Source organism: Callospermophilus lateralis, chromosome 2 (assembly GCF_048772815.1).
Source record: "Callospermophilus lateralis isolate mCalLat2 chromosome 2, mCalLat2.hap1, whole genome shotgun sequence".
Taxonomy (NCBI): Eukaryota; Metazoa; Chordata; class Mammalia; order Rodentia; family Sciuridae; genus Callospermophilus; species Callospermophilus lateralis.
In genome coordinates this window covers 13516379-13660557 of record NC_135306.1, presented here as the reverse complement: position 1 = coordinate 13660557, position 144179 = coordinate 13516379, and the positions used below count along the sequence as shown (strand labels likewise).

At 43.4% G+C, this 144179-nt stretch overlaps 2 protein-coding genes across 3 annotated transcripts; both read right to left on the bottom strand.

The window, feature by feature from the left end:
- Positions 1-15585: 15585 nt before the first annotated feature.
- On the bottom strand, positions 15586-35321 carry Traf1 (TNF receptor associated factor 1). 2 transcript variants are annotated; one of them, XM_077108634.1, is made up of 9 exons: positions 35242-35321; positions 32577-32713; positions 31981-32349; positions 30251-30335; positions 22973-23038; positions 22122-22532; positions 20570-20747; positions 18859-19007; positions 15586-16788 (listed from the first exon to the last, which is right to left on the bottom strand). In XM_077108634.1, the coding sequence occupies exons 3-9, from the start codon at positions 32118-32120 to the stop codon at positions 16570-16572; spliced, it is 1248 nt and encodes a 415-aa protein (XP_076964749.1). In that variant the 5' UTR covers positions 32121-32349; positions 32577-32713; positions 35242-35321; the 3' UTR covers positions 15586-16569. The 2 variants fall into 2 exon arrangements, with proteins under 2 accessions (XP_076964749.1, XP_076964750.1); XM_077108635.1 differs by having other exon boundaries at positions 32577-34172; positions 35242-35286.
- A 22255-nt stretch (positions 35322-57576) lies between these two features.
- Positions 57577-141366, bottom strand: LOC143390733 (complement C5). Its single transcript, XM_076843154.2, has 41 exons — positions 141293-141366; positions 137273-137465; positions 135108-135270; positions 131982-132052; positions 130027-130118; positions 127650-127732; positions 125079-125169; positions 123439-123553; positions 121692-121818; positions 118678-118793; positions 117308-117493; positions 115763-115966; positions 114205-114414; positions 113940-114089; positions 112853-112982; positions 110841-110903; positions 109396-109593; positions 107564-107654; positions 105535-105608; positions 104456-104595; positions 101806-102033; positions 100533-100593; positions 96195-96284; positions 94649-94861; positions 94137-94212; positions 88859-89018; positions 85915-86010; positions 84411-84582; positions 81074-81279; positions 78546-78698; positions 75878-75940; positions 74590-74671; positions 73315-73372; positions 67072-67174; positions 66629-66703; positions 66416-66521; positions 65198-65281; positions 64207-64296; positions 61275-61358; positions 58234-58372; positions 57577-57715 (listed from the first exon to the last, which is right to left on the bottom strand). Exons 1-41 carry the CDS (start codon positions 141355-141357, stop codon positions 57577-57579), a joined length of 5040 nt encoding a protein of 1679 aa, XP_076699269.1. The 5' UTR covers positions 141358-141366.
- Positions 141367-144179: the final 2813 nt, after the last annotated feature.

Here is a 144179-nt window from a genome sequence, read left to right as displayed (position 1 = left end):
GACTGTCAGATCTCCTCTGAGTTTTTCTGTTGCCAAACTTATTTAAAAACCTTTGTGCTGAGTGTTCTTTGACACGTCACATTCTCATGAGTTTCAGAGGAGATCCCTCCTGGGTGAGGGAGCACCAAGTCCCCTTCAGGATCTCTTTCTTCTTGGAGAGGCTGTGATGCTGTCACCAGAATTCCACTGCTCTTCAAAGATGAACTTCCCTCTCAGAAGAAACTCTGAGGTCTCCTCTCTATCCTTGCCTGTTCCACTCCCAGGCTTTGGGTCCAGGTTGGGGCAATAGCTCCGCGAGGTTTAGCTGCGACCCATACACCTGCCTGAGAGTCGCTTCTTGGAAGGTCATAATTCAGGTTCTGTGTGCCTCCCTCTGCAGAGGGAAGAAACATCTGGGCTGGAGCTGCATGCAGGGAGACCAGCTTGCGTGAAGACACCCTGGGGTAGAAGCTTCATTCCAGATGGGGTTTAGACCACTGGGGTCTGGATCCCACCTGTGAGGCTTCAAAGGGCCCAGGGTGCATGTGTGGTGGCTAGAAGATAAGGGCGGGGGATCTGGAGCAGTCAGCGAGCCAGGGAGGCTCTAAGGGGGTGTGTAGGGGAAGCAACATTTGAATAGACATCAAACCAAAATAGCTACCAAAGTCATGGGCAAAAAAAAAAATGGGGGGAGGGGACTGCAAGAGACGGGCATTGCTGCAAGAGGCTTTATCTGCGCAGGTCACAGGGAAAGCAAGGAGAAGCACAGATTCAAACCAGGAGTCAGGTACTCCATCCCCCCTCCATGGCCAGCCCCAGGGTTTCGCAATGCACTCTTGGCATGACTATGGAGACAGGTCCTCCTTATGACCCCATGTCAGCTGGTCCATTATGGCTGCAGCCACATTTTCTGATCATCACAGGAACCATCATCTGGACCAATTCCTCAGTGTGGGTCAATATTTTGCATTGACTTGGCTGAGCTATGGTTTCAAATACCTGGAATCAAATAGCAGTCTGGGTGTCCCTGTGAAGGAATCTTGTGATGTAGCTCAGATTGACCGCCAATGGACTTTAAGGAAATTACCTGCCATGGTATAGGTGGGCCACAACCAATCGGTTGAAGGCCTCAAGAGCAGAAACTGGGTCTTCCTGGAGAAAAATCCTGCTTCAAGACTGTTAATTCCTGCCTGAGTTTCCAGCCTTTTGACTGTCCCACAAATTCCAGACTTGCCAGCCCCCATGATCTCACATGAGCCAATTCCTTAAAATAAATATGTCTTATGAATCCAGTTGGATCTATTTCTCTGGAGACTGACTAAAATATCCTCTCTCAGAGTCTCGAGGACAGATGCTCAAGTCCCTCCTGCGCATCTCCTGCCACCCATGCAGGTGTCTCTAATCAGAGCCTTCCCACCCCCAGCAGGTCCCAATCAAGGCCTTTACATCAAATTCCCTTTTACACACAGGTCCCTATAGGCCAGAAGGGCCCAGATGGGAATGGAGTGCCAAGGAGAGCAAACCTGAGGGCAGCGGGAAGGACCGCGAGGTGTGGAGCCCAGGACCGAGACGGGAGGAGGAGAGTCGGCCTGGCTTCCAGGACACCGCAGTCTGCACGCCTGGCCTGTCTGCTCCAGTGCTCAGGCCTTGGCAAGACAGACGGGGCCAACATGTCACAGCATCCCCAAGAGCCCCCAGCACCTGGGAGGTGGCTATTTCCTGCCAGCTCTGTAAACAGGATGGAGAACGATGACCTTCTGTCTGTCAAGATTCTTGGCCATCAGCAACTCCATCCATCTTGATCGAAGAGGTGAATTTACTGCAGGATCATGAGGAGCCATTCGAGAACCCACTAGAGGCTGGAGAAGAGTCTTGGACAAAGGGCAGAGCCCCAGGTTGCTTCGGGAACTCCATCCAAAGGAAGGCTGCAGGCATAATCTGATCCAGGGTCTTCTCCAAGAGTCCCTTCACTATTCACTCAAGAATCAGGCCTAAGAATGCGTGTCTGGTAGGCTGAGGTCATGTTTCACACATGCCTGTCCAATCTCCAGGCAGGAAGACATACTGGGGAATCATCTGGCTCCACTAGGCTCTTATAGTGAAGGTGGGTGCTAGTTCTTCCTTCTTCAAAATGGGGGCTCTCTGCAAAAGGGAAACCAGAGATTTAAGGTGGACCTAGATGCTGGGCAGATTATAAGTGATAGTTAAACCTCTTGGAGCTGTGACCCAACTTAAAAACCAATAACAGATGGTGTTCAGGAGGAATAAGAGGCCAGGCATGGTGGCGCATGCCTGTAATCCCAGCAACTGAGGAGGCTGAAGCCTGAGGATCACAAGTTCAAAGCCAGCCTCAGCAATTTAGTGAGGCCCTAAGCAACTCAGCAAGACCTTGTCTCAAAATAAAAATAAACAGGGCTGGGATATGGCTCAAAGGCAAAGCACCCCTGGATTCAATCCCCAGTACCAAGAAAAGAAAAGAAGAAAAAACCTCAGATATGGACTTGGATGACCCAAGGTCAGGTTCTACCACTTTAATATCGGGCCTCTGGGCAAGATATCTATTCTCTAAAGGCCTCAATTTCCTCTTCTGAAAAATGAGGTAATAACTGCACCTACAGCTGGAAATATTGGCCTATGAAAACACTGGGAATGATCAAGTATTTTCAGCCTGGAGGGCCGAGAGGAGGGCCAATCGTGTCTGAGATCAAGACCTGGCAGCCAGTCAGTGTCCAGCCAGGAAGCGTTTTCTGAGTGAATCAATAAACAAGTGATTATTATCATGGGTTTAACTTGACCATCAGCTTTTGAAAAAACTAAACAGAACAAAGAGGAAAGAAAGAAAGAGAGAGAGAGAGAGGGAGAGAGAGAGAAAGAAAGAACGAACCCAACCAGATGGGCAGATGCCCTGGACCCTGATCCTGGCTTGGTGAGCTGAGGCCTCACAGTGAGCCTTTTTTTTTTTTTCCTTCTTAGCAACTTTGACATTTTCATTTTAATATGTGAAACCTGGCTACTTGTCTCAGGGAGCGTTTATGGAAAAAGAGCTTCCAGCTGGCTTCGGAGAGGCCGTAAAAATGTACTGAAAACTTTGACCAGTCAGAAATTAGGAACGGTTGGAGGAGGGGACAGTGACGCCAGAGACCCCCGTGAGGCCCTGCTGCATTTCAGTAATTAGCTCTGGGCAAGAGGGTGCAGCCTTCATTCCTTCCTGGTTCCTAGTCAAAGGATGGGGCCCAGAATCTGTTAAAGAGAAACCACAGTTTTCAAATAACAGACAAACCCATCTCTAGCGCAGGCCGCCTGTGATTCAAACTGTTTCAAAGGGCGTGGGGGGGGGAGGGTTTCCGCAGCTTTAACTGAAGCGGCTGATCAGAACCCCCACTTTCCTTGATTTCTCCCTGGGTCACCTCAAGCCCAGGCCCCCTCAGGAAGCCCTCCTGGGTAACCCCTGCCCGTCATGGGTTTGTTCATCCCTACGGCTCCTAGGTCTAAAGCCCTGGGGTGGGGGGTGGTCTTCCTAGCTTTGAGGTCAAGTTCGGTCTCCTTAGCTTGGCATATTAAAGGCCCTTGTGATGGGGCCTCTTCCTGCCTCAGTGGCCTCTTCTCATCCGCCCCACTCCCACGCCTTGACCAGCTGTGCCTGACGGCCTCTGGCTCCCCCAGCCCCCTCTATCTGGGCCTCAGAGCCTTGGACGGTATTCTTGCCTTGGCTGGGATTTGCTTTTCTTTGCGTGGCTGGATGGTATCATTCCTAAACTCAGCCCAAGCCTTTCCTGGGGGTGGGGGGTCAGGGTCTCACAGGCTGGGTTAGGTGTCCCTGCTTGGGGACCCCAGAGTGCCCCCATGTTCCCGCACATCACTCTTTAACAGCTCCACGGCCCACCTGCCCACACCTCTCCCCTCCCCTGGGGGTTCTTGCTCATCCACAGTCAAAACTAGACCTGGGCCTGAAGAGGACTCTCAGTGTTAAGCCCTGCTCCCCACATTCAGTTGTGCACTGGGATCATCCATGGAGCCCTACAGCGCGCTCTCTCCAACGCAGACATTCTGTTTACCTGGCCTGGGGCGTGGCCTGGGCCCGGCGTCAGAGACTTTCAAGTGGTTCTCTTATGCAGCCAGGTGGAAGGCACTGATTTATAACATGTGATTCAGGACTGCCCCAGCCGCTTAGAGGAGCTGCACTCCGGGCACCCACCTGTCGGGGAACATGACATTGAACTCCAGCCTCATTGTATTCACCAAAAGTCATGCTGCAAGAAAACTCTGCATCTATTTGTTTGGATCAATGGTGGTGGTATGATCGTGTTACAAGCCCCACCTGGCCCTCCGTGCCCCTTAGGAGAGACCACTCAATCAGTCACCTGCAAGGAAGAGGCCTGTGTGGTACCGTCCCCCCCCCCCCCACGCCCAAATCCAAGGACCATGACCTAGGACCTGAACTGGTGACTCTGATGCCCTCTGGTGTGCCCTGACTCAACTCCCTGTGACATGCAGAGCCAGGTAGGGACCATGAAGGCAAAGAAGGACCTTCAGGGAGCTATGGAGGGAGGAAATGGCCTGCTCCAGCTAATTCTTGTCCTTTGAGAATTTGGACCCTCCTGGTTGTCAGATCCTTTTTTTTTTTTTAAGAGACTGACAAAAATATGTATTTTATTTGTGCATTAACAAACAAACAAACAAACAAAAAAAACCCCACTGCTTCAAGTTGACAACTCATTCAGATCATTGAAAACTCAGGCCAAACTGCATTTAGCAATAGCATTTGCTACGAGTGTGTGGCTAGGAATAGGCCTGTGGCTTAGCTGAGAGAGACATGCTCGTTTCAGGCAGGGCAGGCCTAGAGCCTCTCCTCAGAGCAGCCTTCCTCTATGGGACGTGGGCCAGCATGAGGGGTGCTCAGGAAACAGCCCCCAGACTTGAGCTGTACCTACAATTAGAAAGCTGTTTGGGGACATCGCTTTTTACATTCAACAGCGTTCTCTTCATGCCAACTCACCAGAAAAAGACCTCTTTGGTCTCAGGGCCTCTGAAAGTTTTATTTTGCCTCGGCAACTGGTGCATCTGTGGTTTATGCACACTGTCAACTGTATGGGATCAAGTTTCAGCTGCTCAAAGAGCAGTTTGTGACCTGTCCCCATAACATGTAGGACCACAGGGAATGCATTATGCATACCTGTCTCCTTCCTGGGTTCTTCTGATCTTTCCAACTTCTGTTTTCCATTTGTCTCTTGTCACATGGCCACTCCTGTAAAATTTTATTCTCTTGTAGATCAACTAAAGAAGTTATGTGCTTTCTGGAATAAGTCTTGCTATAAATAAATAAACCCATAAAAATAGTAAGTGCTCAAAAAAAAAAAAAGAAAAGAAAAGAAGAAAGATGATTCAATAAGTGACTACTTGAATGATTCATTTTGCGGTCCCACCCGGGACTTTGCACAGAGCAGGTGTTCAGGAAATGAGGGGCAGGACGATGGTGGCTTTCCCTGGCAGTTTAGAGATAGGTAGATAATAACCCTGCCATTTCCTAGAGACCGGGACCCCAGCCACAGTGTCTAACTTTTCTTAGCCTCAGTTTTCTTGTCCACAGAATGGGAGTGGTCTCAGCACCCACTTTGTGGGAGTTGTTGGGAAGTTTGGAAGAGATTCTATATCTGTTTATAATAGGCACTTAATAAGTGGCAGCTGTGGCAATTTTAATCCGAGTACACCTTGATATATGAATGTCACCATTTAATAACCTAGTAAGTGAGGTGTGCCCCCCACCCCCAGGCAGGACACTCTAGCTCTGCTCAAACTGGTAGGAGCCTGCAAGAAAGCCTGGTTCCCACTACTCCTTGTCCCAGGTCTCTGCTTACCACACCCAGGACATGGCAGTGACAGGAGGTGGCCGGAACAGAGTGTCACTCCCACTCTCCTCCCAGCAAGCTCCAGTGCTGAAGACTCTTCTTGCCTGAATCATCACTTAACTTGCTGGACCTTGCCACCTACTCCCTTTTCTGGAAGCCTCTGGAAGTATCTTTTTTTTTTTTTTTTGCAAGCTTCCCTCTCCTTTCCCCAGCCCCGAAGTGGGACAATTCATTTTGAAGAGAGCTGCTTGGCCTTCTGGCTTCACCGATGCACGCATACTTCAGAAAGTGTACAGGGGGAACCGGCAGACATGATTAAGTGCAGCGTCTGGGGGTCACTTCTTTGAGACAGACAATTTGGAAGCTCCCTTTTCAAGTGAGAAACTTCCTTCTACTGAGAGAAGAAGCTAAAGGGGCTGCCACCCCTCACCCTGACAGGCACCAAGACTGGGAGCAAGATTGCCCCCTCAGGCCTGTCCACCCGAGACAGACAGAATCTACGTATCTATATCTCCCTGCTTTGGGTTCCCTGACTGCCTCTTTAAAACAGTTCTGCTCAACTTCAGGAATTTCAGAGAGAGAATCTTAGAAACATATAAGCTTCTTCTGTCTTCCTTCCTTCAAAGCTGATTTTGAATAAAACCTATTTTCCTATCAATTTGACCAGGAATATTTCTGGAGCAATAACTTAGCCTTTTTTCTTTGGGGCTGGGGGGCAAGAGCAATCGGAAGGAGGAAACCGGCTGGAAACCAGAGGAGGCACCTTTCTAATATCCTTCAAGGGAAGGCCCCTCACCAGAGAGCTCTGCCTGGATGGTGGTCTATGGTGAATTCAGGGTCTGCCTGAATACATTCAGAAGAGGGCTGGTTCCCAAAGGATGATCCCAGACCAAAGCATCAGCGGCAACTGGAAGTCTGTGGTAAATGGAAAATTTCTATCCCCTCTGGGTTTTAATCAAACAACTCAGAGGAAGGCCCAGCGCTTTGTGCTTGGGTGATCCATGCACAGCCAGTTCGGGGACCACTGAGCACTGGAGGGGATTTCAGCTTGAGCCTGGGGCCACTATTTGTGGCAGTGGGCGTTTCTTACGGGACATGAGGTAAAGTGGGAATCCCGCCTGGCACAGGTTGGTGCCGGGAGCGAGTGCTCCCAGTCACTCCTCTAACTATTGAGGACCAGTTACCACCTGATGCTATTCTGCTGACAGTCACCGATCCCAAGATAAGGGCAGAAGATGCACAAAGGTTAGGGAGGCCAGACCTGAAAGTTAGAGTGGGACCCTGCCTGCCACGGAGGCTTAAATGTTCCATTACTTCCATTACTTTTCTTCATCATCACAACGGGATCCAAGGGATTCAGCCCCCACCCCCACCCCGGGGTGACCTGGCCCCTTCTCTCCAGGCCACTTCCCAGTCCCCAGAGGGCTGGTGGAGGAGCTACTGAGGGCCGGCGCACAGGATAGGCGCTTCCCGACGCCCTCGGCTCGGCTCGCTGGCGGGGCCCAGGGAGCCCGGGTGGCCCAGCTGGGTGCAGGGAGCTCCTGCGGGGCCCCTTATCCGGCCGGCGCGGGGCGGGGTGCTTGCAGTGGCCGGTGCGATCCAGAATAGGCGCCTTCGAGAGCAGAAGCGCGCGTTTGAAATGTCAAGTGCAGTTCCATGCTGTCCTGCTGCGTGCAGCAAGGACCAAACCCTGCGGACCTTATGGTAGGGGTGACTCGGTCAACCAGCCCTCTCCCTTAGCCCCAGGAGCGTTCCTGCCTGCGGAGATGGGAGATGGAGCTGTGCGCGTTCACTCCCTATCCGCCTGCTCACCAGCTGAGCGCTCCAGGAGCACAGCGCTGCGCCTGCGGAGGCCCGCAGCACCTGAAGGGTGAAGGCGGAATGGACGCCTGGCTTGTGGAAGAATTAGTGGGATTATGCCCCTGAACACACCAGGCACAGGGCAGAGGCTCAGCCTCAGTCAACACTCCCGAGGCCAGGACTTTCCTTTTAGGAGTCCCCTCAGCTCTCTGGGTCTCTCTCAGCCTGTGAGGCCCTGGGTTCTGTCCCCAAGAACCAAACAAGCAAACACATTTATCTGATGTCTACAGTTGCAGGCATGGATGCTTAGGAGGGCCCAAGGGCATACCCAAATCGCCTTCCTTAGCGCCCTGCTGGGTGGGGACTTTTCTCTCTAACCTTGCCCAAGATGAGAGTGGGGCTCAGATCCAAGGAGCAGGTCAGCATCTGAATCCAGGGCCAAGGACTCCAGGTCCAGGGCTCCTTGTGTGCAAGTCCCAAAGGGAGGGGGCCACTGCCCACGCTGGAATCCACCCTGGCCTCCTGGGTGATTTCCTCCCTGGAATCCCAGAATCGCTAAGACTCACAAAGCAAGGAACTGTTCCCTTAGAGAACAAAGCATAGAAACCTCCAGTAAACTCTCCCTGCCACCTTCTTAGAGGGCATTGAGCTTCAAGTTCAAGGGAGCACTGTGGCCTCACAGAGGAGCCAGTGATTTCCAGTGCTGCTTTTATGTGACAGATACAATAGCACTTTAGTATGTAATTATTTGGATGACTTTGTTGAAGTACCATTTATTTCCCATGAAATGTACCTTACTTTACCTTATTTTAAATGATTCTCTATTTTGTCCATTTTAAAATAAACTGATATTTTGAAAAGAGCATCTTGTTTGAAACTGCAAATAAGACTTGCACACTCTCTGTTGGATTGATTTATTGTAAAGAATTGACTGATGTGATGGAGGGGCCTGGCCAGATCATTGGGACACCCCCAGGGCAGGCATTGGCAGGGAAGGGGGTACTCTCAGGCAGGAGCTGACACCCTGCCCACAGGGGACTTTCTTCTCTAGGGAAACCTCAGTTCCATTCACAATGCCTGTCAACTAACTGAATCAGGCCCTCCCAAACCAACCAGGAATCTCCTTTACTGAAAGTCGACTAATTACAAACATTAATTGCATCTACAAAATACTTTCATAGCTACACCTAGATGATAATTGGATTGAATAATTGGAGACATAAACTCGCCAAGCTGACACACAAAATTAACCATCAAGTGGATGAAGTTTCTATCTCCTCAGGCCACCATGATGCACAAGGGACTGAGGGAGGCAGCCTGAGCCCAGGAGGGGACCAGAATCCCAACTTAGGCTTGGCCTGGGGATGGGCGGTACCATCCTGAGGGAGGAGTCAGTAAGGGGCTAGCCAGGTGTACCCAGGGCCCAGCAAGACACACTTTTAAATCAGGGAACCTGGATTTCTTTCACAGCCTCTTGATGTAACAGCTTAACCCTGAGCGTGTCCCCTCACTCTCTGGGCATCACTTTCCAGGCTTTAAAAATAGGCCTGTGGACGGGAGCCTGGCAGTGCCACTCACTATCAGTGTTATCACTGTACTGAGGGCTGGGGGTGTAGCTTGGGCAGGGCGTTAGCCTGTGAGGCCCTGGGTTCTGTCCCCAAGAACCAAACAAACAAACACATTTATCTGATGTCCACTGCTCCAGGCATTGGGCGCTTAGGAGGGTCCAAGGGAGTAACAGTAGTGACTAAGATCTGGCAAGTGTTCACTGAGTCAGGCAGGTTTGAAGTGCTTTATGTGGATTAATTCATCAAATCCTGTACCAACCCTACAAGGGGGCATAGCTGTTACCCACTCTACAGACATGTAACCCTCTGCACAAATTTGTCCCTTAAAAAACATGAGCAGAACATCCATCTCCTTCCTTCTTTTAAGGGAGCAGGAGGCAGGGTTCACATCAGCATTTCTTTGTGTCCCATCTTACAGCTCGTGTGTGTGTGTGTGTGTGTGTGTGTGTGTGCACGCGCGCGAGTGCACGCATAGTACTGGGAATTAAACCTAGGGGACCTTTACCACAGAGCTTTAATCCCAGTCCTTTTTATTTTATTTTTTTATTTTGAGATAGGGTCTCACTAAGTTTCTGAGGCTGGCCTTGAACTTGTGATTCTCCTGTCTTAGCCTCCCAAGTAGCTGGGATTATAGACATGCACCACCATGCCCAGCTCACAGCTCTTTCTCATACCAAAGAAAGAGGGAGAGAGAGAGAGAGGCAGGAAGGGAAAAAGAGAGAGAACTTTAACCCAGCGGGTAGCACTGAATTTCAAACCCAGGCTACCGGTGGTGGCAGCCGCCTTGGAGAGCAGTGTGGCAGTAGCTCAAAGGGCTCAACATGGAGTTTCCAGCTAACCAACAATTCTGTTCCTAGGTACGTGCCCAAGAGCACTGAAAACACAGGTGTGCATGTGAACTTGAACACTGATATTCACAGCAGCAGTATTTGTATCAAGCAAAAGATGGAAGCAATCTATATGTCCATGAATGGCCAAATTGAATAAAGAATATATGAATGAAAGGGTTAATGTGGCCTATCCCCCAATGGATTTTATTCAGCAATAAAAGGAATCATGTACAGATATACACCACAGCATGGATGAACCTTTGAGAACATCATGAAAAGTGAAAGAATGTGCAGAATAGGCAAGTCTATAGAGCCACAGAATAGCTTGGTGGTCGCCTGGGGCTGGGGCTGGGCTGTGTGTGTGGGGGTGGGGGGTTGGTAAGGGTACAGGGTTTCTTTCTCTGGGTATTTATGAAATCATTTGGTTCTGAATGATGAGGCAGGGATGAGAAGTCAGGTCTTCCTGATACTGGCACTTGGGTCTTAACCATGAGGTAATCCTGGTTTTAATCTAGTTTCTGTGTTTGTATGAATCTTTTTTTTTTTTTTTTAAAGAGAGAGTGAGAGAGGAGAGAGAGAGAGAGAGAATTTTTTAATATTTATTTTTTAGTTATCCGCGGTCACAATATCTTTGTTTGTACGTGGTGCTGAGAATCGAACCCGGGCCGCACGCATGCCAGGCGAGCGCGCTACCACTTGAGCCACATCCCCAGCCCCAATATGAATCTTTTTTTATTATTCGGACCCGCTTCATTTGGAAATGTTGGCTGCATACCCTGGAGCTAAATCAATTGTGCGGTGTTGGGTGTAGAACTCTATGAACACACCTCATGCCTCAATGTACACTGTAGGTGAGTGAATCACATGGTGTATGGGGTTACATGTTTCTAAAGTTGTTGCCCCCAAACTCCTTAGCCGTGTGACCTTGAAGAGTGACCTCACTTCCTTTAGCCTCAGTTTCTCTATCTGTGAAATTCATTAGTATCAGCAGCTCCCCCGTGAGTTGTTTTGTGAGTTGATTTTTCCTGTGGTGCCGGGATCAACCCCAGGGCCTTGTATTTGCTGGGTAAGTGGTCTGCACTGAACTGCACCCTCGGCCCCACGATAGCTCGTATTTACTGAGAACTCGCTAGCACAGATGCAGTGCTAAGCGCTTCTGTCCAAGATCTCATTTCATCCTCTAACCACTGTGAAGCCAGTGGTGTAGTGGAGGAGACAGAGGCTTAGAGGAGCAAAGCCAGGGAGTGCTGGAGATGAGACAAGAATGGGAACCCAGGTCTTCCCAGTGCCAGGGCTCGGTTTCTGAACCACAACCAGGCAACTCTGGCTTTGGGTAGTTATTATGTTTGTATGGATCCGTTTTATTATTCTGACTCACTTTCAACTGGAGATGTTGGGTTGTACAACCTGAAGCCAAGTCTCATCTACCCACCCACCAAATCAATTGCTTGCTCTTGTCCCACTTAGAATGCTTTCCTAAGGCTGGGGTGTAGCTCGGTGGCAGAGCGCATGCTTAGCCTGTGCGAGGCCCTAGGTTCAATCTCCAGCATCATGCACACATGAAGAATACTTTCTAAGGCATAGAACACCCCCTTAGAAAGCCTACGTGAGACTGGTAATCATTCAGAGTTAAGTGGGCAGCACTCACAGCCCCAGCCCCTGGGAAATGTTGGAGGAAGCCTCAGTCTAGAACACCTTGCTTCCAGGCCCAGATCAGCCACCTCCTGGCTTGCACAGACCTTTCTGCTTTGATTCTATCATCTGAAAACATATGGCTTAAGATCATCTATACCTCCAGGGTGTTGGGAGCTTGCTCACAGGCCCTGGAAGGTTCCAGGCCATGGAATCAGGTTCTCCCAAGACCCCCATTAGCAGGGAGATGGAAATCCCAGAGCTGGCGCACATCCAGCAAGCTTCAAAACCAGCTGTGCTGAGGCTGTGAGCACTAAAAATAGCTGTCACATCTTGGAAGGACATGGCCTGATCCAGACGCAGATGGGAGTGAAGGAGAAGGGGTAGGGAGCAGGACTCCTCACCTGCAGTGGGTGTAGTGATGGGGGGATTCCTTTCCTAGGGAAGGTCCCTATTCCCAGTTCCAACAGAGCTGGCTGCAGAACACTACTCCTTCTGGCTGAGGCAATGAGAAAGACCCTTAATGCTGTCCAGTGGCTACAGATGTAATTCTAAGTTTTCTAGAAGGCAAGTTAAAAAACAAACAAACAGGTGAAGGTAATGTCAATAATATATTTAATCTGTCAAAATTTTTATCATTTCAGCATGTCAATATAAAAAATAAACAATAAGTTGAATTCTCTTTTCTATGGAGTCCTCCAAATCTTTTATGTGTTTTAGACTTACGCCATCTCAATTTGGTGTAGCCACAGTTCGCCATGGGCATCAGTGTTCTGTGGTTGCTGTAACAGGACCACAAACTTAGGGGCTTAAACCTGTAACAATCTATTCTCATAGTTCCAGAGGTCAGAAATCTGACATGAGACTTATAGGGCCCAAGTCAAGGTGCCTGCAGGGCTATGCTTCATCTGGAGGCTCCGGGGAGAGTGTTCCCTGCCTAGGCTAATCTGCACTGAGCCACCAGTGTGAAGGTACCTATTTATCTATAAAGGGGGTCTAGTGGCAGGTTAGGGGTGCTGCTGTCCCGTGCAAAAGACCTCAGTTCAAGGAGGGGCCCCAGGGACCATATGGTTCACCTGCTTCATTTTACAGATGGGAAAACTGAGGCCCAGAGTGAAGAAGAGCTTGCCAGAGGTTCCCAGTGAGTTGACAGTCCAGCTGGTCCCACCATGCCACATTCCCTGTGCCCTCTCTGAGCTTTGGCTCCCTGCCCCGTGGCAAAAAGGCGAACAGGGCCAGAAATGGAGTGCTGTGTAAAACGGTCACAGAGACACCTGACACTGGAGCTATGGCTTAGCTGTGGCCAAGGCTGATCTGCCTTTAGGGGCGAGAACTACTGCACCCCGGCTGCCTGGCCTGCAGTGCCCTGAACAGGTTGGAGAACCTTAGGCGCCTGCAAAGCCCACAGAGCCTTTTGGTCCCCTGCCTTCTTCTAGAAAGCCTTGGGGACAGCAGCTAGCAGGCTTTCCCTCCTGGCAAACGTTCTGCTCTTCCTGTGGGGCAGTGAGGTGGTCTGTCGGGGGCACAGGATCAGGCCAGAGCCTTTTGAGACTTGGGAGAAGACAGCCTGGGGCCTGGTGCTGGCTCCCCTGAGCTCCTCGTGCACCTTCCCTGTGCCCAGCTGCCCAGTGGGCAGGTGGCTGGAGTGAGAGACTCTCTGCAGGCTCCCCCAGGCCTGAGATTCTGGGTGCTCACTTCTCAGTCTCCACAGGTGCCCTCCGACAGACTACTGCTGAGCCAAAGTGTCATCCACACTTATGAACAGGGCCAGCCACCGGCAGGAGCCAGACAGGAGCAGGAGGGGAGCTCTGTCTCTGTCAGGTCCTTCCTTCCCCCCTCCCCCTCCCCCCTGCATTCCTGCTCCACCCCAACCTAGGCTGACCTGCAAAGAGATCTTGGGCAGAAGGACAGGGTCCAGGGCCACACGGGCTTTGAAAACACCTGATTGCAATCCAAAAGGAGCGCTGGGCACATTGCCCACCCAGCTCACCATTAGGCAGCATCAGCCCAGGGGGTGGGGCATCTACTCCCTCTTGGCCAGCTGCAGATCAGGGCTTTGCAGAATCAACTTCCCAGGGACTGGGTGCCCAGTCTGTGGAATAGCCCTTAGTCACTGCTTCCTGAATCTCTGGCTCTGGGCCATTTCTTGTGGCCTGGGGTGAAGAGGTTGTGGTTCCTACCCTCTTACATCTAGGCGGGTGGCCAAGGCCCTGCAAGGGGAAGGACCAGCCTGAGGTCAGCAGGGATTGGGAGGCAGAGCCAGACCATTGGGAAGGGGGGTGTAACGGTCTTGATTTCTGGCTCCCATCAGTGGGCTGAAGGCCAAGGGTTGAACTGGGACCAGTGGCCGTGGGAGAAACAGTCGATGCCATTTAGAAAGCTCACCAAGCCACCTCTACCAATTCTTGCCGCGCACTGCCTGACTTCAACTCCTCAACACCCCTGTAAGGGTGAAGTTACTAGCACCATTTTACAGATGAGGAACTGAGGCCTAGAAAACTTACATAATTTGCCTGAGGACACTAAGTAACAGAGCCAGGACCAGAACTGGACTGTTGGACTCCAACGCATTCACTCTCGACCAGATGCCAGGCTGAGGCTGGGGATAAGGTCTCAAGTGATCTGCACATCCTGACCCCAGGAACAGAGCCATGGGCTGTGAGGATGTTGACCAGTGGCCCTGTGAGGGCAGGCAGGGCCAGATCCTAAGCTCCCCAAGATGCAGGGGCCTGGGCAGAGCAAAGACCCCACCAATACTCCCAGGGGCAAGAAGCCTCCCTCAGTCCAGCAGTCCGGGCACTGGCCCGGACTGCGGCGAGGTCAGTGCAGCTGGCCTGCATCTGCCACCGCCCACTGTCCACAGTGGAGTCCAGAGATGGCGGGCGACTGGCCAAGTCCATAGCAGAGAGGACGGAGTCTCTGGACACTGAATACTCTGATGGCCGTGAGGCTGCCCTCACCCCCACCAGATGTGCATGGGGACAGACAGGTAACTCTCCAGAGAGGACAAGCAAGAGAGGAGCTTTTACCTTAAAGTCCTGGATGCCCGTGCCTCGGCTCAGCTATGAGGTGGTCCCCCAAAGCTCATGTGTTAGACAACAGGGAGGCATTCAGAGGTGAAGGGATTGGGATAGGAGTGCCTTCAGCTAATCAGTGTGTTAATCCACCTGAATGGGTTAACTGGGTGGCCACTGTAGGCAGGGGGGTGTGGATGGAGGAGGTGGGGCATTGGGGACATGCCATTGGCGTATATATTTTGTCCCTGGTGAGCAGAGTAGTCTCTCTCTCTCTGCTTCCTGCTGCCTTGTCCTGAGATGCTCTCCTCCACCATGATGCTCTGCGTCACCTCGGGCAGAGGATGGAGCTGAGACCTCTGAAACCAACAGCACCAAATACGCTTTTCCTCCCCTAAAGTTGTTCTTGTCAGGTCTTTTGATCTCCCAGATCCTGCGCTAGGGGAAACAGGCAGGCAAATGACCCATTTCACAGAATGAGAACCCAAAGCCCTGAGGATTGAAGTCAATCGCAGCCCCAGTAAGCCATCGGGGGGCTGCAGGGGTGAGGGGTCAGGGCCTGACCCGATGCCCCAAGTGGCATGGGAAGTCTCAGGGCCCGTGGGAGGCGAGAAGACAAGCAAGGGCCACCAACTCACTGTGACGGGCAGGAAGCCGCAGGGGCTCCTCTCTCCAGCCCCTCCTGTGTGTCATCTCCCTTGAGCATTATCACAGAACCCACCACGGGAGGCAGGCTGGGGAGGGTCTCCCCATTACAGAAAGGAGAAGACTGAGGCTGAGGGGGAATGTGCCTGTGGCACAGTGGCCTCTGATGCCACCCGCAAAACTGGCCGTACCACCTCCAGCTCAGTGACGGCCTTCTCAAGTGTGGCTTGGGATGACCACGACCGTATACTGGATGAAAACCTCAAAGAGATTTGAAAAAACATTCTTTCTTTGGTTGTTATACATATTTAAAAGGTCCACCTCTGCCGGTGCCCAGCGGTCCTGATTAGTCAGACCTGAGAAGTGAATAACTTGGATAGGGAACTGGACACAGGATTCTGGAAAGCCCCACAACGGGGGCCTCCAGGCAGGGGAAGTGGAAAGCGGTCTCTGCCCCCTCCCCTTCTCCGTGTTCAACGGCTGCTCCCCGGAACCTGCAGTGACCTGGTCTTATGAAGGGGGGGGGGCGCTAGCTGGCGGAGACACCAGACACAGGGGCTGTGTCTGCTCACAGGGGAAACCGAGCTTCCAGGCCCCAGGGGAGGGGGAGGAGTGGGCCAGCTCAGCCCGCCTGGTGGCACTGAAGGTGACAGAGGGACCCAAGGGCGGGAGGCTCCTGAATGTCCCAGGAGTCTCTGCGGCACTAGGCTGCCCTGGGCCAGCAGGTGTGGAATGGGGCTTCCTTGGCTCTAAGAAACATTAAAGGTCCACAAATGCAGCCTCCCAGGCTGATGCCCTTTCCCTCACGTGGTCCTCCAGTGACGAGGATCTCAGTCCAGGTCTGGACAGACTGAACCCACATTGGCTCCTGCCCCTTCCCCTGGTCCTTATTCTGGCCCTGAGCAGGGAGACATCATGTGGCCAGTTCTCCACTGGGGCCCTGCAGAGACCTCCTATCCTGCAAGCTTCTCTGCTCAGGCTCACTGGGCGCCCCTCGGGGTACATCAACATTCAGGCTGGAGCCGCTCCTGGGCCTACCAGTGTTGCACAGGCTGCAAGGATGGGAGCACCCCGCCCGCCTCCTTTAGTCCTCTGCCTGTCCGGGCCCAGCCCAAGGTCATGCCATCCTGACAGCAGCCACGGTGAACCTGCCGGTCCTGCGCAGATCATGTCAGCCTTGGCCCATCCTGTGTCCCGGGGGGTGGGTGCCAGGCCCCCAGTCTCAGCTGGTCCTCCCTCAGGGTCCCCGCCTGCCCTAAGCACTGGTCTCCACGATGCACTTGAGGAACATGGTGTCGTCCTTCACGTAGGCGTGCTTGGATGAATGCAGCCTGTTGAGGGGGAAGAAGAGCGGGCAGCCGCTGGCCACGTTGGTTTCACTCTGAGGCCGCTGGAAGGACGCTGAGCTCAGGTCGGGCCGGAAGGCGTCAATGGCATGTTCACGGTTGTTCTGGTCCAGCAGCATGAAGGTGACCTGCAGGGCAGGGACAGGTGAGACATCAGGCCTGGGCAGCATTGGGGCTCGGAGGCCCAGGTGGGGGGCTCCGTGCCCGTTGCCTGTGTGGCCCCAGTGACACTTAGCTGGGTCTGACTAGGAGTCACAGAAACCATGTAAGGACACCCTCAGGGTACAGCATGACCCCTGTAAACAGAAGCACCTGGTATTCTGGGGAGATTCAGGGGGTGTCCTAGGATTAGGATCAGCTGTCCCACCCAGCAGGCAGGCTGGAGGGTGTCCCAATGCCACAGTCAGGTTTCCTGGGCCGTTGGGGGCTGAAGGTGGGGCAGGAGGCTGGACTTAGTATCCTAAATGGGCCCTTTGGCTCAGAAACTTCTGACTCAACAACTACAGCTGGAACCTCTGGGTCCAAGCAGAGAGGCAGGAACAGACAGGGCTGTCAGCTAAAGCCCGGTGACACTGACCCAAATTCTGGTATTCACAGAGCAGATGTGTGCTCTCCCAAGAAGCAGATGAACCCCTCTCCCTGGCACATGTCCCTGAAATGTTTGTCGGGAACTGAAGCTGCTTCTCCTACTGAAGCAGTTCTTTAACTTGGCTGCAGGTTAGAATCCCTTCGGGGAGGGTTAACCGTCCTGATGCTCAGCACTTACCACTTGCTAGAGCGAGTCTCAGTTGCTGGTGTTTTTAAAGCATCCGCAGGAGCTTTGGGAACCATGCCTACTGACCCGTACCCAGACCCACCTGGCTGCTCCCCACCCCAGCTGAGCTCTGCAGCCTTGACACCTCCCCTCATTAGATGCTGCTGTTCACCTGCAGGGATACCCAGCCTCTCCTGACCCTTCTTTAAACATTTTATTTAAATTTATTTTTTAGGTGTAGAAGGACACAACACAATGCCTTTATTTTTATTTGGTGCTGAGGATCGAACCTGGGTCCCGCCCATGCTAGGCGAGCGCTCTACCACTGAGCCACAATCCCAGCCCTGAACATTTTTAATAGACTATTATTTAGAGCAGTTTTAAATTCCCAGCAAAACTGAGAGGAAAGTGCAGAGATTATTCATCCCCCACACGGTACTGGCACCTCTCCCACTATTAAGACCCTGCCCCAGAGAGGTGCATCTGCTGCCAAAGATGAACCTGCACGAGCACCTGTTGGCCACCTGAGCCCATGGTTCACATTAGGGTTCACTCTTGATGTGGTGCATTCTGTGGGTTTTGAGAAGTGTAGAGGACGTGTGTCCATCATCACAGTATCATATGGAATAGTTTTGTGGGCCTCAAAAATCCTTTGCGCTCCATCTCTTCCTTCCTTTTTCTCCCCTACCGACCGGAAACCACTGATCTTTTTTCCTGTCTTCGTGACCCACAGTGGGGATCAGACAGTATGACTGGCTTTTCAAGACTGGCTTCTTTGAACAGCAACACGCCCTTAGGCTTCCCCGTCCTTCCGTGGCTGGACAGCACATGCACACGGAGCAATGCTTTGTTGTCTGGATAGGCACAGCTGGCCCGTTCTCCCGCTGAAGGATGCCCTGCTTGTTTCTAAGTGTCAGCAGTTAGGTATAAAGGTGCTACGAACATCCGGGACGTGTTTTCACCTCCTCTGGGCAGACACCGAGGAGCATGACTGGGGGATCGTGGGGTAAGAGCATGCTAACTTTTTAAGAAACTATCACGTTGTCTTCCAAAGTGGCCGCGCCATTCTGAATTCCCACCAGCACCACGTGGGCTCCCCTGCATGTGGTGGTGTCAGTGTTCTGGATTTTGGTCATCTTAACTGTGGTGGCGAATCCGCCTCCGTCCTAGCCTCAGAGCACCTCCTCCTGGATGTTTTCCTTATCAGGCCACCCTGTGAATTCCACTCGCACACGCCTGCCCTTGGGGAGCTCACTGTTCTGGACATTTTAGCTGCTGGGCTCAGGGAGCTGGAGGGAGCCTTGACTAGATCCAAACTCAGCTTCTTGTTTTAAAATAGGGGGAACTGGAAACAGGGAGGGCGGGGGACGTGCCCAGGTCACTCGGCCAGTTCATGGCTACACAGGTCGTCTGCCCTTCCCCCCACATTCGCCCAGGCCCATACCTTGTTCCGGAAAGGCCAGGACAGCAGAGCATCGTACTCCCCCCTCATGATCACAATGAAGAGTGACAGGTGGGTCCTCTTCCCGGTGCCGTCCCCATTCAGGTACAGCCGCAGGCACAGCTTGTAGCCATATTTGGCAGTGTAGAAGGCTGCAAGGCAGAGCAGGGGTCAGCAGAGCCCGGAGGTGGAGATGAGGAGACCTGGGCACTGCGGTTAGGCGCGCCCAGGGTCAGCAGCTCAGAACAAGGCAAGCTCCGTGGGAGCCCAGCCGCCTTCTCAATGAGTGAGTCAAAGAGGGATGGGCTCCCCGAGGTCGGGCAGCCTCATGGCTGTCGGCTGGCCTTCTGTATCACGGATGCAGGGCTGCCCTGGGCTCTGGCTCTGTGGTGTTGGTGAGGACAGAGAATCTGCACTCTGATAAACTCTCCAGGGATACCAGAGAAAAAGCTCTGGCTCTAGGACCCTCTTGGAGAACCCTACTCTCACTAGCCTGCATGTGATCCTGGAGACCAGCCCGCGAAGGAGAATGGCTACCGTGACTACTGGGTGCTGGGGGCAGAGCAGGACCCACCTCCCAACACTGGTCCCTTCTGCTGTCCTAGGCCAATGGCTGGGCTCTCGCCCCGGGCAGCTCTAAAGGCCATCCCATTGGAGCCAGTTCCCACAGCTGGCAGCTCTGGTGGCACCTCCCTGGACAGAGGCAGGGTGTGGGGCAGGCAGGAAGTGGTGGAGGAGGGGCAGGCTGACAGTCTGACTCATCACTGGGTGTTGGTGGAGCAGGAAGCCTGAGGCACAGCTGGCTTGTCCCCTCTGTGGAAAGATGGAGGAGGAAAGGTCTGGGGACAGGATGTGAGGCCACCTCATGAAGAGGTCCACCTCGCAGAAGAAACAGCTTTGGGACCTGGTCCTGCTCTGGGGTGTAGCACTCTGCTGCCTCGCCATTGTCCCAGTCTCCTGGGGGGAAGCAGCTTCGAAGGTGACCGGTGGGACTCCTCCTCCTTCTTGGCCCCTCCCTGTTCACTTGGACACACAGGAGTGACATGGCGGGCGGGGGGAGGGGGAAGCACACACTCCACACCTGGCTTCTGCGCAGCCTTGGTGGGAACTAGCCTTCCTGGGCTTCAGTTTGTTCAACTACAGAATGATGTCGGGGAAATGGGCACCAGGTGACCGAGGCTCTGAGTGGTGGCCCAGTCCCCAGCACACGGTGCAGTGCAGATGGGGCCGAAGCCACGTATACAGGAATGGGAGCGTTATATGCACAGGACATGCACTGTTATAGCGACAGATGTCAGTGAGTTAAGGAAACCCAGGGCCCAGCAGTAAGCAAGAACGACTCCCCTCACACAACCCGCCCGCACGAGCTGCCCACAGTCAGACCAACCGGACACCAGCGCGAGCGGGTCTGACCCAGTTCCCTCCTTGTCTAATTGCAGACCAGGGCTCTCCATGGTGGGGGGTCCCACAGTATCCCCCTCATTTGCACGGGCTGTGGCTCACGTTGCCCTTCCTTTCACACAGAAAGCCTCCGGGTTAAGGATTTTTATTCCTATTTTCAGAACCACTGACTGCTGTGTGGCTGAGGGCCAGAGGTCAGGGCACAGCATGCCCATTGTCCCCGGTCCCAGCATGATCCTGGGCCCTGGCCTAATGGGCCCCGCGGACTGTCTCAGCACTGGCTCCTGACCACCTGGTCACTGTGCCCTGTTACCTGGGGAGAAGAGGCTGATGGTTCTGCCACACGCGGACTCATGGCACCGCCTGGCGACATTGGTGATCTTCCACAGGAAGGTGCCGTCGTAGGAGGCCTCCTCCATCAGGCGCAGGCTCTGCTCCAGCTTGCCCAGAGCCTGGTCTTTCTGGGCCAGGGTCTGCTGCAGCTCCACCACCTGCAGGAAGCCCAGTCAGGCAGGGACACGGGAGCCCCGCATGGGGACAAGGTGGGGATGGCGGGATGTGGAGCGGACATGCCCCTGACCTGCTGTCCTGCTCCCCACCCCCCGGGGCACACACATCTGCATTGGCACGGCTCCTGCCAGGAGTCCCTTTCCCTTCCTTTGCGAGGGGCTCCTAGTCATCCATCAGGAAGCAGCTCCCCTGGCCCTCGCTCAGCTGGCCTCTCCTCCACTTTCTCACAAGGCTCTGACCGTGGTCTGGGAGGCCTGACTGCCTGCCTTTCCCACCAGCTGGGCCTATGCTCACTTCATCCGTGTTCATTTTGGCAGGGTCCCAGCCTGTAAAAGGACAGCCAGGAAGTTTGCTGGGGAGAAGACAAGGTCCTCAGGAGATGTACCTTTTCCCTGCGGCAAGTTCCATAAATAAAGGCTTTGTTTGGCCACTCTAAGCAGTGCCCAGCCTTGCTAGTGGGATTTCCCAACGAAATCTGAAAGAACAAAACTATCCTCAGGTGAAGGAGCCAGGAATTGAAGTGAGGGCCCTTAAGGAAAATTCAGCCCCTGATTTACTGATGGGGAAGCCGAGGTTCTGAGAAAGTGACTTGCTTAGAGCTACTCTGCAAGTTAGTAGTGGAGCCAAAACTAAAATCCAGGCCTCCCTCAGTATGAGACAATGATGTAGTGTTGCTACAAAATAAAAAGCAACATTAGCATAGTGACTGGATATGACAGGAAAAGTATCAGCTCTGGAATAAAGGAAGAGACAGATGGGTGGATTAACTGGAGTCAGTCTGGGACCTGGGACCACTATATTTGGGACCTGGGACCATTATATTGGCTCCAAGCAAATATGATCCTTTAGAGACTGAGCCCATGCATGTGAAGACCACAGGAAACAACAGGCTCTGAAGAACAGGAGAGACCCTGGACATTTGGCCTAAGGAAGGAAAGGCTGGTCAGGACATAGTCACTGACTATCCGTCTCTGAAGGGACTTGAAGCTGAACTTGTTTTGTGGACCCGGGGTCAGGGGGAAGGGCTAGGAACAGTGCAGGGGAGACAGAGAGACATGAGCTTAGTAGAAGAAAGAACTTTCTAATAGTGAAAAGTGTCCAGCAACAGAATGAGCTGCCCGGAGCGGGGGAGAGCGCCCTATCCCAGGAGCAGCTCGGCAAAGGAACTGAAGCATTGGATGGGGCTGGGGTTGACCTTGACTGGGGCTTCTGACCCCGGGCTCTGCCTGGAAGGTCCTGGGGCCCAGGAGACGGGGCGCCTCTGCTCTGTGGATATCAGGGGGAGGCCGGCCTGCTGCTGTGGTGATGGGTGGCAGGGCCTCCCTGAGCTGACCCTGAGGGCCTTTCACGCTCACCCTCTGCTCCAGGCTCAGGATGTGCTCACGGTCCAGCTGGCTCTGGTGGAGGGAGGCGGCCAGGGCCAGGTGGGAGGCCTCCACCTCCTTGTTGAGGACGGCAACGATGTTCTCGAACACACGCAGCTTCTCCTCCAGCTCGGCCAGCAGCTTCTCCTTCAGGAAGTGCTGCAGGGCCAGCTCCTCCTGGCTCTCGGAGCAGGGGGCACGGTAGCAGTCCACCTCCAGGTCCCCCGCCACCTCCACGGCCGCCTGCAGCTGCAGGTCTGACAGGTTCTGCTCCAGGGCCATGGGCCCAGAGCCCAGGCCAGGGCCCAGCTGGGCCTTGCAGTGCTTCATGAACCCCAGCAGCAGGCTCAGGTGGCTGGCGTAGGAGGAGGCCTCGTGCTCCTGCACGGCCTGCGGGCTCCCCTGCCGAACAGCAGAGGCCATTACTCGAGAGGCCACCCAGGAAGTCAGACCCATTTCCCCAGCCAAGGGGAGTGGCTCTCTGTGCTGTGGGAGGGATTCAGGAGGACCCCGCACCAGATGCGCCCATGGTGAACCACATGCCTCCCAGCCTCTACAGAGCCATCCTTCCCTGCCACACAATCCCAAGTCAGTACCATGGAGAGAGGCATGGGGGTCACTTTCATGACCTGCAGCAAGGCTTAGGTGAGACATTAAGAAGAACTTCCCTGAGCACTATGATGACTTAACAGAGAGACCTGTCATTTGGAAAGTCACTGGTGTAAGGGACATCCAGAGGAGCAGCTTGATGTTATAGGAAAATGTCAGAGGGGTTCAAGAAGGGAGACCCAGCGGACACGACCAGAGTGGACAGACCTCCTTTCTCACACGCAGATGCTTACCTTGAAGGAGCAGCCAATAGTTGCAAAGGGACACCCGACTCCAGCCTTAGCCACCTCAGGGTGAACCTGGAAATAATAACAGTGTCACTGAGAACATGTTATGGGGATCCCTGTGGTTACCCCTAGGGCTCTCTGCACAGCACCAGGCTCCATCGGGGCAGGAGGTGGGCTGGGCACATGACTTTGCACATGCTGTTCCCTCTGCCTGGACAACTCCTTTCCACCCTCTGAGCCACAGCCCTTTTATGACCTTCCTTCAAAACAGAACCAGGGCCCCTGCTGTCATCTCCAGCAGCACCACAGGAACCCTTGCACACGGCTCTATGCTCATCATTCACTCTGCGGTCGCTCCCACTGGTCTGGGGGCAAAATACTCAATGGCTACTTCACCAAAGAAGACGAAAGAATGACGAATCAGCCCGTGAAAAGACGCTCTGTGTCGCCAGTCATCAGAGAAGGCGAATTATAACCGCAGTGAAATGCCACTCCCCACCTGCTAGAGCAGATGAAATTAAGCCGTGACGAGATCGAGTCTCGGTGAGGAAGGGAAGCAGGAGAATTTTCTCGTGCTCCTGGGTTCAGACACTGTGGAGGCACCTTCTCAGGCTGAACCATCCTTCTAGGATAACTTAGGTCCAGCCCAAGACGGGTAGGTGAATGTTCTTGATAGCTCTGCTCAGAACAGACCTGAACTGTGAGCAATCTGATGTAACCAAGTGGTGAACAGATAAATAAAATGGGCATCCATACTACAGAACACCGCTCATCCACCAGGTGGAATTAAATAGTAACAGAGGAGACAACATGGGCGAACCTGAAACATTACGCTAAATGAAAGAAGTCAAACAAAAGATGACATACCATTCTACTCTTTTTTCCCCCCTGATGTTAGGGATTAAACTCAGGGGTGCTCGGCCCCTGAGCTATGTGCCCAGTCCTTTCAGTTTTTTGAGATAGTATCTTGCTAAGTTGCCAAAGCTGGCCTCCAACTTGTGATCCTCCTGCTTCAGCCTCCCAAGTTGCTGGGATTACAGGTGCAGGCCCCCCCCCCCCCCTGGGCCCTTGATTCCATTCTTAGGGATTTTAGAAAAAACAAGGCTACAGTGGTGGAAATTAGATGGGCTGCTGATCCAAGCTGGGAGGAGACGGCGCAAGGACACGGACAGCTTTTTCCAGGGCAGAACTACCGTTAAGATGGTTTTATGCTTTAACCAGGATTCATCAAACTGTATACTTAAAACAAGTAAATCTGACTGCATGTAAATAATAGCTCAACTTTTCAACAGCTTTATTATTTTGATTCGAAGGAACGAGTTTGTGGGGCACAGTGAAAGGGGATCTGGAAGAACAGAGGAGGACACTAGTCATCCCTGTGCACGGGGAAAATAAGCAGAGGGCCACGGGCGTTATGAGCAGCTGCCTGGGACTTGTGTACCACCAGTCGGGGCCCACTCTGCCCCACCGTCCTGGGCTTCAGGGACAAGTTGTTCCCAGCCAAAAAAAAATAGAAAACAGATGTTTCATGGGAGACAGGCAGAGGGCGGCCTTGGCAGGGAGACATGGCTCTGGGGAGTCAGCGGCAACAGAGCCCCTCTCCTCACAGGTCCCTTTGATGACAGGTGGGAAGCAGGAGCCTGATGCCGAGGGGCCCGGGAGCTGGGCACATGACCTGGGGGATCTCGGGGTCTGCGAGTCCTGCACGTCCACGATTCGAAGCCTCGGAAGTTCTAAGGTCGAAGCTTGGAGTGAGTCGTGAGAGGGGCAAGAAGGTGACAGTGGCCATGCTGGCGGTGGAACCTGGAGCGTCCCCTGAGTGAGGTGGGTCCTTCTGCGGCAGAGCCCTTACGGTGTGGATGAGCAGGGAAAGCCAGTTTTGGGGTAAAACGCCAAGCGGACATCAGGGTCACGCTGTGACGTGTGTACAGGTGTGGGCTGTGACCAGTCGAATCCTGGAGGAGGAGGGGCAGGGTGACCCCAGGGGCCTCGGACATCAGCCAGGCTGCCCTGTCTCATCAGCCATCACTCCCTCCTCAGAGTCTAAGGGCTTAGGGGTGTGGATTGGGGTTTGCAGCATACAAAATTTCTGTCCCTTCACATGCTAGCCAGGTGGCCCTGGGAGAGTCATTGACTTCTCTGTCTTAGTTTCCCCATCTGTGACTTGGGGATCACAGTGCCCGCCTTTAGAGTCATTGTGAAGATTAAATGAGATACTACATATGTGTGCTAGCATCAGTTATCTCTTGCAAAATAATTCTGGGAGTGTTTAATGGTTTAAAACAACACAATTTTAATATCTTACACTTCTGGAGGCCAGAAGTCCTAACACTGAGGTGATGGCAGGACTGCGTTTCCCCTGGATGTGGTAGTGGGGAATCTATTTTCTTCTTTTTTTTAGCTTCTAGCAGCTGCCATAGCTTCAAGCCGTAGCTTGGTGTCCCCTCCCTCACCTCAACAGCCGGTGCACAGCATGGCTTGCTGACTGCCATCCCCCTCTTGGGAAGATCCCTGTGATCACGCAGGGAGCCCGAGTAGTTGCCCCACCTCAAATCCTGCATCTAATCACAGCCACAGCCTTCTTTTGCCACTGCCATGAGCTGAGGGGTCCCCGACACTCACATGTTGGGGTTCTAGCCCCCCCCCCAGCATGTGAGACTGTGGAGACAGGGCCCCAGGCTAAAATGAGGTCATATGGTGCAGCCTCATCGGACGCGTACCCTTACCAGAAGGAGACATTTAGACACAGAAGACCAAGTACAGACGGCCACCTACAAACCAAAGAGGGGCCAAGGAGGAATCCAGCCCCGCCAGCACCTTGTCTGGAACTTCACAGCCTCCAGAACTCAGAGGACAAATGCCCGGGGTCTGCCCACCCGGCCTTGGTGCTTAGTTAAGGCGGCCCTAGTGGAGAACAGCCACGAGCACCACCGACAGGTTCAGGATTATGATGCGGACGTCCCGGGCACATCCTGATACCACGTTCAATAAACGTGAGCCATTAGCAGTAGCATGACTGGTATTCACATTCTTCCTGCAGATGACCGGCCTCTACCCAGTAGCACATGCATCTCTTTTAACCCCCACGACTCAAGCTTGTGGCAACGAATTCTATGAAACTCTAACAGATTTCTTCAGATGGGTAAGAACGTCCCTAGATGTGTGTGTACCCAGAACGTCCTGCAATGACAGAGGACCGAGGCATTTCTGCATGCTGTCTCGTGGGTCCCGGCACCGTCCTTGGCAGCAGGCAGGGCTGGATTAGCTGCCGCCTCACGTAGACTGAGACTGGGCTGAGCCGCCAGCTGAGTCTGGGTTTTCCCTCCCACAGTTCCAAGCCTTGGCGAGGCTGTGCTGCTTTCTGAGTTGTGTGGCTTTGGAGGCCTAAGCACTGCGAGAGGGACAGGGCTCTGAGGAGGACGGGGGGGCGGGTCAGGGACTCATGGAGGCAACAGGGCCAGGTGAGTACAGCCCAGAGCCTGAGGGCCACGTCCAGGCCCTTTCTCCCCATCACGGAGCCTTCACCTCACCTGAAGGCAGGAACCAGTGGCACAGAGGGTTGCAGAGGAATAACAGGGGATCAGTCCCAGGCCAACCCCAGTGTCCGCCTGGAGCCACAAGTGGACCCTACGTGAATGACTTCGCTACTTGCAAATTGCTCAAAATAAAGTTGGCAGTGGAATTTCCTCTGAGGAGGAAACAGAAAGAGAGAAAACAGAATGCCAGCCCCCGGGGAACCCGTGCCCTCTGTGTCTGAGGAGCCTCTGGGTGTGGGTATTCCCCACCAGCCTGGTACCCAGGCCCTTTGTGAGCGGGTCACAGAAGGTCCCCGTGGGAGGCCCACACTCAGGGACCTGGGAACCCCCAAAGAATGTGTTAGGAGGGTGCCAGGAGCTGAAGGGCCATCTCTGTGCAGCCACTGTGTGGAACAAGGAGGCTCTGCATGTGCCAGGTGCTGCCCACCATACTAGACTGGGCACAGAGACTGGCCGAGGATCTGGAGGCCCAGGGATGGGTGTGTGTGTGTGTGTGGGTGTGTGTGAGTGTGTGTGTGTGTGCTTCTGCTCAGCCTCAGCTGGTGCTGACCGGGAGGCACCCTAGCTCCAGGGGGACTTGGCTGTCTATTGCTGCCCATTTCTGCCCTTCCTCTATAACTGGGCCTGTTCCCTCTCTGCTGTCCTCAGCTCTAGGAAGCCCTGCCTGGTTCTCCTGGTTGAAGGTGGCCCTAGTCAATCCTGTCCTCCACAGCACTTGGTGGGTTCTAGCACTTAAGGCTGATGCACGCACAACACATTTTGGGGGGATGGGTAAGCCCCCATTTGGAGACCGCATAGAGAAGATGCCACCAGGGTAGGAGGTGGGAGCAGGAGTTGGAGTCTGGCTTTGCCTCCCTCTTGCTATGTGATGTTGGTCCAGATGCCAAAATCTCTTCCTCCCTGGGCCTTGATCAGTAAAGTAGGGACACCACCACCGCCCACCACACAGGATGCCCGTCGGTCAGTGAGCTTACAGATGTAAACTGTCAGGGGTTCATGTCCAGGCATCACACTTCAGGGGACACAGATGGAGGACATTTGCCCCAGAGGCATACAGGTGCAACAGGGATGTGGTATGTGTCCACCCCAGATCAGGAAGGGCCCTGGGGACAGGAGGCTGACTTGCCTTTTGTGGCCCTCACAGGAGACAGATTTTAGCTCAGCATAAGTAAAGAAAAAAATCACTGCAGTTGTCAGAGTCCCCCAGCATGGACAAAGGTTTCACAGAGTAATGAGCTCCCTGTCTTTGGAAGGACAGGAAGCCTCACGGCAGGGGTCCAGCATGGGGTGGACATTGAACTAGACAGCTCAAATGCCTACCATCTTCAGACTCTAGAAAAAGTTAGGCACTATTGCAAGCCCCTGGCATCAGATGCCAGCTTGCTTTTGACCTTCGTGAATGGGTCAGAGAGGGAAGGGAGCGAGAGAAACACTCCCATTGTGGGGGTTTGGCACACAAAGTTCTTTTCCACTCACTGGTTCATCCTTCATTGTTATTTCTTCAGATAGATGACTCCAGGCAAGAACCAAATCTCTAACCAGGTCACATTAACCCTCTAATACGTGTGACTTACACCAGGTGCCGGAGCAGGACTCTGGGCCCCTCTGAGGGAGGTATTGATCTAATAAGTCAGAGGATACAGACAAGCTGATAAGCGGACGGCGTGTTTGCAGGGGTGGGCACCTTTGGGCCTTGCTCCCCTGGTCTCCAGCCCAGTCTCTCTACCCTGTCTCCACTTTTTGGCTTCCCCCAGATACACAGGCCAACAGATGCAAAGTATCCACTGATAACCACCTGCTTTCCCTTGGTCAAAAGTCCCCCAAAATTCCCATCAGGGGCAGGAGCCAGAGGAGTCCCTAGTCTTTCCACTCTGTGGCTTTGTGCAGGTGATTAGCCCACTGACTCAGCCCCACCAGCTCCTTCTCAGCAGGGCAGAGATGACTGTGCTGGGTGGGGAAGCCAGAAGCGGGGGGGCGGGGGGGTCTGCCTGCATCTAACAGGCCTTCGCCCCTATGCCCAGAGCCTGTTGGAATACCCATCACTCCACCACAAACGTCGCGCCATTTAGTTCAAGGCAGCAAGTTGCATACTGGGTTGTACAGGGCCCTCGGAGTCCCCAGAGTCTAAGCCTCTCTCCAGCACGACAGCCAAATGGGAGGCTCAAGAAGTTCTCCTATGGGTCAGTGGTTCAAATTAATCCTTCCTACACGGCCCAAGAAAGTGTACCTGATCCTGCCACAGGAGGGCTGCTGAGGAAGGTTCGGGAGAGCCCTCCAAGCCAGAGCGCGGTAGGGCAGGAATTTCCCCTGAACTTTTTGAACATCAGGAACCAACCAGCACAGAGAAGGGAGAGGCACCAGCCTTTGGCTCAGCAAATGCAAAGAAAAGCTCCCGGGCAGCTGCTGACCCATAGCCTGGACATCACAGATACTGCAAAGGCCCCGCAGAACCAACCTGACATCTTCACTTTACAGAGGAAGAAACAGCGCCTGGGAATTGCCTCCAGCCATGCAGTGAATGATCCAAAACCATCTTCAAATGCCAGCCTCACAAATAAATGAGGGGGTTGGATTTTGAGCAGTGATTCCTACCTGTTTGCATTCACAGGCCCACGAGAGTTTTGTTGCTTTACTTGGGAGATTACATTAACATAAAGATTGCTATCTTTTTATTGTACCTGGTAAAGGTTTTACCAAAAACTATCATCTACTATTGAATTTTGTTTATACAAAGACATGTCCAGGAAGGACACAGTCTCAGAATAGTGTTGATTCTATAAATGGAGATAATTTAGCTTTATAAAAATTCACTATGCTTATTTTTTTAAAAAAATATTTTTATAGCAGATGGGCACAATACCTTTTTTTTTTTTTTAATTTTTATGTGGTGCTGAGGATAAAACCCAGTGCCTCACATGTGCTAGGCAAGTGCTCTACCAACTGAGCTACAACCTCAGCCCACTATGCTTATTTAAAATTTTTTTTTCATAAACCGGTGGATGGGATGTGGAAACTTCTGGGCTGTGCAGGTACCCAGGAGAGTTCTACTAGTTTGCAGGGACAGAGTTCTAGATGGTGCTGTCTGAGAACATCTCCTCGCCCCTCACATTTTAAAGGTGTCTCTTACTTCTAGATGCACAGCTTGGCAGAGCCTAAGAGGGGGCCGATAACGGTCTATCCCTGCATCAGGAGGCTGGCTAATTTATTCCATTAGAACCTCAGAATAAGTATTTTGGGCTTTGAAGTCTTGTGGCAAGTATTCTGCCATTGCAAGGAGAAAGCAGCCACACAGATAATATGTAAATGGTGGGTGTGACTTTATTTATGGACAATAAAACTTTATGGACACAGTGGTTTGAATTTCATGTCCTTTTCATGGATCCCCAAATACCATTCTTCTTCTGATTTTTTTTTCAACCACCTAAAAATATAAAAATCATTCTCTGCTTTTGAGCTGTACAAAAACAGGTGGTGGCCGGATTTGGCACCGGAGCCACAATTTGTGGACAGCTGGTCTAGACCGTGGTTCTCAGCCTAACTCTATCACAGACCAGCCAGGTGGCTCTGGGGAAGACGCTTCCCCACGGTGAACGCCAATCTCCTCGCTGCTCATAAAGTGAATTCAGTCCAGACTCAAGGTAAAAGAGGGTGCACCTGTCAGGGGATACCTGGGCAGCTGCCTTGTTGGCCTCAACCTGAACAAATCAAGAGAACAGACAGATACTCTTTCCTGGCTGTGCCAACATACCTTCTCCTGAGTCAGAAGGCTCCTTGGGCTTTCAGATTGGAGGTTGTCCCCTCTGCATTTGGAACAGATTCCATCTGGGCTGTTTCTGGGGAGACATGAGCAAATGCCCTGAGTGTGGCGTTCACTCCCTGCACCACCTACTCCGCTGGCAGCTCTAAAAGCCCAGGCGTTGCCCAGCATGGTGGCTGACAGCAGCGGTCACACAGGTCCAGAATCCTGGAGCCGCCATTCTCAAGCCTCCAAAGCCTGGGGCATCCATGTTTTTCTGTGGTTTGTGGGAAAATTCTTTGGCAGCCAAACCTGACCTGAACTGACCCTTGCTCGTCCCACTTGATGTGACTACTTGTATGTTTCATTGTAGAAACATTAAAGTGCTTGATTACAGGCTGATGCCCCTATCCCTGCTGGAAGAATTACATAATACTTGCTTTTCTAAAATGTGAAAAAATTCTGAATTCTAAAATGTGAAAAAATTCTGAATTCCAAAATATGACTGGCTCTGGGAATTCAGACAGGGACTGAGGACATGTAATTAAGTCACTCTTCTCAGCACCTTCTATTGTGTTTTGGTTTCTTATATCTGGTGATTACAGATGATCATGGCCTGTTAGAACAAGAAGGGGGTCTCGGTTATCATCTAGCATGGAGTTAGGACAGGGTGTCCGATTCTGACTTGGGTCACACATGGGCACTTGTGTTTTTCTGAAGTCCCCAGGTGATTTTTACTGACTTGACCCGTTTTACAGGTGAGAAAATTGAGGCCTTGGAGGCCTGTGGATGGGCCAAGGGTGGAATGAGTTCTGAGCAGGACAGAAGCCTCTTTGTGCGCAGGGGCTTTGTGCCTTTCCCTCCCCCACCTGCCCTTTCCACTCTCGGGACCTTCTGCCCCCTTCCCACACCTCCTGCCTCCCTCTTCTCTGTCACTTTTGAAATTTTCATTCAGCTTGATTCAGGTTTCCCACCTTAAGCTGAAAAGCCCAAAAGAAAAGGTCATGGTCACAGCATATGACTGCTCGAGAGAGCACATTTATGCCAGGAAACTGACCTGGGGCAAGCTGAACTCATCTCTCTACAAGGCTTCAGGGTCCTCATTTATAAAACAGAATTACAATAGTACTCACCCCTGGAGGTTGTTCTGAGGGCATAAGGAAAGAGTACTTGGCATACAGCAGGTGCATAACAGTTGCTTAGGACAAGATGCTGATGTACTACTGATGTCATACACTTCTGAGTTGTTCAAATTTTAAATATAAATGTCTACATAGATATGTATTTTTATCTTATCTTTGTCCCCTTTAAGGGGTTTCCAGCCAAGTACTGAGATATATTTGTTGAACCATTTGTCATTCACCAAGGAGCTGAATACTCAATATTAGAAGAGCTTTTTTGAGTATTGTTCATAGGTCTTGTAACAATTCTGCAAGGCAGAAAACTGCTTTACAGACAAGAAAGTTGGGGCTCAGAGACGCCGGCAGTTTGCCCCGGGCCCCACAGTGAGTGCAGAGGTGGGCCTGGAGTGTGGACGCTGTGGGGCTGAAATCTTTCTGTGGCTACTTCTCCTTGTACCCACAGCCACAGGAGCAGCGTCAAGGAGAAAAGGGTGTGGACCCTGAGGCCCAGAGAGGTATAGTCACTTGTCCCACGTCCCTGGCTCCTCTCAGCCTCCCTTCCATCAGGGGTCCCTCCCCAACACCTTCGTCCTGCCCACCCTCTGTTTCTGGTCCCCTCACCTCAGGTTCTCAGAGAGACAGGCTGTGCAGCAGAGGGCCCTGGGTTCTGGTGGGTCCTGGCAGACAGTGCGAGGGCACCCGAAGGGAAACTCATTCTCATCAGGGGCCTGGTGGGGGCTGCTGGCCGAGTTGGAGGCCATCTCGGGGCTGTGCCAGCTGCTCCAGACCAGAAGGCAGCCCTGTGGAGTCCGTGGGGAGAGGAGAGGAGGGTTCTGGCCTGGGCCACCCTCTCTGGTGAGCAGAGTCTCTGGTGATTTGACCTTTTCCTCTCTGGCTGTGTGTAGTTCAACGTCACAGCTGAGTCACAGCAGGGATGGAGCAGGAATTACCCTTCGTGGTGAGAAAAATCCCCTGCATGGTGACCAAAGGCTTCAGGAGTGTCCAGTCATTTTTAGAGTGAGAAAGAGCAAGAGAACGAGTCAGAGAAAAAGGAGCATGTCACAGACTTTCAGGAGCCAGAGTTCCCCTGAGAACCGCAGGCTGCTGCTGGCTTCCTCTGCCTCCTCCCTGGGGCATATCGGTAGAAGCCACAGCTGGCCACTTGTCTTGTCCCCTGGGACCTCTGAGCAGTGTAAAATTCTCAGTGGGATGCTCACCTTCTGGTGGAAATCCCCAGGGTCCTGGAGGCTGGTCCCAAATTCAGGTTCAAGGTCCTTTAGCTCTGCCCTGTCACTTTTACCTGGGTGACCTCAGGGAAAAGTCACTTTCTCACTATAGGCCTTGGTTACCCCATCTGTTTAAAAAAAAAAAAAAAAAAAAAAAAAAGCAAGTTTCAACCGGTGGTCTGTCTCTGGGCTTTAGGATTCGGCAACTCTGTGACTAAGCCTAGAAGAGGGAGCAGAAATTCTTCTGACAGCCCAACCCTGCCGGTGGCATGTTGCACCAGTCACAACAGTGACAAACAAAGCCCTCCCCTTCTTTGAAGTCCAAGGCCTTAGGACCTCAGACTCCGCTGGGCCCTCTCCCCACAGCCCCACTCAGGAAGTCATAGGTGGCTACATGCTCGGGTCAGGCGCCACCACTTCCCTGCTCTGAGAAGAAAGCACTAAACAAATAAAGATCTTAGGGAGTGGGGCTCAGTAGCCAATGTAGACACATTTGCAGGAAAAGTGGACCGTGGGAACCGTGCTCCTGGCGTCCACTGTGTGCTGGGCGGTCTGCTCCCTCCAATCCATACAACAACCTGCTGGGAATGCTTCTGCAGTCACACACAGGTTCAGAGAAGCAAGATGCTTGGTCTGGAGTCACAGAGTCTCTAGTGGTAGAGTGGGATTTGCACCAGGGCTGTGGGTCTCCAGGGTCTGAGTTCTTCAGCCACAGAAGAGTCATAAGCAAGGCAGCTGGGTAGAGCCTCCAAGCCGAGCTCCCCTCGCTGATCAATGGAAAAGATGACCCTTGCACATCTGTCTATTCCACTGAGTTGCCACTGGGGTTCTTCTGCACATATTCAAAGTGATTTCCAGTCGGGGGCTTTGAGGTCAGACAGACCTGAGTTGGGATCCTGGATCTACCACTTACTAGCTAAGAGTCCTTACACAAGGGCTTTACTTCCCTGAACCTTAGTTTCTGCATCTATAAAAATGGGGATAGTGATACCGCTTCACCCAACTGTTCATGATGAGTGAATGAGATGGTGGGTGAGAGTAGAACACAGTTCATAGTCCAAGTGATGTGCTCAGAAGGCTTTGACATTTTACTCATATTATGGCCATAGCCCCTTGACTCCTCAAAATCGGGGAAGAAGATGAAAATGGTAAATCACACAGAGTATTTTTCCATCTGTCAACTTAATCTGAGCCTCCCAAGTGGGCAAGGCAGGTTGGATGTTGTCATCCTGCCCTCAATAAACCCAACTGCCCACCTTTCCTGGGCTTCCAGGGGCTGTTGGCAAAGAGGTCACTTTGTCCTATGGCCGCAGTGTAGATCAGGACTTCCACCCTCCCCTGAGCCTGCCCAGCACTCTCAGCCCACCACTCTAGTTCAAATTATCAGACATTTAACTGCATGCCCCAACATGCAAACTTCCTCCATTCCCACCTGCCCCTCCTTCCCTTGGTTTGGGATAGAAGAGGAACCCAAGCCTTATCTCTCCATGCAGCTTCCATCCCTTTCTGTCTCCTCTGAGAGGCCAGTTGTCATCCACTCCCTCTAGCTGCTCCATCCCAACAGCATCAAAATATGCCCGAGCTGCTCTAATAAGTTAAAAAAAAATAAAGGCATTACTTTTTAGCACTGTTAAGTATTTTACATACACCATCTCATTTAATTTTCACATGCCCCCCCCCCCCCCCCGCAGAGGCACATATTATCACCATTATCCTCATCTTACAGATGAGCGAACTGAGGCAGGGAGAGGTTAATCAGTGACTCGGGTTAATAAGCGCAGGTTAATAGAGGTTAGGAAGCACAAGGTCCTCGGTTCAGCTAGCTTCCAGGGCATGCCCAGAGCCTTGCTCTAATCACATGTGCTTTAAAATTGTTAACCCTCATTCCAAATCCTCCTCTCACAACTATTTTTTCTCCCCTCTCGGCAGACCCTCTAGAAAAGACTGTCTACACAGGTGCTTGAGTCTCCTGGGAACCATTTCCCCAAGATTACTGACTGCTCTGGCCCTTCCTTCCGGAATCCTTTCCTTCCTGGCTTCCCGCACCCGCCTTTGGATGGAGTCCTCCCTGCGTCTCCGGCTGCTCTCCGTCGGTCTCCTTGCCCACTTTCCCTACCACCTTGAACCTCCATCCATTCTTCTCCGTGGATCCACCCACGGAGATCCGCGCACGCAGAGTCCCCAGTCTTCCCCACTGGTCCCGGGGCGCGCTGGGCCCAGACTCGGCTTCCCTTGGGAAGTTTCAGGGGCCACCCTCGGGCGCAGGGCTTTCGATCCCATCGCGCCCCGCCGTCCCCGACCCAGCCCCTGCTGCCCGGCTCTGCGATGCCGGTGGCCAGTCTGTCGCCCCCAGCCCTGCCCATACGCCCCCCAGGGCGGGTGACCGTCGTTTCACCACAGTCACAATTTCAGATGCGCGCAGAGCTCTGCAGAAAGACCAGCCCGAGTCTGTTTCAGGACGAACGGGCCCCAGGGGTGCCCCAGGCGCCCGCAGGAAGGGCCGGGACCGTGAACTGGGGACCGGCTTGGCAGCGCGGGTACCAGGGTCGGTACTTGGGGAGCCCCGCCCGTGCGAGCGCAAGCTGGGGCGTGCGCGGCTGGCGGGGCCGGAGCCACCCCGCGGTCCCGGGCTGGGGGGGGGGGGAAGGCAACCAACCTCCGCGTCGCCACGACCTCCCTGCCACCGGCCGGGAGCTTCCGGTGGGCGGCCCAGGACGTGGCCAGGCCGGCGGAAGCCGCGGTCCCCACAGCCCCCGCTCGCTCCGGGGACCGCCCCGGGGGCCGGGCGGACGCTCCCCGAACGGGGAAACTGAGGCCGGCGGCCGGCGCCGAGCTCCCGTTGGCAGTAGTCAGTCCCCTCCTCCGCGCGCCGCGTGCCAGCCCGGTGCAGCGCCCACCCCGGGGATCTGGACCCGCCGCGGCCCCTCGCCGGAGGGAATTCCCCCCCCCCCCCCCCCCCCCGAGTCTCACCGGCTCGTGGATTCCTGCAAAGAGCCCAGAGCACTGCCAGGCTTGCCCAAGTTTAGACAGTGGCCGCAATCAGGACGCAGCCCGCCCTTAGGCGCTGCGCATCTACAAAACTGGTTGTATGGAGGAATCGTTTCTGCTTTTTGATCCAAACACAGCGGGTGTGCACGCACACCCACACACCCACGGCTACTTGTTCCCCATGAATTTATGTACATGAATCAAAAGAGTTATGGAAATTAGCGTTGGTGTAGAATATGAGTTTAAAAGGTAAAAAACATATTGTTTGCGAATCACTGATTTGACAGGTCTCCTCTTTTATCAGACCTCTAATTCCTGCGGGCCAGACTGCCCAGGGTGGAGGAGGCCGCCCACCTTGCTGATTTTGTTTGACCTTCCTAGGGACACCCATGAAACTCCCTTTGTGTGTTATGATCCCTGTTTTGTTTGTTTGTTTTGTCTTGACTGTAAGGTGGAGTTTTAGAACTGGGAACAACCTTCTGCTTTTCTCTTTTAACCTGGGGTGTATGTAAGTCTCCCACCCATTAGAGGCTGAGCTGCTGTCTTCCAGTTTCAGGCAGACAGGCTGGGACTGCAGCCCAGATGGAAGCAGAGAGGCTCTGGCACAGGAGGACCTCTGGGTTCCACCTGGAAGGGAGATACCTGCTTGAGGACAGAGGTCCCAGGAGTCTCCTGGAGATAATCCTGTAGGAGGCTGACCACAAGTGGCCTTTTCTAAGACCAAAGAATTCAAAAAGTTCCTTCCATCTCTGACTTAAAGATTCATTGATTCTCAGTCCAGTCCCTGAAATGGAGTTGCCTAAGGATGTGGGGCCTATAAGAGCCATTCTCTGGTCCCACTTCTCTCCTGCCCGGCCCTCCCTCTCTGCCCTAAGCTAGTGTAAGTGAAAGGCAGGCAGTCTGACCTCACTCTTCATGTGCCACATCCTGTTTTCAGATTAGTGAGCTCATTCGCTGGAAATTTACCAAAGGAAATAGTTTAATTTTGGAAAGTACCAAAAACTTATTTGTAGTCACTCGACATCATTTGGGGGGCTCTTGGAATAGAGGGGGGCATCTCTGGAGGACCTCTGAGTGGTCAGGGAACAGTACGGCTACAGAAATTGAAAGTGCAGCTCTGTGAGGCTGAACCTGATTCAGAAAGGAAATAAAACCTTTTGGGAACCACTCGTCTCTACCGAATAGATTTATTTTTTCTGTTTTAAAAATGGCCTTAGATCGGAGGTCAGAGCATGGGACCACAATGAGGAACCAGAAAGCAAACACAGGGAAATGAGATGTTGGCGCCTCAGTAGGCTCTCTTCTTATCCATGGCTGTTCCCCTTGTTCTCAGAGGCAGAGAATGACTTTCATTCTTCAGTTTTGCCCCAGTCTTCCAGCTGTCACACTCTTGACATTGAAGTGGCCTGACAGGTCTCACAGTCTCTAGAGCCTGTGGCTCCTGCCAAAGAGGCAAGGACTGATGGTCAGGAGGACTGGATAATTAAAGGGCCATTCTGTGTCAAAGATGGTAGAGTACAATTGAATCCCAGAGACTTGCCTCCAAGTGTCTGACCACCTCTTGGCCTGGGGAGTAGGTAGGAGCCACCTGATTCCTTAACCTAGCCCAACAAACCAGCCTGTTCTTCAGTCTCTTAATTCTGGACATTGGCTTATCAAGAGACTGGGCTATAAGTCATGGTGACCTATCTTTCCATCTGAGGATGAGGAGGAGTCTCTCATGGGAGCAGGTTGGGAGACAAGGCACTGGAGAGTTCAGGGTGGGGCAAGGCGAGGCTCCACAGAGGGGTGAGGGGATGCAGGGTGGGCTGCGGTTGCTGCAGACATTATTGTTTACTCCCCCTGCCCCCACATTTATTGAACAATTGTACCAGGGCAGGCCATCAGCACACTCCAGCTCTTAGCTGTGAATGAGATGACAAGGTCCTCATATCCTGATGGCCACCCCTAGAGCAGGATGATGTAGGAGAAGTGAATCAATCCAGTCAGCCAACTACAGCTATTTGGACCTACCCCTGTTTGCCAACTGCCCTTAAAATGGGGAGCCCCAGAGTGGGCTGCCACTCCTCCTATTTAATGCCACATGTTCCTCGTTTTGTCCTTATGTTCTTTCTTATCATCACCAGCAGGCATGTCCTCTCTCTGTCATACTCTCGGCTTATATTTGGTAAAAACAATTATGACCAGGTTTCCTGATTAGCTCTTCTTAATCTCTTATGATAACTTCTGATTCAGGAACCAGGAATTTTTTTTATTTAGTTGTAGATGGACAAAATACCTTTATCTATCTATCTATCTATCTATCTATCTATATCTATCTATTTATCTATTTATTTTAAGGTGGTGCTGAGGATTGAACCCAGTGCCTCACACGTGCTAGGCAAGCGCTCTATCACTGAGCCACAACCCCAGCCCCATAAACCAGGAAATTTAATTAAACACATGATTACAGGCTATCTACAACCTACTCCATTAAAAGACCAAATAGTGCTGGATTCTTCAACCCAAATTCAATAGAACTGATATCCACAACAGAACAAAGAAACAAAACAAAGAATTTTTTACCAAAACAATAGCCTATCCGATGTATTTTTTGCATTAATGTGATGATTAAACTGTGTTGAGTTTCTGTTCCTCCCCACCTCGGTTTTTTCTTATACTTATTATAACTGGAAGTTTGAAAAATGTACGTGTCTACAAGGTTTTTTCTTTCTGTCCTAGTAGAATAGACAAGCCCGTGAAATGAAAGGAACACATGAAATTAGGCATATGAATACATCAATTACATAAGACAAAGCCATAGAAATAAAGCTGTTTCTGACTTTATTGTTGTTCCCCCATTGAGCTGGAGGCACTGGGGGACTGTCAAGAAATAAATGTTCCCTGGCCGACTAACATGCTCCACACTGTTCATGAAAATGTTTGCTTCAGGTAACAACAGTTAAGGATGATTTCACCACAACCAGGAAACATTGATTCAGTTTATCTTTGACCTGGTCTTTTCTGGGATGCTGTGAAGTTAGAAAAATTTGAAAAGAAATCCAGGAATGTTTTGTTGAAGGGAGTTTCTGTGTCTCAATAGATTTCCAGATTTTAAGTCAAAAACAAAACAAATGAATCAACCAACCAAAAAACCCACCTCTGAAGTTCTTTGAATTATAGGCACTGAGAGGTCCCTGGGGTTTTTCCGATGGTTTGGGACTGGCAATGGGATTTCAGTTGATGGTGGGGCAGCCAGGGACACTCATGAGTGGATGAGGTGGTCCAGGGGAGAGCTTGGCTGATAGACCTTTGGCTAGGGACAGGCTCTGGGGTGACCATACAGGGAAGGCCTCGGTGCTGGCCCACCTCTGCTTCTTTTTGCCATCTCTGCTCACCCACGTGCCCTGTTCTGAGTCTTACCTTCACCATTGTCGATTCCTTTCTTTATGGACTCTGGAAGCAAATTCTCTCCCAAAGGTGGATGCTAGACTGCGGCCTTTTGCTGGGCTACAGAATTTCTGTTCTTCTTCACTCTCACCTCTGTCAGGCTTGGATTCCCTGGCGGTTGACTCCTGCAGGATGAGAATGCTTGTGTTCTACAGCGGGCAACATCTGGTTGAAGCAGGATGCAGCCTGGTGGTTCTCATCTCACTCGGTCCTGAGCTCCTCCTCTGTGGTTGACTGCAGGACTGTGGAAAAGTTCCTCCCAACCTCGGCCTTATTTTTCCCATCTGCTAAGTGGGAGAACAGCCTCAGAAGAATCACCGAGAACCCTTTAATCATTTAGACTTTGATCATTCAAACTCTGGTGCTGGGGAAGGGGCATACCCTTCTCTTTCTCATCTGGACTTGGAGAGGCACCAGGAGCTCTGGTAAATGATGCTGGGAGATTCTAGTAGAAGCTGGTTATTTTGGACTCCAGACTCTTCTCTCTCTCTTTCTTTTAGGGAAGGTATGTGAAAAACCTCTTCTGATAGATTTCTTTCAGAGCTCAAGCCAGATGAATTTTACCAGCACAAGCCAATCCTTGGGAGCAGCAATGTGGGGTAGGAGTAAGAGTCAAAAAAGGAGGGCTGAGGCCCTTGTTCTTCAAAGAATTCCCAAGATGGAGGCCAGGAGGGCTGTGAACATGGGGTTGGTGTTTGCTTATCCCTTCTGACCTCCTTGTCTTACAAAAGGGGAAATGGGCCCAGAGAGAAAAGTCAGCTCACCCAGAGGGCCAAAGTGTCTTTCTCCATGTTCCTCTGTCCTTTTGTCCCAGAATGTTCTCAGTAATACCCTGTCCCTTTGTTGCTGCATTCATTTATCTTCTCCTATCTCTGCAACTCTGAGCTTCCTGAGGCCAACAGGCAGGGCATACACATCACTGTAACCCCTGGGGGCCCAGCCTACATATTGCATACAGGGAAAGCCCCATTAATATTTATGAAGAGGGAATGATTTGCCATCCTAAGAAGCCTTCGTGATACTAGGAGAAATATCAATTAACACTTTTCACACTTGTGGGCTCCCAAAAAGTGTTTAACAAATGTGTATTTAGCTTCTACTGTGAGCCATTTGCTCATTTAAAAAAGTATCCTTGCATAAATATGTAGCATCACTTTCTGGGGAGGTCTTACTCATTTCAGACCTATACTTGCAACATTTTTTAAATGCAAAATTGAACAGACAAGAAAAGCTGTTGTGTCTAGTTGTCATCCTTAGTTACTATGTTCTGTAAGTAGCGTCCAGCTGCACAGCCAGAGAGCCTTGGGTTGGGCCTGCAGCTCCCTTTGGCCCCTCTACTGAAACCAGAGCTGCTGGGGGAGGCCCAGGGCCTGGCACCAGCTCCTGCCCCATCCTGCTTATCCTTTCATACAGAACATGTCGGCACACAAGCTCTCCTGAGCCGCCTTGGAGTCCCTCCAAGGACAGCCCTGGAGACCGGCCAGGAGGGAGGGTGCCCCTGGGAAGGACACATCTAGCAGGAAGCAGAGACTGTGGCAGGCAGGCACAGACATGCACATTTGCAGGGTGGCTGGATCTTCCAAGTTTTGAAAAGAAACTGGAAATCTGGACTTTGATGTGAAATGTCTTGATTTTTTTAGAACATTCTGTGAGCCAAAAAACAAACCCAAACCACATGAGATTCCTCACCAACCATGTCTGTGGGCCACTATTTTCAACCTCTGGTAGAGCCTGGCACTCCATAAACATGTCCTGAGCAGACGTGTGAACGTGCTGACATGGACCTCACCCGACTGCACACATACTGTACGCGTTCATTCAGATGTGGACCAGGTGCACACATGATAGGGACTGCCATTGAAAAGCGACACAAGCAGACTATTTCCTAGGATGTGGTTTTAATATTTGCATTTTCCAGATGAGGAGAATGAATGTCAGAGCCACCTCAAGGTCATGTAGCTAGAAGGTGGTTGGACCAGAATCCCAGGCTGCCTGACCACAAAGCCTAAACCACCACACAAACCGCGCCCCTGTCTCTGGTCTCTGGATTGAAACTGCCAGTTATTTTGCATCCCTCACTAAGCTAAGCATTTGGAGACTATGTCCCCATCACCTTTCACTGTGTCCAGCACGAAACAGAAGTTGCTCGATAAATTGTTGTGGGACCGTATCCACAGGTGCACACGAACACATGCATAGGCAGGGCACATGTGTACACCCATAATGCCACCATCCCCAAGAACATGGCACACCATGCTCCCACACCCACTACCACCCCTGTCCCACCTCCCAGGGTGCTGGAACCTAAGCTGTACCTCCCTGAGTTCCCTCTGCCAGCCTCCTGCCAGCCTTGCCCAGAACCTTCACAAATAGTTTCCTGGAAATCTCCAGGCAGATGTGGTGTTCTGTTCCCCTAACTCAGGAGACAACTCAGCAGTTTTGTTTTTCAAAGTCTGGGACTCATAAACCTGGAATCTTTTCTTCATTTTTTCCACTAGAATTTTTCTTGGCCTCTTGCCTTTCCCCAGGGCCGTGGCCAGGAGGTTACTCTTGGAGCGCCCTCTGCTGGGGACCCTCCTCCCAATCTAGTGAGCAGTTGCAGAGACCTACCTGGGACTGCTTTGCTGAAGGGGAAACCAAGTCAGAGGGGTGGTTGGGCGGGGAGAGACTGGGGGATGTGGCTCATTCTAAGTGCCTGCCAGCATGTGTTACTAATAAGTGTTCTTTTTTTTGCATTATTGAAAATAATAAAAGAAACAGTTCCCAGAGCTTAAAGAAAGGACCTCTACTCTCCCTAGGGTCCTTGTGTGGAGCAGGTGACAGAGATTTTGGGACCTCACCCTGATTCGACTTTATCCTTGAATGCCCATCACATTTAATAGATGAGGCAGCTGAGACACAGATCTTGGGGGACGGCAGAGGCGGCATATTTACTGAGCATCTGCCAGTTGCTAGTTATGCTTGCAAATCTCTATCATTTAATCTCTGCAAGCAACCTTGTGAGGTGGGTGCTTTTGCTTTCATTTTACGGATTAAGACAAAGAGGCTCAGCGAGGTCTCCAGACCAGAAAGGGAAGGGGAAGATCTGGGGTTTGAATCACCCCGGCTGTGCTTCTGGCTTTGCTTCTTGGCTTTTTCTCATTTGGCTCCGGGTCTGAATTCAATGAGGCCCAGGGCAGAGTCTGAGGCAGGACTCACTGGAGGCGAGGGCTCCTTGGTCAGAAAGGGAAGACCCTCTCCTTGGAGTTTACAGACAGCTGTGTGCGGGGGTCCGCCATGTCGACAGGCAGACCCACCCGGCTTTTGGAGCCTGGGGCCAGAGAGTGAGTTCCTGGCACTGGCAGTAGTGCCAAGGTCCCTTAACCAACAGTGACAGCAGGATTGCATGGCTTCATAAACAGAACCCATGAGAGGCTCCACAGGGCAGGAGTTTTCTTGGAAAAGAAAGTGGGTCCTGGAAGGTTTTTTGTTTTTCTTCTTAATGGGGCCCTGGTTAATGACTCAAGGAAATGAAGAACATGTTTCACCAACCGTTAGTCATCGCCCTCCCTTGTCCATCGTCCACTCTGCTGCCCTGTTCGGAAACTCTCAAAACTTCTTACTTCCTGCAGGGAGAATTCTAAACATCTTATCTTACTCGTTTTGGTCCCACTTTTGGTCTCTGCTACTTGTCTCATTTAAACAAACCTTCTAAAGGTCTGTCCACATCTCCCTTGATCCCCATGACTGGGCTCTGCTCTATTATTTCTTACTGAACTGACTTTACTTCATTGGATCCAAATCTGGGTCTTTCTTTAAGACCCAGCTCAGAGGTCATCTTTTTTTTCTTAATTTTTAAAATTGATTTTTAAAAACAAATGACAGCAGAATGGATTACATTTCTTATTACACATATAGAGCACAATTTTTCATATCTCTGGTTGTTTATAAAGTATGTTCACACCGATTCGTGTCTTCATACATGTACTTTGGGTAATGATGTCCATCTCATTCCACCATCATTGCTAATCCCCTGCTCCCTCCCTTCTCCTCCCACCCTTCTGTCCTATCTAGAGTTCGTCTATTCCTCCCATGTCCCCTCTCCCTATCCCACTATGAGTCAGCCTCCTTATATCAGAGAAAACATTTGGAATTTGTTTTTTTTTTTTTTTTTTTTGGGATTGGCTAACTTCACTTAGCATTATCTTCTCCAACTCTACCCATTTACCTGCAAATACCATGGTTTTATTCTCTTTTATTGCTGAGTAATGTTCCATTGTGTGTATACACCACATCTTCTTTATCCATTCATCTACTGAAGGGCATCTAGGTTGGTTCCACAGTTTAGCTACTGTGAATTGTGCTGCTATAAACATTGATGTGGCTGTGTCCCTATAGAATGCTGTTTTTAAGTCCTTTGGGTATAGACTGAGGAGTGGGATAGCTGGGTCCAATGGTGGTTCCATTCCCAGTTTTCCAAGGAATCTCCATACTGCTTTCCAGATTGGCTACACCAATTTGCAGTCCCACTAGCAGTGTATGAGTGTGCCTTTTCCCCTGCATCCTCGCCAACACTTATTGTTGTTTGTATTCTTAATAGCTGCCATTCTGACTGGAGTGAGATGAAATCTTAGAGTAGTTTTATTATTTTTTTTATTTTTATTTTTTAGAGAGAGAGAGAATTTTTTAATATTTATTTTTCAGTTTTCAGTGGACACAACATCTTTACATCTTTATTTTATTTTTATGTGGTGCTGAGGATGGAACCCAGTGCCCTGCGCATGCCAGGCAAGCGCGTTACCGCTGGAGCCACATCCCCATCCCAGAGTAGTTTTGATTTGCATTTCTCAGAGGTCATCTTCTCCCCCTACCATCTTCTGATTTTCATGTTGTCAGGTTGAGGGACTCAATATTGATGTGCCTTTGTTGCAAAGTCTTAGATGACAACAACATTCTGATTCTATGAGATGCAGCCGACTGTAATTTATAACTACCTTGTGCCAGGCCTTGGGGTTAGGATGACCCCTGTCCTGCAGGGCTCAAGGTGGGATGGAGGAATGTGGATAAGCCATCAGAAGGCTGTGGGTAGCCAGAGCTCTGGCCCAGGTGTGTTCACAGAGAGCGCTTATTGGAGCCTTCAGATACATGATGGAAGTATTCTTCTACCTCTTGCAAGAACCACTATAAAGCCAGTGGTTGCCCCTAGTAATAACTGTAACAGATAAGAAGCGGGTGTCAAACTGTCTGGCTTCTAGTTCCGACTCTTCTTTACTCTTGACGGAGTCTACCCTTTGATGTTACAGCGAAGCCAGGCCCATGGCAAGCGGTCCGGGCACTTAGTTTGCAAACGTCAACAATTCCAGGAAGTTGTCCTTGCTTAATTTGATTCCAGCTCTCATCACTTCTTTGTTCTGTTATTCTCAGCACTTTTTCAACTCAGCCTTGTGTCCACTTACCCTTCCACTGCAAATATAGTGAACAAACACAGCCTGCGGGATAGTGACCTGCATCTTAGCTCAGCCCATTCGGGAGAGTTGGAACTGTGATTGGAACCCAGGTGGTTTGGTGCCTGCTTCTCATCTTTTACCTAGTTATTATATAGTGGCACCACTGGCTTTATCATGATTCTTTTTTGAGGTGGCATAATATTTCATGGAATGTCCGTCCATCGTTTATGTATTATATTCCCCTCTTAGGCCATCACTTTATACATAATATTTAAAAAATCATCTAAAGTACCTCAATAATGTATGAAGCATTCGTTCATATACCCTTATTCTAGACTCAGATCAAATTGCTACTTGATATCCCCACAAGGATGTCTAAAAGTCTTCTCAAATATAGAAATATCCTTTTCCTATCTTGTGTCGGTTTGCAAGGGAGGTGGTAATGAAATATCACTAACAACAGAGATTCAGTCTAGAGAATAGATTTATCCTGTCAGAATTCTGGCGTTAGACGCCTGAAATCAAAACGTCAGCAGGACTGCGTCCAGGAGCTCTGAGGAGAGCCCACTCCCCGTCGCTCTCCTCGCTTCAGTGACAGCAATTCTTGGTGTTTCTTGGCTTGCAGATGCGTCATTCTGACTTCTGCCCGTCTTCATGTCTTCTGTTATCTGTGTCTTCTCATGATGTTCACTCTGTGTCCAAATTTCCCTCTTCTTATAAGAACAACAGTCACATTGGGCGAAGGGCCTATCCTATTCCAGGATGACTCTTGTCTTTAATTATAACTTGATTTCAACAACTTTATTTTCAAATAAGGTCACATCCTGGGCATTGGGGGTTAGAGTGTCAGCACATCTTTTGGAGGGACATGGTTCAAGCCATAACATCTCCCTTCCTTATTTTCCTGACATTTCACCTTCTCCTGTCTCCCCAGCTGTGTCAATGGCACCTGTAGCGGCTCAAGCTAAGGGTGCAATCCTTGGTTCTTCCGCTTTCCTCACCCCATGCCAATTCCTTCAGCCCAACCTCCCAAATTATCCCGAATCCATCCATTTCTCTTTACTCCGATTTCTATGGTTCTGCTCCAAGCTACTCACCTCTTACCAGGGCAGCTACATTAGCTCCCTGGCCCTATTCTCATCTCCAGTTTGGCTGATGGCCCTTGCTTAATACTCACAACTGAATAACATCCAAATACTTCATAGCTGCTTACAAAATCCTATTGATCTGGCCCCTCCCACCTCTCCAGCTTCATTTGCTGTAACTTGGTTTCTTTGCTCCAGTCACATGGGCCTTCCCGCTGTTCCCTGGACCACTGGGTGTTTACTTCACTAGTTTCCCTTCTAGAAATCTCTTTCCTGCACCTTCATATGGCTGGTCCCTTTTGTTATGAGAATCTCAGCTTAAATGTCACCTTACATAGTCACATTTAATACACCTTCTCTGACCATCCAATCTCAGCAGTCACCTACGGTTCTCCATCATAAACCTTGATCTTAATTCTCTGCAAGGAATTTAGCAAGTTATATTATTTTTCTAATTGAGGTGGGTATTGTTTTTTCCCCACCTTGGAAATCTCCAGGAGAGCAGAGGGCTTGTTTATCTTGATTACACCACCTAAAACTGCATCTGGCTTGTAGGAGGTACTCAATAAATATTTGTTGAATGAATAATTAATCTTCCACAGAAGACCTTGGTGTATAAACCCTTTTTTTTCTGTTTGGAAATTTAATCTACATAAATAATTCATCAGAAGGAGGGTTATCGGATCAAGAGATATAAACATATTTTGACTCTTGAAACGTATTGTTAAATTGCTTTGCAAAGAGGTAAGATCGGTTTTCATTTGTTAGGCAGATTTTTAAGTCCTAAGTGCCAAGCTAGTGATTTCTGGTATGTGGGGGGAGGAGAAGGGAGGCATGCACTGGAGGAGGGGGTGGCCCGTCAGAGCTGCTGCCCTGGAGGGTCAGGGAGGGAGCTGCAGTGGCAATGAGCCAACTGAGAAGGTCTGGCAGGAGGGCAGCAGCCTGGTCTAAAGGCCCACATAGAGGATGGAGGGTGCTGCTCTGTGAACTTGGGCAAGAAGAAAGCCAACAGCGCACCTGCTCTTAACTCAGTGAGGCCTGCATGCCTGGTTGGGGACAGAAGTGAGGACACAGAGTAGGGCCTGGATCTTGTGCTTGAAGGCTCTTTGTAGGAGGCTATTTTTAGATTGGACATGGGGTCTGGGACATAAAGTGACACCAGTGCCCCCGTATAGAAGCCTCTAGGAACAGAGACCTGCTTTACACGTGGCCAGGCCTGTTCCACAGGGCCCTGCCCTGAATCCCTGCTTGGCCACTGGAGCAATGGCAGGAAGACAAATGTTCCATGCTCATGAACGGAAGCTAAAATAGTTGACTTCATAGTAGAAAGCAGAATGGTGGTTCCTAGAGGCCCAGAAGGTTGGGGACAGAAGGAGGTTGGATCACAGATACCATAATGCAAGCAAGGGCACCTCCTCACAGGTAGCTGGTTGTGCACATGCTCTGTAAATGGAGGTGCTGGGCAACTAATTGGCTTGCTCACTGAATAGCATAAATACTGGAGAAAGTTCTACTGGGTCTCTCTTGTTTGGTGAGGGAGACTTGGAACAGCTGGGGGTGGGCACAGGTGACTGGGTACTGGGAAGGTTCTTGTTTATGGTGTGGTGTGCTTGGATGGAAACCATGGCATCTTTCCTGCTTTAGTCCACTTTACGCCGGACACTCCCTCTGTAACTCCCAGCCCTACTGCACAAACAGGTCTCTACTTTGACGCCGCCTCCTTCCAACCCAGTCCTCTCTTCTTTGGTACCTGGCCCCAATATTCCCTGGATCTTTCAACTCTTGCAGGGCACGTCCCTCCACCCTCCTGGTTATCCTCCTTAGGATCTGCTCTGATTTAGGTTCCCCAGTAACACGAGAGGCTTGGTTTCCCCTCCTTCCATCACCAGAGCCACAAGCCAGGGTGCTGCCCACAAGCCAGAGGCGAACTCTCCCTCAGGGCTGGCTCTGTCTCTCTGCTTCTCCCCTCCTGGTGTCTGAGTGTCTCCATTCTATCTTTGCAATTGCATAACGCTTTGGCTTCTGTCTCTGTCTTTCTCTCTATTTCTCTCTTTGTCCTTCCCTATTACTGGGCCTCTGCGTAGGAGCAGTTTCCTTGTATTATTATTGTGGTCAATAAATATTTAATTGCATAAACAATGTTTTTAATGTCAGTAGTCCCTTCCAGAGCCCAGCATTTTTGTCTGGCCCCTGCTGCGTCTCACACATGTTTGCTGAATGTACAATCAGCCCAAACCAGAGACTGACACTTCCTAACACATCATCCACTTCCGAACTCCTCCATGGTGCCTCTCCACTCTAAACAAAGGCCACACTCTGAGTCATGACCTTGGGCCTCTGCATGATCCCATTACTCTTCTTACCTCTCAGCTCCTCTACCCCACCAAGGGACCCACCATACTGTACTTTTTTCTTTCCTTCACATCTTTGATGCATGGTCCCACTTTGCTGTTGCAGCTCTCTGTGCTCAGGTTGATCTGTTCCTTTCCCTTTGCTCCACTTCTGTCCTCTTCATCTGCCAACTCCTCCTACTTCAGATATTAGCTCAAATACCACTTGCCCCAGGCAACTAATCAGCTTGCTCACGGGATGGCTAAATGCTAGGCAAAGTTCTATACTGGGTTCTAAATTCTGGCTGGACCACTTACTAATTAAGTGACTGTGGGCAAGTTACTTAATCTCTTTGTTTCTCTGTTTACTGCTCTATAAAGTAATTATAGTACCCACCTCTTGGATGGTTTTGTAGATTCATTAATTTGGTGAATGCAAAGAACAGTGCCTCACATATAGAGGAATTTGGTGAGTGAATGGTTAGTTCACGCCCAGACCTGGCCTGCACACGTTCTGCACAGGGAACTGAATTTTCCTTTAGTGCCCTCCTTTTTCCTTAAGACCTCTTTGTGATTGTTGTCTGTTTTCCTTTTCCCTAATGTCCCTAAGCTTTTTCTTCTGCAACCAATTCTTGAAAATCCTTTGCAGAATTACTCTTAACTAAGGTATCGATTGTTAAAGGGTTATTTTTCTTCATACAGAAAACTCTGTCTTTATAGAACAATCTAGAACCTTGTTGTTCAAGGTTTAAGCACCAGTTCTCTCTGAGCATCAGGTAGATGTGGAGGCTCCAGCCTACTCCAGGCCCAGAGAACCAGAACCTGCATTTTCACAAGATTTTCAACAAGACTTCTTAGACTCTGATGTACCTGTAATTTTCTTGGAAAGCTTGTTAAAATATAGATTTCTGGGGTTCCCTGGGGTGGGGCCTGAGGATCTGCTTGTCTAACAAGTCTCCAGGAGAATGGCAGCCTCCAAGCATCAAAAGAAGACGTGTTAATGGGGAGATTGGAGGCACTGGGGGACATCTATTTTCCAAGATAGTAGCCTTTCCCCATCGTTTAAAATCACCAGGCAATCTCTGCCTGTGGTTTTGTGGCACAAAAATGCTTGTGATTATTGCTGCTATGTCCATTTCTATTTAAAATTCCACAGTTTAAAAGTTCTTCACATCTTTCATTTTATTTCCTCCTTGCAACAATTCTACCAATTGCACGAGAAGAAAATTCTTAGCCTTCTTTTTAAAAGAGCCTGATCATGTACAACCAGACGAATGAGAAGTTATACTCCATTTATGTATGATGTGTCAACATGCATTCTACTGTCATGTATAAGTAATAGAACAAATAACAAATATATTAGAAAACAGCAAGAGACTGAGATTAAGAGAACTCAGAGAGGCAGAGGCTCACAGCCACCAGCTGCCACTGTCACCACAGGTGGCATCTCCTGGGTTGGCACCTAGTGTTTCTATAATACTTACAACCTTTACGGCTGATAACACCACTTCCACCTTACAGGTGATACAAGGAGGCTGGATGAGGTTCAGGAACCTTCTCAGGGTCATAAGCCAGGGCAGCTCCACTCTGGTAAGCAGGTAGTACAGAGCAGTAGTTCTGCTTCTAGAAGGGAATGTGGCCCTTCTGTTTCCTGGTCAGGATCTTAATTCTTCATTATCTCATTACTCATAGTAACAGCTCCTTTCTGTCATCATCTCTGTCTCTATCACACAGTCTCTCTCTCTCTCTCTCACACACACACACACACACACACACACACACACACACACACACGTAGGCCACCAATGGGCCATTTAAATTTCTACTTCCATTTGCCCTTCTGCCTTTAGAGGTGAAAGGAGCCGGGGAGGAGGTATGAAAGATGACTTCCCTGCCCAAGGCCCTGACAGATCCAGGAATCCATCTGTCTTTCTCCTCCTTCTCGGGCCATATCATCTTTCTCTTCCTCTTCCTCTGCTCTCAGAGAATTACAGTCCAGTCCTGGCTCTAATTTCCTACAGATTCTTTATTTAGAAAAAAAAAAATATTAAGCCAAACAATCTATTCCTTAACTTCAATTTCCCTTGTCTCATTGGGTTTCAATCCCCCTTCCACCTGCACACACAACACGTACACACAGCCAAAACTCCAAGCAAGAAACTCTGATTTTTTTTCTCATCAGACAGTTCGGATTTCTCTCCTGTTGACCGTTAGAAGTGCTGCCCTGGCCCCCTCGCCCTCCCCTGAGGCCCAGCTGGCAGGAGGACACACCAGGCTGCCAACAGAGGGCAGAGGAGCTTGGTGCTGCAGTTCTAGGCCCAACTGGGCTGTGGAGCCGTGCTCCTCAGAGAGTCCGTGCTCCTCCGTGCGGAACACGGGCCGGTTGGTTAGATGACCTCCAGGGGTGCCTCAGACATCATATTTTATGATTCTAAGTGGAATGTTCACAAGGAAAAACTTTCATGGCCTTTATTACCTATGGCGTGCCAGGGACATGTTACCGGGCAGCCAGATGTTACTTTTATTGTGCCAGGTACTGTGCTAATAATTTTACATGCATTACCTGATTTATCTCATTTCAGTCTTACAGAAACCCTCCAACCTGGGAATTATTAGTACTTCCGTTTCTCATATGAGAAAACTGAGGCTTAAAGAAATGTTTTGTTTTCCTGAATATCAATGGTCTCTCACAGACAAACAGAGGTTGGACTGTTATCAGGGCCAGCCCCTCACCCTGAATTGTGCCTGCCATATTTCTGGAAGGTGGTGCCTGGACTCTGCTTGGATTTCCCCAGGGCTGGGGAAAAACTTGGTTTTTTGGAATCGTTTTTTTTTGGTTCCATTTTTGGAACCACTTTTTGAATGGTTCTGAGTATAAGAAAACTCTTCTTCACAGGGAGCCCCAACTTCTTTCCTTGTAACTTGTGCTACTCTGTGTGGCGGAAAGAACACGGGGCTGAGAGTCACAGGCCTTGGGCTAGTATCCCAGCCCTTCACTTAGCACCATAACCACAGGCAGGTGGCTCCTCTGGGCCTCAGTTATCCCAGGTGAACATGAAGGGATTGGAGGAGTTGAACTTGGGGTCCCTTCTGGTTTGGACACTTTAGGATTATATAGTTCACGATGGAGGGTGTAACATACACATATCTGATCCCAATCATGGAAACAGTGAAGGAGTGAACATTGTGTTCCAAGAACAGGTCCCTTTCTGCCAAAATGTCTGTGAAGGTGGCAATCCTGCCAGCTGAGATGAATCCAGAAGGTTCTTATAAATGGAGTTCTCGTCTGGTCTTAAAACCAAATCCCTCTTCTCTCCCTCCTTCTTTTCCCTCCTTCCTACATTTTTTCCTCCCTCCTTCCCCCACCCCCCTACCCTCCCTCTCTTTTTGATTTAGAGAATGTCTCTAAATGTGGACTACTGTAATCTTCCAAAGTTAGAGATCATGTCCCTGGCAACACACTTCTCTCCTACGTTAAACATACAGAATCAATCCTTTTCAGGAGTAGAGAAAAACCTGCAGAAACATAATCCAGAGGTGTTTCATGTCTCTTGAGAACCTTTAAATTTGGCTGATAAACTCGTGGCTGTTGGGATAGCGGTTTTCAGTCATGAAGTCCCTGCACAACTTTCGGGGGGCCTCTGGAATAGTATGTCTATGTGTGCTTTGTGAATGTGCATTTTCTGGGAGAAAAGCATCTGTGAAAGAGAAGAACAGCCTTTGACACTGGGGGTAGGCCTTGGTGTCTCTAGGAGTTGGCCTGGTGTTCAGAGCTGGGCTGTGGTGTTCTCTGTATCTGATGTCACAGAACACCAGCCGTCAGACACAATGAATCAAGACAATAAAAAGAATACTCCATAATCATGTTTGAGCAGAGAATAAAAATAAGAACATTGTCCAAGCCACAAAAATGACCACACATTCCCCTTTCCTGGCCAATGGGAATGCTGCTTCCCTCCCTACCTGCTAGAAAAGAATCTAGATGACCCATTACGATATCGCCCCCGTTTCTCGATTGTTCAGTCCAGAGCAAGAGCTCCATTTCCTTGAAGCTTCCCTGAAATTATCCACCACCAGCCCAAATCCTATAAGGAGTCTGTTCCAACAGCCTCTTATTGAGAAGCCTCCTGAGTCTCATGGCATATGCTCTCCCTTGTTCCACTCAATAAACTTGACCTTGTCCAGTGGCAGGTGTTCCCAGTTGCCTTGACCGCAGGGAATCAGCATGTCTATAGCTTTTCAGTATCTGAATGGGACTAGAGAAAAATCCTACAACCCATGCTGACCAGTCTCATTTGAAATTCATGACTAGAAACCCCAAGTGGACCCTGGAGTCAGAGAGGCAGTTATATGGCAAGTTCTTAGTCCACTCGGTCTTCCTGTCTTCTAGACAATTGCTCCTCCCCTTCCCTATCTCAGGTGGCGATCTTCCTGCCTAATTCTCTGAGACAGGGACTTGCACAGGTTCTCTGGCACATCCACCCACCTTCCAGTGTCTGCCCATGTACTCTCGCTCTCTGCCTACTCTCGTGGATCAGGGGTGGGTACACTGCTGCCCAGGGCTAAATCCAGCCTGCCCGCCCCCTGGCCATCTTATTCCCTTATGCGTTATCTATGGCAGCATTTGTGCTGCAATGAGAGAGTTGAGTGGTTGCAGCAGAGACCTTGTGACCTGCAAAACCTAAAATGTTCACAGATATTTTAATGCATGGCCCATTACAGAAGAAGCTTGCTGACCCCTGGCATAGATGAGCTGGCGATGCACTTGGTTAAGCCTCCACTTGTACTCTAGATCCCCTGCCTCCAGCCTCTTCCAGGACATTCCTCTATCAATCATCTTTGTCTCTCCTGCAAGGTCAACAGTTTCCTCTCTATTGGATCACTCCCTTCATACACAAATGTGTTATTTCTCCTATCTTAACTTTTTCTTCATTCTACTCTCCCAACCCATTTCTTTTGCTCTCCTTTGTGGCACAACTTCTTTAAAGAATTTATCCTCCCTGTCTCAAATCCTCTCCTCCCATCCACTCCCCTGCCCCCACCCTGCCCCATATTGGGGATTGAACCCAGGTGTGCTTCACCACTGAGCTACATCCTCACCCATTTATACTTTTTATTTTGAGAGAGGATCTTGGTAAATTGCCCAGGCTAGCCTCAAATTTGTGATCCTCCTGCCGCAGCCTCCAGAGTCTCTGGGATCACAGGTGAGAGCCACTGGGCCTGGCCCATTTGCTCTTCATCCATTGTAATTAGGCTTCTGTCTCCACTACTTCACTGGAGTGGCATTTCTCAAAGTCACCTATGCTAAACCCAGCGCCAAGCCCTCTCCCCCTTCTCCTTTCAGCAGCGTTGGTTCAGTCCAGCACTCTTCCTTCTTCCTCCCCAAACTCTTTTCTTTCTTTCACTTGGCTAGTAGGGCACCCTGCTCTCCTGGATTTTTTTTCCCCCTTAACTCTGTGGATCCTCCATCTCTTTTTCTCCATCAAATTAATATTGGGATGCTTCAAAGGTCTAGGCTGGTCTTCTTCCCCCCTCTTCTTCCTATATCCACATGCTCCGTGATCTTATCCAGTCTAATGGCTTTAGATAAGAACTCAGATTGATATCAGCTCAGACCTTTCTCTTGAACTCCGGAACTGAATGACCGGTAGTCTCATTGCCTCCTTCACTTGAATGATCCGTAGTCTATTCTACAACTGGACACACCCAAAACAGACCCCGCCTCCTGCCTCCTGCAGCTGGCTCCATTGGCAGCCTTCCCCATCATTGTCAATGGCAACTCCATTCTTCCTTTTCTCAGGTCAAAATCTTGGTGTCATTCAGACTCCTCTCTTTCAAACTTACTTACAGTCTAGCAGAGAATCCCATTGAATCTACGTTGATAATATATCCAGAATTCATCTGTGTTCCAATACGCCCACCTTACCTCTCTGGGCTGAAGCGTGAACCCTCGGGTCTGCCCTCTAACTCGTCTCTACCTCCATCCTTGCGTTATTTCAATGTGGCAGTCAGAGCAGTCCTTTAACACGGCTAGATAGATTGTGACACTCCTCCATTCAAAACCTTGCAGGGGCTAAAGCCCCCTCCACTGGCCTGCATAATCTGGACTGTTACCCCAGCCTCCCTGCTTGTGCTGTGGTACCCGTGCTCCTGTTGTAGGCTCCTGCTGTAGCTACCCACAACACTCTTGCCTAGTACCCATTGGCTCACTTTTACATCCTTCACATCTTGGTTCACATTTCCCCACTGAAGCCCACCCTGGCCTGACCCACCCCATGTAAAATGCAGCTCCTCTCCCCTCTCTTAGTCCCCTTGGTCTGCTCTATTTTCTTTTTTTCTTACATTTCTTATCTTCTAACATTCAAGATCAGTTTCCCAATTGTTGTCCTTATTATTTCTTGCATGCCCCCTCCCCTGGAAACCTACAAGGTTAGGGATCTTGGCACCAACCACCCAAAAATGGACTTGGCCTACAGTTACCTTTCTGTAAATATTTGTCGCATGCTGCTGAATAGATTAAAGACTGACCATTGCTTTGGTCCAGAGTCTCTCACTGAGCCCTCGAACTTGGGTCATAGTCAATTCCATGCATTTCCTTAGTAGAGAGTTTCCTAGGCTTTCAACCATTTGCATGGCAAACTCTGGATTACTGCCCCAAGCATAATCTGTATTTTTATTTACTTTACCCTTTTCCTTAATACAAACTTATTTTTTGACAACTAAATTAATTTTATCAGAGTATTTCATATCATGGCTCTGATGTACTAGGTCCGTTTCTCCCAATGCATGTTAAAATAGACATATAGCTATTAAATGAAAAAATGCTCATTTGTATTAACCGAGGTCATCTTGCTTAGCTCTTGTGGTGACCTACCTATTCTTTTCCCTTCCACCAGAAAGGCCTCCAGCTTCTCCCCCCTCCTCAAATCCCACTTTCCTTCTCTAGGAGGCCTGGGGAAGCTCCTCCAGCCTCCTTCTCTGAGCTCCCTTCACTCTTACAGACAGAATGCCTAACCCAACATGTGGATGCCGACCTCCTAGTATGGTTGGGCTCATGTGTTGAAGGCATGTTTCCCAATGCAGCAAAGTTCAGAGGTGGGCTTTTGGGTAGTGAGGAGGGCTCTGACCTCATCAGTGGATTAATTCATTGATAGCTGAGTGGACTACAGGAGGTGGTGGAAACTCTAGGTAGAGCATGATTGGAGGAAGTAGGGCACTAGGGGCATGCCCTGGAGAGGTATTTATTTTTTTTGGTTCCAGGGATTGAACCCAGGGGTGCTTAACCCCTGAGCCACATCCCCTGCTCTTTTTTAATTTTTTATTTTGAGACAGGGTCTCGCTTAGCTGCTTAGGGCCTCATTAAGTTGCTGAGGCTGGCTTTGAACTTGTGATCCTCCTGCCTAATCCTCCTGAGCTGCTGGGATTATAGGCGTGCGCCCCGTGCATGGCTGGAAAGGTATCGATTGACCCTGGCTTCTTTTTCTTTCTCATGAGCAGAGCAGCTTCCCTCTGCTGTGCCCTTCCACCCTGGTGTTCTTCCTCGTCTCTGGCCCAAAGCAATGGACCCAGTTTGTAAAAAGCTGACTAATATTCCATTTGGTTTTGTTTTCTGTTTTGCATCATAGGGTAATGAAAGATCTTCCTAGAGCTATACATAAAAGAGATGTTAGAGTGCTCGACTTCCTTATTTTACAGGCTGTCAAGGATGTTAAGGGGGTTTCCCCAAATCACTGCTAAGTAGGGGAAAAGCCAAGTCTTGGGTCTTCTGATTCTTCACTCTCAGAGGGGGAATCCACCAGCACTTGCTGGGTCCCTGTAATGTGCAGGAGAGAACCGTGAATAGAACGGATTCAGGCCTTACCCAGAGCTCACAGTGTGCTCAGGAAGACGTCACTACACAAACAACCTACATGATTAAGTAAATCACCCGCTTTGGGACTGACAACTCAGCTGCATTGTGGGTTAATTAGGCCACTCTGGTCTCACCTATTTGCCACTGTGCTCAGGGAGAAGGCAGCCCAGGAGCTCAGGGACTCTCAGCCTTAGGAGTAGCTCCAGTTTCTACCTCGCTGCATTCAGCTGGATGGTGACAGGAGAGACTGCCAGGTCTGCTCTGAGACAACCCCTTGGTTTTCAGAGTTTGGGAATCTTGGACATTTTTTGTTGTTTTTGGTATTGGGGATTGAATCCAGGGAACTTTACCACTGAGTTACATTCACAGCTCTATTTTTTTTTTTTTTTTAATTTTGAGACTGGGTCTTGCTAAGTTGTTGAGAGTCTTGCTAACATTCTCAGACTGGTCTTGAACTTGCCATCCTCCTGCCTCAGCCTCTCAAGTTGCTGGAATTACAGGTGTGTGCCACAACACGTATGTTGGTCATTTTTGCTGAGGGAGTGCCTATGATGTGGCTTTGATGTGTAAAAAAAAAAAAAAGTCCTGAGTTTCCAGAAGTGGAAACTCTTAGTGTCATGTGTGAAGCCCATTGCAAAGCCTCAGGCAGCTTCACCTAACTGGTAAAATGGAGGTTCTTCTAAAGAGGATGCACTTTTGTCCCCGTTACCATTATATCCAGAGCTTGTGCATTTCCTTGAGATCGTTCGGTGGGGCTGGTTAACCCATGCCTAAGAAACTCCAATTCCATCTGCCTTAGTCTTAGAAAATTAAACCTAACAAGTGATGTGACATGTAGTGATTTGGAACAGGGGTGCATTTAACTGAGAAAGCACTGGAGGGTCAGCTTTGATTCTACCTCTCGTGAGGCTAGGCAACTGGCTTTGTGTTTCTCAGCCTCAATTTCCGCAGCTATCAAGTGTAGACAATAATGACTCCTGTACCTTCTGACATTCTTGAGACAGGAGATGGGAACATATGGGAGAATCCTTATCAGATCTCAAGTGCAACAAAATGTCACTTAAAAATTAACCTCCTGTTATGAATCCTCTTTTGTAAAGTTCACATGGAGGCTCAGAGAGAGAGACGTGTTAGGGCTAGAACAAAGGGTCTCCTGATTCTTAACGTTTCTTTTCACCAGGTTACTGTACCAGGGCCTGCCTTCTGGTAGAGCAATTATTGGCAAGAGCAAGTTCCTGGGGAAATTAATAGGGGCTGGGAGGGAAAGGAAGGGAGGAGAGTAGAGGGATCTCCTGTCAGGGTATGGAGAGGGCAGTGGAGGGGAGGGGGCAAAGCTGAGCTCTCTCTTACCTTCTCAGCATGTGGAGGGGGTGAGATCGGGTCTCCTCAGGGTCAGGGTTCTCTGCTGCCACCTTTCTTACCCTCTCTCAATTTGCCTATGAGTAGCTGAAGCCGATTCTAGTATAAAATAACATGCACTTTAGTACATTTTGAAAGGGAAGTCAAGTTTTAATGATCAGTTTCATGCTCCTTGGTATTTTCTTTCAAGCAAAGGCCATGTTTTCATAAGATACTCCACTTCAATGGGGCTATTCTTTTGGCCCCAGCAAACATTCCTGAGTGGTAGGTTTTAGGAGGTGTGCCAGTTTATTGCTTCTGGTGTCCAATAACTTTGGAGGATCTCTCTTCATACCCCCCCAAGGTCATGTTATTTCAGAAACCTACAGCTCTTCAACATGTACTCTAGTAAAAGCCAGCGCCACTAATTCTAAAGGAAAGTGGGCTTTCCAAATAAGACCAGCTGTGAATGTTTTTTTTAAAAAAAGGTGTAATTTTAGCAACAGGAGTCCATACACCAAAATTCCACGCAGTTGGACCTCTTCAGGCGTTTTCACAGCCATTTAAAAAGATGTCTTCAGCAAACTCATCTAAGTTAGCTATAAATGCTTGGCATGATGGACATGACGTGTCTGTAGGCCAATATTCAATCCAGGTTGAGGAGTCTAATGGGTAGATGTACCTACCAAGAAGAAATGGAAACAGAGTTTGTGATGGCGGCCACACACAGAACGAAGCTGTATCAGATCTCCCTGTAAGAGACTATGGGCAGGTCCCCAGGGCCCCAGCTGTCAGTCACACTCTTCTGAACCAGCCTGGGGAGTGCATAGACCCTTAAAAGATGGTGAGCTGTTTGGGGCTCCCATGGCTAAAGGTGGTAATGGCATCTATGTCACAGTCCATATTTCGTAAACAGATTTTAAGGTACATATTTAAACATTTTCTGAGGACAGATTAAGGGAGCTGGTGTGGTGCTCCTGAACTGATTCATCATGCTGGTTCCATCATCCAGATGGCCTGTCACATAGCTGCCAGGACGTTGCCAGCACTTCTTTGTTGTCAGCACATGTTAGTTCATTTATGTTTGCAATGGTTTCTTGGTTAAGAGCAGAGTACATAAGAAGCATATTGTGCAGATAAGTATGAACTACACTCAGTTTTGGAGGGAAGATCAGAGGCCTCAAACTACTGGTGACTTACTTGAAGCTGAAATTGTATTTTATCTGCAGGGCTTCTTTACCCATAATTAAATACTGTCTTCCTTTTACCAGGTCTGCATTAGCACAGGTGGTCTTTTTGATGAAGGTGATTTCAGACCCTTTCTCAGCGACGGCTTCTCCTGAGAGACACAAGGAAGCTTATCACATTCTTGTTCTCATGTCACAGTTATTGACCCTCTCAAGCTGTCCAGTTCCTCATGGCTTCTGAGAGGTTAATGGCCACTGGAGAGCAGCACTAGTCACATGGTTAAGACTTCAGACTCTGGAGCCAGACTGTCTCACTCAAGCTCTAGCTGTGCCATTTCTTGGCTGGGTGGCTCTGGGCAAATACTCTACTATGCTCTGTATTAAGGACTCAGTTCTTCCACCTGAAAAATAGGCATGATGATAAAACCTACCTTGTGGATCATTGTGAGATTCAATGGGTCAATGCGTGACCAGTGCTTAGAACACAGTAAGAATCATGTGTTTGTTATTACTGCTCTTATAGACTCCGAATTATTGCTCTAGTAGTTGAACAATATTAATTCCCATGTGTCATATAGCAAAAGAGAAAAGCGTTTGGTAGCTGGCAATGGTCAACTTTGTTGAAAAGAATAAGACATGAAAGGCTTGGAAAATTTTAAGGAGAATAACTGGGATTCCCAAAGGATTCAGAGTCGCCTAGAAGCTGGTTCTTCTTCCTGGAATGCGCTCCTCCCCACGTTGGTCTGTTGAATTCTACCCATCTTTAGACCCACTTTCAATCTTCACAGCATCCACTAAAACTTTCTTGTCTACTCTCTGTTGTATGAGTAATGGGGATGGAACCCAGGGCTGGAGGCTGCTGGAGGAGAGCTCCACCACTGAACTCCACCCCAGCCCTCCCTCACTCCTTTTATTGTGAATTTCTATCAGTGTTTCACACCATGTGTGTGTCTCCTCATCTAGACTAGAAACTTCTTAAGGCAAGGATTGTGTCTGATTCTTTGCTATATATTTAGGACTGATATTTCAGATGTATTTAACTTTTTAAACTCTGGCAGAACACAGTGCTGCACACCTGTAATCCCAGCAATTTGTGAGGCTGAGGCAGGGGGATCACAAGTCACAAGTTCCAGGTCAGACTCAGTAGTCTAGTGAGCCCCTGTCTCAAAATAAAAATTGAAAAGGGCTGGGAATGTAATTCAGTGGCAAAGCAATTCTGGGTTCAATTCCCAATACCAAACAAGCAACAATCACAAACACACACACACACACACACCCCTCTGGTACAGTCATTTTAATTGTTAAATCCTGAAAAAATTTTTAACATGTCTGAAAACCATATTTAATAAATGTGTCTACGGAAAAACTTTAATTAATAACGTAAATCGTTCAGGCTCATTTTCTTAGGCTATCCCAGTGCCACGGTGTCCTGTTACAGCAACATCTGAACCACATGCCCACGCAATCTGCCAAGTCAACCATCGTCATACTATGCAGTGTGGATACATGGGCATCATCATCATCATCATTATTAATTGTTATTGTTATTATCTTGTGTGTGTGGTTCTGGAGATTGAACCCAGGGCCTTGTGCATATGAGGCAAGCACTCTATCAACTGAGCTATACCCCCAGCCTTGGGCCTTATTATTTTTAAAAACTTTTGTTAGTGGAAAATTTCAAGTATATTTAGAAGAGAGAATAAATCTTTTTTTCTGTTTATATCCTCACCTACTACATATACTCTTATGCTTTAGGAGAATAATCAGTTTATCATTATCCACCAACTACATCATTTATCCTTGGTTCTGAGTGGTTTCTTGTTAGTAGGCAACAATTCTTAAGCAAGTAGTAAGTGTGTATTATTTTAATGTTTATGTAAATTCGAAATTTATAAGTATTAAAAAGGAACATCCAGAATGGGGATGACTTAACATTCCCTTTTAGGTATCATAAAAGTTAATCCCCTGCATCTATAGAATAATGAAATGACACTCACAACGGACTACAGTTTGGAAATCATTTGATACTGGGTAAAGCTCAAGACAATCTTGATACAATGCAAAAAAATTGGTACACAGTAAAACAAATAATTTTTATTTTGGGAATGAAAAGCATTTATTATTCAGAAAAAAAGGGGTGGCTTATTGTTTGTGATGTGGGTGTTGAATGTAAACAATGCTCAAAAAATGGAGGAGTGGTGGAATGATCAGAGTGCTAAATACCTATTTCATGAGAAAGGTAATCCATTCAAATAGAGAAAACCTGTGACCACCAATGAGGAAAAACCGAAACAGCATCACAAACAACTTTTATAAAGTGAAACACGTAAAACTAGGAAAAATGTTGTTAGTGTTGATAAAACAAATTAAAATGAGGAAAATATTATTAGAATTTTTAGAACACTTTTAGACTCAAAATACTTGATAGGAATTAAGAGAAAAAATTGACATAAATATATTATTATAATTTATGTTTAGGATTCATTTATTTTTTTTTAAGCATCAGAAATTTATTGGTTGCTCAAAACATTACATTGAACTTGACATATCATATATCATACGTTTGTTTCAAATGGGGTATGAATTCTTATTATTCCCCCCGTGTACAGATTGCAGAATAGGATGTATTTATTACAGAACTTACACCTACTGAAATGAGAAAATAACTGTTTGGTAGATATGAATAACGCAATAAGCTAAATTTTCATCATGTTAAGTAAATAAACTACTTCATTTAAAAAAGTGTTTTAAATGACTCAAAACAAAAAACTGCACTTTGAGATTGGCTTGTGGTTTTTGTTAACCTCAAAAGTGCTGGAAGAACAACTAAACAACACATCAAACCGTTTTGCTGAGGTTTGAGATTAAAGGATTCATTGAGAAATATTTACATGAACACCTTTAAAGGATGTGTCTCCCCAAGTATAATATAAAACTCTATGAAGGCAGAAGTCTGTTTATTCAAGTTGATACAACTTTGGTCTACCATAATGCCTGGCAAACAGTAAGTGCTAGACGTCTGTCGAATGAATGAAAGAGTGCATGAAGGCTCACCTGCTTTGTAGACATCTAGGAGAGTTGCTGAGTACCTGACAAAAACGTTGTCTTCAGTGACGGATGTGATGCTGACTTTGTAAGCTGGTCAGAGAGCAAAGCAAGACAAGGCAAAAACAAATAATTCAGGCTGAATACCACTGGTACTATGTTCAATAAAAGCCAGAATTCGCCAAACAAATGAGAAACGCAGCATGGCAGCTATTATGGGAAACCCGAGGTAGATCTTACTTCTCCCAAGGAGCCTTCCTAAGCCCCTTCCTAAGCCTATGAGAATCATTAGCTCTGGCCATGGTTACAGAACAGGCTGATTAGGGTAAGAGACGTACCAAATTAAACAACAGAAGCACATAAAACCAACCAACAAGATAAACTCATGTTAGATGTAAAGTTCAGATGTTAATCCTTTAAGATTAGTGGCGTCACACCATGGGCACTTTGAATTAAAGAGCCCCTTCCTTCTCTACCTGGAACAGTGGCGCCTTTCTCTCTCTGTCAGGCCTACCAGGGGCAACAACCTGCCAGCTTGTCTCCTTGATTTGCTTTCTCATATATCTTCATTGATTCTGATGTTTGATTTTAACAGGATTCTGTTTTCTCACTCATCCTTGCTGGGATTGGCAACTATCTGACATGAGCCACCCCAATCCTATTTTTGAAGGTTCAGGCATTGGTGTTTGACTTATGGCATGCTGGACCTCGGCTCTGGAATGACCTGCTTGAAGCGAATCATCTCTTCTACTTGGCTTCATAGAAGACTCCTTTCTTATTTGTGCATTTGTTGGGGATGGAGTTGCAAAGAAAGAACTAAAGAAGAGATTTTATTTCTGAGATCCTTCTAGTCTATCAGTCTATCCTAGATAAAGATAAATGATGGATAGAGAGTGAACTCACTGTGGCAGAAGAAAAAGTTATGTAAATCAGTGGCTTAAGATGTGTAAAAAAGGGGTTGGGGTGTGGCTCAGTGGTAGAGAGCTTGCCTAGCACGTGTGAGGCACTGGGTTCGATTCTCAGCATCACATAGAAAAATAAGTAAATAAAGTCATTATGTCCATCTACAACAAAATAAACAAAATTAAAAAAAAAACATGAAAGATGTCCTGGATTTCAGATGTATGTCTTTGTGTTGGACATGGACAATGTACCTACCATATGAGGATGGATCGAGAGAGGGGACTATTTTGTTTCCATTGTGTTATTACAGTAATAGTCTATGGTTTCCAGAAAAAGCCAGTTTTATATTATACTTGGGGAGACACATCCTTTAAAGGTGTTCATGTAAATATTTCTCAATGAATCCTTTAATATCAAACCTCTTTTCTTGAAAGTAATACCCTAAATCCAGGTTGTATTTATTCTCTATGTTAAAATTGGTTTCTGATATCTCAGAGTTAAAATAGTTCTAAAAAAATGGAAGGAAAAAAGAATTTAGTGAAATTTTTGTTTGTTTGCTAAAACAATATAATATTCTCTTTGTCTTGATATATTTAAAAAACTGCAGTGGGTCTTGGCTGAGTCAGACTTTTTAAAAATCAAGATGAGTTCATAGAAAAGAAATAGCTTAAAGCATTCAAAATTTATTCTGATAGCGGTGTTTCCTTCCATTAAGAGAATTCAGTAGATTATGATGGGAAAAAATATTGGAGCCCAGGATGTATTCTAGTCTACAACATACTTCCTGCATGACCTTGAGCAAATGTTTTAGTCTCCTTAAGGCCCATTTTCTTTATTAGTAAAACACTGATAAAGCTTGTAAAATACTCAAAGTGTATATGTGTGTGTGTGTGTGTGTGTGTGTGTGTGTTTTCCCCATGCTGGGGACTGAATCTAGGGCTTTCAGAGTTTCACATATGCTAGGCAAGTGCTCTACCACTGAGCTACATGCCAGCCCTTTTTATTTTTGAGACAGGGTATGACTAACTTGCCCAGTCTGGCCTCAAACTTGTGATCCTCCTGAGTTGCTAGGATTATAGGTGTGTGCCACCACATTAGGTTTCTGAAAGGCCTCTTCTGGAATTCCAGTGAGAAACCACACACAAAAACAGTAGGTAATTACAAAGTGCCAAATCAACTGTAGTTTTTTTTTTTTTTTTTTTTTACTTAGAAATGATACCTTTCCAATAAAAAAGACATAGTGTATAATACGATCTCTGTCTTTTTAAAAAATGTCTTGATTTTTTAGTTATAGATGGACACAATATCCTTATTGTTTATTTTTTTATATAGTGCTGAGGGCCAAACACAGTGCTTCACATGTGCAAGGCAAGTGCTCTGCCACTGAGCTACAGCCCTAGCCCTGATCTCTCTTTCTTAAGGAAAAAAAAAAAGTGCCAGAAATAAGCATGGGAAACTATGGATAGAAAACAAAGCTAATCCTATCAGGAACTGGAGACAAGGTTACAGTGGTACTTGGGTATTGATTTAGCTCTAGGTTCTGAACAACTGGAAGGAGATCCTCCCTTTGAAATACAGTTTGAAACATGGATTGCAATTCTACAAATACTAAAAATTATTTAGAAATTTTACTTTTACCCTGTAGACATTTTTAAAAGAACCAAGTCTCCCAAGCCACTCTTGCCACTGCCTCTGTTCTGTTAACTGGAGGAATACAGAATTGAAATCTCAGATCCCTGTGGAGTGTCAAAAGTTCCCTTTGAATTGGTTTTAATGCCTGTAATTCAAAAGGATCTAGTAAAGAGTCTTGGCTGGGTATGCATGTCACTTTCATTATTTATAATGAAAATCATATTTCTTTGCTAGAGAATAAATAACTTTCCATGTTAATGTTGGAAATCGATGCCATTTTTCCTTCAAGGGACAAATGGAATATGGTATCCATATAATCACTAGTTAAGGTTTCTGACCTTTCTAATGGATCATGGATTCATAAAATTTCATGTTTAAAGGAATTCTATTGAACAGTTGAACTTACCATATGCAATCTCTGGTTTACATGCCGTTGCTTTCCTAGTCTCTGCAGAGATCGTCAGATCCAAATCTTCCTGCATTTGCCCACAGTCAGCTGGGTGTGAAAAATGGCATACGTTAGGTCACTGTGAAGAAGCTGGTGCTCCCTTTGGGAGTAAACATGGTGTTTCATGAACCCTGAGGCAATCCAATAGAATCTTACAAATGCCAGATTCCAAAAACCTGTGATTTTCTCCTCTTCCATTAAGTGGAACAGTACATAAAGTAAAAACAAAACCAACCAACAGGTGCCAAATCTAGAACATAAGACTTATTCTTAGATGTGCATTAACTCCACAACCAGTTCTATAGAAATGTATTTGCTTCCCTAGAAGAATGGGGAAAATTTTTCCATTGGAGTATAATCAAAAGTCCCTTGAACAATCTAAAATGATAATATGATTTATAGCTATAAGATGGTATGATAAGTACATAGGAAACATGTAGATATCAAGGATTTTGAAAGAACCAAAACCAACCCAGACCCTCCCGGAGCCTGTGGTTGGTTACCGGTGAGTTCTGGATCTTTCCCTTGATCAAAAAAAGCTGTTTTCAATTTATGAAAGATGGAACCGAGCTAGACCATAAAGAGACTTCCCTGACTGGGAGGGATAAGGAGAAAGGAGCTAGTGGCTTAGCCCCAAGTCCATTCTCTTGGGCTTTGGTCCTATGTTAAAAAGATTGGGGGAAAGTAAAAATTTCCCATCATGTTACCCTGGGGTATCCAACAACCACCTGCATGGGTTTCCCTGCTCCTGGGCAGTGTTCCACGGGGTTGTTCTAGAGTTATGCAGAGGTAGCTTCACAATGCTCAAGGAATCATTAGCTTTCTATCAGTTGAGATTACATTTCCACTTCCCAGAAACAGTAGTTTGTCAAACAGCTTCCCCCAGATTAATTTTGGATTATGTGTGGTTGCTTTAAACAAGCATGCAGTCTAAGTAAGTGAACTTTACCTTCTATGCACTTGCACATTGGTCCTTCACAAACTTTTTGGAGTTTGGTGTATGAGGTGCTGTAAAACATGGTGCACTGTTTATCTGTGGCAATAAAAGAGTGGTTATGAGAAGTGGCTAACAGACAGAGCTGCCCAGGGTCAAGTCATCTGCTTTCTGAACTGGTAAGCTCTCCCATCACTTAACAATCTCTGAAGTGCCTGAGTAGTTCAATGTGGGATCCTTCATTCAACAAAAGTTTATTGAGTACACACCATGTGCCTGACGCTGTGTTGATACTAGGCACGCAAGGATGAAAACACTTTGGGGTTGGTGAGAAAGATACACCAACAATTTCAAAGCAATGTGAAAAGCACTATCACAGAGCTGTCTGCAAACTGTAATGGGAATACAGGGTAGAAATTATCTGGGAAGATCAAAGAAATAGAAGGGTATACTAACAGTGAATACCACAGACAAACTTGAGGCAAAAAATTTTAAGTCAGGCAACATCATCCAGTTATTTTAAAAACAAAGTGAGAACTGAGACGTGAAATGATTTTCTCAATGTCATGAAGTAGATTGGATTTAGTCGTTTAGAAAGAAACCTGTATGCAATAGTTGGAATATTCTGGTTGGGACTGTTATGAAGTGGGTTCTAAGTGAGGCTATATATAAATCGATCGCATGGGTCTCTAGTGGGTTTCTATTGGTTATGTGAAGACTATCTGTGGGAAGCCATTCTCGCTCGTGATTGGGCACCTCCCTGATTGGGTGTGAGGCGTCCTGGCCAAACCGTGTTGGAGCTATCCCCACCCTCTCCAGGTGCGAGAGCCTGTGTGGGGGTGTGACTGACCATTGACCCTGAGACCAATCACTGACCCTGACCTTGGAATGCTGCCCCCCTCGACCTTCATTGGATGGAATTTTCCCCTGAATTTCTTGTTCCCCCAAAAAAGGCCACTCCCTGGCGTGCTCTCTCTCTCTCTCTCTCTCTCTCTCTCTCTCCTGCAGTCCTGAGTAAGCCTTGCTGCCCCACCTGGTGGTTCCAGGCGAGAGCTAGAGGGAGGGCCGTCTGGGACCTGGTGTCATAGAAAAAGGTAATTGAGTCTGTGTGTTTATTTTGATCTCACTAGTTAACTTCTATGCTACGAACCTCTTGTATGAAACCAGCGTGCTGGCCGCGCGGTGGGACTATCCATTAGTTTTCTGAAGAAATTTTAGAGTAAAGCAGATTACCTGGTCTGTGATATTCATACACTGTAAAAGTGGCAGGATTCAGAAACCCAACTTCGAAAAGTTCAAATATCCGGAATCGGACACAAAGGAAATCGCTGGAGGGAATCTGCTTGACAAATTCAAGGATTTAAGGAAATGATGGGAGAGAAGAAATTCATAATAGCTTACTTTATACATTTTGAATGGTGATAGGAAGGGGAAAGTGGACCTTACCGAATTCAGCTGCAGAATGACATGTCCATCTTTGATTTGATAATCAGTCAGTAGTTGATCTACCCCTTCCACAAGCTAAGGAAGGAAAGAGGAAAGCTTACATTTCATTTTGTTATCTTTATGTTTAATTGCACTCACTTGATGATGGGATGTTTAACTAAAGGCATGTGATTCACTATTTAAAGAAGTTCAAGAGCAGTTTTCTCCTCTTGGAAAAATCCTGAACATGTTAGCACAAGCACTCACACTCTTTGGACCATGCTAGTATATGCCCTGGCTTCACTTGTGTAAATCAAAACGTAGGTAGATTATTGTTTTGGAAAGAAAATTTGGGGTGATTGCATGAAAGGGACAAATGAGAATGAAAAGACAAACTTGTCTATAAAAACAACGCAGAAAAGAAATCCAAACATTCACAGCAACTTGTAAAATAAAACACTTGCAGCTTGTAAATCTTCTTGGTTTGCACCGATGCCAGTGGGCAAAGAGATGTCCATCACTGCATGGGAGGACCCGGATGATGATTCCTCCTTGCTGGGCTTGTAGCTAAATGAATGAGAGATTAGGAATTGGAATAAGTAAATGGATAAGATGCTTTAATAAAGGACTCTATGCTCTAAATTTCCATTTGGGTCTCCATTTAGCTGTTCTGGTCCCTTACATGGGTTAGAGTCTCTGAATTTTAGGGTTGTGAGAGATCTTTGACTCATCTATTCTCTTTCCTTGATTTGTCCAGTAATCTCAGCATAGCCTATTCTGGAGCACAGAAGACACCACTCAGGTGAACTAGCTGGAGAAACTGAGGACAGAGTAAGACACTCAGCCAAGGTTACATGGCTAGTTCATTAAAATACAGGTTTCTTGATTCTCACTAGAGTTCACTTAAATCGAGTGCATTTTAAGTTGAAAATTAGTTGTATTATTGAGAGGGACTCCATAAGTGTGTCCAGGAAGAAACTACACTTAAATGTCAGCAGCTATTTTCTCCGGGTGGTGAGATCACACTTGATTATCTCATTTCTTCCCATACTTTACTCTGTTCTTAAAAATTCCACAATAGGTAGATTTGAAAAAAGAGTTCCTTGAAGACAGTCCCTTTCTGAGAATCATGCTAGTGAGAAATTAAGGAAAAAAGGCAAAGATGAAGCAGGAGGTGTTTTTTTTTTTTTTTTTTTTTTTTGTTGTTTTTGGTTTTCGTAAGAAAGGAAAGAATGCTGAGAGGGAGAAACAGGAAGCCTGGGTTTTATCCCAATTCTGCTGAGAGATCTCCACAAGTCATTACCCCTTTCTAAGCTCATTTGTAAAATGATCAGTGAAGAAGCATAAACTTGTGTTTTACATTTGTCTTTACGATTCTGAGGCTTTGGCTGAGTGGCAGAGGCTCAGCACTACCTTTAAGGGGAGTCAGAGGACTGAAAGTGGGGGCAGAGGCAAGGCCCCTGCAGAGAGCAGGGTTCCAGCCTCCATACAAGATGACTGAGAGGCAGCTGTGTCCTGGAGGCTGGAGCCGGGAAGGGCAGACAGGATAAAAGGAAGAAACTGAGAAGATGGCCAGATAAGAGGGGAAATGAATGGAGGTCACCCAAAGGAATGAGCTAGTGAAACCGGAGACACTGAGTCGGTAAGGTGTCAGGGCACCCCTTCCTCAACCGCACATAAGGGAGCACTCACAAAACACCTCTATTAGTAGTTTTAGGTAGACTATTTACCCCAACAATAAGGATTAGGAAATCTCTGACTCATAAGAACTTAACCCCATTCTCCACCAAGCTAACCATTTAAAGCAGAACATAAGACTTCTTTGAATGTACTGTGACACCCGAGCCATCTCCCTAATTGGATGGGCAGAGGCAGAGAACTCTGGCTCACAGATGCAAATACTCCAGGACAGGATGGAAAAGGCCCCCCCTGTGGAGGGTGTCTATGAAAAGGTCGCTGGAGCCTTGATGACTGGTTGCCATAGAGACCGTTTCAACCACAGAACAGAAATCCTCCTTTCAGGAAGCCCTTTGCCTGCTGCCAAAACCAGCAATCTTCCCCAAAGCATTTTGTTGTGAGAGAAATGAAATCCTCTTTCCCCCTCTCCTTTTCTTATGAACATAACAGAGAGGCTGTAAAAAGCTAAATGCACGAAAGAGACCCTCAGAACACAGAGAGTATGTGCTGGGATTTTCTTTCTTTCTCTCTCTCTGTCTTTTAGTCAGGAGAGAGAATATTTGAAAGCAAAGAATTTCTTACATGAATAAGAACTACACAGTTACTTTTGGAATTGACCCAACCTAACTTCTGTATCACAGAGCCCAAAACATATTCCACCCACCTTTTTTGAACATTCTGTCTCCAATTTGTACAAACCCAAAGAGAGACTATTCAACATGACATTTTAACTTCCTTTTGTACATTGACGATGTGAAATTAGGCTTCCTATCAATGAAGACAAATGAATGAATTTTTTATAAAGAGCCTTTTGGGGTGTAGCAGGGTTGTGGACATTTAGAACTGGCAGAAATGTTAAGCTAAGACTGTTCAGTTATCCTTGCTTTTCAGAAAAGTTTCAGAGAAGTAAGCTGGTTTGCTGAAGGTCACTGGAGTACATACAGGCAGAGGTGGCTCACAGTTGGCCTTTCCTGGTGCCAACTCCAGAAGCCTCCCTGGAGAGTCCTGCACACAGATTCTGGCTGTGCCAGAGGTTTGCTCACACCTCCCTGAGACAACTGCGGTGGGTTTAAAGAGAACCATGATTGTGTCTCCTCTTCAGTCAACCCAAGAAGAGGAAGGCAGTTAAGAGGAAGCGAGCTGCCTGGGAAAAGGTGACCTTCATGGAAAGATGTTAGGAAATGAAGAAAGAAGCTCAAGAGAGAACAGAGCAAGGACCGGCCACCACAGGAGGCAGGGAACGCTGGAAGGAAGCTACGCTGCCAAGGAAAGAAGACTAGGTAGTGAAGGAACCTGAAGAAGAGTAATGTCTTACTAAGGAAGTAGGGGCCTAATCCAATATGATGGAGATTAGGGCCGACTTTTTCTTCTATTAGATGCAGGGTCTCTGGTTTCATTCCTAGGTCCTTGATCCAATTTGAGTTTTGTACATGGTAAGAAATAGGGGTTTAATTTCATTTTGTTGCTTATAGGATTCCAGTTTTCCCAGCACCATTTGTTGAAGAGGCTAACTTTTCTCTAATGTACGTTTTTGGTGCCTTTGTCTAATATAAGATAATTAAAATTATGTGAGTTAATCTCTATGTCCTCTATTCTGTACCACTGGTCTACCAGTCTGTTTTGGTGACAATACCATGCTGTTTTTGTTTCTCTTGCTCTGTAGTATAGTTTAAGGTCTGGTATAGTGATGCCACCTGCTTCACTCTTCTTGCTAAGGATTGCTTTAGCTATTCTGGGTCTCTTATTTTTCCAGATGAATTTCATGACTGCTTTTTCTATTTCTATGAGGAATGTCATTGGGATTTTGATTGGAATTGCATTAAATCTGTATAGTGCTTTTGGAAGTATGGTCATTTTGACAATATTAATTCTGCCTATCCAAGAACAAGGGAGATATTTCCATCTTCTAAGGTCTTCTTTAATTTCTTTCTTTAGCATTCTGTAGTTTTCGTTGTAGAGGTCTTTCACCTCTTTTGTTAGGTTGATTCCCAAGTATTTTACTTTTTTCTGAGGCTATTGTAAATGGGGTAATTTTCCTCGTTTCCCCTGCAGAGGATTTGTCACTGATAAACAGAAATGCCTTTGATTTATGGGTGTTGATTTTGTATCCTGCTACTTTGCTGAATTCGTTTACTAATTTAGAAGTTTTCTGGTGGAATTTTTTTAGATCTCCTAGTTATAGTATCATATTGTTGGCAAATAGTGCTAATTTGAATTCTTCTTTCTCTGTCTGTATCGCTTTAATTTCTTTCATCTGTCTAATTGCTCTGGCCAGTGTATCAAGAGTTAAATAGAAGTGGTGAAAAAGGGCATCCCTGTCTTGTTCCAGTTTTTAGAGGAAATGCTTTCAATTTTTCTCCATTTAAAATGATGTTGGCTTGGGATTTAGCATAGATAGCTTTTACAATGTTGAGATATGTTCCTGTTATATCAGATTAGGCCCTGACTTCCTTAATAAGACTCCTATTGCACAAAATTAAAATCAAGAATTAATAAATGAGATGGATTCAAACTAAAAAGCTTCTTTTCAGTAAAAGAAACAATCAGTGAGGTGAATAGAGAGCCTACAACTTGGGAGCAAATTTTTACCACTTACACATCAGATAGAGCACTAATCTCTAGGGTATATAAAGAACTCAAAACAAATAATCCAATCAATAAATGGGCCAAGGACATGAACAGACACTTTTCAGAAGGTGATATACAATCAATAAATATATGAAAAATATTTAACATCTCTAGCAATTAAAGAAATACAAATCAAAACTACTCTAAGATATCATTTCACTCCAGTCAGAATGGCAGCTATCATGAAGACAAACAACAATAAGTATTGGTGAGGATGCGGGGAGGGGGGGGCAGGGGGAAAGCACACTCATACATTGCTGGTGGGACTGCAAAATGGTGCAGCCAATCTGGAAAGCAGTATGGAGATTCCCTGGAAAACTGGGAATGAAACCACCATTTGGCCCAGCTATTCCACTCCTCAGTCTATACTCAAAGGACTTAAAAACAGCATACTACAGGGACACAGCCACATCAATGTTTATAGCAGCCCAATTCACAATAGCTAAACTGTGGAACCAACCTAGATGCCCTTCTGTTAGATGAATGGATAAAGAAAATGTGGTATATGCATACAATGGAACGTTACTCAACAATAAAAGAGAATAAAATCATTGGTATTTGCAGGTAAATGGATGGAGATAATGCTAAGTGAAGTTAGCCAATTCCAGAAAACCAAATGTCAAATGTTTTCTCTAATATAAGGAGGCTGATTCATAGTGGGATTGGGAGGGGGAGCATGGGAGGAATAGACAAACTCTAGATAGGGAAAAGGGGAGGAAGAGAAGGGGAGGGGGCAAGGGGGTAAAAAAGATGGAATGAGATGGACATCATTACTCTAAGTACATGTATGAAGACACAAATGGTGTGAGTATACTTTGTATACAACCAGAGATATGAAAAATTGTGCTCTATATACACATATGAATTGTAATACATTCTCTTTGAATTGTTAATGATCAAATTAAAATTAAAAAATTAAAAAATAAATATACCATCTAATTTAATGCTTTAAAAAAAAGAAGAAGAAGTAAACAGCTGGCTGGGAGGCAGTGGATAACAATTGCTATTTTTGGGGATCAATGGTCTCAGATTGCACTGATTGACAGAATTGGTTTAGATACTCAATTGGGTGTCAGGGGTCAGGGACATGAGCCCCTGGCTCTGCATCTAACTGTGAGAACTTGGCAGCCTACATTACATCTTTGGGTCTTAGTCTATGTCTAAAATCAGTCTATTTCTACAGTATTCCCAGAGTCCTCTTTAAATCTAGTCTGTTACACAGCCCCACTGAATGCCCAAGATGTCCATATGGAGGGCTTTGGTATCGTGTGGTTACAAGTAAAAACAGCAAAGCACCTTCCACAGGTACCACTGTTTTTGACAATACCAAGAGTTAAGGAGACAGAACATGATAGGGGCCTGGAGAGGAGAGGGAAGGAGCCTAGTTCCAGCCCTTGCTTCCACCACTAACTGATGCACTTAGTGAAGCCAAAAATACACACATATTTTCAAAACCAGCACACATGTTCACAAACATTTGAGGATGGTGGCTTGGTAAGAGACTAATGGCTCCCCGGGCATGTCCATGTCCTAATCCCCCCAACCTGGAATATGTTAAGCTTATGTGGCAAAAGGGACTTTATAAATATGATTAAATTAAGGATCTGAGGTAGGGAGATTAGGGAGGATTGTGGGTCTTTTATAGGGAAAGAAGCAGAAGAGTCAGAGAGGGATGTGACGATGAAAGCAGGCATCAGAGTGAGGAAGGGCAACTGGAAAAGCTCAGATGCTGGCCTTGAAGATGGAGGAAGAGGCCACAAGCCAAGGGACACAGGAAGCCCCTAGAATCTGGAAAAGGCAAAGAAATAGATTCTTTTCTAGGGCTTCCAGGAGAAACAGCCCTGCCTACTCCTTTGATTTTAGGACTTTTGATTTCTAGACATGTAGAAGAATAAATTCGAATTGTCATAAAGTTTGTAGCAAATTATTTCTTAACAGCAATAGGAAACTAAGACAATAGCCAATTTAGGACCCTGGATCCAGTCACAGATGGTTTAACATAGATGGTTCTCAACTTTGGCTCCATTTAGAATGGCCTCTGGGGTGAGGTGTGAGCTTTGGTCATTTCGGAAACTTCTGACTTCAATGTGCAGCCTGGGCTGAGAACCACTGGCTGATAGTGGCCAGGGGCTCGAATCATATCTCCACCCTCTGAAAGACTGAAAAAGTTATTATACTGTTTAAACAAAAAATAGAAGAGAAAACTATATGTGAGCAGAACCCATATTGTTCTTTATAATAAGTAGCTATAGAGTAACACCTGTTAAATTTTGCCATTTAAAAAAAATTGAACAATTTCATATCTTCTGGACTTCTTAAGATTCAAAAAGAGACAAAGAAGTAATACTATGATAAAATCGAGACCTTGAACTCCACACTCTTGTTTTGTGGAAATGGCTCACCTGGCACAGGCTACGATGCGCTTGTATCCTGAGTCACCGAAGCCACTGTAGCTGGATGCTAGTACAATCAAAGGAACAAATGAGCAAATATGAAGCAAAGTGTTTTGAGTTGTCTTGGAACCTGTCAGAACAGAATCGTTAACGATCAAGTCTCTAAACATACTTCAAAATGGTTTGACATTTGGAAGTTGGCACTTTTGGTGATTTCAATGGAAATTCATGGCTATGGGCAACATCAGGAAATCTTTAAATAATTACAACAGCTCTTTGCTCTCAAAGAACTTAAAATTTAAGGAAGACATCATTTAAGATAAGTATATATTGGCAATGTGTCTGGGAGATTTGGAAGGAGGAAGAGCCAATGGCTGCATTTGCTGGTGGTTGCAAGAAAGCTGGTAGAAACTGAGCCAAAATGGAAGCCATCAGGGCAGAGGCAGCAGCAAGGCTCTGACCCTGGGGCAAAGGTCAAAGGAGGTGGTTCCGAGCCTGCAAGTGGACTTGATTTTGGACAGGGAAGTAAGATCCAATTAATAGAGGCTTGGGAGGGCCACAGGTTACAAAGGGGGAAAAAAAGAAAGGAACATAAGAAAAGGAGGAGGAAGGGGAAGAAAAGGAGGAGGAAGAGATGGAACAGGGGGAGGAGGAGGAGGAGGAAGAGAAGATGGGAGATGGGAGAGGAGGAGATGGAGGAGATGGGGGGTGGGGGGAAGAGGAGATGGAGGAGGAGGAGGAGGAGGAGGAGGAGATAGAGAAGGGAGGAGGACATGGAGGAGGGGGTGGGGGAAGAAGATGACAGTTAGGACTGTGAGTATTGGAGAGAAGAACAAGGTAAAGATGGAGGCAGAGGATTGTGCATTTGCTGGATCTCTTGGAGTCCAGCAGAAAAGCTAGGGATGAAAAATTCACAGGGTTACAAGAGAATTCAAGGTCCTAAATGAAATGCTGGCACAGAAGTAAAGGGGATTAAAAGGAATTAGACCTTTCTGCAGCTTTACAACTAATTACAATCCTTAAAAGTAACAGGATCAAAACAACTTCAACAATAGTGAATGAATTTAGGTTAGTTGTTAAATTATTTAATGTTAGTTTCCAACTCTTATTAAAGAGTTACGCCTATTATAATTGCAGTAATGTTTACGTGTATATTAGCCTGCTTAAGAATTGGGTTAAGACATTTTGTTTCTTTAGTGAATACATTTTTCCTAACCAGGAAAGCTCTCTTTTTTGACATTCTTTATGTTTAGCCAAAATTACATGTAAGTTGTTTTGTTTTACCTTCAATATCCTGGGTATCAATTTTCAAATAAAAGCTGCAAACTTCCTCAGAGGTGCTGGTTTTATGAACTATCGTTTTTACCTACATGGAGACATGGCAACAAGAAGGTTCTATTTAAAATGGGAAAATAAAAAAGGTATCATGGCTGACATAAAGGGGGTGCTTGAAGTTTTGTTTTCAGAATTCAGTATAAATGGTGGACACTAACGTCTCATTTCCCAGCAGCTGAACTTGCAGCAAACTCCAAACCTGAAACATAGCTGGGAAACCCAAAGTAAACAAACAAACAAAAAATGACCTTTGTCCAGGCACATTCTTGGTCTGAGTACCTTACACTACAGAAAATTCCCAAGGGTCTTGTCCCTGAGCTTAGCGCTTTAATTTTACACATTACCCTACAAGGCTAGGAAGTGTGGTTTTACACTAGCCCACACACCATCAAGGCAAGGTGTGTTGGGTGGGTGAGGGAACTGCCAGAATTAGATACAGTGAGAGCAACCAGAATGGCAGAAAAGGACCACCCCTTCCTCAGGCAATCTATAAACAGAACTTGAAGGAATAAATGGACCCAAGGTAAGAACAAAATTAAAATCACCAATAGAATTTTAAATTCAGCTCAGAACACACAGCTTAAGACTGCAAGGATATATGTAAAGAAATTAGGAAAACTTGTAACCACAAAAATGGATAAAATAGAAGAAACTTCAACCTTGATGTATAATACCTGAATCCTCAAACAGGTTGGATAAACAAGATGCGACATGTTACTAATCAAAGAAAACACACATACATGCACAATGTATGAGGCACTCATATAAAAAAATTATGGGTCCATACATAGTCATGTACCACATAACCCTGGGGATGTGTTCTCAGAATGGAGTCATTAGGCCATTTTGATATTGTGTGAGTATCATAGGGATTACTTACAAAAGCTAGGCAGCTATGCCATCACTAGGTGATGTAATCTTATAAGACCATTGTCTATGTGGTCCCAGCATTGACAGCAATGTCATTATGTGGTACATGACTGTGTAATTAGGTATATATAATTTCCACAAATATACAGAAGGTATGCATATAAAGATCAACATGTCATTATCAAAAATACATTGTGTGAGGAGTTGTCAAGACAGCTTGAAAGAATTAGAAAGTTCTCTGGATCCTATTTTAGTCATGGTTATCCAAGTTCAGATTTCTGTGACTTTGTGGCAAAGTCCTTAACTTTTACATTACCCAGTACAAATAGAGACACAGCTCCTTACTGACTTTCAGTTAAATACTTACATGTACTGTAGCCAGGCCATTGCTAAATCCTGTACTGATGACAAGGTCATCATTGAGAGGCACCTGGAAAGAAATCAGGCTTTTTTATTATTCAATAGGGAGAGAGGATGGAGCAAAGAAAAGAGTTGACTGACACCTGCCAGTCTCTTCTCAGAGCCCTGGTGAGATTCAGTGGATAAGACATATGCCTATAGTTGGCACTAAAAGCTGCTGGAGCTCACCCCTTGCCTTCCATATGTGAGCAATATGCCTGAGCTCTCTTGAAGGACAGCTCACTCATGTCAGAGGTCCTTTTTGGTTGCATTACTGTTACAGATGATCATAGTAAACCTGGGTCTTCATTTCCTTTTGCCAGTCAACTAAGTTTCTAGCTCAGGAGAGGGATCCTATGTGCCAATGGAGGATGCTTTCATTAGCATGGTGGCCCCTTCCACCTCTTGATGGCTTATTTCCTCCCACTCGTCTCTGGCCTTGTTTGTCCAAACTCCTGGCACCCCACCCAAGCCTTCTAAACCCATCGCTGCTGTTGCTTTTCTTCCCAACCCACTAGGAGGAAATGAAGACAAGAACTCAGTTAAGTAATTCTCCTCTCGAGAGAATTTCTATCCTTTAAATTCCCAATTCGTGGAAAGCCTGGGAGAGGTCGTGTTGAGCAAGGGCCAAAGTGTCCGTCTGTAGCCTCCCCTGACCATGCTTAGCACACTAGTGCAAAAAGGATCCAGGGTGCATTCAGGTTTGTCATCCTTCTCTCAAATGTTAGGAGACTTAAGAAAATTGGCCAGCTTTCCTATTCTACCTGACAGAATCTTGACACATTAACTGGAAAGCTAGAAAAAAGGGTTTCTATGAACAAATACGTTTGGGAAATGCTTAAATTTTTTAAAAATATTTATTTTTTAGTTATAGGTGGACACAATGTCTTTATTTTACTTTATGTGGTGCTGAGGATCAAACCCAGTGCCTCACACATCCCAGGCGAGCATTTTCCCTCTGAGCCCCAGTCCCAGCCCTCATGTCACTTAATTTAAACGGAAGTTTCTGCACTTATTCAATGACCTAACATTCTTTCATTTCATGTAACATGTTTAAAGAAGAGTGTGTGTACAGAATTCCAAACTAGATAATAACAGCCCAGGTTTCACATGGAAGCAGCATTCTGGGCTGAGGTTCAAGGTATTTTAAGATGACAAGAGACTCTTACAAAATTACCCCTATGGAGAAAAGTACTTTCAGCTACGTCAAACAAGCCCACTAGGATCCTTAGGCCAATAGCTCCTCATTATAACTTGGACTCAGAATGTGAATCTGATGAGTTTTAAATGCTCAGGAGTGGGATGGGGATGGCTCAGTGGCACAATGCTTGTCTGGAGTGAGGACCCAGCGCCACAGAAACAAAACAACAAACAAAACCAAACAAAAACCAATAACTAAATGCTCTCAGGGACAGGAGACACATTCATAAACTAAGGACCATAAGAGCAAATGCCTACAGAGGCTGAGTGAAGCTAGAGAAGACATAAATGCATATTTCATGTGACTAGTGAAAATTAGCAAATTAAAATTGACATGCCAATCAATGCCTAGAGCCCTATCCTATCACTGATCTTTTGATTTTTATTTTTTAAAATATTTTATTTCACTTATTTATTTTTATTTGGCGCTGAGGATCGAACCCAGGCTCTCGCATGTGCGAGGTGAGCACTCTACTGCTGAGCCACAACCCTAACCCTGAACTTTTGATTTTTTTAAGGGAAGCTGATAATCATATTTGTATTTGAAATCTCTGGATCTTTAAATGTTGACACAGACCTGTATTCAGGTCTGTATCTTTTTAAAATTATGGGCCACTGGTTTGCAATTTTTGCATTAATTTTATTTTTATTTTTCACGCCCATTTAATATTTTTCACAAGCATAGAATTGTGGAGGATGTAGACAGTGAGGACTATCCCAATCATCTATATCTTTAAATATGCTTAATAATACAAACATAATAATTAGAAAAATAAATATTAGCAGCTTCATACTGACTGCCAATAGTAATATAGAACCTACTTTTCCCCAGTGTGTCCTTGTCTTTGGGAAATTTTCATAAGTCATTAGAGTTTTCACTTTTAAAAATCCATCAGTAGCAAAGGACATGGAGCAAGGAGTTTGGGGACCTAAAGGCCAATTCCTACTTGGTTCCAGTCTGCATATAGGACTGAGGCCAAAAGAACCACCAGGAGTCTTCCATGTCTGCTCTCCCACTCTGCAACTGAACCTTTGTGTGTGACATACCTATATCTGGAATGTTCTTCCCTTCTCTTTGCCTGGCTACCTCACTCCGATTGTTCCAGATCTGAGCCACACATTTGGGCATGTTAAGACAATGTCCCCATCTTTCAGCCTGGATCAGGAGGCCCCTCTTGTAACTTCCACAGACTTATTGAGGCTCTTCATTTTCTCTGTCTGCTTAACTGACTGTCTCTCCCAAGTACACAGGTTCTTTGGGTTTTACTTTGGAGTCCCCAGCACTCACGATATAGCAGGCACTCTTCCTTAAGGCACCCCAGGCACTCAGCATATGTTTAAATGGTGCATAAATACATTCCTACAGTAAGGGCAGGACAGATGATTTTGGTGGTCTTATCCAATGGTGAAATATTATGAAAAAATTCTTTATTTACCTCTACTGGCCTCCCAAGGAAATTCTTTTCGGTCACCTTGTAATGGTGGAAGTCCCCTTTGTGCTTGTAGGAGACATTGATGTCCATATTCAATTGGAGTTGTTTAACCAGAAGAGAATATTCTGTCAGGCCCTCGATGGCATTGATTGTATCCTATCAACAACCAGCAAGGCATGAATCACATTGAGCTTATTTATATCCCCCCCGTTTGACAAAGGCCCTTCCTTATGAATGTGGGCATTATCATTGTTGGAGGCAAAACTCCAGTGCCCGAGTGCAACCATTGTGGAGGTGGAAGGGCGTCTCCTCTCCTCTCAGCAAGGATGCTGCTGTTTGTAGGAACAGGAAGTAAGTGTGGTCTCAGACCTGGGTTCTCTACATATTCTGTTCAGGTAACCTCGGGCAAGTCACTCTGCTGAATGCTCCTGACTCTATTTTCCCTTCCCAATATTCCCTGTTTTAGTGTTTCCTTTCTTCCGTTTTTAGCACCCATCTCCATTTGTTATACTTTTATTTGTAGTTAGTTAAAATATTTTTCTTTATAGTTAGTGACCTCCCTCTCTGTCACATGAGTCATGGTGTGAGTGGGTACTGTATCTTGGTATCTGCGATGGTTTGATTGTGTCCCCAGGGTTCAGATTGGAAACCTAATTCCCAGTGTGGCAATGTTGGAGATGGATTCTAATGAGAAATATCTAGGTCATGGGAGAACCACCTTCACTAATGGATTAATACCATTTTTGTCCTTATGAGTTTGACCCTCTTTTGTGTGTGATTGTTCTCTCTCTCTCCTTCTCCTGACCCCTTTGCCTTCCTTCATGGGATGATGCAGCAGGAAGGCCCTTGCCAGTTGCCAGATGATGGCACTTTAATCTTCTACTTCCCAGCCTCCCAAACCATGAGCTAATCCATTTCTGTTCAGTATAAACCGCCTACTCTGTGGTATCTGGTTCTAGCAGCAAAAAACTGATGGATACAATAACTATTGCATTTAGTAGGTACATATGATAGCTACTCAAGAAATATTTGTTGAAGGAATAAATGAGTAAATTTATCATTTTGGGTTTCATCTTCCTTATCTATAAAATGAAGAAATGAGGCTAGATCAGAGATGTTACATACACAGCTACTCCCTTTGTGCATGCCTATGGAAGCCAGTGCTAATCAGTAGGGCATTTTTTCCCCTCTCCTAAGCCTACAGTTGTCCTCAAGAAAAAATCCATTAGATGATCACTAGATTAATCCTTCAGGATCCCTGAACTGTATATTTACATATATCTATAAATATATGTAGATATACACATGTCATCATTATCTAAACATTCAGGGGGCAGAAAAGATGTTAATATTTTAGCTTGATTTTGAATATAGAATATAGGCAATTCCATCATTGTACAAACATCACAGAGTATACTCACACAAACCTAGGTATAGGACAGTCACTCAACGTGGCCTCTTTATACAATGAAGAGATGCGGTAAACACAAGATGTGTGAGGTTTTTGGAAGTAGAGTGAATATGCTTTAAAGTAATAAGAAATGTACTATAGGGGTGGGGGTGTAGGTCAGTGTACAGTTTGTGCTTAGCAAGCTCAAGGTGCAAGATTTAATAATCCCAGCACCAAAAAAAAGTATAATATATAAATAGACAAAACCAGTAACATACTCATTTATTTTAAGTATTAAGTGCATAATTGTATGTGCTATGTTTTTTTATGAGCGGTAGTGCAATAGGTTTGTTTTTACCTGCATTACCACAGGCAGGTGAGTAACATGTTACACTATGACATTATGATAAGCATATTATCACTAGGGAACAGGAATTTTTCAGAACTCTCTGGAACCACTGTTGTATATGTGGTCTCTCATTGACTGAAATGATATTATGTGGCACATGACTGTATTTTATACAACTACATAATAGAACATAAAATACACATACTCAAATAATTGATAGGTAGGTAAATATAACAATCAGCATTTCTCTTACTTTTTAGTTGTTTTCTGCAGGGAAGGGAAAGGTACCTTTGTCTACATGGTAATCACTATGTTACATAGGATGTGATATAATTATGCATATATAATATGTATATATACATATATAGTATATATGTAATTACACACACACACACACACACACACACACACACATTATTGCTTTAGTCAAGTAAACCAGTCACCTTGAATCCTTTTGGAACAAATTATTATTTTCTTTAAAAGAACTTACAAGCCTTTCATGGTCTCTAAGAATTAGGAAGGAATCCCTGGGCTTAGTTGGGAGATGGAAGTCCTGAGTTAGGGTCTGCCACTAATGCCCTGAGGGAACACCCTGGGCTCACTTCTCTCTCCACCTGGTAAGGATATCAATGCAGATGGCTCTAGGGGGCCTTCACTTCTAAACATTTACCTTTATCTATAGTGTGCTCATTTGGTGGGCAAAGCATGGAGGCCAGAATAAGTGTGGAATATGTGGTGTGAGCAACAATAAAAATGTCTACAGGAGGATAAAAGAAGCCACAAAAGTACTACCTGGGTGGAATAGAAGCCGCCTCCGTACCTCTGCTCCTCCGCTAGCCATTTGATGATCGGTTTGACATAATTCATGTCTTTCAGGCTGAGGCTGGTGAGCAAGGCGTAGGCGGTGGTTTCCACCATACCTGCGGTGCCAGTGTTAGGTGTGGAGCTGTCTCTACGCTGGAGATTGTCTTTCCAAAAGCGGTAAATGGGTGGATTACCTGGCATCAACATATCACATAGGATTAAAAATGTGATTATGACACCACTTTAGTAGTGAATATATTATCGCCTTCTCATTCCTAGAAGTTTCTGATTTTCTTTCTTTCTTTTTTAATATTTATTTTTTAGGTGTAGATGGACACAACACAATGCCTTTATTTTTATGTGGTACTGAAGATCGAACCCGGGTCCTGCCTGTGCTAGGCGAGTGCTCTACCGCTGAGCCACAATCCCAGACCCTCTGATTTTCTTTATATGAAGAAATTCCTCAAGGGTCGGATACAAAATGAGATCACTTATGACAAGTGACCAGGGTGAGGTGGTTCAGTGGAGTGGAAAGTGCAATAAGCTGGAGATTAACAGACCCAGGTGCCAGTCTCTCCTCTAGGACTAACACCTCTGTCCACCCGGGCAAGTTCCCTTGGTCAATCTCCTGGTACTTCATGTAGATAATACTTTCTTCCATGCAGTGAAACTTAAATAAGATTTTAAATGCGAAAAAATCTGTAAACCAGAAAGCACCATGCACATATAAAAGATTACTACTATTATTGATACTACAAAGTAAATTGGAGAACCTTTCTCCCTGAAGGAAAAAAATTCACATATTGGGAATTATTAGATTCCACCCACATCCTTATTAGATCTTTAACTATCTTCTTCCAATTTAAAGTACCAAAGGCAATTTCATATATGCAGCACTTTTCATAACATAGATTCTAATATATATAATATACATCCATATTATATATAATATGTATACATATGTGTGTATATATAATATATAAATATATTATATAATATATATAAAATTATTGCTTTAGTTAAATAAACCAGTCACCTTGAATCCTTTTTGGATTAAATTATTATTATATTTTTTAAAAACAGTATACCTTGAAATCATTTTTGAAGGTGAGTAAGAAATTCCATGTGTCTGTTTACAACTCATTAATTACATTATTTTCATGACTTTGAACAAGATACTTTCCCATCCCTTTCAGAGACTGCATTTGAAATGAAAGATTTCATTTAGGTTCTGAAATAAACTTCCAGCTTGAACATTATTTTAATTATTAAGTTCTTTTCTAGCTCTTAAATTCTATGATTTTCTGATCCATATCATAATATGGAAGATGTTTCTTTTATGTGATTTTTGAAGTAGTTTACAAGAGGTTTGGAGGTATAGATAAAATGTAGTCATTTTTCAGTGAGGACAGAGTGAAGCTTTGTAGAAGGTCATAGACCTCATTTAAAAATAAAATTTTTAAAAAACTCCAACCAGGAGTGGGCTCAAAAGTGTCCATTCAAGTGGCTGGGGCTGTGGCTCAGTGATAGAGCGCTTGCCTAGCATGTGTGAGACACTGGGTTTGATTCTCAGCACCACATACAAACAAATAAATAAAATAAAAAAGTTCATCAATATATTTTTAAAAAGTGTCCAACTATGCTGATGACCTTTGCTACCTGGTAGAATGCAAGCAGGCCAACCACTCCTTTGCTCAAAATCCTCCAGGGGCTTCCCTTCTTACTTTAAGTGGAAATTAAAGTTCTGGGCTGCCCTCTGGCCCTATAGCACTTTGACATGAATGAGACACAGACACCCCTTGCTGTGGATGGAGGTTGCTGTCAAAACCACGGTGCATACCTTGAGGAGCAGAGCACAGGTTGGATTTCACCTTCAATTCACCAGCCTGCTTGGGTGCTGGACAGTTTAAATATGGCTTGTCATCCCCAAAGCTCATGATGGGGCTTGGTCCCCCATGCAGCAGGGATGGGAGGTGGAGCCTAATGGGGAGTGTTAGGGTCATGGGGATGGAGTCCTCATGAATAGGTCAATGCTTTTCCTCATGGGCATGGATGAGCTATCCCAGGAGTTCAGTCCCCTTTTCTCTTTCCACATGTGCCCACTTGCCCATCTGCTTTCCACCAGAGGGCTTCGTCAGAAGCTGAGCAAGTGCTGGCACCATGCTCTTGGACTTCAGAACTGTAAGCCCAAATAAACTTATCTCCTCTATAAATTAACTGGTCTCTCGCGTTCTAACAACAGAAACTGGACTAAGGCAAGTGTCCTAATCATTGCACACAGAATCCTGAAAAGCCCCTGTAATGGCCTGCAATGTGTCACACAACCTTCTCTCACTCCCTCCTCCTTTCCTTCCCTGACCTCCCTTCCTGCTCCTCATCTCAACTGTCCCATGGTCACACTGGCCTCCTGTTACTCTTGGGGCACCAGGCAGGCTCATGCCTTGGGGCATTTGTGCTTGCTCTCTCTTCACCAGAAACACCCTTCTAGCAGCCACAGGGCTTGCTTCCTGAGGTCCTTTCAGGTCTTTACTCACGTACGTGCTGTGTGATATGCCTCAGTCAATCATGGGCTGCTTATACCACAGCATGTGCCATATGACCTGAGTGTGTACCAGGCTATGCCATCTACGATCGTGTAAATATACTCTATTGTTCACACAATGGTGAAACTAATATGCACCCCACTGTTAAGTGACACACAGCTGTACCATCTTCTCTGTGAGGAGTAAGCTGAAGCAACTTACCTTAAATCCCAACCTTTATCCTTGTTATAACTTCTTTTCCTGCTTTATTTTTCTTCATATCAGTTTTTACCAACCTATTCACAGTTTTATTTTTGTATCATGTTTGTCTCTCCCCAAGTGGAATGTGCATTTCATAAGGGCTAGATTTTTTTCTTTGGGGTCTGTTTTCTTTATTTCTAGAGCCTAGGACAATGCCTGACACATAGAAAGTGCCCCTAAGACACTCAACACACATTTAAAAAAAAATTTTTAGTTGTCAATGGACCTTTATTTTATTTATTTAAATGTGGTGCTGAGAATTGAACCCAGTGCCTCACACATACTAGGCAAGCGCTCTACCACTGAGCCACAACCTCAGCCCCCCTCAAGACACATTATTTGAATGAAAGAATGAATACATACTAACTGAGTGAACGAATAAATAAACGAATATCAACCCTTGGTGCATTGCAGCGTAACGACTGTTCCTTGAGAGCAGGGACTGTGTCTTGCTCAATCTTGTAGCCACCCACTTCCCCAAGTTTGCAGACGCTATGTGCTTAGTAAACATTTGCTGAATAACTGTGCAGGATTAGTCTCACCTTTCACCACAGCTTCTTTCTTTAAGGCTGAAGTAATTAAACGAAACCTTGGGTGTGTTTTGTCTCCCAGGGAAAGAGCATAGGCCACAATGGCCAGGGTAAAGGTGTTCTGGGGCGGGAGGGCATTTTCAAGCAGGAAGGAGTCCGCTTTATCTAGGGCTGTGTTGATTTTCTGGAAACAAGAGCAGAAGAAACTCAAGTTTGCTGGGTCAAGCATCATCCTGTCAACTGAGGAGCACAGCTCTCTCGGGGAGCACCATCCGGGGCAGGGGAGACGAGGGGTGGGAGGACGCCACTGAGTGGAAATGGACAGTGTCTCAGCAAAGCAAGCCCTTCTGAGAGAAGGGGAAGAGCGTAACTTGGAAGAAACATGGTTGTCCCAATCAGGTCAGGCTTTTCACCTCTGAATTCCCACTTTCCTTTCAGAGATTTTGTCCCTTAAGTTTCTGACTTCAATGTCAGGCCTGACCTCTGGAAAGAAGCACCAAGCACAGACACAAGGGTCCCCTTCCCTTTCAGCACAGTGGAGACAGGTGCATGTGTTCAAAAGAAATTATGCTAAAAATAAGTGAAACTATAAACAGCAGAAAAGAGAGCCCAGTTGCCAAAGTACTTTCTGGTCCTATGAATTCCTGGGAAAAGACTTCTATCACTTTGGGCTGACACCACTGGAAGAGTTACTATGAACGAGAGCCTGGAGTACGTGGCTGGCATCCCCTGTGGCTCATCCTCCCCCCTCCACCCATGCTTCTCCCACTCATGGCTGCGGGTGCCACCTGGGCCTCTAGGCACCTGGTTATCTGGTGCAAGTGTAAATGCAAATGCTTATTAAACAAACTAAAACTGTTTTTGTTCAGGTTCAGGTTCTGCAAATACCCTTGGTTTTTTTCCATCTCAGTTCCGTATCCTAGATTGAAGGACATGTCTCATTGAATTCTGCTGTGCAGATAGGAGTATTTAACCTTAGCTCTGGGATCTAGCTCTTCCCACACCAAGAGAGTATCTCCATTAGCCTCTGGAAGTTTCTATGTTGGTTCAAGTAGGAGGATCATCTTTATTCCCCTCAGCTTCCAAGCAAGCAAAACAGAACAGCCCAAAGGAGCAGACCTGTGCTTGTGTGGCCCCAAGTACTTGCATGTTACAAAGAGCTTCAGTTACTGAACTTAATGGCAACAAGCATACAGCAATATGTACAGTAAGAGAGGGGAGCTGGACACACTGGGTCCGTCCTTCACAGTCCCCATTATTGTCCCAATTCTAAAATTTTGTACTGTGTGCCACTGGATGATTACGTTCACCTTATTTACAGGCATTCATTTTCTGAAGTCTCAAGTAGTTGAGAGGATGTGGTCTCTAATAGCTATTATAGTTTTGAAAGCCTTTGATTCTAGAGTTCAAGTTATTTTCAAATAATGTGAAAAAGGAGGAAAAGAAACTTTTTTCTAAGTGTCCTCTGATTGGTGGCTTCCCCACACTGCAGTAAATGAAAGGAAAGCGGACTTACCAGCAGGGAGCATATGTCAAAAGCCTTTCTAATTCCAATGACAACAAAGGCTGTGAGATACAAGGTGTTCTGTCCAGCCTCCACAGGCAAAGTTCCCTAAAAATAAACAATGTTTTAAAAAAGTAAAATGATCTGGTTCTAATTTCTTCTTTGAGGCCCACGTCCTGCCCTCCCTTCCTCCACGTTTCTCCATGAGCTCAGGTCTTCCTACTCCAGTGCCTTCTGTTGCCGGTCTCCCCTGCCTCACCTCCTAGTCCCATCTGATACTTCTTCACCTCCCACCCTCAAATTCTCCCCCTCCTTCAAGATCCCATGAAAATGCCAGCTCTTCTACAAAGCCCTGGTCTCCGTTCACCCATATGTTTTCCTCCAAGGTAGTGAAAATCCAATGCAATGCTGATAAGACCTTCCGTGAAATAGATTCCACCCCATCATTTTATTTCCTGCCACTCACCATCTAGTTCTCAAGGTCCCGGTTCTTTAAATGAACCACCTCCCCATTCTCTCTTTCTGCAATTCAAAATGCCAGGCATAACAGGTATACAAAAAATCCTCAATGTCACTAAGCTTCGGGGAATTGCAAACTGACACCACAGTGCGATATTACCTGACACCTGCTAGGATGCTATGAGCAAGACAACGAGCAAAAAGTGTTGGAGAGGACATGGAGAAAAGGGACCTCTGAACACTGTTGGTGGGAATGTAACGTAGGACAGCTACTACGGAAAACAGTATGGAGGTTCCTCAGAAAATTAATACAGAATTAGTATCTACCAGTACCACCACTGGGGTTATGTCCAAAAGAAAGAAAATCAAGATCTCTAAGATATATTTTCCCTCCCACATTCATTGCAGCATTATTTACAAAAGCCAAGATATGGAATCAATCTCAGTGTCCATCCATGGATACATAAAATATAGTGTATATATACACACAGTGGAATATTATTCAGCCTTTAAAAAGAAGGAGATCCTGTCATTTGTGACAACACGGATGAACTTGGAGGACATTATGCTAGGTGAAACCAGCTAGTCATTGAAAGACAAATACTGCTTATATTTGGAATCTAATAAAGTTGAACTCATAGAAGCAGTAATCAAGGCTAGGACTAGGGCTGGATTACGGAGAGATTGGCAAAAGATACAAAATTTCACTAAGAAGAATAAAGACATAGAAGACTGTACAATAGAGACTATAGTTAAAAACAATGTAGTATGTCATTTGAAAATTGCTAAGAGACTAGATTTTAAATGTTTCACCATGAAAGAGTACATGTATGATCTTCTGATATATATCAATAAAAAAGCCCCAAACAAACAAAAAGAATACATATGAGATAATACATATGTTAGTTAGCTTGACTGAATCATTCTATAATGTATACAAACACCAAAACATCAGGCCTTAGGCCACAAATACATACAATTTTAATTTTAGTTAAAAAAAGAAATTTATTAATACTGATGGAAAACATCAGGCATGCTGTGGCTCTACTTGGAATGCTCCTTCTGTGTCCCTCCTATTTCTCCCAGGAGCCTGGTCAACTCGTTGTTTTCCAATTCCTCCCATCTAGGTTAGATTCCCTGCTTTCCTTGAAACTATTTATCCCTTTTCTCTTCCCCTCCCTCCCTTCCTTCTTTTCTTTTTTTTTGTCCTGGGGATTGAACCCAGGGGTGCTGTACCACTGAGTACAGTTCCAGCCCTTTTTTCTGTCTATTTTGAGACAGGCTCTCGCCAAGTTGCCCAGGCTGGCCTTGAACTTGGGATCCTCCTATCTGGTCCTCTTGAGTCACAGGGACTACAGGTGTGTGCCACCACCCCTGCTATTTTTTCCTTTTCTTAGTATGTGCCACGATTTGAAGTTACCTGATGTCTGACTTCTCTGCTGGGTCCTGAGCTCTGTGGCTGCAGTGGCCACTTTGCTTGTGTTCATGGCTGGGTCCCTGCCACCTAGTACTTAATAAATATCTCTTGACTCGTACTAAGTACATTAGTGAACATACCCACATATATCTTGATTAGAATCACTAGTGCTTAGGTTAGCATTTGTACCCTCCCTTCTCTACCAGTGTATGAGCTTCTTTGTGGCAGGGATACTATCTGGAGTCCATTCTTCTTGGCTCTTCTGCCCTACCATGCCCAAATAAGCCCTGGCATGTATCAGGTGCTTGGTGGATGGTTGTTGAATGAATGTGGATGGATGAATGAATGTGGATGGGTGAATGGGTGGTTATTTCAAAAAGAAATGTGTTATAGTATTTTACTGTTCAAATAGCACCTTGATGATGTTAGTTGCCCCCATTTCTCATGGGAGTCCAATATTTTGCTATTGGTATAACAAGGGACCATTATGAGATCCACTGTCAATCATGGAGGTCACTTGAGCTTGATATGAAAGGGAATGGATAAGAGCAGGCAGATAAAAAATTCTGTTGAATCTTATGTAAGGTATAGAAGGAATTTCTGAGCTACCTTGGAGCGATATTGTAATTTCTTTGTAATTCAAGTTTGTAAGTAGATTTTAATCTCAGAAAACTCTTCCTTTTACTTTTTAAAATAAATTGACCCCCATCTCTCTTATGGGTTAATAAGAGATCAATACCTTGATCTGCAAGAAGTCTGTGAACTTTAGGTACAGATTCCTCGCCAAAGGGAGGTAGACAAATTAGTATATTTTACTTATTCTGAGATCTCTGGAAGTTAACCCATGTGAACCACAAATGCCTGTTCTACCAGTCACTTATCTGACCCCCAATGAGCTATTTGAGGATCTCTCCATCTCAGGGAGTGTAGGAAGGCTTTAGTATTCTTTGCCTCTTCACAAGAGGAGTTTCCTGCTAGATTACATATATGTTATTCCTATTTTCTTCATCCTCCCCTAGTAGAATGAGAATGAAATTCATAAATAAAATTATTGCTAATTTGTATATTTGACTTCCTTACCTGTAATTTTATTGGTTGATACTGAGAATTTTCCTTAAAAGATCCGTTTTCCAATTGACAATTCTCAACCAGCCACAGTAAAGAATTACAAATGGAATTTTGGTTCTGCTCTACATATTTATTTACTTGTCCAAGTACTCTTAGAGCAAAAGCTGTTAACCTTTAAGACAGAAATCAAATAAATATTTAGAATGCTGAATTCCTTTTGGCTTTCAATTTGCAGGGTGTGTTAGTTCATACAATTTTATGCTTCCAAAGAAAGTAAAAAATTTAAAACACAATTCCAAAGGAAGTCACCATTTTACAAGGTGATAAGACATTTGAAAGATTTCCAAAACATTCCGTCAATAATAAATGCGAACAGCTTGTCTTCTGTGATTACAACAGTGTTAGTTAGCTTAGAAGCTAAAACTGATTCCCAATGACAAGGAAAAAAAAATACTTTCTAAGGTTAAAGAAAACCAAGGTGAAAGAAATAATTTTGAGTCAAGATACTGACGCACGAACACAAGCCATGGAAGAGTAAAACTGTAAATTCTAGGTTGTAAAATTTGCACAGTGTTGGCATCTACATCGCTAAGGCTTGAATTTCCTTTCCCAACACCCCTGGGATTGTCTTATCTCACTTCTTCCCCTTGAACTCTGCTGTTGACACAAAACTTGCCACTACACAAGGAACTTTTAACATCAGGATTGCTTAGACAAAAAGCAATTTCAGTCTCCGTTAGGATCTAACACAGAGCTATTAGGCAGGATGGAATTCATGACCTCCCCAAGCACCTCTTTCCTTTCTAGCTGCCCAAGAGCCACTCCCTCTTGGCCTCTCCACATCCCAGACTCAGACCACTTGACTCCCCTACTCCACTTCCCCTCACTTTAAAATTTTGTAGGTTTATTTAATTTGCTTTCTTTCTTTTTTTTTTTTTTTAAATATTTTTTAGTTGTAGATGCACACACAGTATCTTTATTTATTTTATGTGATGCTGAGGATTGAACCCAGAGCCTCACACATGCGGGGGCAAATGCTTTACCACTGAACTACAGGGGCAAATGCTTTACCACTGAACTACAGCCACAATCCATAAGATATTTTTGTGTGTGTATGGCACTGGGGATCAAACCCAGGGCTTGTGCATGCTAGGCAAGCCCTCTACCAACTGAACTGTATCTCAGACCTAATTTGTTTTCACTTGCTTTTTTTTTTTACTTAAAAATTAATTAATTAATTTTAATTAGGTATACATGATAACAGAATGCAATTTGATTCATTGTACACAATTGCAGCGTAACTTTTCATTTCTCTGGTTGTACACGAGGTAGCATCTCACCATATGAGCAGTCATACACATACCCAGGGTAATGATGTCCATCTCATTCCACCATCTTTCCTCTCCCCAGGCCCCCTCCCTTTCCCCTCCGCGCCTTTTGCAAAATCATTTGCTTTTTTAAAAACGCATTTTAAGTAATTAATTTTCAGAGGGAAAACTTTCATATGATTCAAAAATCCAATGCATAAAAGGATAGATAACGAAGAATCTTCCTCCCACCCACTCCCTACCCCTACTCTTTCTCGTAGATCCTTCCAGATATTAAAGACAAGACAATAGCTCCCTGTTACCTTTCCATCCCAGCCACACCAAAGCAGCAGTATATTTACATTATCCTGTACTTGGCTTTTTTCATTTAATAATATACCTTAGAGTCTATATTAATACATAGTTTCCTCATTCTTTCACAGATGATTTTATATATTACAGTGTTTTGGTACAGATGCATGAAACTATTTTAGCTATGAACCTATTTATGGGTCTTTATGTTGTTCTTAATCTTTGTTTCAATAGCTTTATTAATTTTTTAAAAAAAAATTTAAGCTGCAGATGGACCCAATATCTTTACTTATTCATTTATTTTTTACATAGTGCTGAGGATCGAACCCAGTGCCTCATATGCCTGAGGCAAATGCTCTAACACTGAGCCCAGGCCCCAGCCTCTCCCCACGTGGGTCCCTTTTCTTAATCTTCCTCTGATGACATCATAAGGTCATTTTCTATTCTGCTGACTTTTAGGGAAAAGAATTGAGAGATTCTCTGCCTGCAATCCCCTAGTCTGCTCCCAAACAGGAGAACACTTCACGGATGGCCATATTCAAGAACCTTCACTGGGCCTTGTATGGTGACACACACCTATAATCTCAGCAGCTTGGGCGGCTGAGGCAGGAGAGTTGTGAGTTCAAAACCAGCCTCAGAAACAATGAGGCACTAAGCAACTCAGTGGTACTCCATCTCTAAATAAAATACAAAAAAGGGGCTGGGGATGTCACTCAGTGGTTGAGTACCTCTGATTCAACCCCCAGCATCTCCCTACAAAAAAAAAAAAAAAAAAAGAATCCTCACTGGAGCTCTTTTGGAATCTAGCTTCTGGGAATGTCTTTTCTGTTAGCAGCCTAGAGAAGCCTAAAAGCGTAGTTCTAGGCCAGGCTCCCTCTCCATCTGTTAGCTATCTGGCCATTTATGCACCCTCCCTGGGCTTCAGTTTCAAGGCAATAGCAATAAAGAGGAAAAAGGTTCTCACTCCTGGAATCTGTTATAAGGATTAATTATATGACCACACCTAAAAATAGTTCTGGCTTACAGCTACATGTCCAGTGGGTCTAAGTGAGCGTATCTGCCTCTGTTTGGTCCTGGGTTGCCTCAGACCCAGATTCCTCCATGAATGGATATTTAGACAGCTCTTCACTAGTTAATAATGAAGCAAGAGCATCTGGCTCAGGCTTTTGGGGTCCTCTTCTCACTAACCTGTCTTTTCTAGATGGCTCTGAAATTCAAAATTTAAGTGTGACTTGGAGGAAAGAAGAAATTGTAGGTTATTTGACTTTCTTTTGTTCTAGACCTTTCTTTTGTTCTAGACCTTCTCTAGAAGCTCTTTTAGGCTGGCTTAGCTCCTCCAGCTTTACAATTGGATCTGGTGTACTAAAAATGTGTAGTGGAAAAGAATGTTTGAAACTACCTTGAAGAGAAATCTGACAAAATGTAATGAAACTGAAAATGTGCATGCCTTACATCCCAGCAATTCCATTTCTGGGGATACACCCTACAGAAACTCACAGGTGTGCACAAAAAGACATATGAAGATGTTCATTAGAGAGTAATTTCTGAAAACTGGAAAAATTGTCCATCAAATGAGAATGGATAAGGAACATATGATATGTGATATATTTGTAAAATATAATACTGCATGCAATGAATGGAATGTACTAGATCTACCTATGTTGCTAGACCTAAAAACCTAAATGTTGAAGGAAATAGGCAAGTTGCAGAATGATAGCTAGTTTGATACTAGTTTTGAAAACCTTTTTTTTTTAAATCAAACACAAAAGGGACTCTTATGAATTATAATAAAGAACACAAAAAAGTTCACAATCATCAATTCTGAGTTTTGTTAATATAAATAGTATACTTTTTTGTATATGAATACTTTTCAAGTATGAATGATATTTTTTTTGTTTTTGGTCTTTGTTTTTCCAGAAAATTTTTGTGGGTATTCAGGTGCTGTTTCCTCTTATGCATATTATTTCTTTGAAGGAACTTACAGAGTCAAGGACAGTACTCATTGCATGCAAGTGCTCCTGTTTCTGGCTAAAGGCCATCCACTCCGCCTTGCCCCGACCTCTTGAAGGGCTCTGGTGTTGACCTAGAGGTCACGTCACCTTCTCTCGGGATTTCTGTTCTCCAGGCTTGCTTCCCAGTTCATCTGGTGGCAGTTTCCTGTCAGCACTGACACCCCTCTACTCCTGTAACCTAGTGTTACCCTCTGGTTGGTGTGCTCCCAGGACCCATGAGTCTTTGAAAATGTGCCATCTACATGTGGTAGGGCCCAATTCTGAAGTCTAATCTGTGGCACATGATAACTGATTGGACTTGGATCCAAAAGCAAAGGGAGGGGTCAACAGCCAACTGAGGAGCCTGACTTGACGGGTGGGGATGAGGGTAGGGCATTGTCATGCTCTGGTGAAGGGAACAGAGAAGCGTGTCTGAGAAGGAGAGAATGAATTGGGCACAGACTGTGCTTGAGGCCTTGGGCTGCAGAGCTCTGGAGAGAAGTTAGGCCTGGAGACATCAATTAGGGAGTCATCAGCATAGAATTATGGAAGTCTTGGGCGAAGATGAGATTGCACAAGGAGAGACTGCAGGAAATAAGAGACCAGGGAGGAAATCCTGGGGACTCTTGATAGTTAAAAGGAAAAATCTAAAATTAAATCATTGTAATTTATAAACTCCTTTAATGTGTTTCACATAGTGGAACCCACCAAGGTTGATAAGCTATGTTTTGTTAAGTATTTTGTCAAAGCATGATAGCATTTTTTTGAAAATAGACTGCTATGTGGACTTTTAATTTATTCAGACTACCTTTCCCTCAAATTATAGGAATTATAGAAGTTATAATTTATTGAATAAATACTTATTGAGCACGCGGTATGAACCAGACATGTACCAGGCATTAGGCACATTTGAAACTGCCCACATGCAGCTTATGTTCTAATGGGAGAGACAGTGGAATAAGTAAGAATGTTAGTACTAAATGTTAAGGAGAAAATGGACACAAACAGAGAAGGACAGGAAGTGCTGGGATGAAAGCAAGTCGCCATTTTAAATAGAATGATACAGCAGGGCCTCACTAAGAAGGTGACTTCTGGTAAAGACCTGAAGGAGATAAGAGAACCAGCCTTGCTGACACCTGGGAGGGATAAGAGACAGAGGGAACACTTGGTGCAAAGGTGCAGAGGTGGGAGCCTGCCTGGCGTGGAGAAATCATATAGGTGAGGTGATGTGGAGATCAGATAGAGCTTTCTAACTCTCAGTTAAAAGTTTGGATTCGACCCTGGATAAGATGGGAAGCTCCTGAGTGGTTTTGAATGGCCTGGCCTAATTCGCATTTTAACAGAGTTGTTCCAGCTGCTGTGTTGAGTATAGACCAAAGAGGATCCAAGTCTGAAGTCGGAAGGCTAGAGGAGGCTAGAGCAATCATCCCGAGAGGATGCTGGCTTGGCCAGGATGGTGTGATGGAGTTGGTGAGAGCTAGCCAAATTCAGGATCTATTTTGAAGATGCAGCCAAGGATATTTGAGGATCAGATGTGTGTTATAAGAGAAAAAGAGGAGTGAAGAATGAGATAGGCTTTTAGTTGGAGCAACTGGAGGAACGGAGTTCCATTGTGATAGCTATTCTTTAATTAATCAACTACTACATGAAATATAAGTTAAAAAAAAATCTTCTACTTACCAAGTGCTGGCACTTCCACCCCTCCACATGCTGTAAGAATGGTCAGCATTTTTGTAGGACATGATGCTCACCATCCCTAAGAGGCACCAGAAAAAGAACACAGAGCTCCACTGAACTCCATTTCTACTCAAAGAGTATCAGCCCCTGGGAGCAGTAAACTGCATTTGGTGTTGGGCAGCAAGCATGTGCTCTGTGGCCAACACTGAACTTCTTAAAGGAATTGCTTGAATTGGCAATTATCAAGTAGAACATTCTAATCTCATTCAAAGAGGAAGGAAGTGTTCAGTAGGGTTTAGAATGCAGGTGTCTTGTCTCCCATCCAGGCATTTTGGAAAGTTAAGCCAAAATACTAAAGAAATAGTATCTATTTATATAGCAGGGTCCAACTCATGTTTTTCCCCCCTAAAATCTTTTATAATTAAGCTTTTATATAATTCACAACTTAAATGCTAGTTTAATTAAATATTTGCTTGAAACCCACTGGATTATTATGTAAAATAGATTATTTTTACCTTCTTTTATTTTTTTCTTCAGGTTCTGTTTTTTAGTTAGCGAGTTAGGATGGAAAATGTTCCAGTGATTCCCTGTTTCCAGGTAGTGATAAACATAGAATACAGGGACAATGCTCATGAGCTCTGCCTCTGCACTCCCCTTGGGGAGGTGGGTGAGGAGGTCAATGCCTTCTGGACTCAGAACAGTAGACAGCACTTCACCTATAAGCAGCCCTGAAACAAAAGAAATCAAAGAAGACACATCCCCTTTCCATCAGCATCTAACAGTGTACTCTAAAGAGAGAGGATCAACCATCTCTACTCTGCTTCTCAAAAATGACGAGAAGAATCATCTGGTTAGGAATGTGAACTTTAAAGTATCAAAAAAAAAGACTTAAAAACATTACTATTTTATAGTGGTAGATGGTATAATACACTAGACAGATTACTGCTTAGAGAACATGGCAAACTGGTTGCCAATCAACCTGATAGATTTAGACCATTGTAAATCATAGTAACTATCCTCCCATGAAGCAAAGCAAAGAGCAGGAGAAGGGAGTGCTGGGATCGCTCTGCTATAACTCCCTGTGCAACCATAGGCAAGACATTTTCTGATAAATCCAACAATAGGATTGTGCATGATCAAAAAGATCCTTTCCAGTAGCAATGATTTGTCTGAGATAAAATACAGTCAGGACATGCTGTCATATTGTGTTAAGTTATTGAATTATGAAGGCCAGAGACCAGGGGGAGCCCATCAAAGATGCCACATCTGCGAATATACTGCAGGGAGAGATACTGCTGTGGATTCAAAGTGTGTACCACTCCAGAACCTATGCCGAACCCTAACCGCCGAGGTGATGGTATTAGAAGGCTTTGGGGAGATTAGGTCAGGAAGGCTCAGTCCTCATGAAGGGATTAATGACTTTATAAAAGAGGTGTGGGAAGCTGTCCACACGTTTTTGTCATTTTGCCCCTGTCTTTTGCCATTTGAGGTTGCAGCAACACAGGGCCACTTGGGAAGCAGAAAGCAGCCCTTGCTAGACACTCAAACTGCTAGCACCATGATCTCCAACCTCCAACCTCCACAACTGTGAGAAATACATATTTGGTCTTTATTAATTCCCCAGGTTCAGGTATTTTATTATAGCAGCACAAATAGAGTAATACAGCCCCTCTGGGACCAGTCTTTCTGCAGGAAAGCAACATATCACAAAGCTTTCTGTGGAGCACGATTGGTTAGGACCCTGAAAAGTTCTTTAAGTCCAGAAGCAGCTGCACCCCCATTTTAGTGGGGTCTCTGGGCCCATGACAGCCCTTACCCTCCATCATGGGAGAGTTAATAACCTCCATTTAAATCAGGTGAGTGACAGAAGACAGCTGCAGAAGCGATCAGGCATTTGAAAGGGGTGTGGGGGTGGGAGTAGCAAGCGACAGGGTACGCTCAAGGGCAGAGCTGTGTGTGTAGGGAATTGCAGAAACATAAATGCAATAATCACGAGGATATTTGATTTTTGTTTGAAGCACAAAGTGAAGTAAGTAATAAAAATGGGATTTATTAATTTACCTTTTACACTCAAAATCCTTTTGACATTTGTTTTGGGGACCAAATCTAATGGTATCCTGTATGGGAATTCCTTTCGTCTGCTAATGACACCTGTAAATTAAAAAATGATGAGACTTACAGACTTCTTCGGGGAAGAGACTATTTACAGATTATTATAAGGTACCTACTGCCAAATAATTTTTCAGAATAAAAGACTTCAATAATAACAATTAAAATTTTAAAAGAAAGAAAAATCATCAAGATTTTTGAAAATTAAATCCTAGGCTTATATAATCTTTTTAAATAAAATATTTAATTTGACTGTAAGCTTTCTGACATGAAATAAATAGAATATATCAAGTTTATTCACTAGTATAGGGTAGCAAGCCATTTTGTCCAGAGAGAAAATTGTTCCTGGAACTGAATTCTAAAAATAACTAATATGTAATTTCTTAGTCAAGGTTATTTGAACACTGTTGGGAAGCATAACCTGAAATTCTTTCCACTGTCCCCTGTCAGTCTAATTTAGATATTATTTTTTTCTCTATGTCCTCAACAGCAGAGTTTTAGCATACTAGTCTCAGGAGAATTTTTCTATTACAATTACTCAGTGGTTTATATCACAAAATGATTACCAAGCACTGCACTACATTCTTTAAATGTGTTATTACATTGGATCTTCACAACACTTCTGTGTGTTAGGTCTATTTTTATTATTTTAATTTTATAGATGAGCAAATTGGGCTTGGAAAGGCTGAAGGCCACTACCCCAGATGGAGCTGTGATCTGAGCTGAGGAAGTTTTACTGCAGAGTCCATTGTAGTCACCAGAAAGAGAATCTACCCCCTGTTGTCCTGCTAAGAAGGCTCTTTCAGGACAGGAACTCTCTCTGACTCAAACTGAAGTTCACAAAGTCCCTGGCTCATGGAAGATGCTGAAGAAATGAGTGACAGTTTGCAATTTAATGGACGAGCCACATGGCTTTGCCAAAGATGCAGGAATGTTCCTCATGAGACCTCTTCCTCCATTAGCCTTGAAAAGTGCAGAGGAGAAAACATTCAGCATTTGTTTTTGGAGGATTGGCTAACTTCACTTAGCATTATCTTCTCCAACGCCATCCATTTACCTGCAAATGCCATGGTTTTGTTCTTTTTTAATGCTGAGTAAAATTTCATTGTGCATATATGCCACATTTTTTTTATCCATTCATCCACTGAAGGGCATCTAGATTGGCTCCACAGTTTAGCTATTGTGAATTGAACTGCTATAAACATTGATGTGGCTGTGTCCCTGAAATACCAAATATTTTCACTGATATAAGGAGGTTGACTCATAGTGGAATTGGGAGAGAGAGCATGGGAGGAATAGATGAAATCTAGATAGGGAAGAGGGGCGGGAGGGATTAACAAGGCTAGTGGAATGTGATAGACATCAATATACGAAGTACATGTATGAAGACTTGAATTGGGTGTCAACATACTTTATATACAAACAGAAATACAAAAAGTTGGTATTTATGTGTATTAAGAAATGTAATGCAAAAAAAAAATAATGTTACCTTAGATTAAGTAGAGGGAAGTGAAAGGAGGGGAAGGCAGGGGATGTGGAGATAAGAAAAACAGTAGAATGAAACAGACGTTATTACTGTATGTACGTATGTGACTGTGTGACCAATGTGATTCTACAATATGTATACTCAGAAAAATGAGAAATTATATCCCATCTATGTATGATACAAAGTATATAAGTGCATTCTACTGTCATGTATAATTAATTAAAACAAATAAAAAATAAAAAAGAAAAGTGTTGAGGATATTACATTAAGATAAAAGTCAGTGAAGGCATTTAAGAGTCTTGTAGTATGGCTGATGGAGCTTGGAGTTCAAAGAGAGCATCCTAAAAATATGTGGCACTGAGCAAGACACAACCTATAATTCAGTATGTTTCTTAGTTGGATGGAGGTAATAACTTTTTTCCTCAAAGGATGTGTGTGAGGTGAAATGATGTAGATAGAGAGATTGGCATACAGTTCATGCTTGATGCATGGCACTTATTTATAGAGAGGGGTTTGTGAATATCTAAATTTGAGCTTCTGCCATTTTCTCCCCTGATACCTGCTCTTGATTATTTTAATTCTCATTGACAATTCTGCTACCAGATGGAAAAGCTAAAGGAGGAAGTTAGAACTCAGGAAGTCAATTTTACTTCTTTTAAGAGATCATGAGCAAAGAACCATCATGACATCACATGTAAAGGTAGATTTCAGAAAGATTAAAATGCTAAAAAGCTGAATCTGTAAAATCAGTAGAATGAGATATCCATTGATGTCTTTTTGAACTAAGGGTAGAGGAAGATTTCTTAAAGATTATCCCAAAATAAATAATCATAAATCAGACAAATTATGATGGATTTGACTATCCCCGTATAAAGAATCATTGTTCAAAACCCATTTAGACTTTCTGTTACTCAAAGTATATCAGAGACAAAATGAAGAAGAAATGGACAAATCCAAAGGGAAATAGGAAAAGTTAAAAAGATGTGAATAGGCAATGGGCAGGTGGAAAATTTAAACAGCTAATAAATATATGAAGAGATGCTTAAAATTAACCAGAATAATCGATACTAAAATGACAATGAGATGTTACTTTATAGCCATCCAAAAAAATGACACAATTCACAGAGGTAAGTAACAGAAATAATTGGTGATAGCTAGGGAGAGAAGAGGACCCTTGTGCTGGTAGAAGCACAGGAATACTGAAGAGTAAATGACATTAAATATGTGTGTGCCCTTTGACCCAGCAGTCCCACTATATAGTCCAGATAAATGCTTATCCAGATTTTTAAAGGCTAATACTTCCCAGTGTGCTGTGAGACCCCATTCTCCCTCACCCATGCACATATTTTCATATTTCTTTTAACATTATTATCATCCATGTACTTTTTCAGGTTCATCCTGATTATTTCTAAAACACTGAATTCTGTAGAGTGTCACTGTGGAATAGCAATTTCAATATATAAATATTGGAAGTATTAATAAACTCTATAAGATAACTGGATAGAACTGATTTCCATCTTAACCCTCTTTGGCTTCCTAGAAGGCAACGAAGCTGCCTGAATCTAAGTTGCCTAAAATTATAAGGAAAAAAGGTCACATGACAAGATGGGAAAGAGGCGTAGACTTGTTTCCCTTCCCAGTGCCGGGTTGGAATCCAGGGCCTTGTGCATGCTGGGCTAGTGCCCCACAACTGAGCCATATCCCCAGCCCAGAAGTTTTAAACTAAGAAATTTCCTAGAGGGATTCATTCTAGATAAAAAGATCATTCCTCTCTTTGACCCTACTGTTTACACATAGGACAAATAAGACGGGGCTGGGATTTTTCTTGCAATAATGTCAGGATAGGCAGCACTGTTGGTGAAAGGACACGGAGGCTCTGAGGCTCGACGGCCCTGCCCCAGGCCTCAGATCTCAGAACACCAGTGTCTCTACCCCTAGCCCACTCAGGAGGGTCCTCTGTGGGTGTGTGCCTGGGTGGCTACACGCACACTGGAAGGAGCTTTCTGTTGTTACTCTTCTGAAGTCATCCTTATTCAGTTTGTGATACCCAGCTGATTTAAAATGTAAAAGTAGTAGCACTTTGCTTTCCCTGGGGAAACAGAACTCTGAGTATAGTGGTCTTTAATTGTAAGCAAATGTCTTTTCTCCCACTGTTGCATCATGGAAAGAAAACAGGAAGGACTGAATATGACAAGAAGGTAAATTGTAACAACTTAATATGAAGAAAGACAGTCTGTCTTCCCTTGTTGAGAAGCACATTCTAAAAAATTGTTCACAAAGCACATTCTAAAAAATTCAGAAATATATATTGTATATTTGTGTGTAGGTGTTGACTTAATACACAAATGTTTATAAGAGTCTAGCTTCAAGGATTTTGTATATCTCAGTTGAGGGATAATCAGGGAATCAGGAGCAATAAGGAACGGATTTGTAAATTGATCAACATTATTGTGTTTTCAAATAATGCATGCTAAATAATTATGCAAATGACTTTTTCTTTAGACTTATGGTAATATAATAATATAAATTATTATTGTGATGTATATAAAATAACTGTTGTATGAGGGAATCCATACAATTCTTAGTATTTCAATGCTTTGCATTTAAAATTAATGGAATAACCTTTGGTCTCAATCCTACAGTTTATAGCATGAAAAATGTTATCAATAAAGTCAGTGATTTAGGAAGCAGACATTTCTGATTCTACACATTTAACATTTTGAAAAGTAGCATTTTAAGTTACATGTGTACTTCAATTTCTAGAGCAAAAAGACAACACATAAAATACAAAATCATTTTCCTACCATAAATTCCCTGAGGGTCCAGAGTAACACCAGCATAACTCTCCCTTTTGACTCCTTCTGGCTAAAGTAAAGGCAGAAAACATCAATTAAGAATATAATCAAATTTATATGACCTGAATTCCTTGAATCAACTTTTTTTTGGGTCCACTTTCCCAATTTAAAAAATCCTCTTTTCTTGAAAAAGCAAACTATGTATAAATACTTGCATGCTTACATGGTTATTTGTATAATGATCAGAGCAAGCCCTTAAATGGAAGCTATGATAGGCTGGTAACTTGCCTAAGTGCTTGGTATTTATTAACTATTTATTAGCTCTTTAACCTCTAAAAAACTCCATGAGGAAGGTGTTATAATTACTCCCATTTGAAAAATGAGAAAATTGACACACGTAGAGATGGAGTAACATACATATCCAATGTCACACTGCTGGAAGTGGGGAGCCAAGAGTCAAAGCCAAGCAGCTTGCTCCAGAATCTGTGCATGAAACCACAAGGCAAGGATGCACAGGAATGGGTCTTGCACAGAACAACTCAATCCAGGTTCACAGAAGGGAATTTCACAACTGAAAGCAGAGCTTGGAGAATGAAGACCTAGGGAGACCTATCAGTAACTAGCAATGTGAACCTTGCCAAGAATCTGACCTTAGTTTAAATTAACATTGTTTTAAATTGACAGATACGAATTATATTAGAGAGTCTTAATAGTAACATGGGATTAACAGGCTATGGGATTAATGGTATTTAATAAATGATCATTTTCTTCCTTTTTTGGCTTGCTCACTCATTCATAAATTGGAGAGTTAAGTTCTTTAAAGACAAGAGTCATGTGTTATTTTTGCTTTAACTTCAGAACCTAGCATGATATCTGACATGTACATTTCAAGATGCACTTTTTGAATTTGTCTGTGGAAACCCGGGAAGACACATACCAATTTGTTAAAATAGTGAATCTCTGGGTGTAGGGATTATTGGTGACTTTTTTCCTTTCTGTGTTTTTTTCAGTATTCATATTTTCTTCAATAAAAAAGTGCTGTTGTTTTATTTAAAAAATCTAAGCATGATTTCAAACACACAGAAAAGTTGCAAGAATAGTACAAAAAAAAATCAGAATGACTTCCATTCAGATTCCTCAACTGTTAATATTTTGTGACATTTACATTATTGTTTTTCTCCTTCTCTCCTCGGCTCACCTGAATCATTTAAGCATACGTGATTGATACCTTTTTCTAGGAAAAAAAAAAAAAAGGTATGTTTAAAAAGAATGCTTTTCTTACCACCACTCGCAATGTTTTTACTAAAATTTCTTTTCCAAGCGCTGTCTCCAGGGAAAAGTTGATGTGGTGGAGGCCGATTTCCAGGGGGAGCAGGCTGAAGGTCACCAAGTGACTGGAGGAGCCCTCTACTCTCTGGCGCACACATTTGGAGGACTTTGTCCCCTGGGGGTCAATGGTTGGGCTTCCTGAGGTACAGATTCCCTCCTCAGCTGACATTTTAACACAGAACTGAAATATCATCGGTGAAAAATCATATCAACACATGTTATCACTTGAGTCATACATTTTATGAAAAAAGAAAAAAAAACAAAACTTTATCTCTGGGAACATTTACCCTGAATTTCATTTGATTAGACAAGCTTTTCCCTGAGGCTTTAGTGAAGTTAGGGTGACCCCTTAGGTTCTCAGCATGGGAGAAAACTTGCTTCTGATTTCCTAACAGACACACAAGCTGTTGGGGAGCTGAGTGATGGGGAAGGATGTCTAGAAAACTCAGCCCTGGCTTGGAGATGCCTGGCCTTTCTTAGGCCATTACCTCCTAAGTGAGGTACAAAGCTACTGTCCTTCTCTGCGCTGTTCTGAGAGCCTTACGTTGTCCCTCTGTGTGTTTATGTTTGGAACAGTGGGAGCCTCAGGCTCAGGCACTCCATGTTTTACTCCTCTTTGTATCTCTTAGCCCAGCCTCCAATATTCACTAAATGATGATTTGATGAAAGGTTGAAAACTGTATATCTTGGTCCATGAACAGTCCTGCCCAATATGTCCCCAACTTTTTTTTTCCCCAATATTATTAACTTCCCACTTGTACCCTGTTTTACAACTAAACTCTAGCTCTAATAATACCTAGATTCAAACCTTGGCTTTCTTATTAACTGTGACATGGGACAGACTGCATGACTTCTCTCGTCTTCCATTTCCTCATATTTATTATGAGTTAGTAATAGGACTCATGGACTTCTAGCCTTCCCTCCAAAACCTGGTGAACTGATGAAATCAAGAACTATACCTAAAAGATTAAATCCTTAAAATCGAAAGTAAATCAAGATAAACAAAAGAAAGCATCAACATTTAACAACTAATTTTGAGGAATTTCTCAAAAATGTGAAGTTCCCTCTCCTTCTTACCCCCTCATGACACAGTGACAACCTGAGCTGGTGGGTTAGGAGCTGAAGAAAACCTCAGGGTCACCTGAAGCCCCTGATTCCCCCATCTTAACCAGAGCAGATAGAATGGATGAAAAATAAAAAAGATGTTATATTGAGCTTACTTTCATTTTTAACAATAAATATTATTTATCCATAGTTACTAGACCAATTGTTTAATGACTTTAGAAATACATAATGACATGTTATTTTATCAATTGTGCACTAATGATATTTATAATGGTAACTAAATCCATAATTCTTTGCCATCTAGTGTTATAACCTTGGAATTTAAAAATACTTCATTTTTTATGTGTGTCATATCTTTACCGCATCAAAGTATGATAGGATAATCAATAGAATGGAAAAATTCAAGCATAAAATATAGGACAGTAGAATAAAAATGAGTTCATAAAGAAAAAGGAATGACATATAATCTGTTAAGAACTTATTCAAATTTTTAAAAAATGGTTTACTATGTTATTTAGATTACATTATATATATATTCAAATATGATATACAGTCTTATTTAAAAATATATATTTAAATATTTCAAAAGCAATAGATTGGCATTATAACTCATAATGAAAAATTTTATATGACAACTTAAAATGTGTCATTGGAATACATAATTCTTCAAAACTTTAGAGGGTGAATAAATCAAACTTGGGTGGAGTTACTGAAATAGTCAACTCTGAGAATAAAATTGGAGATGTAAAAATAGATAGATTTTTGGACGGCATTGGATTCCCATAGGAAGTTTTGTGATTGTGTGATTTTCAAGGGAAACCAGCCAGCCTCTGTACACTTTTTTTTTGAGGTGTGCTGGCAAAGGGGAGACAAGTGGTGAGTCCCCTCAGGGTTGGACCTTCATGGATTGTACCCTGGAGTGACAGGCTCAAGGGAGTCACCATCATTTTAATCAGTGTGGTTATAATGATGGCTCACGAACTGTAACCTGTACAAGGACTAAAGAAACAATGGCAGAGGGCCAATGGTTAATTAAAAAGTGATCAAGTTGTGGACTGGAGGTGTTGCTAGTGCTGCAGAACCCTGCTGTGGGTAGCGAGTCAGAAGGACAGGAAGGAGGCTACGACTCAAAGGTGAGGTGTTGGAAATCAAGACTAGGGAGGGTGACAAGTTCCCCAAAGTGAAGATGAATATGAACAGCTAAAATGGATGCAAAGAAAGAGGAGCTAGTGCAAAGGAGCTCAAGGAACTCAAAGGTGTGAAATGAACTAAATATGAACTCACCCTTCCCTGAACCTCCACAGCACACCAACTCCCTTGGGCACCTTGTTCTGGAGTTGCATGAACACTCTTCTCAACCCTTCCTCCCTTCTGTATCCCTTCTTGTACCAAGCTGCACATTCTGGTACTCTACTCCTTGTAAGTGCGTGGTTATACTGCTGAACTGAGCTGAATTTCTGTTTTTGTGCGTATGATAATCACACCAAGGACATTCTCAGAACCCCATTTCTTCTTCCACACCACGAATACTTACTCACCATCATGCCAGAAGTCCTGTAGTTGTAAACAGTTCCCTTCAGTTGGATCTGCTCCCCTCGCACAACAGAATACGGGATATTCATTTCCAGGAAGATGTCTTTGAACACCGTTGCCTTGAGGGTATCAGCAACACACATACCTTCAGTGCAAAGGAAAAGCACAGCAGGGGCACATCAGGGAACTCCCATCATGCTTTGTTAGTACTGACATGTCTCATGTTGGCTTTATTTTCAAGGTAAAAAGAATATTACATCGTGTTTTTTTTGGTTTTATAATCCATGTTCTTAAATTTTCTGCTCATTGATCTTTATTCTTTTTTGGCGGGGGGGTATACCAGGGATTGAATCCAGGAGCACTTAACCACTGAACCACATCCCCAGTCTTTTTATTTTTAATTTTGAGACAGGGTCTTCTGAGTTGCTTAGGGCCTCCCTAAATTATTGAGGCTGACTTTGAACTGGCTATCCTCCTGTCTCAGCCTCCCCAGTGACTGAGATTACAGGCATGCACCATCAGGCCCAGCTGATCTTTATTGTAACAGTTATTAACAGAAAACTTTATTTGTTCAACAATTGTTTAATTCTGTTTAAGGCATGAAAGGGCTTATTAACTAATAAGCATTCATGATAGGCTTTTAGATATTTATGATTGGCTCCAATAATTGGCATAAAATTTTGATTGTAGGAAAATAAGATTTTGTGAAAAGAAAAACAGTAAATAAAGAAATGAAGCCAGTGCTGAAGTTATTCATAAAAGTAAGTCGTCACCACAAAGGGACATTGGGCCAAGAGGGAAGTCATGTATTTATTCCTAACTCAAGCTCCCAGTCACTGAGAAAAGTGAAAGAAAATAGGGATGTGACACCTGCATGTATAAAATGATAGCTAATAGAAGCACAAAAGGAGAGATCAATCAGCTCAAGGATGTGGGTATATCTAAGTCTCCTGGTAATACAGGAAGATTATTATTTTTTTAATGACACTACCTAAGTCCTAGGTACACTGAATACACAGTAACAAGGATACATCTTGCTAATTGAACCACTCCTTCAATGAGCACTCAACTTCAGCTTTCTTACCACCATATGAAATGCCAACACCTTGAATTTCCCAGGTAGTTAGAGAATCAGGGAGCGCAAACTTCAGCTGTTTCCTGGAAGGTAAATGGTTGACGTTCAAATGCAGTAGAACATTAATTAACCCAATGTAACCGCATTTTTGCTTTTTATTACTTTAGAAGAAAGAAAAAATATCATAACACAAAATCAAATTAACTATTAGGGAAAAACTCATCAACAAAAATACATTCAGCAGCTCTCCATTCTATTCCATGTTTTTAGACATTATAAAGTGAGCATTCAAGGATGCATTTCAAAGCATATAAAGCAAAGAAAAACTATGTTTATTCTATATTCTAAAATAGGGAAGCAAAGTAATGCAACTGAACACTGCTCACCACAAATTGACAAAACCAAAACTTTCTGATTAAGCATGGATATTTATTTCCAGGTCTTATGCACCAGCTTTGAGTCAGGCATAGTGTCAAGTACAAGTCAAGCATACAGCACTTGTCCCTCTTAGTTCTGTTTTCTGTTGTCTAGTGGAAGAAATTGTTAAGGAAATAAATTGTATTTCACTGTGATATCTCTACCGAGGGATACTGAGAGTTCAGAGCAGCATGTATTTATTTATATGTTTATTATACCTTTATTTTCTTTATTAAATTGTTCATGTGATGCTGGGGATCGAACCCAGTGCCTCAAGCATGCTAGGCAAGCGCTCTACCACTGAGCCACAACCTCAGCCCCGGCAGCATGTATTTATTTAGCACATTTATTTTTATACCTCTACAAGTAGGATCTTAGTCCAGGATATAAAAAAATAATCTGAATTCAGTTTTTGGCCCTTAAGGTATTCAAATTTTAATGAGAAAGACAGGAAGTAAACAGACCATTATATACTTCGATTCAGGCAACAGACTTAATTGGAAAGGGTAATTAATGCAATCACTGGTCGGGTGGGGGGCAGTATTGGAAGTGTGAGCTTGAGCAATGTCAGATGAAATGGCCAAGAGCGTGGAGGAAGACCACATGAGTGAGGAAAAGGAGACCCTCTGGATACAGGCCCTTGACTTCTCGTGGGAGAGCCAGAGGTTTGAGCCCACCTGGAATATCGAGGCCTGGAGACTCAGTATTGTGTATCACTGTTTTCAGTGCCCGATACCGTGCAGGCATCCATCCCATTAAGCTGTGTCAAGTAAGCCAGGTGTGGTGGCGCACACCTGTGATCCCAGTGTCTCGGGAGGCTGAGACAGGAGGATTGAGAGTTCAAAGCCAGCCTCAGCAATGGCGAGGGGCTAAGTGACTCAGTGAGACCCTGTCTCTAAATAAAACACAAAATAGGGCTCAGGATGTGGCTCAGTGGTTGAGTGCCCTTGAGTTCAATCCTATACACCCCCAAAAAGATGTATCAAATAAGACTTTTTTGGGGGGGAACTGGGAATTGAACCCAGGGGTACTTAACCACTGAGCCATATCCCTAGCCTTTTTTTTTTTTTTTGTATTTTATTTAGAGACAGGGTCTCACTGAGTGGCTTAGGGCCTCACTAAATTGCTGAGGTTGACTTTGAATTCGCTATCCTCCTGCTTCAGCCACCCAAACTGCTGGGATTAAAGGCATGTGCCACCATGCCCGGTTCAAATAAGACTTTAACAAGGAAATAACTAATCTTTTTGTTTATTAATGTTTATTTTATTGTTCAGCTATTATTAAGATAAAAATAGCTGCTTAATATGGTGTAGAGCACACAACTGCATGTAGTAAATGGATCCTAAAGTAAAATGAAATAGAATGGAAGAGTATTATTCTTTACCAGTAATTAATGATGCCCTGGAAGGAATTATCACAGCAAAATACTCTACAAAACCAAACCAAACAAACAAAAAATCATGAAGCGAAACAGAACAAAACTGGACCAGATGGTGGGATCATCTTAACTCTAAAGCAAACTACGGGGAATGAGTAGCATCCAGATTTTTGGCCATAATATTTTCATTTTCCACACTTTTTTTTTTTTTTTTCCAGAGGAACATGAGAGAAGTAGAATACCTTTTGGGAACAAAATGAACTTCCCATAACCAGCTTTCTGGGAAGTAGCTCCGAATTTCTGGCTTGCTTACTGGTAACAGGGTCTTTATATCTGGGGAGTAGGGAAAAGCATATTCAGTTATGGAAAAACAATATAAATTCTCTTTGAAGATGAATTTTAAAATATGTCTGTTAATCTATTACTTAAGTGTTTTCCAAAAGGCCAATAAAACATTTTGCTTAGTGATTTCAAAACAGAACTGAAAAGACCTAGGATTTCTCCACTAACAGCACTGATAAGACAAAGTAGAAAAACATCTTTATGATTTTTTTCCCTTAGAGTGTTAAATGTTTAGTTTGACTGAGGTTATACAAGATACTGGTTAATCTATAAAATTACATTCACTTCTACAATTTTAATAATTGTGTCTATATTAGAAAATAGGCAAATTTTATATGATTCCCTGCCTTAACTCAATGTTTTGTTTATATTTACTTTAATAAAAATGGTCAGAACTTCTGCTTCTATCCAAGGTGTACTGGATTTACCCCTCGCTTAAAAATCTAGAAAATGCTACACCATATATAAAGCAACAGTTTTCAGTCCTTAGGACATAACAGCATAGGACCACGAGCCCTGAGGGGAGAGAGTCCTAAAATCGCCCCAGCTTACTGCTTGGAGGCAGTTTATAGGCAGGGCAGCACAGGAGGCCACGCCGAGCTTGGCGGTCTTGAAGACTCGAGGCTCCACAGCTGTCTAGAAGGACAGGTAGAGCCTCCAGAGAGGAAGGGGCTGTAGAGAGGGAATTCCAGGTAGCTGAGGCCAACCAGATTATTTTAACTGAAAAACTAGGCAGCAAAAAAAAAAAAAAAATTACTAGACTGTTTAGCAAGATGCTGCTCGTAATAAACCCAAAATTGAAAACAACCCAAATATATCTAATGACATGGTTTTCATAATAGCCATAACATTTATTTGTGTAGAAATGCACCCATTTCTGAGAAGGGCAATGTTTAAAATAATAAGTAAGCAAAAGTCAGGGTAAAAGAAGGATCTGTCACTTGCTTTCCTTTGTTTTCTTAAAGGCTATGTGCTTTTGTTCATTTTCTTTTTTAATTTCCCCCACTCTTTTTTTAAATATTTATTTTTTAGTTATAGGTGGGCCCAACATCTTCACTTTATTATTATTTTATTTTTATGTGGTGCTGAGGATTGAACCCAGTGCCTCATGCATGCTAGGCAAGTGCCCTACCACTGAGCCACAGTCCCTTTTGTTCATTTTCTTTAAGATGATATATAAATTAAAGTCCTAAAAGTTTAAAAACATTAAAAAGAGTTTTATAAATTCTGAAAACATTTATTATGGCTGAAACTAAAATGAGATTTCAACTTTTATAAGTTCAATTAACCTTAAGCTAGATTTAAAACACTCTTGCTATATATTTGGTCAGTGTAGCTATGAACAATTTCCAATGGTTGTAATACCACAGCACTACAGAATGATAGAACTCAAAGGCATATTGGAGCTATCTGGTCCAAGTGTCTTGCTTGGAGGATAGACAGTCATTAATATTTACAAACTGAGGATTTATCTCACAGAGAATAAATAGTCATTAATTTTTACAAACTGAGTTGGTTTTAGGTTTTCACTGGGTGTTGGTTCTCAACTAGTGTGCTCTGCTCTATACTATATCTCTTCAAATTCCCAAAAATGACAGCATATTTTTTTTGTGGCCTTTACAAGTTGTTTCTATTTTTAACTACAGCATGAAAAACTGGTTTTCTTAGCAGCATAAAATTACACACAATTCTCCACATTGGGCAGAAATCTGATAGAAAATGTCATACTTACTTAGCCTTCCCAACTGGATATTTTTATGAGGATCTGCATCTCGGTACTTCTTTGCGATGATACAACATTCATTGAAAGCTCTGATACAGAATGGGCCTATGGTAATCCGTGCGACCCGCTGCTCGCAGGTTTCATCATCATTACGACGGGCTCCATCATAGCAACACTTCTTTGGCACGGGATGTTTGTATTTATCAGCTAAAAGAATAATAATACAAATGCCTTTGACCAGACTGAGTCCTAGCATCTCTCATTTGGTTTCTTACCCACAATAGCCATACCTAGTTGACTGACCAGCCTGTCCTGGGAATTAGACTAGAATAGGGAGATGGTGACCCCACCAGGTGGTCCATCTCAATTCACACTAAATGGTTGAAGGGCTTTCTGCAACTAAGCTAAGTACTAAGTTTTGAAAATGGCACTTAGGGTTCAGCATACTTTGAGTATAATAAGTTAAGTGTCCAAGAAGGCCTTTAAATATTTGAAGATAGCTATCATTATTATACAGGAATTTCCTTATATAAGCTAAATATCCTACTTTTTGAAACATTTCTTATATGACATATGTGCAGACCTTCACCAGTGGCATCATCCTTCATTGTAAGGGCTCAGGTTAATCAACCTCTCTCCTTTCATAACATTAGAACACAGAATGAAGGTTAGAATTACAGTAGCTCATATGCAAGTTACTATAAACATGATCACTAGCTGAACTCAGGCTCTGGACTCTCAGATTGATGTTCTTTGTACTATAAAATGATCAACTGTCATATAACAATTTAAATTAATTCCCATTAGAATTATTTTCCAAAGAATAATCCAAAATGCTTAGCTATTAGCTATATATTGAGAGGAAGGGGAAAGTAGTAGGAAGTGATATTGGCCAAATTATGTTGTTATTTTGTATGTATGTACAAATATGTGATAACAACAAATTCTATCATTATACAACTATAATGCACAATTGTACAACATAATGCACAAATAAAAAATGTGGAAGGATAAAAAATAAATCTACATTGAGTCTTCGTGCCTCAGTTTCTTGGTCTGTGAAGTAAGAGGCTTGACCAGATAACTGGATAAGATTCAGCAAAGAAACAGATGTCTACATATGCCCCAGAGTTAATCAAATCATGGATATTTTTCTGAATAAAATGGAAGAGTATGATGTGTCAGTGAGGAAATATTTGTGACAAATCAAAGCTCATATTGTAGATTTTAGAGATAAAAGTAATAAAGACTTATTTTCATATTAGGGCTTATAGCAAATGGGACTACTGGATATATTTGGATTAATCTTTCTGAGTGAGGCAAGTTGAACACCCATATCTTTATTTTCACCCATTCTATTTGAGTTAAGGGAAATTACATGATATTTCATTTTCTCCAGTTTTTGGATGATATGACCATGAACTTTCTACAATCACATGAAACTCTTAGAGTACCTTGTTCCTTTATTTTCTGTTGCAGATCTCTTCTTGGCCTGAGAATTTCTTTACAAGGTTTATCTGTGTAATTAAAAAATAAAAGAAAGAGGGAATAAAAGCTAAAAGAAATATTGCATGGGCCTAAGTACTTAAAACATTCACAACTCGTTCATTTAACAAATTGTGTTACTTCTTGCTTACTCTGGATTGGGCACTGTGCATTACACATCATAATGTGACTTATTTATCACAGTGGAGATCATGGCATGGTGTCATATAGTTTGTTTTATCTGAATTTGGTCTTGAATCTGGAAACTTATGGACTCACTGGTTATTGAGAACTACCTAAGCATTTAGAGTGAGCAAATCCTAAATAAGATATTAGTCATCCTCATTCAAAAATATATTAAGGAGATGGTACATCATGATGCAGCTGGTTTCACTCTAGAGATCCAAGCTTGGTTCAGCATACCCAAATCAATAAAAGTACTTCATAAGTAGAATTCATAAATAGAATTAAGGACAAACATCATCTCAAGAGATACAGAAAAGCCATCTCAATAGATACAAAAAATCCAGAACCCAATCATGTTAAAAACAGTAATAGGAATAGAAGGAAGTTACTTCAACCATCCTAAAGGCTATAAATGACAAAACCAAAGCCAACATCATTCTCAAAAGGGAAAAACTGGAAAGCATTTCCTCTAAAATCAGGATCAAGACATTCCTATCAATCCTATTCAACAACATACTTGAAACTGTAACCTGAGCAACCAGACAAGAGAGGGAAATGAGGGATAGAAATAGAAAAAGAAGTTGAATTATTTGTTTGCAGATGATATGATTCTTTACCTAGAAGACCCAAAAAACTCTACCAGAAGACTTCTACAGCTGAAAAATAAATTTAGCAAAGCAGGATACAAAAATCAACATAAAAATTAATAGTTTTTCTATGCACTGATATTGAAACTGATGAAACAAAAATCAGGAAAACAATTTCATTCACAATAGCCCCCCAAAACAAAACAAAGGCCCGGGTTGTGGCTCAGAGGGAAGAGTGCTTGCCTCATATGCATGAGGCACTGGGTTCGATCCCTAGCACCACATTAAAAAAATAATAACTAGACAAAATAAAGGATTGTGTCCATCTACAACTAAAAATATTAAAAACAAAACAAAATAAAACAGCCCACCAAAAACCAAAAATAAAACACTGTGAATAAATCTTACTGAAAAATATTTATCATGAAATTATAGAACACTAAAGAAAGAAATTAAAGAAGACATCAGAGGATGGAAAGGTTGCCCACGTTCTTGGACTAGCAGAATTGATATTGTCGAAATGGCCATACTACCCAAAGTGATCTCCAGCTTCAAGGTCAAGATTTTTCTTATTTGCTTTTCAAGCTAGGTTATTACAAATACAAACATGAATACCACAGTTATCAAGTATAATTATGAACAATTTTAAAACCACAGAACAGTGATTAAGATGTGGTCGCTGCCTGGGAAGAGCCCACATGGCTGTGGGTGAGACAGGACTATAACTGAGTGTGAGGATATGAATGACCCAGTGCTGTCATGTTATAGATAGACCTGGTCCCTACAAGACCCTCCTATTAAAGCAGAAGGGAGTGATCAATTCTGTGTGGGGAAGAGGCCCCCTAGAGGAGAAGATTCTTCTGCTTGCTTCTCCAGGCTAATAAAGGGAAAAGCAGTCCCCATGAGTAAAGGCCCAAAGGTTTGAAGAGCACAGCAGCAGCTCAGAGCTACACCTGGTGCTGTGTAGACAGGCAGGAACAGCAGGGTGAGAAATTGTTGGAAGATCCGGGAGAAGATCACAGAAGGCGTTGAGTACTGTGCTAAAGAACTTGTTCTTTATCTTGAAGGCCGCTGGAACACCTTATACAGAGGAGTTAGTAGTCATAGCCTTCTAAGATCATTGTGGGGAATATTCTGGAAGAGGGACAAAAAGGAGAGTTGGGAAGCAAATGATCAAAGTCAATCTCAGTGATAAACGCAGGCTTTACCATTGTCTTGGGAGTCCTCTGCATTCGCATTGGTGAGGAAGGTGAGTCCAGCCAGATGAAACACATCTGCATTGTCTCGGCCACCACCGGCCCCACAGCCCAGGTCACTCTTCTCTAGAGCTTGGAAAGCCTGTCCAGAAAGGCAAAAGGATGAGCTTCTTCAGGTGTGTGAAGAACTAAAGGTACTGGCCATTGAGTGGTTAGCACAACCTGTGAGATGCACAGGGCACAGGTTTTTCCAAGGACCAGAACCAAATCTCCCATCTCTATTCCTTTAGTTTGTGATTTTATATTTATAAATACATACCTATTCAAAATTCATCCAAGACTGAAAATTCTTAGAAATTGACCCAGAGTGTTTTGTACATAAAGTACATGTTGCAATCAATGTCTAAAACGAATGAATAGGTGAAAGCACAAAGGGGTGAGTCATTAAACTAATTTTTAGTTGCTAAATAGAAAAAGAACATGCCCTCTTATGTTTCCAAGAGAAGGCTCTTGTGGAGAAGGACTGATCTGGGGGCTTATTTCAGTTTGAATTTTGACTTCAAATATCCTCTCCTCTGTGAGTAGTTTTAACTTTGCAGTTTCTTAGTTTGTCTTCCCTTATTCAAGCAAACCCAAGCCAAGACAATAATAGCTGAGTGTAGTGGAAATAAATGGGGACTTAGGGAATTGAGTCATTGTCAAATTCTTCTGCACCACAGATTTATTGAGTTAAATAAACCAACCCAAAGATTTTGTGTCTGGGCTTCTCTTGTGCTGCTTCTGTCCCCACCACCACATGCTGCCCCAAATCCTCCAGCTCTCTGAGTTGAGGGCGCTTTTGCCCCATAAATACAATTGCTACCATGATCATGTGTTTTTAAAGTGCTTGGATCTGTATTTGGAAAGCAAAAAAGCACTGACTTGTGCTTCGGATATTTGCTGAGAGTGGTTGACCTTCCTAAGACCCACTGTGCTGAGGACCTTGTGGAGAAGCAGGCTGTGTTGCCCAAACTCTCCCCCAACCTGCCTGGTGGCCACCCTGCTGAAGGCTGCACTGAGCCACACCTCCCGCAGCGACCCCAGAACAGCACTACTTAACCCTTTCCATGGGCTTTCTGGATTTTCCTTGGACTCCATACACAGCACTGTCCACTGCTGTGACTGCCACCCACGACTCTGACTCAGTTGCCAAGTTAAGAGACACGTCTTGGCCTGGAGAATATGCATCGGCATCTGGAGACAGATGAACCTAGAAGTTCACGTGAAAAAGAACATTTGTATGTGACAGAACTGTTCAGAGGCAGCCGCTTTGACAACTTTCATTAAAAAAAAAAATTAGTTGTGATATATAATTTGTGTCTCACCTGGAGCTGATTGTCACACTTCTCTTCAATATTTAACCAGACTGAGTCGGACACTAATTCTGCAGTCTGCTCTCCTGTGACAATGTAATAGACCAGAAGTCGAGCGGAAGGAACCATGTTCTGAGTCACTGGGATGTTTATACTTTGATAAGTTGAATCTAGAATCTTCTCTCTTGTACCAAAGTGTACAATTTTGCCCCTGGATAAAATCTAAAAATGAATAGCAGCAGTGAAAATAAGTATAAAAACAAAACCTGTGCATCAGGATGGAAATTAGAGGAAAAAAAAGTATGTATATTCCTACTATATGCCAGGCACTTTGACCTTTATTTAGCTCCTTTAGTTCTTATAGTACAATAGTGGGATAGGCATAGTATCCCCATTGGAGAACCTGAGGCTCAGAAACTAACAAAGTCAGACTGAAAAAAACAAAATAAAAATATAAAAAGTCATACTGATTTTAGTTGAAAAATGACATATCTAGAAATTAAAGAGCTAAAATTTGAAACCAAATCTGTTTGAATCACATACTGTCACTAAACCCTCCTTTGTTTCATCGATTAAAAAAAAAAAAAAGACAAGTTGGTGGAGGGCATCTTTTGGGGGGATTCAGGTTTTAAGCATAGATTTGATTCTAAGTGGGAGGGTTAAGTTTTTTCTTAATCCCTTTAATTGACCAATAAAAAAACATTTTAAAAAATTGTGTCTTTGGAGAACAGGACTGCTTACATGGTTTTAGAATAGTAATCCATAAGCTGTTTCCCTGTTCTTCATCAGTCAATATTTTTGTATGGTCCTCATTTATTTTTCTATTTCTTCCTCAAAATTATTCAAAGAGCCTCACCACCTGCTTGACCTGGCCTGTGGAACGATTCATTCTATGTCTTTGGTGACTGCAGGAAGCCCTTGACATTTTTTGCACTTTCTTTCCTTGGCTTCACCAACAGACCTGACTGCTCCATCTCCTGTCAAATGTGGGTGTTACAATAGTGATGTTGCTAATAGCAGGGTCAATAAGACACGACTCTTCAGAGCTGGATTTGGATCCCCCCATTTTGGGCCAGTGAAATGCACATATTTGAACTAGGTGCAGGAGTATATTTTTTTGGCTATGAAACAGCAGAGGTGATGTCATTGAATCAGGCTCTCTTTGCCGAGAAGAGTTATCAGATCAGGAAATAGAGGTCCTTGGTTCAAGTCAAATCTTTCTCAGCTGAGCTAAGTGACCATGGTAAGTCATATCACATAATCATATCACCTCAACTTCCTCATCTGTGAAATGGTTATGAAAATCGTGCACTATGTGAAAAGGTTTTGAAAAGTTGATATTCAAATTAGATGGTGTGTGTGTGTGTGTGTGTGCAGTGCTGGGAATTGAATCCAGGGACTTGGCATGGTAGGCAAGTGATCTACCCCAGCTACATCTCCAGCCCATAAGTGATCTTATTGAAAGTGCTTTGTATTTACAAATGTAAAGAACCATTCCAGTGCTTCTCTAAACCTAAGATATTTTTCCAGGTGGGTGAATGAGATGTAAATCTATCATTATTATACTTACCAAGAAATTGTAGTGAGTTATTTTGTCAATATACGGACTTTTGGGAGTAACAATAATATTCAGATATTCTCCTACTAGCAGAGGCTTATAGTTTCCAGTCCAATCAATATAAAGGTAACTTTGGCTGAGTGATGAGTAAGTGATTGCTTGGTAATTTCTGCTGGCCTGATTTTCTTCTGGAAGATCTGGGTCATCAGTTTTGACCTGAAAAGGAAAATTTTTCAAAAATTCATTTGGATGGTGAGTCATACTTTTATAAAACAACTTTCCAATTCTTTGCTTTTTAAATTTCTGAATTTCAGGATACAAAATACCAAAGGGAAGTGGGTTGGGAGGGGGAGGTTCCAGCACTCCAGTGTTTGTACAGCTGCAGTATCAAGTAACTTTGTAAAGACTATGGAAAATAATGATGGGATTGTGGGCCATGGTGGAAAAGTCTGGTGAAATGCAGAGAAAGATGCTCCAGGAACAAACACTGGCTCCCTTCCTGAAATACCATGTGAGCTTGACTACTCTTTTTGGGGATGGGAGGGCATGGATTGAGGAAGGAGAGGGAAATTGGTGGGAGGTAGCACCAACTCAAGCACTGGGGGCAGAAGTTAGAAGTTAGTGTCATCACAGTGTCATCTATGATGACAGATACCATCTGTGGTATTGTGGCAGGAAAATCTGCCTTCAGACAGCAGAAAGATTACTAGCTTGTGATCTGGGGTCAGGTACACATCAGTTTGCATCCTGGTACTGCCACTTATTAATTCTGGACAAGTTATTTGATCAAAACAGAGGTAGAAGTCTCCTTTCCTCTGACACAAAATGGCAAAGATGATATTTTCCAACTCTTACTGCTGATAAATGAATTTGTTCCTCAGAAATCTCTTAGCACAATGCCTAAGTATTTCAGTAAGGGCTCAGTAGATGATAGTGAATCTGTGCATGCTGCAGTCATTGATCTGTGTAGTTAGTTATACCTGGGTTGAGACTGGGAACCTAAACATTATTTGCTGGGAGAGAAGATGATTGAACCCTAAAGCAGAGTGGTTTGTGCATTAGAGAAAAGGGAAGGTTCCATATTTGACCCTTGTATGGCCCTGAAAGAATGGGTGTGTTGGGGGAGGGGATTCCTACCATTGATGTCCACTGCTATACCTATTCTGAAGTTTCTGGATTCTAATATGCTTTTAAAAAATATTTATTTTTTAGTTGTAGTTGGACACAATACCTTTATTTAATTTATTTATTTTTATGTGGTGCTGAGGATTGAACTCAGGGCCTCACACGTGCTAGGCAAGCGCTATACCACCAAGCCACAACCCCAGCCCCTCTAATATACTTTTATTGGAAACAAAATATGGATTGATTGATCTTCCTCAAGGACCATTCAATGAAACAGAAGAGTGTCTCTTGTCATTTGGTTTGTTTTCAGAATTGTAAAACTGTTCACTGGACTCATGTATAAAATCTGCCACATCTGTTCTCTACACTTGCCAAAACAAAAAGTCAAAAGTACACACTGTCCTAGAAAATATAGCTGGAGATTCAGCTCACATCAAACTCCAGTGCCGTCACTCCAGATGGGAGGTTAACCACAAACGAGGCTACTCCATCACTGGGACGTGTGATGCTCTTCTGTGGTTCCAAGTCAGCCATCTCTTGGTTTTCATCGATGGTTTGTGCATTCAGGGTTACAGGGACCCCACCTACCAACTGCTCCAGAGAATCCTTAACCTGCACCTGTTTGTCAGAACAATTCCATCCACGTCAACAACTCATCATGACCTTGAAAGCCCAACAAGTCTGAATCTTTTTCCTTCCTCTCTACAAACACATAAATTCATTGTGGTTGTTAATTCAATAAGATTGTGTTCTCGACATATAGAAATGTTAAATTATATTTACTTTAATCATCTTGAATGGATTCCTCCACATATCAATCTGACTCAGAACGTAAATATCATTTCATTATGCCAACCAAGAAGATGTGGCAAGATCTATGTGATCCACCTTCTGCATTTCTTTAATTATATTGGAACTGGATAATGGAGAAAATGAAGCAATGGCTTCTGGGAATGATTCTTTTGTGTATGAGAAACAATAAATAACATTTTTTTATTAACCTCTACCTTGCACCACCATGCATATATTATTTCCAAAAGGATATCTTTTGCTTTATTTTATTTTTTTCTTTTTAAAATTTATTTCTTACATACATGACAATAGTGAGGTGCATTACATTCATAATTATCCATTCACAGCACAATTTTTGTAACTCTGTATATAAAGTATGTGCACACCAACATATGCCATTATACACGAGCTCTTTTACTTTTTTTTGCATACAATTCTTAATACACCTTTATACCACCATTTACCATATCTCTGTTTGTATGTAAGGTATGTTGACACCAAATTCACATCTTCATACATGTATTATATAATGATGTTTTATGTTATTTTTATATGTGACATAAAATTTAATATTATATTTCAAATATTTTATTGTGTAATATATTACATATCACTGTATATTATGTGATAATATAGTATATATTGTATATGTATGTAAGAGAATATTATTAAAAGAAAAATGTTTTCAAAGAAAAAATTAAAATATCATGCTCTAGACGTTCTAAATTAAAGATGAAATATATAACATTATTTTAAATAAAATACTGAATACAATAATAAATACAATAAACATGAAAAGGATGCTTTGACTCTATACTATTAGCATTTTAAAAAGAAACAATAAAAAAGGGAGCAAAAAGTGCAGAAGATAGAGACAGAAAGTCCAAATGGGAAGGACAGAGAGCAACATAGACAGAGGAGAGACCAAACAGGGTGTGCCCAGAGATGGCAGAGAGAGAAAGTGAGACCCACAGAAAGGCACTCAGACACAGCAGAAGCAAATGACCTACCTTGATAGAATATGGAATCCCAGGCTTCAAGAAAAGAGGAGTAGCAACCAAGTTCAGTTTGTAGGGAGAGAGAACATAGTTGACGCCAGGTACTTCTGCCTCTTCAGAAAATCCACCTAAGGAAATGGCAAGCATATTTGAAGTCTAATGATCTGCACGGGTCTCTATATCATCTCTAGGAGCCCATGGACTTACTCTTTCTCTCCCTGGCTCCCCGCACTCATTCATTTTTTCCCCACAGTAAGGACATGGATCTTGGTTCTGAGGGGCGGAGTGGAATTTAGACCTCAGGAGTTTCCAAACCCACACAGAAGGCTCCTATGTGGATGCCTTTGTGGAAACAGCTTTTGCAAAGGACTGAGGAGGAAGAAGGAAGCATGTTGCTTCTTAGCAGTGGCCCCAGTCTCAGCAAAACCTGTTCACCAAGTAAGGAGACAGCAAAAGACCAATCCAGAGACTGAGCCTTATAGGTGTTCATAGTCAGATCACGGGTATGAGACAAAAAGAAGAATCAGAGAGCTTGATGTAGAGAGAACCTGAGGGACCACCAGCAAAAACTCAGTAATGTCATCCTACGGCTAAAAGTTAAGGTAAACATTAAAATAACATATGAAACTCTAGTATCCTCAACCTCCATTCCAATGCCGTATCCACGAGGCTCCCATATATATCTTATACTGTAGTCAAACTGTAAAATCTTATTCTCAAAGACCAGTCTTCATTTTCCAGGCTTCTTGGTGAGCCCTCCCTGTGGAAGGAGCCCCACTTCGCCCTATCTACCATCCCTGTCTCCAAACCCTTCTCGTTCAGGACTCCTCATCAGAACCCTGTTCTTGGTTGCTATACACGTGTCCAGAAACTTGCCCTCTTCTTAAGGTCACTAGCATTGAATGCTTTGTGGAGAGCACATGTGGAATTGCTTCTTGTCAAGGGTCTTGGATTACTGACTTCTACGTGATGTCAGTTTTATTCCACTTGGTGTTGGCATTATACATCATTCATATTTATAAGCCTGTGTGTTTAGCAACACTTTGAATATTTCATAAATATTGAACAAGTTGAATTTATTTAAGATAAATTGAGGAACAAAAAAAGTAAGAAAGAAACACTGAAATAATGCTGAAAACAATAGCCTGGGCAAGGAGTATAAAGTCACCGCGACTCTCCAACATCTGCTGAGTATCTGGCATAGGTGAGGTGCTCAGAACTGCACGATAACCTCATACCACAGAAAGACCAATTTATTTATTATTCATTTTTTTCACATCTTCATACATGTATTTTGTATAATGATGAGAGTCTCCTTTCACCAGAGAAGGACAAATTTAAAAGGAGAGAAAAGGGTCTTAGAACATCTGGTCTCTCTCTCTCTCTCTTTCTTTTTGGTACCTGGGATTGAACCCAGAGGTGCTTAAACCACAAACCACTGAACCACATTCCCAGCCCTTATTTATAATTTATTTAGGTAAGGCCTCACTAAGTTGCTAAGGCTGGCTTTGAACTCACAATCCTCCTGCCTCAGCCTCCCGAGATGCTGGGATTACAGGCAGGAGCCAATGTGCTGTGCCTATTATTTTATGGAAAAAAAGTTGGGCTCAATCAATGTAGTTAAATTATTTATTGAAGGTTAGGTGGGGATTCAATATAAACTTAAATTGGTAAACAAGAGATACTAGAAGTAAAACAATTTGACTCAACTCAGAGTAGTGATTTATAACTGTTGATTTATAACTTAATATACTGGGTTGAAAGCACCAGCCAGTATATTAAGTATGGAAGGGAGGACCTCCAGAGCCTGAGGATAAAGGCGGGAAAGAGGAGGGAGAAGATAGGAAGAGGGCGATGGACATAGGGCTTATTTGACAGGTACTGTTTAAGCTTTGCTTATATTGACTCTTTGATCCTCCCCATAACCCTAGGAGGTATATACTATTACTATACTCATTTTAGAAACACTATTCCCTCTAATTTTAGATAAAAAAATGAATTTTACATCTAAAGAGGGATTTAGGAAGCATTTACAACTTCATAATTGCAAAGATAAGGAGACCAGAACAATAACAGTAACTGTGGGAGACCAACCTTGCACGTGACTGGGTCACACTCCCCGGCTGGGTGCTGAGGTGCTCAGTCACAGAAATGTGGCAGAGCTTTCCCCACTCTTCTTGGGTCCGAGGGTCGGTGTCTCCTGCGTGGGTGTGTCTTGCTACAGCCCCATGGGTGAAGCTATGCTTACCTGTTCCTTTGTAATATAACCCCTTTCCCTGTTTAGGATAGAATCTTCCATGGAAGTAGTGTCTTGTGTGTGTCCCCTTCTCCTACTGTGCCCTTGGGTGTGGCCTACCCAGGTGTCAGTCAACCTGCTGACAGTGGACATCATGAAGATACTCAGCCCCCAGAAACCTGACCCCTTGCCTCATTTGAATAGCTTCTCCTCAATAAAAGGGGTCAGTGCGTGCTGCTCTCTCTCTCTCTCTTCCTGCGGACCCTTAAGGTCAGAGGAGCCAACACAGCGACCCCAAAGAAAAAGGTATTTGTGTCTCTTGTGTGGTTATTTCGTGCAGCCCAGTTAGCCCAGTTTAACTGGAGTGACCCCTGAGCCTTTTAGTCTCGAGAACAGAAACCCGGCAAGTAACATTTTCATTTGCTTAGTATTTTATCAAGTATTTGTACATATATAATCTCATTTTGATTTAGATTCTGTCCAGGGGAAAATACTGCAGTAGCACACCTTCCAGCCAGATGCCTGCAGAGCCACTTCAGATATCACCTGGATGGTGTTATTCCATTTCTGCAGATGAGACAGCAGGGATCCAGTGGCTTCCCCCAGAAACTACAGTTTGGCAGAGCTCCTTTCTAATCCCAGTCTTCAATGATGTAAAAGTAAAATTTAACCATTAAAAAAAAAGAAGATATAAAGTAACTCTACAAGTCATTTGCACCCTTGATATACTAAGAATTTCCCAAGAGAAAGTTAAATACACACACACACACACATACACACACACTCTTACCTGTAGACTCTATGACTGTTACAGCAATATAAAGGTACTTGTTGTTTAAATCTTCTAGACTGTCATATGACAGCTCTTTAATTGCCGTTTCAGAATCAAATGTGATATGAGCAATTCCATTTATCAACTTTTAAAAGAGGAAAATGGAAACGTTATTTTAAAGAAGAATTTACAAGAAAATATTCACAAAATTTGTGTTAACTAGACTCTAAGTTGAAAGCAAATATTATTAAACTGTTTTAGCATCACCCGTGAAGTGGATGACCGAGGCCACCATTAAGCCCAGTAGTTGCTTCCTGCTTTCTTCGCAGACATGGAAGAAGCTGGAACATGACAGGAACAACAGGCCTTTTTGGTACTAGAGACACAGGTGCCTCTTCCAAACCCCGAGTTCTCATCCACCTGCAGGAGCCTCTCGTTCTGCTTCTGCCTTTAGCCAAGAGTTTGTTGGATTTTATATTTCATTTGTGCTTCACTGTTAGTAACTTTAAACATTAATTCACAAACATATGTTAAATAGAGGGAGATGAAGTTAAGGGCATATCATATCATTTAACTATTTTAAAATAGATTTTTTTCCTATTTTTAAGTTTAAATTTGAGGACAGGTATTTTTGTCTGGTTTAATTTTATTTTTATCTTTTTTATTTTTATTTTTGTTGCTGGGGATTGAATGCAGGGCCTCTCATATGCTAGGTACTTGCTTGAGAACTTAGTTACATTCCTGTCCTGCAATTCCAGCGACTGAGGAGTCTGAGGCATGAGGATTGTAAATTCAAGGCCAGCCTCCGCAACTTAATAAGATCCTGTTTCAAATAAAAAACAAAAAGAGCTGGGAATATAGCTCAGCAGTAGAGTGTCCCTGGGTTCAATCCCCAGTATGAGAAAAATAAAAGATATGTAATTTGTATCTTGAAAATATAGGGCTGCCTTTTAAAAAGCAGAGGATATATAATTGATGATGCAAATACATGAATATGCAAAAGTAAGGAAAAATGACATAGCCTCGTATCACCCATGGTATAATGTAAAGAAACTGAATAAGAGGAGAGGGGGCCAGAACTCTAACCTCAGTCCCATCAGTCACGCCCTTAGCCATGAACAAATAACTTCACAAATATTTACAGAGCACCAACTCATTACAAGGATTTATGCTGTCTCTGGCCATAAAATGATAATGATTTGGACCTGCAAAAAGTTCAATGTCTAAAATGGTGAACAAGTAAATGAACCTTCCCCAAAAGGAAGGTCTTCTTCCCCTCAGCATCACTGACATTTTGGACAGGATGATCTTCCTTGTGTGTGTAGGTGGGTGTTGGGTGCTCTGCCTATCCACTACATGTCCCCTGTTGTGACAACCATAAATGGCTCAGGAGCTCATAGTTAGCCAAGGGAGGAGCTAGGGTGGGGGCTTCCCAGAGAGAAGATGTCAACGTAAAGAATGAGAAGGAATTAGGTGAAGAAGAGATGGGAAGAGACAGAGGGAAAGAACAAAGACCTAAGGTGAAGAGAGACTGCAAGTCTGAGCACTTGGAGTGATTAGTACATAGAGGAGGAGGAGAGAATTGGCCCAAGATCAGCTGGCCGATGCCCTGGCCTTTATCCCAAGGGCAAAGGGAAGTCAACAGAGGGTGCTAAGCTTCAGCTTCCGCACCTATGCAGAACGAGGGATTGGACCAGAGGGGTCCCAAATACCCCACAGCTCTCACGTCATCTTTGGTATGAGCGAACACGTCTTAGCAACTCACCTTGGTGTTCTGCATTGCTTTTGGCATCATTTCTTTTTGACCATCTTTTATATCTTCTCTTATTCCAAAATAGATATAAACTTCAGCCTCAGTAACTACTTTATTATAGAAATATCTGTCAAACAATACCACAAAATTGTGTTGCCCAACATGGTGACAATAACAATCAGATAAACTGTACAGATTTGAAATCACATAAAGCACTTGATACACTTCCAACCCACTACTACACTTCATAAAGCAACAATAAGAAAGCTAGAGTATGGATTTTTATTACTGTGAGAGAAATGAGAGAGATAACTAGGGAGAGATGAAGACACCCAGCTCCAGGGCCTTTCCTCCAGCCCACGTTACTTCCTAGGTGATCGTGACATCAGTGGGGAGCGACTCCCAATTTTCTTTTATGTCTTTAAAAGGAGCATGCTGATCTCACTGTTGTGAGATAAGTTCTTTTGAAAAAATACAAACTGCATATTTGCTTTTTTCGTTTAGAATTAAAGTAAGAATAAAGTGAATTTTCTATGTATCAAATAATAGTATAGTAAGAGCTAACTTTCCTTATTCATAGTTGGAACAAACCATCACCATTACAAGAGGTTAGTTTCTATGATTTTCTCTCAAGTGTGCCATTTACACTGTTGTACGCTAAATATCACTCTATTTTCACAGTAAATGCTTACAATAGAGGCAGTATGGGGTAGTGTTTGAGGGTAAGCACTCCAGAACTAATAGGCTATACAACTTACCAGCTGTATTATGTTGAGCAAATGATCTAGCATTTATCTACCTCAATTTTTGTACTTGTGCTATGCAGAGTTGCTATAAGGATACTGTGCTGTATAAATTGGTTATTAACAACTACATTAAATGGGATTTCTAAATGACCTTATTTCTTTTGATAGTTTGCTACATATAACACTAACCCCAATTCTCTCCCTCTCTCTGGATCCACAACATTGGCAGCCCTTGCCTGCAGAAGGCATGGGAGGAGCCTACTTCCTCTGGGCTGGCCTTGTAACTTGCTTTGGACAAAAAAGTATGGTGGAAGTAATGGTGTGCCAGTACCAAGCGTAGGCCTCCAGAGAATTTTTATGCTTGCATTTCTGTCAGAGCATTACTGCTGCCGAAGGCTAGCTTGCTGGGCAGCAAACCTGTGTGGTCCAAGCACTGTTAGCCCCCACCCCTGCCAGCTACTGACAGACATGTGAATAAGACCTTCCTGTACTCGTCACCCACCCCCAAGATGACCTGTGTACTGAGTGTAGACACACGGGTGAGCCTAGCTGACATCAGCCTGGCCCAGATCAGCAGAACTGCCCAGCTGACTCGTAAACAGTGGTGGTTTCAAGGCATTGGGTTTTGAAATAGTTATGGAGCTTTTGTGGCTGAGTAAGCCACTAAAAATGACAAGAAGTCAAGTATTCATATTTCAGCCCAGATATGCTAAGTCATCCTGGGTTCCAAATATATATATATACTTAGAGTTTAAATCTTTAGGACCTTTTTCTTTTCTTTTTCCTTGCTTTTCACTAACAAATAACCAACAAAACTAAAGTCAGAATAAGCAAATAAACTATGAGCACAATGTTTCCTAGTTTAGCTGGGTAATCTGAAAAACAAAACAAATAAATCTCTCTTACCTTGCTTTTATAGTAATTCCAAAATTCTTAAAGTTCTTGTAACCAATGAAATTGCCTTCTGGTTCTATTGATACAGAAAAATGTGGCAAGACTGAAAATAGAAAGGAGGAGGAATATTACCAGGTGAATTAGGCCTTGAAAACACAGCAAAGGGCTCTCCTTGCTGGTACCTGGGCAGGCTGCACCATCAGCACCACATCTGCCTTGGCATCACCACTGCCATCAGCAACAATGCCCCTGGGAAGCCTTACCACCCACTCAGTCCAGCCTCCCCACTGGAAGCACCTGGTTTCTTTCATTTTGGTTATAATGTACATTACAGGCAACAGGTTACTCCCTCCACTAAATATGGGCTCCTTCAAAACAAATGAAAGAGCATTCTCTATTTTTCTTTTTCTCCCTTCACCCTTCTAAGTCTTTAACATAGTATTGCTCAATGAATATTCATTAAATTGAAAATAGAAATGGAAAATTCTGGTCTATTTAGCATCTCCCATTTTCATCTAGTAAAAAAGTGCATCCAGTCTGCAAGTGCCAGCATGCAACTCTGATGTTGGAAAAGGGAGAGAGAACTCCCAATTAGAGATAAGAATGAACATCAATGTCAAATTTAAAAATAGGACCAAAAGGAGGCAGGGGTCTATTTTTTTTTTCTTTTATCTCTTTGGTAAAGAAAATGATTCAATCTATTGAAATGGCCCTAACTCAGGCCACATCCAAGGGTCATGGATTCGGATTCTGATGACCTGCACTACAGTTAATAGAAAACCGGGTGATTGCATGGAATGGATATTGTGGACAGAGAGTGACCTAGAGAGGGGTGAGTCAGCTGCAGCCGTGGCTCACAGGAATCTTCTAGACACTGAAGGTAGAAGAAACAGAATGAAGCAGTCTGTTGCTGTGGGCTGTGTTCCTGTTCTTCAGAGACCAAGGCAGGTGTGCTCTCTCCAGGGTGGGAGGGGCAGGGAACTATTCTAGCCTTCCACTGACACCTGCTCACCATATGGCAGCACACACCTATCAACAGGGACACAGGGATGACTAAGACAGACAGGAACAAGCAGGAAAGATAGGAAAGGTATCTAATTACACAGATACACACCCAAGCTACAATGATGGGCACTGATACTGATGTGACGTACAGGGATCCCATGCAGGGAAAGGAGTTCAAGGAAAGCTTCCTGTGGCTTTTCAACTTGGGCATGAGCCATGAGCAGGAGCTGGCTGGGCAAGGAGGGAAGGAAAGAGTGTTGGAAGCAGAGGGAACATCACGTGTAAAGCCCCCAGTGCTGCAGGTCAGCGAGGTCAGGAGTGAACTCAAGTGAGGATGAGGAGGAGCCAGGGAGGCCTGTCCAAATGAATCCAAACAAATAAGGATCTACTGTAATGAAATATAATGAAATAATATGATGAGATTTGCATTTCAATTTTTTTTTTTTTTTTTTTGGCTAATACTAAGCAAGGTCACTTGGAAGCAGAGGCACCAGATGGGGAGGCTTCAGCAGTCGTCCAGGAGAGAGCCTAGTGGTTAACAGACCAGGGTGGCTACAGAAAGTGGGTGAATTCTACACATATATAGAAAGTAGCAAAAGCACGTAGAAGAAATGAGATCAGTTTGAACACCATGTGTCTGGAAGACTGTAATCTTTCAGGTTGTGTTTCAGTACAAATGTTTGCACTGTTTTCCTTGTTATTTATGAAAATTTCTTGATGAGTATTTATCCTTCTATCATTATGAATCTCCTAAGAGAATGAAAAATGACTTCAAGCAGAAAAAAGTTAAATCTGATATGGGGCACACAGATATTCTATTAAACTACTAGGAGAACTATAAAGTTATTGACATGTTAATTATTAGTTCACTAATATGATTGGTTTCGAATAAGAAATTTTCTTTTTTCTTTTTTTTTTTTTTAAGAGAGAGAGAGGGAGGGAGGGAGGGAGGGAGGGAATTTTTTTTTTTTAATATTTATTTTTTAGTTTTTGGCGGACACAACATCTTTGTTTGTATGTGGTACTGAGGATCGAACCCAGGCCGCATGCATGCCAGGCAAGCGCGCTACCGCCTGAGCCACATCCCCAGCCCCTGAATAAGAAATTTTCAAATCAGTATGTTAGAGATTCGTGACCTGGAAGAAAAAGCACTGAACTAGCTATAAGGGAACCTGATATCTTTGTTCTATTTCTAAGTGACTGAGATTTGCGTGACTCATTTTATCTTTCTGGGTTCCACTGTCCTTATCTCTGATTGTTTATTTCTCCTAAAATCATGATTCTCTAAAGGACCTTAACAAGTCAAGCTCTTTAGAGGACTAGGCTCTTCCAGCTCCATGAAGAAGATCCCAGGTGCAGAGAAGCTGGCGACTTGCTCAAGGTGAACAAAGACAACCTGGAACCAGAATTTGGGCATTCAATACCCCTACCCCATCCCCTGCCTCAACAGGCCCTGAGCAACACCAGTAGGTGGCCCCATCTACATCTGGGATGATTTTACTTTAGGAACACTAATGAAAAGAATTTCTGCAAAAACCACGACTTTTAGTAGGTAGACTTCTAATTGTCAGAAATTACCATATTCTTTAATTTCAAAGTATGTGGTTCCAGCTGTCGAAAAGTCCTCTTTATATTTAGCTTTAATTGTCCACACACCGTATCTGTGAAGCAAAATATTAAAAATCACACATATTCACATATTTTAATTCACACAGTGGAAACCAAACACATTCCTATTTTAAAGAAGTTATAATATATTTTATACATCTACATGAAGCCTAAATAAATGTTTTATTTGTGTAAGATTTTAAAGCAAGAAATAGAACTAATTTGGCATTTTCAGGACAATAACAATTGTTTAGTAATCAGATTTTCACATATTGTGTAATTTTTCCAGGTCTACCACTGAGCTACAACCTCAGCACTTTTAATTTTTAATATTGAGAGAGGAACTTGCTAAGTTGCTGAGACTGGCCTTGAATTTGTGATTCTCCTGCTTCAGCCTCCCAAATTACTGGAATTACAGGTGTGTGCCACTATGACTGGATATTTCATCTTAATATAGATTCATTAACTTGGATTTGAAGAGCTGACAAGTTGAGAATTTATTTAATCCTGGAACTTAACTATGCTAGCATAACATTAAGATTCACAAGAGTAGAAAATTCATAATAGTATATCAGGAAACATACATTATAGATCAAGCCTATTTGAATGACAAAATTCACACCTCATACAAATGAAATTCGGGTTAGAGACAAAGTATGGTGTGTTTAAAGAGGAAGTAAAATAATTAGTAGTAAAATCAATAAAGAGTGGTAAAATTATAGGCTCAATTCTATATTCTGTACCTGTGTAATTAACAACCTTTACTAAAAAGTATTTACTGAGCAGTATATTAAGCACTAGAAATGAAAAAGTAGACAAAATAGGAAAAAAAAATCTAATTCTCACTTTTTCATTTACTACCAGGTTTGACTTATACAAGTTACTTAACCTCATTTGTGAAATGAAAAAAAAAGAACACCAACCTTCAGATTGATTATGTTGTCAATTAATGTTAATATTATTACTGTGATTACTATCATCATCATCTTAACTCAATGAGTACCTATTATACTTAAGTGAGATAAATGGACAAGGCCCCTGCCCTCAAGGAGTTTAAAATCTAAATAAAAAGGCATGTTTATTAATAAATAAACCACCACCATATTGAGGTAAGTGTCAAAAAGAAAATACACAGGTGTGAAGATAGAGTAAAGATAGTGAGGGACTCCATAGATCACATCCAGCAATAGCCTCTCTGCAAAAGCAGCATTTTCTCTGAGACCTAAAGATGACAGGAAGCTTGCTTTGTGAAGGACAAGGGAAAGCACACTCTAAACAGGGGAAACAGGTGGTACTGAGGCTTGGGAAAGTTGTGGTCGTAATAGATCCTCACCTCTGATACATAATCTTCCCTGGGGAAAGTAGCACAAGATGATAATGGCAGTGAAATATTAGGCTCAATCTGTACTCGAGAGCGTGCAGCATTTTAAAAAAATGACACAATTTGTAAAATTATTGAAATTCTCCAAATCTCCCAATTTCAATCTAAATTTTTAGGTTGATAATCCAATGAACTAAATGCAAACTCCCCTCAAGAGGGCAGAGGAGAAATGACCATAAAAAGATTGAGCCTCAAAGTTACAATGTAGCCATTTCTAAATGCCCTTATCTTATGAGTCCTCCTCTATTTTAAATTTCTTCAAAGCAGGGATTGTGGATTCTTGGTTTCTATTGGGCGCCTCTCCCTCCCATGGTGATTTACACATGCCAGGAATGTGTTCACTAAAGGTGTGTTACATCAGATCCTGTGAAGACATTATTTTAAGTCCTTTCACATGAGGACCAAAGAGGTAATGGCTCTAAATGTCCCCAACTTGGACTCTGCCTTCTGGTAGTCTATGCAGACAGAGGACCTGACTATCCAACACCCAGGCAAGGAATAGCACCACTCCAGTCTCTTGGACCCACAGCCTACAGAATTCCTTCAGAGGTGGGAAGTGGGAAGTGATGCTTTTGGTGAAAAAAGCCCAAGGACTATTTTTATATCTTCCCAATTGTTATTTCTGTATGTTAAGAGAATGAATGAGATGTATTGGGATTTTTTTTTTTTCCCTTTTGAGACATGGTCTCACTATGTAGCCCATCTAATCCCAATCTCCTGGGCTTAACCAATCCTCCTACTTCTGCCTTCTGCAAGGTCTATCTGCTTGCCTGGCCAGGCTCTAGTACTGGGACTCCCCCCACACACCCCAGGAACTGATCCTAATTTCTCAAAAGACTGAAGACTGCACATCCACATTTGTGACACCTTTTGTTAACACTAGGTGGCTCCATTTGACTGCTTCAAGGCCAAAAGTTCCTGATGTGCTTTGTTGAGTGAACTTAATCAAATAATATTTTTACATACATAGGACTGGATGGAATCTTGAAGTCAGGAAAAGAGATAATTCCAGTATAGTCCTTTTCTTCTACTATGTCAACTTCTGATCCTTGGGGATCCTTTGAATAAAAACAAACACCCTTGTCTTAATTTATTTTCTCCAACTATAAAAGAATATTTCAGACTGAGCAGTTTGTGAAGAACAGAGATTTATTTAGGCTCACTGTTTCTGGAGCCTTGGAAGTTCAAGAGGATGGTGCTGGCGTCTGGGGGGACCCTGGTCTTGTTTCTCTTATGGTGGAAAAGGGGAAGGGCAAACAAGCCCATGGGAAAGAGTTTGCTCTGATGACAAAGCCTCTCCCAGAGAACTCACCTGCTCCCTGAGAATGGCCTAATTCATTCATCAGGGTGGAGCCTTCTGACTCCTCCCCTGACCCCACCTCCCAGCACTGCCTCACCTGAGCTTGGGGCACATACTCAACCCACAGCAGCCCTGAAAGCCCAGAAACCACATTTTAACAATTTCAACTAATTATATGATCTTTGACCTTTAGAAATACTTACCAACAAATATGCCTGACTTCAAATTAAATATGAAAGACAAAATTCAATGTAATGTTATGCAAGGTACATACAGTTCACTTAAAGCTACTTCCTTCCTTTTTTGGGAACCTGTCTCACCTGTCCTCATTATCTATTTTACAATTACCTTCCCTGCTGACCTTCATCCCAGCATCAGCATGGGATCCTCTAAGATGATCTGAGTACTCTTTTCAGGAAACTTCCTACATACTGACTCCCTGCAGGTCTGGGATCAGCTCCTCCACCCTGCTCCCTAGGGAAGGCTCTTGCCTGGAATGACTGGAATTCAGTGGTTCCTGGGTTCTGCTTTATTCACGTTCAATCATGGAGATGTGGGCTCAGGAGCCTGTCCATAGCCCTGGTGCTCTCCAAAAGAGCCGAGTTTTCCTCTGTTTAGTTCTCTTCCAGCCATTCTATTAGTCTGCCAGCCATTTATTAACTACTACTGTTTAAAATACTTCCTCCTCCCAGAGGTCAAATAACACTGTTTGTTCCGCAGGAGGACCTTTATTATTTTAAAAGAACCTATGTCAGTTCCTTTCATTAAGACCCAGTTCCAGGTTTCCTGTACCTCCTGCATTCCAAAACAGGGTTTTCTCAGCCCTTCCTGTCACCCTCTTTTGTCTCCTCCAAGCTCCTCTCCTATGTCATTTATCCTAATGCATAATTGGTTTGGTTTATATTCTAGGGTAGTTTTGTTCTCTAGCATCCCCTCTTTTTACTTGCATTCTGATAAGGTTTCTGTTTGTTTTGTTTTTGGAGTAGCTGAAGTGGTGCCACAGCCTATAGGGGAGGACTGTACTCCTACACCTGATGTTAATAAGTGAGCAGTTTTGACTAATTGCAGTATCTTTTTTCCCCACAAAAATATCATAGGTGTGTAAACTGAGTAAAGCTACAGGCATCTATTACAATATTATAAACTGGGTGAGACCCTGAAAATTTATTTCATATTATCTATTATGTTTGTCATATCTGACAAATGAATAACTGCTCACCCCATCCGTTAGCAAAAATTTCCACATGTGTTAGCATATTAGTTATTAACTTCTACATAACTTAAAAGTAAGCACCATGGATTATAATTCTTCATTTTAAATTATGCAAATAAAAAATCATAATAGATATTTAATTAATTATAATTGATTGGTGGGTGTTCTTTTAAAAAGGAATTATAAAGGATGTACTTAAATGGTTTAGTTCAAAATCCTTCAATGTGTAGCTTCCTGCATGTCTAGAGCATACGGGTAAAAGGTCTATGGTGCTGTTCTCATAATGGATGTTTATCATCTGTTTATGGGACACGGAATGACAGAGGGTGCTGTTAGGACAGGATTTTGGAATGGGACTCCTGTCTTAAAAACAAGAGTTAGTGTCATTTAAATAAATCATATACTTACTATGAAAGTTAAAACAGTTTCTCTTTTGGCTGGCTTCAATTCATCATCCAGTGAATAAACTCTAACCTTTACTGCAAAGAAAATTAATATAATCAAAACCTCTGTTAAACACAAGGGTATTTTAAAAAACAATCATTCTTAAAAGAGAAAGTTACTTTTAAAAACCTCGATAAATAGTCTATACACTACAATCCATATTTAGAAGAAAGAAAATGTCACTCTAAAGACAGATATGTCTGTCTTTACCTATCTTTTCTTTATCCTAAGGTGACTCCTCTGGGTTTTCTTAAGAGTTATTTCTCCCAGTGAATTTAAAGTACAGTTCACTTTCTTAAAATATACTTATGGCTGTAATCCCAGCAACTCAGGAAGCTAAGGCAAGAGGATCATGAGTTCAAAGCCAGCCTCAGAAAAAATGAGGAGCTAAGCAGCTAAGTGAGACCCTGTCTCTAAATAAAATACAAAATAGGGCTAGGGATGTGGCTCAGTGATCCAGTGCCCTGAATTCAATCCCCGGGAGCCACCCTCCCCCTAAAAATACACTTACAACTTTTTGGGAAGACACCCATAATACAAAATTAATTATATCTGTAATTAGGTCATTATTTATTGAGAATTTTAGAGCAGAAGAATAGTGACCTAGATCTACCATATGGTTATTTGGAAACATAAAATGTTGTCTTAAATTATGGTTAAAGATTTCAGTGAAAAATTTGGAGTTTGATTCAGACCTATATACGCTTCCACTTATGAAACTCAGCAAGGCCTCAACTAAGCCTTGAATTATATGGTTTTGTTAACTGTGGGAGACCATCCTTACACGTGACTGAGTCACACTCCCTGGCTGGGTGCTGAGGCGCTCAGTCACAGAAATGTGGCAGAGCTTTCCCCACCCTTCCTGGGTCCGAGGGTCGGTGTCTCCTGCATGCCCCCTGAAACCTGACCCCTTGCCTCATTTAAATAGCTTCTCCTCAATAAAAGGGGTCAGCGCGTGCTTTCACTCTCTTTCTTTGGACCCTTAAGGTCAGAGGAGCCGTCACAGTGACCTTAAAGAAAAAAGTATTTGTGTCTCTTGTGTGGTTATTTCGTGCAGCCCAGTTAGCCCAGTTTAACTGGAGTGACCCCTGAGCCTTTTAGTCGAGAGAACAGAAACCCAGCAGTTAACATTAGTGAACCAGATCCTACCATTATTTTCTCATGTTTAAAATAGTAATGCCAGGGACTCAAATTGTTCATTGTCTTCCTTTCATTTCTGTCAATTAATATACCCCCACTTTTGAACAAAAGCCTTTGTTTAGCTCTTTGTTGCACATGGAGTAAATGCTTTTCAATGACATGCTGTAATTTCTCTAGCAAAAGCTGGTGCTCAAATCATTTCATGGTGAAAACTTTGTTCATATAATAAAAAGATTGGTACCAAAAGCCCCATGTTTTAGAGGGTCAGTACTATGCAAAACTCTACAAAGAAGCTATGTTAAAATCAGTTTTACTGAGACCATGAGATAAAATCAACATGCTGAGTACATCTCTTATGTTCTTTTTCTCTCCTCCCCCCTCATACATATCTGCCACATTGAATCCCCCCTGCCCCCCACACCTCCCTCCCACAACTCTAGTAAGTATGTTATTTTATTAACTTTTTTTTTAAAAACAGATGAGGAAAGTGGGGATCTCAGAGTCTAATTCACAAAGTCATGTAGGTAATAACAGCCCAAGCTGGAATTTGAACCCAGGAAATCTGGCTCCAGTCTGCTTCTAACCACTTTCACATCACCACCTCTCACTAATGTGGCAATGTTTAAAAGAAGTGCTCTCATTTTCTTCTATGATTATAATACTGAGGATATATTTCACCTTCTTACATTAAAGTCCTGGTAGAGGACTTTAATATAATGATGAGGCCATTCTTAAGGAAAGCACTGATAGCCATGAAAGGTCCCAGACATTGGGACTAGACATTAGACTAGGTACTTACTGGACAGTGACTCCTGACCCTAGGTGGTAGGCAGGGTGAACAGGACCCAGTCAAGGAGCATCAGTAATACAGGAAGAAGGGTCGAGGTTGTGCTTGTTTCTAGGTATGATCAAGCTTCAAAGGACCTGACCTGTGTGGGGCAGAGACTGTTTCCTTGTCACCAAGTTATCTTCAAGGGGCAAGAGATGGCACTGTTTTGGCAAGGACATTCTGTCTAAGATGATGGCAATATCCCCACCCTCTCTGGACCTTTCCATGCTGAGTGGATTGTAACAGGTGCCCCTGCTGAAGAGGTAGTGGTACTGCCATGTCCCACCTCAGTGTTGACATCAACATCTACCAACATTTAGCAAGTCCCCACTGTGTGCCAAGCTTTTCAACAAAACTTGCTGGTTTTGCCTTCTTTATTCTGTCCTTTCCCAAAACTATCACTAATAAAATGTCAGAGGCTCCCCCTTTTACAGACACATCTCTCATAACCTTGGGTCTGGTGTGGTCAAGAGGCAAAGATGGTGAGGAGGAGAGATGGGGAGGTGAAGGCTTTGCACACATGACCATGTGGGCAGCATCATGCTTTTCTGGGTTGAACTTTTGGTCCACTGAGAATATTTCCAGGCACTCCTCTACCAGGGTTAGACTGGCTATTCTGCCTTTCCCCCTAACAGAAGAACAGTGTCTTTAACATTTTCTCAGGTAGAAACTCTTTGAAATTCAATATCCACACATTTCTGTGAGCTGGTATATTCTCTGCTGAAACATCTAATCCCCTCTGCTTGGATTTGTTTCTCCAGTTTGGGGATCTGCTCCAGAGTCAATGAAATTTTTCATGTATGTGGTTCTATAATAAGTTATTTTCCCATTGCCAAAATTGTATTTGCAATTAAGTCTTACGTTTGTTAATAAATAAATTCAAACGATATATTACAATGTTTAAAAAGCTTTTTTCTACTTGGAAATAATTGATAGGGAAGATAATGTAACTGTTGATTTTTGATTAGAAATTAAACATTAAAATACTATTTGAAAATGTAAAAGTCATTAGGAATTTAATCTCTTGAGCAGGTTGAAAATGTGTCTCCAATTTCAGGTGTTAAAAAGTTCTACAATACAGTGTCATTTTTCTCCAGTGAAGGAAGCATCTTGCACTCTACCTGACTGGTGTGGAGTGTAAACAGGTTTGTCTGTATGAAGGAAGAGATATCCATTGTCATAGCTTATTGGCATTTTTTTTGATTTTGAAAAATGCTTTGATACGACTTCCAAATACACATATGAAACAGAGCCTTGTTCTCCAGACAGTTGTTTGGGATGTATCTGTAAAAGAAAATATTAGTGGAAAAGAGAAAAGTAATTTTAGGGTTCTAGGACAAGTTGACTTTCTCAACACCACTGCAATCTCATTAAACCCAAATTGGTGTTCATCTCACCATTTGTGAAGTGGATTGGGAGCCAGAAGAGTCAATTAAATTTGCCCAAAGCCCTTCAGTGTCAATTATTATCACCAACTTTAAGAATGGTCAGTCTTCTTGGTTCTATGTTTGCTAAATTTACACACTCTTAATGCAGCCACTGCTGCAGAACTGATGAGAAACCTCTGCCTGGTCAGCTCCCTGATGAGCCCTGCTCTCCTCGGCCTCTGTGGCAGCCTGGCTCAGGCTCTGCACACTCTGTGCCCATCACACACTGCTGCTCCTGGGCCACGGTGCACGCTTCCCAATCTGAGCATATAATTATACTCATCCCCTTTACCTTCAATGATATGTGATTTTACACAAAAAATACGTAATAAAAGGAAGCACAGTGTTTCCTCAGAAAATTAGGATTTAAAACACGGGGTGAAAATACTAACAGCTATTTCAGATTGTTGTAGAAATTTTGAAAACTTTGTAAAAATCTTAGGATTCTGTACTCAGGTTACTTTGCAAAGCATCTTAATTTCCTTCTTCACTCTTAAGAAACACTATAGAACACGCATGATTCATTGAAGGCATAACCTATAATAAATTAGATTTGAACTCAAGTCAATGGACTTGTCCTTGGAATATAGTGGCACAACATCCAACTATTGGCTAAGAAAGATACCTTAGAATGTTAAGATAAAATTAAATGCTTCAGATGCATATTGATTTTTATGTTTCTCTCACCTTCATTTCCTTTTTCAATCGATTGTTCAATAGCACAACTGATTGATTTAAATTTAAAGGTGAGCACCACAGGTGGCTAGTGGCAATGCTGCATCTTTTCAGATAAGGCAGTGCCTACTGAAAATAACAGTTGTGGGGAATGAATTTAATTCTTAATAAAACTAATAAGTGCAAGTGTTTGTGGATATTAGAGCACTTGCCATCCAAAACTAATGATAGATTCCTTATGTTGTCCATAATTTATTTAGATCAGAGTTGCTTAAACATGAGTAATAAATATACCACTTTTAAGGGATAAATATAGAAAGATTCTTCATGCTGACATTTTATTATTTGTAGTATAATGAAAATCATTTACAGTGTATCTTAATATATCCAAACCTAATATTAGCTGTAATATTCTTATGCTTATGACTTCACATAATTAAAAATCAAAACAAATGTAGAAATGAATCCAAAATATTAACAATCAATATGAGTCTAACTTGAAGTTTTCATAAAATTTCAATTTTTAATTTCTTTATGAAGAACTCACTTTAGACAAACACTGGTCTTAATGAACTCTAGAGCCCCCTCCAACTTTGATTTTTTCTGGTTCTTTTTTAAGTATCATAGTTTTTAATAACATGACTTGTAAGCATGTCTCTATACTACTATGTCTTAATAGAAGAAGTTGGTTGATCAAGGTTGACATTTCTATATACCATGGGTTGTCAGTCAGAGCTATTTATTTTAGTAGCCAATAATTTATGACTTTTGGATTTTAGAATATTGGAGTTTAAGCAATCACACATTCAATAGCATCCATGGTTGATTGTGAGCAAAGTACTACAGAACAATATGCATATTCATGTTTCTCTATATCTTGCATGATAATTTTCATAGCAAAAAACTATTTTCAATTGATCACCAAATATTTTTCTAAGTACAATTTTACTTTCCAATAAGAGTTTGAACACTTACATGCATGGCTCAGAAAGAAGACACAATTCTTCTGTTTAGAGTTTTCTGTTTCATTCAGATTATCATTAGCAACTGATAATTGGCTAATAATTGCACAGTGGTAGTGTAGCACAAATAGTCATATCTTATGTTTATCAATATTCTAATTTTGAACACATTTTATCAGAAATATTCTGCATATGAAAAGAAAATGAAGGATAAATACATACGCTTAATATTGCAGAGTTTTGGAATTTATTTTCTGGAGTTAAAATAACATAACTTGAAGAATAACTAATTTTTTTATCAGGATAACTTTTAATAGAGACTGTTGCATCAAATGCTTCGGTGTATCCATAAACTTGAATCACAATATTTTCAGATGCTCCAACATGAAGTACTTTTGGTGCTGAAATAACGTAGCTGTTGAAACAGGAAAGAGTTCAGTATCTTTATATGACATGTGTTCTTATATTGATTTTTTTCTCTCACTTGTGAGATTCAACTTGAAATAGACATATTTCAACTTAAATGATATTTTAAAATAAAAATTTATTTTGTAATCTATGATAATTTCAGCATAGTTTCCAAGAAAGAGCTTAGAATTTAGATGTGGGAAATAGAGCTGGGGATTTTGTTTATGTTTAGAAAGGTAATAATAGCAGTCAGGGAGGACTCCATGGTGTTCATGGCAACATAGAAGTGGGCACTTGTAGGTGTGTGTGTGTGTGTGTGTGTGTGTCTCTCTCTCTCTCTCTCCTCTTCCTTCCCTCTCTCTCTCCTCCCACTCCCTCCTTCCTTCCTCTTTCTTCCACTGAAGAAAAAAGAAATACAGGTGCTAAAAACTGAATTTCAACCCTGCCATCTGCTGGCTGAATGACTGAGTAAAGTCACTAATCCTCCCTGAGCCTAAAATAATACATCTGTTAAAATTTCAGCGTTATTTTTCTTTAAACCAGACTGTGGTCAGGGTTAAATAAGAGCATGTATATGATAGCACCCAACATACTTAGTACTCAATAAAGAATAAGATCCACCAATTTCACTGTTAGTTCAAAATAATTAATCTTAGAAATATGCCTTTCTAGTGAGGGGATAAAGACGCAGACCCTGAATGAGCTGGAGTAAGGTATCTGGCAGTAGTGATGGAGCTCTGTGAGGTAACAGAAATAGCAATAATCATACAACAATAATCAGAAAGGCAGTAACTTGGGTAGCGATGTGTCAGAGCAGGTTAGGACTTCCATAAAACTCTTTTCATCTTTACAAGCCGTGATGCATTATTATTAGCCAGTGCTATAATAGCCAGTACTATTATTATTCCTGTTTTACATGTGATCAGAGGTCATGACTTATAAGTAAATGAGTGAAAATTTATATTCAGGTCTCTGTTGTATGTGTATAATTGAGGTCAAAGTAACAAAGATTGTTCCAACCACAGACTGTTTGCTTCAATTTTATCTTTATGCAATTTATATAAGAATGGTAGTGATCTATACGAACTTTTGAAATTCAAATTTTAAAATGTGATTTTTTCATTGTCTTATTAAATAGAAACTTTCAAATAAATATAAATTAGGTTATTAATTACATATCATGTAAGTATCTATTTTGAATAGTGAGAACTGCATAAGAAGTATGTATCAACCTAAAAGGGCCTAGTGATTGACTGATTGAAGTGTTCCCAAAGTCTTGGGATACACCTACCACCCCACTGGGTAGAATTACCCTAGGCTCCTACCAATATCTGACTTCTTAAAAAAGTCTCTAAAGATCAACAAGTCTATGGTAACAACAAAATTAGTTTAGCAGTAAATAATTCCTTTAAAGCATCAGGCAGTTCTGCTACATAACTAATTTGGAGCAATTATAGGTACATTTAAAAATCTCCAGACTTCCAACCCACCAGCCAATCATCTCAGTCATTTACTGCTTTAGCAGGGGACTGCAGAAAATGAGAAATGGTAATAAGGTATGTTTGCTGAAACCTCCCTACGTGCTAGACACCATTCCAAACTCTGTGTGAGATATCATTATATATTATGTATTATTACCCATCATGTATAACTCATTATATATTATATTATTACTAATTTAGATATATAATTATTACTCATTTGTTATTATAACTATTTATGTTATAACTTATTATTACTCCCATTTTAAGATGAGCAAGTTGCTTATTAACTTGGCCAAAATCACATAACTAAGTTATAGAATTAAGAACTAAATCTGAGAAGACATTTCCAGAATTAGCATTTTCAACAGTCATCCTAAATGGAACTTAAGACTTTTGCAATCAGAAATGTCTGGAGATAAAAAGCTATTTTAATCTCAGTATTCTTAGAAACTTTGCATTTTTCATTTAATATTGTTTTGAGTTGTTTATTTGGTGGTAGTGGTAAGACATTGTAAATTCAGTGCCTAGAAGCTCTTAGGTGGCCCACACCTGGAATTCCCACTATTTGGGAGGCTGAGGAAGAAGGATTCCAAGTTTGAGGCCTGCCTGGGCAATTTATAGCAAGATCCTGTCTCAAAATAAAAACCAAAAGGAGCTGGGGATATAACTCAGTGGTAGAGCACCCCTGGGTTCAGTCCCCAGTAGTTAGGGCAGGATGGCCATGGAATCACCTTCATACAAGTTTCAGTCCCATATTTTCATTTTCTTTCAACAGCTTCGGAGGATCAGGACACTAAGCTTGCAGAGAGGTGAGAACGTTTCCCCCAGAAGGTTGCATGGCTTCCTCCCCTGCTTCTTCAACACCTGCTCCAGTGTCATCTCCTTAAGAGAACTCTCTTATTCACACTTTTAAATGGTGCTCCTTCATTTCCTTATCTTCTTACTTTTATTTCATAATACCAGCAACTACCTGTCCCCATTTATTCCTTCTGTTGTTGGTTTCTCCCATGAGAAGCAAGCTCTAGGAATTGTCTTTTCTCATCTGCTATACCCTCAGTGCAAATCACATGCTAGGTGCTCAATAAACATTTGTTCAATCAACCTATCAATTAAAGTAATTGATTACCACTTTTTCAGAGCAAGTGAGGAGTTGCTTTTTATTAAGGGCCAATGCACTATAGTAGGGGAGAATTCAGAATGTCCTTGGATAAGAATCTTGTGACCCCAGGTTCTAGCCTTACTTCTGCCAGCAATGTGAAGTCAATTAATATCAATTTCCATAAGCTTTAATTGATTGTCTCAAAAACAAATATGTGTGTGTATACACACATATATAATACATCAATTTAAAATAGATAAACATAAAGCCAATAGAATAGAGTAGAAGAAGGGTACTAGGGGAGGGAGGAGGAGAGGGAGGGGGTAGTACTTACAACTGAAATGGAGAAAACTATGTTATATGCATTTATGAATATGTCAAAAGTAGCTCCAATACTGCATGTAACTAAAAAGTAAAAAAAAAAAAAAAACACTAAAAAGAAAGAAATAAAAACTACATAAGGTGATGGGTTGATTGTGGTAAACATCAGATTAGAGATGGTAAAATACTATACATTTATGACATACTAAGAATTTGTATTTAACATATTTATGTGGAAAGTTTTGAAAAAATTGAAGTGATAAGGAGAAAACGTGAATGAAAGTCTTGCCTTTCTCTCTCTAGTTGTGTGACCTTTAGCCAATCACTTGCCCTATCTGGACATACCCTCACATCTTAAATGAGTTGGTTCCATTAGATAATAGCCAGTTACTTTTCAAAAATCAGATATTGTTTCTAAATATGAAATCCCCACTTGTAAGACATAGTTTAAAATGTACAGGCTTTCAACACCACTAAAAATTGTGAAGAATCAGCTCAGAAGTGTAGACATAATTAATTACAACAATAAATTTTCAAATTGCAGTATTAGAATTGACCCCCAAGTAACTCTGGCTTAACTGTGTGTAGTCCATGAAAAACACAAATCAAACTAAGTACTGAATACAAATAAGCAAGAAATGACAAATAAGTTATTATCTTGAGTTGACTTTGTGCCTTTTTGAAGTGGAATGTGAGTAATCACTTATGTATAATTTTATAAATACCAATCTCATAAAAGCTGTCACTTTGTTAGTCACTCATCATATCAAAATGTTCCTTGGCTGTCTCATTCAGAAATGAGACTACCCATTTGGTGCTCTCAGAAGGAGAGAGTTATTTTCAAATCAACACAATCTGTTGAATTTACTGTTTTCTTCACTCATCACTACTAAGATACATTATAAAATGAAGACAATTTCTTTTACTTACGTTTGTTCTTGACTCCAACTTTTCCCCAGGAAGATTAAAAGACAAAGTATTTTCAAAAGGTCCATGGCTGGAGGTGGTATAAAACCATGGATATAACCTGCTTGAAGCTACTTTCCTTATAAATAAACTAAGCTTGAAGATTTTGGATAAATTAGTTTTCTGGTTAATTATTAATTCTGAAAGAGGGATCTCTAAGTAAGAAAACTAAAATCAGAACTAAAACACTAAAGATAGAAGTTATTTTATGGGAATTTATACCCAGAAGACTTAATTCTATTAATGCAAGTAAATAGACTCTAAAATGAGAGTTTAGCACTATGAAGAACAGCTCAATGCTAGAATCCAGGAAGCCACCTTTGGCCTTTCTCCTCTAGACCAGGGCATTTGCTCTGATGTTGTTTTGTTTTTTTAGCATATCTCTGGTCAATCCCACTTGTTTCTAATATTTAAAAAGACCTACCTGGATTTAGTTTCTATCTCAGATGATTTTAGAAGGGTTTTGAACAAACAAGGCTCTTTCAGGGGATGGGGTTGTGGCTCAGTTGTGGAGTGTTTGCCTAGCATGTGTGAGGCACTGGGTTTGATTCTCAGCACCACATATGAATAAATAAAAAATAAAAGTTCAACAACAACTAAAAAAAAAAATGAAAAACAACAACAAAAAAGGTTGTCTCTTTCAGAGAAGACCTGAAAGTGATATCGTCATTGATGCTGCAAATGGTGTAAGGATAACTAAGATCTGCAAAAGGAGTCCAAAGGATAATCAGGTGGTCTTTCCCAGTCTAGAGAGAAAGCTGAACATTATGTAGAGAAAATCATGTGACTGGCAATGAGAATGCCATGCTGAGGATGCTGTCATCATCCTCTAAGTACTAACCAAACACTTTGGAGTTTGGTAGGGAATGCATACCCTTTAATACCCATCCATTCAAACACTGCTCATTCAGAATCTGCATCCATTTAGACACAGAATATTTTTATTTAAAAGTTCATATATTTGTATGAAGATTTCAAGATTTTAGTATAGCTCAAGAAAGACAAAGCTTCTTATAACAACTGAGAATAGCAATTAATTTACAATTAAATAAAAATTTACCTTGGTTTTTTTTTTTTTTTTTTTTTTTGGTACTGGGAATTGAGCCCAGGGTTTCATGTCTGCTAGGCAAATGCTTTACCACTGAACTATACCCTAACCCTTTAAGATTTTCAATTTGGTTTTATTATTTTATAGTCATTAGAAAAATTTTATTATCACTAATTTCTACCTTAGTATGTAATATGTACTCTACTTGAAATGGAGTTCACATCCTAACCATATTTCTATAAATCAGATATGGTCCCAAAGACATCCTTGCTTTGAATTGATAAGGTTCTATTTACCAACACCTTAATACTGAATTTGGTAGGGGAAAAAGAACAGATACATTCACTAAAGGTGTCTCTTACACGTCGCTGAAATGACAGAAATATGTCACTACTGTCTGACCACTTAGCCCATTTACTTCAGAAGAAGATCTGTCAATTATTAAGCTGAGTTGTGAAAGATAGGTCAAGTTAAACAAAGCACTTTCGTCATCACTTTCGGGAAAAGAAACTTGAGGAAAAGAACACTTCAATCAACATGGGTAATATTTGTTTTAAGTGCAAAGAAGTTTGTTTGCTTGTACTATAGGACAAATGCTAATAAATAGTATTTGCAAACCATTGCTATGTTTAGCTTGTAGAATATATTTAAAGAATGAAGGAGTTAAAAGATTCTTAAAAAAAAAAAAAAAAAAAAACAGATTCTAAACTGTTTAACGAAATTTTTTTTTCTGTCTTTTAGATGCAAACCAAAGATGGATTTTTCTTTGTATGGTAAAAATGTGACCTTTGAGCAAATCTTTGGTTTTATTTTATTTTTGTACAAATACTGCATTTCTAAAAGAGGAGAATCTCAGAAATCTGGCAGAAGTTTTGATGATCACTTAACATTCCTGTTGATATTGCCTTGGTTCTGCTCTCAAGGTGGAGCCCAGATGACAGCCTCAGTTACAAGGCCCCTCCTTATCCAGTCTTGTTGGTTCTTCATTCTCCAAGTTCCCATTCTTCCCTACAGCCAACCGTCTGAAGTATGTGTGGTGATTCCCAGAAGTCACCATGACATGAAGGTGCTTCTAGCAGGATAATAATTCTGTATCTTTCAGTTATTTTTGTATCTTTTAATTAGTAAAAGTGAAAAAAAGGTCTAGAAACCAATTTACTATTAATATAAACTACACACCTCTTTTTTATTTGTGATAAAGGATTTTATTGTGTATCAATTTCAAAAGCAAACAAACTCATAGGGAGGTAATATTAAGGGATGTTAAATCCAGAGAATGAAAAAGCAGCAATATTTTGTGTTATTGTTTTCAGAAATTTAGCCCACCAACTGCTAGCCTTAGGTGCCTGCTGCCTGGCGGGTGCAGGAAAGATAGTATGTCCCATAACCACCCCATGTAATTTGCACAGGCCTGTTTAGTCTCTGGAGGCTACCAGAGAAAGGGAAGTGTCTCCCTGGAATTAAATCATTCTCAATTGAGACTTGAGATCATGCAAAGTACGTTCAACAGTGGAAGGGGGGCACTCAGTGGTTCTGGGTATAACACATCTGCTCCTCAGCCTGCTTTTTGGTTCAAGCCCATAGTCTCATGCCTTCATACTGTTCTTAATCTTCTTATACCCTCAGTTTGATGTGTCTTTGGAACTATGGGTAATGAATGGATTACTGCTTCCGGCTCTGGAACACACAGTACACTCAGCGCCTTTATTTAAGTGCTTCCCCTTAATAGCACTGGGGAAGGGAATCTCAGAGTACAAGCTACATCCACTTAGGGAAATGTATGAGTCAATATCTCTCATTAAT

Coding starts and splice junctions, on each gene's coding strand:
- Traf1 (XM_077108634.1), bottom strand. CDS start 32,120: ATGGCCTCCAACTCGGCCAGCAGCCCCCACCAGGCCCCTGATGAGAAT. Junction 30,336..31,980: donor TGTCTCTCTGAGAACCTGAG/GTGAGGGGACCA, acceptor ATGTCTCCCCAG/AAACAGCCCAGATGGAATCT. Junction 16,789..18,858: donor CCTGGCCTTTCCGGAACAAG/GTATGGGCCTGG, acceptor CCTGCCCTGCAG/GTCACCTTCATGCTGCTGGA.
- LOC143390733 (XM_076843154.2), bottom strand. CDS start 141,357: ATGGACCTTTTGAAAATACTTTGTCTTTTAATCTTCCTGGGGAAAAGT. Junction 132,053..135,107: donor TTACACTCCACACCAGTCAG/GTAGAGTGCAAG, acceptor TTTTCTTTGCAG/TAAAGGTTAGAGTTTATTCA. Junction 74,672..75,877: donor ATGGCCTGGCTACAGTACAT/GTAAGTATTTAA, acceptor GTCTCCATGTAG/GTAAAAACGATAGTTCATAA.